A 144,179-nucleotide genomic window follows, 5' to 3' on the forward strand; every position below is an offset into this window, starting at 1 on the left:
TTTACATGCTGACCATTCTCACTCTCACCAGTCGACCTGCACTTCATGGATCTACAATAAAGAATGTGTGACTAAAACATGACATGTATGCCTTGGCTCCAATGTCAGCAGGACATGTATGCCTTGGCTCCAATGTATCATTATGTGACAAATTTATGTGTTCTCATAATATTGTTTGACCTTTTGTAAAGTTCAATCAAAATCTAAAAATGGAGTCACTAAAGTGATGTCGTTGGATTGGTTGATGATTTTCTATAAATAGTTACCTTGACCTGGAAACCCAGTATTAATCCATCTAATATTTAAGTTGACCTTTATTTACAGTTTCATCAAAATACCTTTGTAAAAAACATGCTATAGAGTTGATATTGAATTCTAAAAATAGTAACGGTGACTTCAATCTTGGTGCCCTGAAACATGCTTTCATTTAAGGTATTGTAGACTTTTGTGTAAAGTTTTATTAAAAATGAAAACTTGATATTGATTTACGATGGTACAAGACAGAAGTTGACATATATGTGTAACACTATTATGTACTTCCCCTCCTCCACAACAGAAGATTTATCTTCCTTCCCCCACCCCCTTCACAGCTATCCCCTGCCCCCTCATGGCTACCCCCTCCCCATGACTATCCCCTCCCCCACAATATATAATGACTGGGGCAAAAAAAGGCACAGATCTCTAATCTCTTTGATCTATCAGAACTTAATCTGCTGACAGGGCACAAGGTCATAAAAGCTGCTTCTAAGCTCTACTATCATATTCCTTTCCCCTCTTAAGCTGCCAAAGGATCTCAAAATCATTGATCAGTGTGAACAAGGAAATCCCAGGTGTCCTTCCAGGTAAGATGCTGAATGTCATTTGGTGAAAGGCCAGAGCTTCCGTAGGAGAATACAGCCAATTTGACGAAGGCCCACACTGCTGCTGATACAAGGCCCAGACAAATACTGCTAACAATTGTTGGCGCAAATGCAAACCTGCAGAACAAAACATGGTGCCGTGAACTACCTGTATATTTAGCTGTGACAGATGTTTACCAAGGTATGTAAATGACTATAACAGGACACACAATGATATAGATATACCTGTAACAGGACACACCTGTGGTATAGATTTACCTGTAACAGGACACACAATGATATAGATATACCTGTAACAGGACACACCTGTGGTGAATTGATGTATATATTTACCTGTGACAGTACCTACCTGTGGGAGATGATGTTCTTATTTACCTGTGACAGTACCTATCTGTGGGAGATGATGTTCATATTTACCTGTGACACACAGTACCTAACAGGACACACCTGCGGGTAACAGACACATGTGAATTGATGTATATATGTGTGGGAGATATTTACCTGTGACATTACTCACCTGCGGGAGATGATGTAAATATGGTCCACAACAGCTGCCAAAGACAGGATCTTGTAGATAACACATGGGAGATAACTATGCATGAAAAGGGTTCTATCTGTCAGGAAAAAGGGCAAGTAGTGGCAGAAATATCCACCTATAAGGAGTTCGCCGAAGAACAGGAAATGGTGCCACTCATCTGTAATAAATAAACACTGATTCCAGTCAACAAACTCAAGGTAAATCACTGATTACATAACTACAATCAATTTTGTTATGAACACTTTTATAACAACACCTATCAGAACTTTGTTTCACTTTTTGTTCTCATTGTTTTTACTCTGATGTCATTATTAAGAGGCATCACCTGCATAGACATTACAAAGGTGGGCATGCCCTGTAAGTGTTTTTTTTCATAGTGATCCAAGAAAATCACCTTTTTACAAATATTTGTTAGTAGTCTAGGTTATATCAGCAAAGTTTTCATTTAAATTTCCGTTTCATATAAGATTTAATGCGAGATTAGTATGAGACAGAACAATAGATCCTTTTAAGGTATATTGTAAGGTTCCCTTGTGATCGATTGTTGGGTCCCTTTGAGGTAGATTGTAGGGTCCCTATAAGGTATTTTGTAGTGTCCCTTTAAGGTAGATTGTAGTGTCCCTATAAGGTATTTTGTAGTGTCCCTATAAGGTATTTTGTAGTGTCTCTCTGAGGTAGATTGTAGTGTCCCTATAAGGTATTTTGTAGTGTCTCTCTGAGGTAGATTGTAGTGTCCCTATAAGGTGTTTTGTAGTGTCCCTTTAAGGTATTTTGTAGTGTCCCTATAAGGTATTTTGTAGTGTCCCTCTGAGGTAGATTGTAGTGTCCCTATAAGGTATTTTGTAATGTCCCTATAAGGTATTTTGTAGTGTCCCTTTAAGGTATTTTGTAGTGTCCCTCTGAGGTAGATTGTAGTGTCCCTTTAAGGTATTTTGTAGTGTCCCTTTAAGGTATTTTGTAGTGTCCCTTTAAGGTAGATTGTAGGGTTCCTTTGAGGTATGATGTGGTGTCTGTGTAAGGTGGAAAAAACCAATAACTCCAATAAGGAAAAAAGAACTTTAGGTAATGGTAACAATTTCCACAATAAGCTGTGTTAGGAGATCTATAGACATATCTAAATCATGATAAAAACAGACGGCTATAACACATAAAAAAAATTGACAAAATCAAGACACTTCTCTGGAAAAATAATTAATAAGCCTACCAAGTTTCAAAGAGATTGGTGAAAAACCTGTTTTGGTGTTAAAAAAACTTCATCTTCGCAACAATGTATTAGGATGAAAGAAACAAATTCTAACATTGATAAAAGTATGTTTATTTTGGAGAAGAAAAGATAAAACTGTTTCAGGAGTTTTTTTACAAGTTAGTACTTTCTTGTAATTTGCTTTAAAAGGTAAAAATATTGGAAGACCAAAAAAAAGGAAACTTACTTTCAGTCAAATCAAATATGTCACGTCTTCTTCTCATGAGGTAAAGGATAAAAAGTCCAATGTAGATGAAGATGGAGAGTGAAGCACAATACCAGATGACAGGGTTCCCGAGGAGGTGGATCTGGGCCTGAAATATAGTCACATTATCTGTTAGGATTTTAGCAAACAGCCAACATAGGAGCCTGACTCTAGGTCAAGAGCCCCAATCAGAAATATATAAACTGACCATTAGTTGGTTCACATACCACTGAAGTAATATGCACTGAATTTGGCCATAGGATGATTCATTTGCAAAAGTTGGACCTGGCCACTGGATTCTCTGATTGGACTAAATAGTGGGTGTTAAAGATATAGCAGAACGCAATGAAGGATCATTTTTCGCCATAAGACTGTGCTCCCCTGTTGACCAAAGGGAATTAAGGTTATGGTTGGAAGGATGACTTTTCATCATGTGGTTTCTTACATTGGATGTAGGAGACATCCAGTAGGGTTTCTCTACTTACATTGGACGTAGGAGACATCCAGTAGGGTTTCTCTACTTACATTGGACGTAGGAGACATCCAGTAGGGTTTCTCTACTTACATTGGACGTAGGAGACATCCAGTAGGGTTTCTCTACTTACATTGTACGTAGGAGACATCCAGTAGGGTTTTTCTACTTACATTGGATGTAGGAGACATCCAGTAGGGTTTCTCTACTTACATTGGATGTAGGAGACATCCAGTAGGCTGTGTTCTTGGTGAGGAAGGGCCAGTCCAAAGGTCCAGAGCTGTACTTGTGTTCCATGTCAATATCAATCTTGGAGAAGAACATCTTGGTTTGGAGTTCAAAAAATTTCCTCCAGAATGACAAGTGTGTGGGCTTGAGAGGGATCATCTCTGTATTGGCTAACTCTCGGGCCTGCTGTTCCTTCTCTGGATCTAGGTAGCAGATATTTACAAACAAATAACTCATTCATTAGAATCAAATATAACATCACATGCATGTCGGTTTTACATGTTACAACAACTTTTGAGTGACAAAGCCTTGTCACACAGGAGCTGTAAAGAGATTGGAGTCAATTTAGGCACACTGTGTATATTGTATACAGTATATTACCAACTCACTTGTAGTGTAACGGTGCTCCTCCACATTCCAAACAGTGCCGGGCTGTACGGTCACGCGGTCTGTGGCGACCTCTATCTGATGGAACCCCCATTCTGGCAGCTGTTTACCTGTAGCCTGCAAATAACAAGGTTAAATAAACATATACAAATATACACCTCAAACACACAATATCTTATAGGACAACATAATTTTTATTTACTTTACCTTCAGGGCTTGTCGAGTGTCCATGTGGACAAATCTTACATGACTTTTGATAGTCTGCCATGTGTTCTCATCAGTATCACGGTTATCAATCTCCTGCAAATAAAACAAAATGTCTTTAAGACAGTGTAAGCAACAACATAAATAAAAAAAAAAATAAGGCAAACAAAAATTTTCTTGAAGTTTGTACCAGACAAATCAAGAATCATAATTAATTTTGTCAAAATTGTAAGGGGGTAAATAATGGCATCGTTAACATCAACAAAGGGCATTGTCTGTCATCATCAACATTAGTAAAGACTGTGAAAGGGACATCATCTGTCATTATCAACATTAGCAAAGGTTGTGAAAAGGGCATCATCTGTCATCATCAACATTAGTAAAGGTTGTGAAAAGGGCATCGTCTGTCATTATCAACATTAATATAGGGTGTGATAGGGGCATCATCTGTCATTATCAACATTAGCAAAGATTGTGAAAAGGACAGCATCTGTCAGTATCAACGTTAGTATAGGCTGTGAAAGGGGCATCATCTGTCATTATCAACATTAGCAAAGGTTGTGAAAAGGGCATCATCTGTCATTATCAACATTAATAAAGCCAGTGTCCTGTTATCCTGACCTGTTAAAAAAAAAAACCAGTACTTACCACCCTCCAGAAGTTCTGTGCTGGCATAGATACATTATAGTCAATGTAACAAGACACCTCCTGGTTCTGTGGAGTCATTGGAGCTGCAACATCATGACTGTAAGGAAAGTAAGGGATAAGTAACAACATACTCTGTTACAGACAAAATCCGAGTGTGAGCTGCTATGTCAGGACAATAAGGAGAGGGGTTAATTAGTAATATACTGTATCACAGACAAAATTAAAACTTGAACAGCTACATCATTATCATAAGGCTCACCTTTTTATACCAATAACTAGACATTCTCACCTGTTCCGTACCTATTTACACCTAAATTTACATTATTCTCACCTGTTCCGTACCTATTTACACCTGTATTTACATTATGCTCACCTGTTCCGTACCTATTTACACCTAAATTTACATTATTCTCACCTGTTCCGTACCTATTTACACCTATATTTACATTATGCTCACCTGTTCTGTACCTATTTACACCTAATTTACATTATTCTGACCTGTTCTGTACCTATTAACACCTATATTTACATTATTCTCACCTGTTCCGTACCTATTTACACCTATATTTACATTATGCTCACCTGTTCCGTACCTATTTACACCTATATTTACATTATGCTCACCTGTTCCGTACCTATTTACACCTATATTTACATTATGCTCACCTGTTCCGTACCTATTTACACCTATATTTACATTATTCTCACCTGTTCCGTACCTATTTACACCTAAATTTACATTATGCTCACCTGTTCCGTACCTATTTACACCTATATTTACATTATGCTCACCTGTTCCGTACCTATTTACACCTATATTTACATTATGCTCACCTGTTCCGTACCTATTTACACCTATATTTACAGTATGCTCACCTGTTCCGTATCTATTTACACCTATATTTACATTATGCTCACCTGTTCCGTACCTATTTACACCTATATTTACATTATGCTCACCTGTTCATACATGTAACAAGATTTTTCTCACCTGTTCAGTGCTCGGCTAGTTATCCCATGGACCAACTGTACCACATCACCATGTTTAACAGCCTGGGGAGGCTCATCCACTACCAAGGATTCCCTACAGAAAAAATAAACAGCTCTCTGAACTAATGATATCTAACAGCACAACATTGATGGATAGATATGTTAATTAGCTATGCTGATTATCACCTTTAAAATGTAGAAAAATAAGACTCTCTGTCTAGGTAACACCGTCTATATAGATAAAACACAGTCTAGGTAACATCATCTGTAAAGATAAAACTTTGTCAAGGTAACACCATCTATATAGATAAAACACAGTCTAGGTAACATCATCTGTAAAGATAAAACTTTGTCAAGGTAACACCATCTATATAGATAAAACACAGTCTAGGTAACATCATCTGTAAAGATAAAACTTTGTCAAGGTAACACCATCTATATAGATAAAACACAGTCTAGGTAACACCATCTGTAAAGATAAAATTCTCTGTCTCAGTAACACCATCTGTAAAGATAAAACTCTTTGTCTAGGTAACATATTCTGTAAAGATAAGACACCCTGTTCAAGTAAGATTGTCCCCAATAACATTAACATTGATAACAGGTGACATTGTCTGTCAAGGTAGAATAGTCTGTTCTAAGTGGCATTGCCTGTCCAAGAAAGATTGTCCACATGAGGTTGAATTTCAAGGAATACCTAATGTTGACAGACAGTATCTTTACATATTAATAGATTCATCCAGATGTCCAGATTCTACAGGATAAGTTCAGACATGAAGCACAGACCTGTTTGGGTGTTTTACAATCCACCAGTTGTATACATCCTTGAAGAAGTAACATGTAACTTGTTGTTGATGGGAGCTCCCACGCCCGTCGGGATACCGTACTGGGTATACATGTTGGTGAGAGTGAAGCCAGCAGGGTTTAGCTCCAGTGATCCCATGAGTGAGGCGCAGCGTGATCTGTGAGCCGTACGACACATATAGGGGTTGACCCTTTGTCAGTGCAGCCAGGCCTCCCTTCAAATTAAGTAACACCATGTTAACTACATTGACAACTAAATCACATAAAATATATAATGTAATGAACAAGAGGACCATAGGGCCTGTATCACTTACCATGTTTTGTTTAGCTAAAACTGCATTATCCAAACAAAAGGAAAAGAAATTCTAAAGGTTTCTATCAATTTCCCCATCAGACCCTATACATATGCTCCAAGGGGAGCAGCAGAACAATCTACATAAAAGTCTCCTTCATTCAAGATTGCTTCAGACCAAAGAGCCTGGATCTAGGCATTCCTACAAAGAAGACTGATTTTAAAGAATTTGCTTTCAATATTGGGCCCCCGCAACTGAGACCCAGGGATGCATCAGATCAAAGTGGAACAGAATTCTAGCCTTTTTGCCCTTGCCCCTGCCGCTCAGGAAGGGCAATGGAGCTCCTACTTTGGAGACCTGGACAACCCAAGGAAAACTCATGTGAACATACTATTTCATGTCTGCTTCTGTAATCAAATCTAGACGCCTTGGTCAAACTGCACTCCCCTGTACATCAGTAGTGTGTTTTGACTATAGACCTTCAGCTGTTGTAATCAACTCCCCTGTATCTCAATCAGTATAGTGTTATTGTTATACACAATAACCGTTGGCTGTTATAATCTCCTCCCCTCTTTATCAGTGGCATGTTATCATGCCAGATCTTTGGCTGTTGTTATCTCCTCCCATGTATATCAGTAATGTGTTATAATTATAGAGCTACAGTTGTGGTAATGTATCCCTCTGTATATCAGTGACATTTGGATATCATTACTGATTTACAGTAGTTCTGTTCTACCCCCTCCCCTCCAGCCCCCCTTATCAGTAGTGTCTATGTAGATATAAAGCTGTTTCAATTTCCTCTCCCATATATCAGTTGAGCTTTCATAGCTCTTCCCCCTTTCTCATTAGTGTTATATAGACTTACTGTCGTTCTAATCTACCCTCAATTTCAGCAGACCTACCTCCAGACTGGCCTGAAATCCACTGGTCATCACGTTATCATGAGGTCCAGCTTTCGTCAGTGTGTTCAGATGGATGTAGAACAAGGATACATATATACACAATGGGATGAAAACCAGGGAGAAGATTCGCACAAAAAAATGTTTAACCATGTCCAGCTGTAACACCAAGAACAATAAGATACCTCGGTATTTAATATGTCTAGCTGTAACACTAAGGACAATAAGTGTTTAATATATCTAGCTGTAACACCAAGTACAATAAGATATTTAATATATCTAGCTCTAACACTAAGGACAATAAGTGTTTACCATATCTAGCTGTAACACTAAGGACAAGAAGTGTTTACCATGTCTAGCTGTAACACTAAGGACAAGAAGTGTTTACCATGTCTAGCTGTAACACCAAGAACAATAAGTGTTTACCATATCTAGCTGTAACACTAAGGACAAGAAGTGTTTAATATATCTAGCTGTAACACCAAGTACAATAAGATATTTAATATATCTAGCTGTAACACTAAGGACAATAAGTGTTTAATATGTCTAGCTGTAACACCAAGGACAATAAGTGTTTACCATATCTAGCTGTAACACTAAGGACAAGAAGTGTTTACCATGTCTAGCTGTAACACCAAGAACAATAAGTGTTTACCATGTCTAGCTGTAACACTAAGGACAAGAAGTGTTTACCATGTCTAGCTGTAACACTAATAACAAGAAGTGTTTACCATGTCCAGCAGTAATACCAAGGACAATAAGTGTTTACCATGTCTAGCTGTAACACTAATAACAAGAAGTGTTTACCATATCTAGCTGTAACACTAATAACAAGAAGTGTTTACCATGTCCAGCAGTAATACCAAGGACAATAAGTGTTTACCATGTCTAGCTGTAACACTAATAACAAGAAGTGTTTACCATGTCTAGCTGTAACACCAAGGACAAGAAGTGTTTACCATGTCTAGCTGTAACACTAATAACAAGAAGTGTTTACCATGTCCAGCAGTAATACCAAGGACAATAAGTGTTTACCATGTCTAGCTGTAACACTAATAACAAGAAGTGTTTACCATGTCTAGCTGTAACACCAAGGACAATAAGTGTTTACCATGTCTAGCTGTAACACTAAGGACAAGAAGTGTTTACCATGTCTAGCTGTAACACTAATAACAAGAAGTGTTTACCATGTCCAGCAGTAATACCAAGGACAATAAGTGTTTACCATATCTAGCTGTAACACTAAGGACAAGAAGTGTTTACCATATCTAGCTGTAACACTAATAACAAGAAGTGTTTACCATGTCTAGCTGTAACACTAAGGACAAGAAGTGTTTACCATGTCTAGCTGTAACACTAAGGACAAGAAGTGTTTACCATGTCTAGCTGTAACACTAAGGACAATAAGTGTTTACCATGTCTAGCTGTAACACTAAGGACAAGAAGTGTTTACCATATCTAGCTCTAACACTAAGGACAAGAAGTGTTTACCATGTCTAGCTGTAACACCAATGACAAGAAGTGTTTACCATATCTAGCTCTAACACTAAGGACAAGAAGTGTTTACCATATCTAGCTCTAACACTAAGGACAAGAAGTGTTTACCATATCTAGCTGTAACACCAATGACAAGAAGTGTTTACCATGTCTAGCTGTAACACTAAGGACAATAAGTGTTTACCATGTCTAGCTGTAACACCAATGACAAGAAGTGTTTAACATGTCTAGCTGTAACACCAAGGACAATAAGTGTTTACCATGTCTAGCTGTAACACTAAGGACAATAAGTGTTTACCATGTCTAGCTGTAACACTAAGGACAATAAGTGTTTACCATATCTAGCTGTAACACTAAGGACAATAAGTGTTTACCATGTCTAGCTGTAACACTAAGGACAATAAGTGTTTACCATATCTAGCTCTAACACCAAGGACAATAAGTGTTTACCATGTCTAGCTGTAACACTAATGACAAGAAGTGTTTACCATGTCTAGCTGTAACACCAATGACAAGAAGTGTTTACCATGTCTAGCTGTAACACCAAGGACAATAAGTGTTTACCATGTCTAGCTGTACCACCAAGGACAATAAGTGTTTACCATGTCTAGCTGTAACACCAATGACAAGAAGTGTTTACCATGTCTAGCTGTAACACAATAAGTGTTTACCATGTCTAGCTGTAACACTAAGGACAATAAGTGTTTACCATGTCTAGCTGTAACACCAATGACAAGAAGTGTTTACCATGTCTAGCTGTAACACCAATGACAAGAAGTGTTTACCATGTCTAGCTGTAACACCAATGACAAGAAGTGTTTACCATATCTAGCTGTACCACCAAGGACAATAAGTGTTTACCATGTCTAGCTGTAACACCAATGACAAGAAGTGTTTACCATGTCTAGCTGTAACACCAATGACAAGAAGTGTTTACCATGTCTAGCTGTAACACCAATGACAAGAAGTGTTTACCATATCTAGCTGTAACACCAATGACAAGAAGTGTTTACCATGTCTAGCTGTAACACTAAGGACAATAAGTGTTTACCATATCTAGCTGTAACACCAATGACAAGAAGTGTTTACCATATCTAGCTGTAACACCAATGACAAGAAGTGTTTACCATATCTAGCTGTAACACCAATGACAAGAAGTGTTTACCATATCTAGCTGTAACACCAATGACAAGAAGTGTTTACCATATCTAGCTGTAACACCAATCACAAGAAGTGTTTACCATATCTAGCTCTAACACCAATCACAAGAAGTGTTTACCATATCTAGCTCTAACACTAAGGACAATAAGTGTTTACCATGTCTAGCTGTAACACCAATGACAAGAAGTGTTTACCATATCTAGCTGTAACACCAATGACAAGAAGTGTTTACCATATCTAGCTGTAACACCAATGACAAGAAGTGTTTACCATGTCTAGCTGTAACACTAAGGACAATAAGTGTTTACCATATCTAGCTGTAACACCAATGACAAGAAGTGTTTACCATATCTAGCTGTAACACCAATGACAAGAAGTGTTTACCATGTCTAGCTGTAACACCAATGACAAGAAGTGTTTACCATATCTAGCTGTAACACCAATGACAAGAAGTGTTTACCATGTCTAGCTGTAACACCAATGACAAGAAGTGTTTACCATATCTAGCTGTAACACTAAGGACAAGAAGTGTTTACCATGTCTAGCTGTAACACTAATAACAAGAAGTGTTTACCATATCTAGCTGTAACACTAATAACAAGAAGTGTTTACCATGTCTAGCTGTAACACTAATAACAAGAAGTGTTTACCATATCTAGCTGTAACACTAAGGACAAGAAGTGTTTACCATGTCTAGCTGTACCACCAAGGACAATAAGTGTTTACCATGTCTAGCTGTAACACCAATGACAATAAGTGTTTACCATGTCTAGCTGTAACACCAATCACAAGAAGTGTTTACCATGTCTAGCTGTAACACCAAGGACAAGAAGTGTTTAACATGTCTAGCTGTAACACCAAGGACAATAAGATTTTACCATGTCCAGCAGTAACACCACGAACAAAATTATTGTCCAATGACCCAAAAGAACCTACATTTTGGCCTGTAATTTTTTTATTGATTTGCTTGCCAATCAATTTTTCTAGCCTGGTCACTTACATCACTGATCCTGATATCTGCCAGCATGTGCCAGTAGTCCTTGACCATCATTGTCACCACTATAAGGGCCGTAAAAAATCCAACATACTTGATACTGAAACAGTCAAACCATGAACAGATAAATAAGATATAAACAACAGATACATAAACTCACTAACACAACAGATACACAAACTCACTAACACAACAGATACACAAACTCACTCACACAACAGATACACAAACTCACTAACACAACATGTACACAAACTTACTAACACAACAGGTACACAAACTTACTAACACAACAGGTACACAAACTCACTAACACAACAGATACACAAACTCACTAACACAACATATACACAAACTCACTAACACAACAGATACACAATCTCACTAACACAACAGGTACACAAACTTACTAACACAACAGGTACACAAACTCACTCACACAACAGATACATAAACTCACTCACACAACAGATACACAAACTCACTAACACAACAGATACACAACCTCACTCACACAACAGATACACAAACTTACTAACACAACAGGTACACAAACTTACTAACACAACATATACACAAACTCACTCACAGGACAGATACATAAACTCACTAACACAACAGGTACACAAACTCACTAACACAACAGATACACAAACTCACTAACACAACAGGTACACAAACTCACTAACACAACATATACACAAACTCACTCCCACAACAGATACATAAACTCACTATCACAACAGGTACACAAACTCACTAACACAACAGATACACAAACTCACTCACACAACAGATACACAAACTCACTAACACAACAGATACACAAACTCACTAACACAACAGATACACAAACTCACTAATACAACAGGTACACAAACTCACTAACACAACAGGTACACAAGCTCACTAACACAACAGATACACAAACTCACTAACACAACAGATACACAAACTCACTAACACAACAGATACACAAACTCACTAATACAACAGGTACACAAACTCACTAACACAACAGGTACACAAGCTCACTAACACAACAGGTACACAAGCTCACTAACACAACAGATACACAAACTCACTCACACAACAGATACACAAACTCACTAACACAACAGATACACAAACTCACTAACACAACAGATACACAAACTCACTAATACAACAGGTACACAAACTCACTAACACAACAGGTACACAAGCTCACTAACACAACAGATACACAAACTCACTAATACAACAGGTACACAAACTCACTAACACAACAGATACACAAACTCACTAACACAACAGATACACAAACTCACTAACACAACAGATACACAAACTCACTAACACAACATATACACAAACTCACTCACAGGACAGATACATAAACTCACTAACACAACAGGTACACAAACTCACTAACACAACAGATACACAAACTCACTAACACAACAGGTACACAAACTCACTAACACAACATATACACAAACTCACTCACAGGACAGATACATAAACTCACTAACACAACAGGTACACAAACTCACTAACACAACAGATACACAAACTCACTAACACAACAGATACACAAACTCACTAACACAAAAGATACACAAACTCACTAACACAACAGATACACATACTCACTAATACAACAGGTACACAAACCCACTAACACAACAGGTACACAAGCTCACTAACACAACAGATACACAAACACAAACTCACTTACACAACAGATACACAAAATCACTAATACAACAGGTACGTAAACTCAATAGGTACACAAACTCACTAACACAACAGGTACACAAACTCACTAACACAACATATACACAAACTCACTCACAGGACAGATACATAAACTCACTAACACAACAGGTACACAAGCTCACTAACACAACAGATACACTAACTCACTTACACAACAGATACACAAACTCACTTACACAACAGGTATACAAATTCACTAACACAACAGGTACACAAACTCACTAACACAACAGATACACAAACTCACTAACACAACAGGTACGCAAACTCAACAGGTACACAAACTCACTAACACAACAGATACACAAACTTACCTTAGTGTACATGTACAGGCCACACCTGTTAAGCACAGCCAAAACCACCACTGGATAGAAAACTCCCTACAACATAAATAATCAGTGGTGTAATCAATGTATTATACTCTTCCCTAAATTGACAGAAACATTTCCAAAAATAGCCAATATTACTTACTTATGGGCAAGGTTCCTGAACTTGAGAAAGCTAAAGAGGGAAAGACACAGAAAGAACACCATCATGCCCTCCATGAGCATGAACCTGGACTGGGTGAGAAGAGCGTTATCTGTGGAACAACAACATTTTCAGCAATAGAATTATGGCAATTATTATCGAGCTTGAAATTCTAAAACCAAGATACATTTATCTTTGAAATTAAAACTGAAGTACACAAGAAAATAAAAGAAAATGATTCAGCAAATTAGTGTTACCAGACCAACACACCACCTCTTCAAGACGAATCCATACCCCATAAGAAGTTCAAAACACTAGTAGATTAAGCCTAGACAAACTTTTTCTTTAATGTAGGTAAAAGGTCAAATATATGACAGAGTGACCTTTTTATGGTACAAGACACATACCCTTACCAAAGTGAACACATACCCAAAGTATGAAGTTCCAGTGACAAGGACCCTAGGAGAGAGAACCTAGACAATGCAGCAGAAGGATGGCCAGAATGATGTAAAGACAGCAAATCTATAGCCCCCTCCTGGTTCCCGTTGGGGGACTAATCAACTTATTTCTAATTCCTAGCAACTATAATTCATACAGAATCAAAAGTTTACGATACAAATTTATTGTTAGAATTTGCAGGCTTTTACCTAAAAGGACACAAGCTCCGGCCAACAGTGCAGCCCATCTAGACAGTCTAAGTTCCACTGCTATCTGGTACACCAATGGCACAGTTAAGCTTCCGAGGAGAGCTGGCAACAGTCTGAGTTGATAAACTGGGAATGTCGCTGGGTACTCTGTAAAACATTCACACATATACCATATATAGGGAATGTCACTCTGTAAAACATTCACACATATACCATATATAGGGAATGTCACTGGGTACTCTATAAAATATACACCATCATATCAGACACATATCATAACATATCATACACCATCATCATCATCAAATTATTGTCAAATTCTACTCCTTCAAATCAAATTTAATTCATCAAGTGTTTCTGTTGGGTAATAAACATTTGCATGAATGAATAATATTTTACCTTCTCCAATCCTGGCAAAGTTAGCTTCACCGTCAAATCCACAAAATCCACCTGACAGAAAAACAGACAAACCAAATCTAGAATTCACCTAGAGGAAGAACTTTCATCAAAATATTAAAAAGTGATCCTAGGGAAAAGTAGACTATAATTTACATCTGACAAGGACTGTCAGAATCTTTCTAGACTACACAAAGATCAACACATGGAGTTGTCTGAAGTCATCCTGATAAGTTATTTGCCAGAAAAAAAAGCACTGCTTCACTTAAAGATTCAAATCTGTTGTATGATTTTTTTTTAATTTTCAAAAAAGGTGCAGGAAATAGAAAAATGAATGGGCTATAATTCAAGCAATTCAAATTTTGATCAAACAAATTTCTACTACTGACATATATTTTGATATCATGCAAGTAAATATCTGTGAAGTTTCATAAGTAAGAAACAAGAGTATCATTGAAACTGATGAATACTCCCTGAAAATTTTTATTGGATACAAAATTCAACAAATGACAAAAATTCTATAATGAAGGGGTTCCAAGCACTGAATTTGGTATACTGCACATTCCATCAGTATAGCTAATGTATAACCCATGACCAAGCTTCATTATCCTAGTTGAATGAAAGCAAAATTATGCTATGGACATAAAATTTCAACAAGGGTACTAATTCTTTACTTAAAGTACCAAAGTAGTCAAGGGTGACCTCTGACCTTTAACTTTGACCAATGAGCACCAAAATCTAATCAGGTGTACCCCTTGGTGTTGTCATGCTATGGTGAGGTTCTGAATTAAATCTGTTGAGGACTTCATTTGATAATTATTACACAAGCTTTTTATTAACAAGTGATCGAGTGATCTTGAACATGGATGGACAATCAGACAGACTGAAGGGCGGACAGATGGATGCACACATAGTATCACAGACAAATTGATTACTACGTAGGAGTATGATAACTCATACAGTCTAGTCAAGTGAGAAGAAGGAATCTTTCACAAAACCCTTTGTTATTTTACAAGTGAAATAAATCTACTTGTGTATAGATCTATGTTATATTAAATCAAAACTTACAGACGAGAGCCAGTAGCATCTTGCCCAGTGGTGGGTGAACATCAAAGAAAAATATTTTCTTCATGTAAAGGGTGGCAAACTTAGCAAAGTGCAGTTCATCAAACCTAAATTTAAAAAAAATAAAGTTTATTTACACAACAAAATATACTACATTAACAATATGGTACAATAATTGAATATACAAGTGTACTATCTACAAATTTTTTTGAAACACAGAAGAACCATCAACATATGAGTATTGTATACACTATTCTAGGTAAGACGTGTGTAAGTACTTCTCTTCTACAAAAATAAACCCATATTCCCTCCAATATACTCGCACATCTGCCCTTGGTAAGCCTAATAGTCAGATTCCAGAGTATCTAATTTTTTCCCAACATACACCTGTGTAAGCATGGTAGTCAGAATCCCAGGTACCTAACTCTCTCCTGACACACACCTGTTCCCTCAAAGTACTTGAGCTTATACAACTACCCTGGGTAAGCCCTGGTAGTCAGAATCCCAGGTACCTAACTCTCTCCTGACACACACCTGTTCCCTCAAAGTACTTGAGCTTATACAACTACCCTGGGTAAGCCCTGGTAGTCAGAATCCAACATAGATAACTCTCTACCGACACACACCTGTCCCCCAATGCACTTATGCTTATACAACTATGCTGGGTAAGCTTAAGCCTTGTGGTATGAATCCAAAGTACCTAGCTCTCTCCAAACATACACCTTTCCCCATCAATATACTTACATAACTACCCTTGGTAAGCCTGGTAGCCAGAATCCAGAGTATCTCACTCTCTTCTACCACACACCTTTTTCTACCAATATACTTACACAACTGCCCTTGGTAAGCCTAGTAGCCAGAATCGAGTGGCCATTGATACGATGGTGAGTACTAATTGGATGATGTCAACCTCAAAGCTAATGGAAAATGGTTTTGCTTGGACACGTTGTGGGTTCCTCCTGCTTTCATCTAGACTGCTCGGCAGAGGGGAGCCGTCACCCTAATGTACAATCACAAGTTACATAACACTCCATTTATACTTGATCTTACGGTACTGTTGGGAGGTTGTCCGTGGTAGCCATTAATGCTGTTATATAATTAGTCGTATTTTACTGATCGTTTTAGTTACAATCAATTTCCTTGTCTCTGTAGCCATGCTCATGGCAGACAAACCTTGTCAATGTATAGGACATCAGAGAATAGGTACACCTTACATTATACCAACCATGCATTTATTTAACTATAGACATGTTGCTTGTTAATATACAATCATGTACATTACATCAATATTTATTAATGCATTTCATTGCACAGAATAGCTTATCTCAAAAATATTATATTACACAATTTACCATATACAATATGACAGGCACGTTGTGACTGATTACAAAATGTACCTGTAAACTGAAAGCTGCTGATGCAAAATGACAAACAGTGAACAAAAAAGATCATAATTTAAGGACAGCATTGATGAATCAAATTTCTATATCACTGAACCAGTGTGTCAAACACAAATCTTTCAGATTATTATAGATTCGTATGCGTATTTCCTATTGAAAACAAGGTTCTCACCTCAACCCTCTGTGGCTCGGGCAGTGTCCGTGGACTAACCCCACCTCGCGAATCTCGTTCCATGTTGATGTGTATCACACAGCTCTGACGAAAAGTCAACAACACTACAATGAAATGATATGCAAATAATTTTAAAAATCAATCTCTTATGAATTAATGATATTGACAATATTGTTCCGTGATCAATTGATGCGAAACGTTAAATAAAGCATTCATCAAAATTTATTCTAACTTATGCCGGATCGATCTCCAGTTAAGTCCTATAATATATGCCTTCGACGGTTCATATCCTGGTTTTCGTTTTTTTTTTTATTTTCAGATATTTAATATTTATATTATTGATTTTCGAACCACAAACATGAACATTAAACAGTAGATATCCGAAAATAAACGTTTATCTCGATATGAATCTTCGAAACTAGTATCAGATAGTATAGGACTAACCACCGGGTACCAGCTATGAATACATATGATAGCACCATGACAAGAAGTGTCAAAGTCTCACCAGAAAAAATATACCTGTCCGGAGCAGAGTTGTGATGAACGGTAACAGCTGAGATCCGGAAGTTAACAATGCTGTGTAAGCATTTACACAGAAACCGGAATGGACAGAGCATTGTCCGGATCGACACCATTTTTCGTAATGTCCTAGTATACGAGGTTATGAAAAAAATATGAATATTCACGGGTATAATTTTATTTCAGTTAAAGTAATTGAACATGTTCCCTTAATTTCTACATCTCAATTTTAATTCGTAGCATAATTTGCCCAGAATTCTCTCCCTTTCAAGACAAACATTTTAAACTTATCTTACATATTCAAACCACACAATTCACCACTGTTATTCAAAATCAGAAGTTCTTGGTACAAAATGCTAGATGCTATAACTTTACATATTGTATATGAAATAAAATTATTATATTTTTATAATGCTGTTTATTTTTTACTAATTTTATCTGAATAAATTTTGTATGTAAAGGCGTTTCGCTCCCAACCCGGTTTGCCACTAGCACTGTTCGCACCACAACATTTCGCTCCCAATGCCAAGACTGTTTCATTCTTAATTGTTTTATTATGAGTATTTATATAACCTATTATGTTAATAAATATACATTGTAGAGCTTGGTGAAATCATCAGATAGGCTAAATCATCGGCATGTAAGAGAACTATGTACATCGAAATCAAAATTAGAGTTTAAATATTTATTAAGAAGTACAAAGAAAACAAAGAAAATATATTTGTGTTTTTAAAGGCTGCATGAAATATCATAAATCGTGATCCATGTTTTTATGTCATTTTTCACTAAAATTTATAAATTATCCCTTTGAATGCATATACTGTACAGTTTTCAGTTCATTATGCTGTGATGCAGCAATTTTTTCTTAGAAACGATTCAGACTCACGAAAACGAAAGTTTTAGGATGTTACACTGAGTCATAATGTTTGACTGGCAGGTCTCCAAGATGAAGCTGAAAAAATTGCGAACAATTACCTTGACCCATATTCACAGGTGCTAAATTTATTAAAACAAAATGATATTCTGTGGTTAACCAAGAGGCATATAATTCAATACTTGGCATTTAGATTCTTGGGATTAAGTTCGACTTACTTCATCAAAATGTTAACTGTAAACTTACCTCATATCCAAGGTCAACAGCGCCAAGTTTGTGAAAATGTATTTAACCAAAAGACTTAACTTGTTTGCAGAAACTTTTATTTATTTATTTATTTATTTATTTATTTATTTATTTATTTATTTTATTTTATTTTATTTAACGGGTTATACGTCCACCAATACGATATTTCGGCCTTTCAGTGGACGAGAAAAGGGGAAAGTGAGTATATAGAGGAAAAAGTATGAAACGATGGTAGAGATTGGGACACAAAAAGTAGGCAGAGATGGGCCATATATATTACCATGTTCTTAGACTACCTCCTTGGCCTACTTATAGCACTAACCTAACACTAACTAGGTGCGTCGCAGCAAGAGGACCGATTAAGGAGCGAGAGAAAGGGGAAGTGGATACTACACTATATGAATTTCCATATTTTTTTTATACTTATTTTATAAACGTATTGTTTATAGATGCATGAAGACAAAAAACGGTGCTCAAGTGTGACTTAATTAGTAATTAGGGCACTTAATTACCGTGACCTACTTTTCAACAATGGCATATTTTTTGGTCATTTTTTTTCTAAAGAAGGTTTTGAAATATATCATTAAATGACATTTAAGAGAAGAAAAAAAACTAAAAAAAAAATATTTTAGTTTGATAATTATTGCAATGATTATGAATTTGATCCCCCACTCGTTCCCCTATAACAACTGAACAGCCTTGAGCTGACCTTAGATTAATGTCATGTCATTACCGCCTGACCTCAAGTTTTTAATAGACAAAACATAAAAAGTATTCGTCATGGCCACAAGAAGGCCCGAACTGGCACTCCTCCTTTCTTGATAGATAGTCCCAATTATTAATCAAAGCCTATCCTCTGAGTCGGCGTTGTCACGTATACCCTTTTTCGAAGAACCACAGCGGTATCTTTTTTCGTGTGAGTTGGACATGCTCACACGGGCCACCATTTTAAGTCCCATCCGATGGACGGAGTGTTAGTGGTTAGTTGTTTGTTAGATTTTGGTGCTGATATCTTTTTAGCGTCCGTGTGTAAGTCTACTTCTCCTTTTTTGTCTGCCACAATGAAAACTGGTCACTTTAACAATGTCCACATTTCTGTTATTCTAAGCCGTTCCTGGCATTACGTAACCATTCGCATTTCGACATTTATTTGTTTATGATTGTGGTGGTAAGGTTAGTATTGGGCGGAGTTGGAGGTGTAAGTAAGGTTTACTTAGTGGTTTAAGAAATAGACTTCTTTAAAAGTAAAAGATGGAGAAGGAGAGGAGGACTGATAGGTTTTACGGAGGATAAAAAATGCGGAGGATAAAGATCGAGTACGGGTTCTATTTTTGTTTTATTTGTTTGTTCGGTTTTTGTTTTTTTGTTTTTTTTTGGGGGGGGGGGGTGGGGGTGGGGGTGGGGGGGGGGGTCTGGAAGGAGGGGGTTCATTACGCCTGTCGTTCCTAACGTACGAGTCCTATTTCATATTGTAACCTTTATTGGGGAGGTGAGTTACTGTTGTGTTTATTTGACTGATATTGTGTGTTTACTGTGTTTGTTTTATGTGATAACACAAATCTTCACTTAAGATGGTAAACGAGTGCACCTGGTGAGGTGACTAAGCAGTTAGATACACAAAACCTGTCTAATTTCAGTGAGGTGTTATGTTTTATTGTATTGATATTTTGTTTTTTAATATGTGAAGTGTGTGTTTTATGTGATAAATCAGATCTTCACTTAAGATGGTAAATTAGAGTACCTGAAGCACACAAAACCATGTGGAGACCTATGTGGGTTTATCAGTTGTTCTCAGCAAAATGACTAATGCAAGTCTACAGTGTTCCATGTTAAAGGCATGGTTTCACCTACCTGGAGCCATATAAGTCAATGTGGTGGTGGTGCTGTGTAAAATATCTATGTGGTTGTGCAATACTGCGTCATTTTCAGATAATCGGAAGTGGAGCTTTACTTTGTCCTTTACAGCGCCCTGTGTATGAACCCGAGTATCCATTCTGTTACCCTTACCTGTGCAATAGTGTGTTGTATATTATGTGAAGTTTTTTGTTAATTGTAAGTTAATTTAAGTAAACATTTTCGACAGTGAGCATTCTGATTGGAACCCTAAAGGAGACAAAGCTGTCTTCGTTGTATCTGTAAACTATTTTTACAAATGTAAATATGCAGGATGGGGCACAGAGAATGACACCTCAGACCTTTTGTCAGTATGCACCAATTAATGAGAGGAACCCTACTTCGTCCCATATAGAGCCTTAGGTATGGACCCAAACCTCCAAATCCTGCTGACATCACCTTTGTAATTCAGTGCTGTGTCTGTTGCTGTATTTTGTAGTAAAATTCTATAGTTTTCAAATATCTAATTATTTTGTTGTGATCAATGCGCCCAGCTTATCCAGTGAAGATAAATCTCATTGGTGGAAATTATAAGAATTTTATAACTATTTAATTCCTTAAAAAGTTCTGTCCTGGCTGTTAAATGTTTGAGACAGAAATTTTGTTTTGTGTATTCTAAATCTTTCTAAAACGTTTTACTATAATTTGGCCCATGTTGTTGAAATTACTCAGGGCTCTCCGAATTCTACCCTATTTTTATATTATCTTTTATTGATCAAAGCATAGCTTCTTTTTTTGGGTAAGATTGACATTGATATCAATTGTGTTGTGATTTAGTGCTTTCTTTGATACGTGTAGTTTGCCAGTCCTTTCGTCGCCATGAATATCATAAGTGGGATGCGATATCAACCCGTTCTACTTGTAGCTTTGTATTGTTTGACAGGACATGCAAACATTTTATATCCCCGTTCAGCGGCAGCAAATGCATAGGACAAACTTTCTTAATATCGAAGGGAACGATAGTTTGACGGTAGTAAAGACACCAGTCTCAAGCCACTTCAGCATATTTCAAAGGGAATGTATAAGTCTGATAGTGTCGCGTCACTTCAGCATCTCTGTTTGGTAGGAAATATTTAAGTTTGATAGTAGTTAAGACACGTGTCGCGTCACTTCAGCATCTCTGTTTGGTAGGAAATATATAAGTTTGATAGTAGTTAAGACACGTGTCGCGTCACTTCAGCATCTCTGTTTGGTAGGAAATATATAAGTTTGATAGTAGTTAGGACACGTGTCGCGTCACTTCAGCATCTCTGTTTGGTAGGAAATATATAAGTTTGATAGTAGTTAGGACACGTGTCGCGTCACTTCAGCATCTCTGTTTGGTAGGAAATATATAAGTTTGATAGTACATATATGTAGTTTAGAGACGGGTGGCGTCACTTCAACATCTCAGTTTGCTTGACATTTCAATGATTAGGGTGATATCAGGATCTGTATCCACTTAGCCTTAGAAGGCTAAGATACAGATTGACGTTTCTGATTGGTTGGTATTTTTAGAAGCCGTTGATTTTGTATAAGATATTTGAAGTGATTAAAGCGGAACGATCACGTATCTACTCTCGCACGAACTAATACATGTTAACACATCAATGTTCCCACGACATTTTTATTCCACCGACAGCAAAAAATTGAAGCATTGAAATGAGAAACACAATACTCGGTAAATAAGGAACCTATTTTCTGCTAAATACGATAAGATTGTATTATCGGTTACTGTATGGCTGGTTTTCTGCGGTTAAATACGGTAATACAATGTAATTGGTTTTATCTGGTAAATAATCTGTTAATTACGGTAATATGGTTATATTGGTTATGGTAAGTCCGTCTAGCTACTGTTACTTACGGTCATACAATATGGTTGTCGATGGATCCGCTTTCTTCTGGTAGTTATTTAATACGCCATGACTATTTATTGAGGAACTGACTTTCTGTTAATTACGGTAACACGACTGGTTAAATCTGACAGAGACTTTTTTCTTTCGGCTAAGTACGGTAAGTGTCTAAATGTCAGCTGTGTATTTACACATGTACCGGTAAATGTATTGACCAGGGACATTTATATATATACCTGTGCAAGTGTTGAGTGATCGTACCTGTGGTTTACCTGTAAATTATTATGACTCACCTGAAACCCCATGCCAAAATGTACAAAGTCTGCCGAGTCTAATCAGTTTAAAACCTTTCTTCAAACCCTGAATTCGTGGTATTAAGTGCAGAATTTTAAAGTACTATTTTAGTATGCAGCTTTTGTTAATGTGCGAGTCCCACGGATCTCTGGATGTACTGCTGTGTCAGGAGGACAAGTTACAGGTAGGTCACAAAATATTCTTTACATACATTCACCTTAACCCCTCCTATCAATGGATGATTATAGTATATCTATATCATTATAGTATACGGTGTTTCGTCTCTGTTAATCCCTTATCTTCATAGTCCCTTTATGTTCGTATATTGTACACAATTACATATTTATCTTACTAGATAACAGGCTACATAATTACTGTTAACCCCTTACAACCCCCCTACATTCCTGATTTACCTCCCTTACCGCAAGGTAACATGGTCTATTTGTACCGTCAACACCTTACTCTGGCAGTCCCCTGAAATAATTGATTACCTCCCTTACCGATAGCTTATAGGGTGCAGTTTTACTGTTTACTGCACAGCCGTTGATATTACAGTTGAACTTGAAGAATGATTATCTTCAAATATTTACATTATTAAGTTCAATATTGTTAAGGTTAAAAACCAAATAACGAAATTTATTCAAATACCGATATTGGTTTAGTGATATCAGACGTATATATGTGACATATACGTCTCTGGTGATATCATTTCACGGCTGTGCTACTACTTGACCATGATTTCGGATACTTGACGGTGTCCCATAAGGTCAAAGTTAACTGAAGATACCTCTTGCTCACTCATTGATTTCGTAAAGTGTTTCGTATATGTTTAAGGCCTTGTAACAGAGCCTGTAGAAGGCTTATAATGGGTCTCCCGTCAAGGGGAGATAACAAAGTTACTAAAAAATCAGGTCATATCACTTAGATAGGTCATTTCAGGTCAGGTTACATCAATCGATTAAACGATGTCTGAACTCATAGTTGGGTCAAATGACATCAAATATCGCATGTAAGTCACATTAAGTCAGATTACGTCAGACATCCTATATTGTACCGTGTGTTACGTCTGTCTAACGGGGAATGTAGGACAGGGTACACTTCACCTTGCTCTGAGCAGTCACGGAGACATTGTTGGAGATGCTACACTCATCTTGTCCAAATTTTGTCCGAGAGATGATGTTTGACATATTACACCTTGCCGTGTCCTTTGTTTGTCCTCAAGACGACGTAGGAGAACATCTAAACTGTAATATGTCCTACGTCTGTCCGGAAGGCAATGTAGGAAATGATAGACAATACCTTTGTAAGTCTGTGAGACAATGTAAGACGTGATTCACACCTGGAATTTAATTTGTGTGCGAACCGTGATAAGTTATGTAACACATACTACTCGAATAACCGATTCCAACACTTAAACCACATCTGGGGAACTTGCATCAAAGTTTTGTGTATTACGTCTCATGCTTGTCAGCTACCATGACCACTACTATTTAATAGCGTTTTGAAACAACCCCATGCTCATTCACAAGAAATAGTCATTGTCCTCGTATCCCCGTGTCCATGAACTAGGAGTTACCTCCAGCGTCCATAACCTGTGAGTTACGGTCCATCCTATACTCCTACATTGATAGCATGGACGGCGGGACACTGCCTACCTGAGACAACTCCCTTCCAAGGTGTGGTCGTTATCACACCTGTCTGACACGTGTACGAGTGGAACACGAGACAGGAAGATCACAGGTGTGAGGTCATTCTGATTATAAACACTATTAGGATCGTTTTTAAGTGTCGTACAGTAAGTTAGGCATGTTAAAGCCGCTGACGATTAAAGAAACTGTAGTCGATGTGTACTGACATGTGGTCACGGTACAGTGGATACTCCCAGCCACGGATCATCGGACAGCCTAACAAAATACTTGGATATGTGTCCTATGGTGTGTAAAGGTAGGTTTGATGGGAATGCCGCGACCTACTGTTCTACGGAAAAAAACTTATACCTAGATACAACTCTACACGGCTTGTAGAGACGATATAAGTCTATATAACTATACACAACTGTAGAGTCTATATGACTGTCTATTATACAGTCGTGTAAGTCTATATAACTATATACGGCTGTAGTGACGTTATAAGTCTATATAATTGTACACGGCTGTAGTGACGTTATAAGTCTATTCAACTATACACGGCTGTAGTGACGTTATAAGTCTATTCAACTATACACTACTGTAGTGACGTTATAAGTCTATTCAACTATACACGGCTGTAGTGACGTTATAAGTCTATATAACTATACACGGCTGTAGTGACGTTATAAGTCTATATAACTATACACAACTGTAGAGTCTATATGACTGTCTATTATACAGTCGTGTAAGTCTATATAACTATATACGGCTGTAGTGACGTTATAAGTCTATATAATTGTACACGGCTGTAGTGACGTTATAAGTCTATTCAACTATACACTACTGTAGTAACGTTATAAGTCTATTCAACTATACACGGCTGTAGTGACGTTATAAGTCTATTCAACTATACACTACTGTAGTGACGTTATAAGTCTATATAACTATACACAACTGTAGAGTCTATATGACTGTACACGGCTGTAGTGACGTTATAAGTCTATATAACTATACACAACTGTAGAGTCTATATGACTGTCTATTATACAGTCGTGTAAGTCTATATAACTATATACGGCTGTAGTGACGTTATAAGTCTATATAATTGTACACGGCTGTAGTGACGTTATAAGTCTATATAACTATACACGGCTGTAGTGACGTTATAAGTCTATATAACTATACACGGCTGTAGTGACGTTATAAGTCTATATAACTATACACGGCTGTAGTGACGTTATAAGTCTATATAACTGTACACGGCTGTAGTGACGTTATAAGTCTATATAACTATACACGGCTGTAGAGTCTATATGACTGTCTATTATACAGTCGTGTAAGTCTATATAACTATACACGGCTGTAGTGACGTTATAAGTCTATATAATTGTACACGGCTGTAGTGACGTTATAAGTCTATATAACTATACACAACTGTAGAGTCTATATGACTGTCTATTATACAGTCGTGTAAGTCTATATAACTATATACGGCTGTAGTGACGTTATAAGTCTATATAACTATACACGGCTGTAGTGACGTTATCAGTCTATATAATTGTACACGGCTGTAGTGACGTTATAAGTCTATATAACTATACACAACTGTAGAGTCTATATGACTGTACACGGCTGTAGTGACGTTATAAGTCTATATTACTATACACGGCTGTAGTGACATTATAAGTCTATATAATTATACACGGCTGTAGTGACATTATAAGTCTATATAACTATACACAACTGTAGAGTCTATATGACTGTACACGGCTGTAGTGACGTTATAAGTCTATATTACTATACACGGCTGTAGTGACATTATAAGTCTATATAACTATACACGGCTGTAGAGTCTATATAACTTTACACGGCTGTAGTGACGTTATAAGTCTATATAACTGTACACGGCTGTAGTGACGTTATAAGTCTATATAACTATACACAACTGTAGAGTCTATATGACTGTACACGGCTGTAGTGACGTTATAAGTCTATATTACTATACACGGCTGTAGTGACGTTATAAGTCTTTATAACTGTACACGGCTGTAGTGACGTTATAAGTCTATATAACTATACACAACTGTAGAGTCTATATGACTGTACACGGCTGTAGTGACGTTATAAGTCTATATAACTATACACGGCTGTAGTGACGTTATAAGTCTATATAACTATACACGGCTGTAGTGACATTATAAGTCTATATAACTATACACAACTGTAGAGTCTATATGACTGTACACGGCTGTAGTGACGTTATAAGTCTATATAACTATACACGGCTGTAGAGTCTATATAACTTTACACGGCTGTAGTGACGTTATAAGTCTATATAACTATACACGGCTGTAGTGACGTTATAAGTCTATATTACTATACACGGCCGTAGAAACGTTATAAGTCTATATAAATATACACGGCCGTAGAAACGTTTTAAGTCTATATAATTGTACACGGCTGTAGTGACGTTATAAGTCTATATAACTATACACGGCTGTAGTGACGTTATAAGTCTATTTAACTATACACGGCTGTAGTGACGTTTTAAGTCTATATAACTGTACACGGTTGTAGTGACGTTATAAGTCTATATAACTATACACGGCTGTAGTGACGTTATAAGTCTTTATAACTATACACGGCTGTAGTGACGTTTTAAGTCTATATAACTGTACACGGTTGTAGTGACGTTATAAGTCTATATAACTATACACAACTGTAGAGTCTATATGACTGTACACGGCTGTAGTGACGTTATAAGTCTATATAACTATACACGGCTGTAGTGACGTTATAAGTCTATATAACTATACACGGCTGTAGTGACGTTATAAGTCTATTCAACTATACACTACTGTAGTGACGTTATAAGTCTATATGACTGTACACGGCTGTAGTGACGTTATAAGTCTATATAACTATACACGGCTGTAGAGACGTTATAAGTATATATAACTATCCACGACTGTAGTGACGTCGTCTGCCTATTGTACAACTCTAGTATTTTAATGAGGTCGATACAAGGTAAGATTAACCTAGAGAAAAACTAAATCAATATTTGTTCTTTCGTTAGTTTAACAATGTCTCACACGGAATTGAAATGTTGTCATTCCTTATTATTTCCCTTTGTTTTGTTGGTGGGTAGAGAGATATCTGATCTACTATACCGTTCATTTAAGTTGGGAAAACACTCATAAAAATTTATCATTGTACTTGTTAAAAGGAATGTAAAGTTGATATGACTTAACAGATACACTAAGAACTGGAAAATGATTCACCATAAATATGCATACCTGTAGTGATGGGTCATTTTAACAAAATATTCTCACGCTAAAACCTTACCGTGACAAACCGACAAACCCCAATAACCGCATACCGGTACAGCCTTGTGTAGCTGTAATGTCACAGTATCCTTGATATCCTGTGTGTTGGTGGCGATTACATCACGAATAGAATTGTTTTAACTTATTTACATTATAATTATTGTACAGAATAATATTTGCATACTGTAAATGGAGTTTATCGTGTGCTGTTGTGTACGGAGTTAACACAGTAGAACGGGGACTGGTTCTCGCTCAATAAATCTTCATCAGGTATGTTAGTACAATGTCATTTTCTCATTTACAACCGGAAAATTGTTTCATAAATGCGTTTCAACAGTCTTTTAAAATCAATAAGTGTTTTTATGTAGTTTGCAGTTATACAATGGTCCACCAGGAAATGACACATGCTTTTTGTATAGCACCTTACGTAAGTTTCTACTTCATAACTCGACAAGCGTCTGGAAGAAAAAAAAGAGGGGGATTTGATTGATAAGTTGTGAGCATTGTATTGAACAAGTTAAGCATGTCTGTCCTTTTTCAGCTCTACTATTCCCTGACTGTTTATGTCTGTGTACCCGAAGACTGGTGTCATTTGATCAGTTTATATCGAAGGGGTAGAACTTTTAAGTACACAAGGCAAAGGAGCATGAATTTAATGTTTACATAAGAAAGACCTAGGACCTAGGGATATCCATACTGATATGGTAGCAACATTAGGGAACAATATCCCTTCACATGCTACAGTGTAAAGGTAGCGGAATTTAAGCGTGGCAGGAGGAGCCTTGAGGACGACACCCGTCCTGGAGGGCCTGTCACTGTTGCAACCCCTGAAATGACCAATAAAGTACATGATATTGTTACAGCAGACAGGCGAGTTGTGTATGTTTCCTTTGATCCCTAGTTGTGCCTGTTTGACTTTGGTACTGATCAGAAAAAGGAAATGGCCAAAAGACGGCCATAATGGATTTTTATTTTGAAAGATTGTTATCGCTACGTCTTTAGAAATACGGCATAGATATTTCTCAAATTCCATGTACAGGTTCCTCTTTGTCTCTAGTTCTTCCTGTTTGAGTTTGGGACTGATCAGAAAAAACAAATTAGCCGAGAGGCAGCCTTCTTTGATTTGGCAGGTAAAGATTATCATCGCTATTTCTGCAAAAGAATGTTCACATTTCTTATCATTAAGAGCAAAAACAGAGAAGAGAAGAGAAATGAGGCGAAAGATCCCACTTTCAAAAAGCAAATAAAGATCAAACAATGGTGGGCGCTAAGATCCCTCCGGGATCTCTATTTTTTTAAAGTATGTATAATCGCTCGATTTCCAACCCGATATTCTCTGTATTGTGATTGGTTAAGACGATCATAACATGAAAGAAGAATTTTAAAGATTGGTCTGTTTCATATTTGTTGTCAGCTTTCCTATTTTATTACTTATGTTATGATCACACGTGCAATAACACGTGATTTGGTGATGGCTCTCATTAATTCGAATGTGACACCAAAACAATATGGCGTCATATACATTGTGACGACATAGATTTTTGACAACTCCCTAAACAGAGTTAATCGGTTGGAATGAAAATACACAGGATAGCTAGGTTTCGTTAGGTGTTATACATCAATTGTTTCCAGAACCTTAAACACGGACAGTGAAAGGAGGGTATTTTCCAATTTTGTTTGAACCTGATATACATGTTTATGGGTTTTGAAGAATGGTAATTACAACGGTAATATTGTCCAAAACATCATATGCATTTGGTTGCCATGGTAACCAAATAAGATCTATGATTTAAGGGATCTTGTCCAGACATCTCTTAGACTTGAAAAAATTAAGAAATTAACAAAAATGTTATTAGCCATTTGTAGATGTGAACGCATTTTTAATTGGTTGCCTTGGTAATCGGGTTACCCTTCAAATTTATCCGTGTATTGTCCGATTCTTCATATGTCCTTGGAACAATTTTATTAAAGCTTTGTCGAATTGTGTTACTTATAAAAGTCCACAATTTGACACATCATATTTCCAGAATCGTTGCCATGGAAACACAATTAAGGTTCCATTGTCCGAGTTGAGGTAATATCTGATTAAGCTGTATATATTGCATGGCGAGTACTTGGGAACTATTTTCCAAAACCTTGCTTTTTCTTTGGTTGTAATGGTAGACATACGAAGACTTATGACTGGAGAAAATATTTTCATAATTATTACTCTTAACCCTGAGAGTGGTGAACTGAATTTAAATGAAGCAATAAAAGGGAAAACAAGGAACCATACCGAGATGTGCACGTATTGTTTATGGCCCATGCAACGTATAACAAGAGAATGATACATGTCTAGAAAAAGCCAAGGTCATATATAAAACGTTTGTGTCACTGGGACTGAAACTTAAACAAATGATGTGTAAAATTTGTACATCTGCGGACGTATTAGCTATCACCAAGATAACCTTCCTGTTATACCAGTCTTCAAAAATGTCGTTACACGATACAAAAAAAAGTTTTTATGTTATATGAAATAAATTTTACACTTGATTCTTGAAATTCGTTACGAGTTTCCATTCATTCTACCGGGCCAGAAGCTCGGTAAAATTGTATTTTTTATTTTTATTTCGAGTATCTACATGAACCAATCTTTTCTATGTAATGTGCAACTTATGGATCTAATTGAAAACTTGAAAAACCTTCGTTTAAGTTAATGGTAAAGTTTGAATTAATTATCTTCTGTAACGTAAATGTCAGCTCGCATTATGATATCCTGTTAATGGAAGGACAGACTTCCCCGTGTTACCTTAATCACTGAGACCATCAAGTCTATTGTCATTAATGTCGATCTTTCAAATTACATTTTAATTTCAGGAAATAAGAATACGTGGACATTGTGAAATTGTAAAATAAATCCCTATTTAAACTGACATATATTATTCAGTTTGCTCGAGTTCAATCGTCGTTATTGGATAACGTAAACAGAATGTTAAATACACCAGTGCGTAATATAATGTACGTCAATGTGTCCATGAATTGTCAATGTATGTAACACGCCAACAATTACCCTGTGTTATATATACTTTAGGGGAAATTATTTCTTCAATAACGACACAGGAGAATTCCCTCGGGCTTCCGCCGCTAGGTGCCATCTATGTCATGTATTATTGATCAAACTTTAGAAATGTCAGTCGTTTGTTACATCACTGTTTTATATCTATTGATTAGAAGAAACATATGTTTTGCGCGCACGTGTGAACGTAATGGTAATTATCGATTGGTAACACACTTCCGTGAATTATAGATGTATATATATATGTACAAAATGCATTCACATCGTGTATCATGCATAATCTGTTACAGGGGAGGTAACTTATCACAAAATGACCTGAGATGATTAAGCAGTTCGTGCTATCTGTCCTATTCATGTCTGTGACCATGGAGTTAATTAACGGGAACCAGAACAATGGTGAGTCAAACGTCAGATACGAGACAATAATTGATGAGTCAAATGTTTGATATGAGTCAATATTTGGTGAATCAAACATCACAAACTGGACAATGCATGGAGAGTCAAATGTCTTATATGGGTATGTGTGGTGAGTCAAACGTCAGATACGAGACAATAATTGATGAGTCAAATGTTTGATATGAGTCAATATTTGGTGAATCAAACATCACAAACTGGACAATGCATGGAGAGTCAAATGTCTTATATGGGTATGTGTGGTGAGTCAAACGTCAGATACGAGACAATAATTGATGAGTCAAATGTTTGATATGAGTCAATATTTGGTGAATCAAACATCACAAACTGGACAATGCATGGAGAGTCAAATGTCTTATATGGGTATGTGTGGTGAGTCAAACGCCAGATTAAAGTCGATATGTGGTGAGTAAGGCAGCAGATACTAGACAATGAACGGTAAGTCGAAACATCGGATACGAGGAAGGAAATTATGAGTCAAACATCATATGAAAGACGATATGTAGTGGGTCAAACGTCACACACAAGACATTATATGGCGATTCAAACGTCAAATACAAGACAATATATAGCGAGTCAAACGTCAAATACAATACAATATATAGTGAGTCAAACGTCAAATGCAAGACAATATATAGTGAGTCAAACGTCACATACAATACCATATATAGTGAGTCAACCGTCTCGTACAATACAATATAAAGTGAGTCAAACGTCACACGCAATACAATATATGGTGAGTCAACCGTATATACAAGAAAATATATGGTGAGTCAAACGGAACATACAAGACAATATATGGTGAGTCAAACGGAACATACAAGATAATTTATGGCAAGGCAAATGTCAGATAATAGACATTTTGGAGTCAAATACGATATCAAGCAAAACACTGAAATTTTCACGATGTTTTGTTTTATAAAGCACTATCTGAACACTGAGATCATGTAACGACTACATTCTGAGACCAAACAAAAGTCACCGGACAGTCTAATGCACCCGTCCTGTACCTATCACACTGACCGTCAATATTTGTATCTTCCAGGTAGGCTGGACTCGCCGTGTGAAATCTTAGACTGTACTAACAACGGTGTGTGTATGGAAGTAATGTCGACAAACGGAAGTGATTACCACGCGTCCTGTAAGTGTAGTGAGCGATACACCGGAAGTAGGTGTCAATATAATGTTGTCTTGAAATATCATTTAACGACATCTAATTCAGTCAAGCTAGAGATATTACGAGGACAATCAAACGACAGTAAACACAATTTCGTGGAGACGTCAGACAATGGATCAAGATTCACTGTTCTCTATTGGACTAACTTTTCCACGTTTGCTTGTACAATGGCCTCAAATGTAAAGTTCGGGCCAACGACAATCGGAAATTTGGAGCCAGACACGAGATATACGTTTTGTGCAGTTTCCGGTATTACCGAGTTCTGTCATCACTACAACATGGATGACGGTATACCTGTCAATTGTGTGTTTATTACAACATCCGGTCCTTCACACGATAACGGTAGTCCTGTTTATATAGCACCGCTGGTGTTGTGTTTACTCTTTGTTATAGGGTTGTGCATATTTTTGGCAGTGGTTATCAAAAGGAAGTATATACAGTGTTTATACAAATATCACCCTTGTTTGTCGTCAAAGGCAAAAAGTGATACGACCGTCCTGTATATGGGAGTAGGGAACAGACGGAAGGGAAATTACTCTAATAAACACTTGATGCCTCTACCTGAACGCCCCCCACCTGACATTGTGTTACATCCGCCGTCCAGTCCGGGTCGGCCGCAACATAAACTCGCACAATCCACGCGCGGCTACACGTCCACGTTTTCAGCCAAGAACGAATCGGCCATCCCACTGACCACGGTCATTGAGTATGGGCCTACCGGCGACGCGACCACTGCCTCTGAGAGCCGCTTCAGTGGAAATAATTTATGTTCTGCAGAAACTAGTCTTATCATCCACTCTGTTGACACCGAGAGCTAACTTACATTAAAGTGTAAAACCTGTTTTGTGACTTTTTCTTAAAGATAAACATATTGTATGTATATTACGATACAATTATAAAGGTAACACAAAACCTGCACATTTTCATAAAAACCTCAGACAATCAACACAGTGCAATCACGGTATGGTCAGCTAGCAAACAGAACGAAGTATAGGGGGGTAAACGTGCTGTTTAGTCCTATCAAGCCCAGTACATGTAGCTGCTAAAATAATCCCGGATGTGCTATATACATGACTTGTTTCTATAGGTCCTCCTCCTCATGCTCCACTCTATGTTTCAATACCCTAACAGTTCGCCCTACGAGTCCCACCCAAAGCACACCACCCTGTTGACTGATGGTGTGTGGGGCTGCGTCACAAGTGTACACTGTCCTCAGAAGGTGACCTCGTCCTCCGTCTATCTGAAGGACAGAGTGCGTCGCCCAGTCCGCAACGAGAATGTCACCCATCCTATCGAAACACACGTCGTACGGGTACCGCAGCAACTGATGGATATCGCTCCATCTGGTGGTGTCAGGGTAACGGAACCGGATACAGAGCTGTTTATCCATGACCTTGATGTGGGGATGTTTCCCTGTCCGCGATCCAGAGATATATTCGTCATAAACCACGCCATCATTATCGGCCACCGCAATATCTCCCGTCTGGGAACAACAGGCCAAATGGTGGGGCGTCACTGCGGACTGTGTACAGGGAAGGTCATTAGATGTCACTGTGTGGCCGTCCTTTGTGTACAGTCTGATGTCCCCCGCCACACCCACCACCACCGTACAATCTACCGTGACACAGAGAGACATGGGTGACAGGTCCGTTACGATCCTAGTCACTGGTTGGTCCAATATCTCACGGACGGTTCCGTCCTCCCAGCAACAGAACCAAACCCTCCCTGTCTCGGGACAGAGGGCCATGTGACGGACCTTAACTCCACAACAGACCTTTTCCTTAACGAGGCCTTGTTGGTCCACACGGTATATGACGCTATCACCCCAGTGTGACAACCAGGCCTGGTCCTGTTCGCTCTCGATTGCACGACAAGTGCTGGCGGTCGACAAGTGCTGAAACTGAGATAGAATCGTGCACGTTTTTGCACGTTGATACTCGTGATGAAGTCCATCTACAGTCAATGCACCTAACATATGTTGTAGTTGGGCGGTAACTAGGGGGCGAGGACAATAGTTCACCATCTTAATCTTCAATGGAGCGGATTGAAACATCTGCGCCAATTTCATTACTTCTGTATCCGTTCCTGACCTGATGACTTCCTCGCAAACGTCCACCTGCGGTATTTCGGATTCCCTCTCTTGGGATGTTTTGTAGTTTTCTATGAGTTTGGCGTTACTGCGTTCGATGTCTGTGCATACATTTACTAGCCTGTCGACTACAGCCTCAACAACACCTTTCATCGCCTCCCCCTGTCGTCTGATACTTGTTCTCAGGGACTCGAATGAGCTTCTGTTCTCTTGTAGTTTATCCTCTGTGTCGCCCGCGCTGTCATTGGACTGTCTACCTGTTGAGGAGAGTTCGTCTATGTATTGACGAATGATTTCTCGTTTTCTTGGTATGACGTCGCTGACGTCAGTGAGATTGTGACCTTGGTGTAGGTCATGCCGACACTCCTGACAAACTAACTCCTCGCCACAGTCCGAACAGACGTATAAAAACTGTACACCATGATGGTGGCTACATCCCGATTCTTCTGTAGAGGAAGACGCCATCTTCTTTATAGTTAAAAATTTCTAGGCAAACTTCAAATTTACCAGAAAGTTGATTAACACGACACATATTCAGCAGGTGACATATCGCTGTGTACCTATATGAGCGAGAGATCCAACACCCCATATATCTTTCTATTTAATTACACTGTAGTCTGCTACATTGTGTGAAATCCACCATACAGAACAGACACCGCCCATCTATTGTCTATATCGCGTGTTAGGTTATGTGGGTATACACAAACTTTAATTTACCATATAAACAAGTCCAAGGTGTTCATGCAGTCTGTCTGTACATTCTTCAATGTGTTTGTTCTAAGTTGTCAAAGATTACCAGCATGTTGACCTACACAAACATTAGATGTTGACACTTTATGTCGTTATGTTGGAACAGTGTGTTAATATGTTGAAACGGTATGTCGGCATGTTGACACTATATCTTGGTATGATGATATTGTATGTCTGTTTGTTGACACTATGTCGGTATGTTGACACTGTAAGTAAATATGATGACACCATCTGTCGGTGTGTTGACACTGTTTGTATATTGACACTGTATATCTGTATGTTGACACTGTATGTCTGTATGATGACACTATGTTGACACTGTATATCTGTATGTTGACACTGTATGTCTGTATGATGACACTGTATGTCTGTATGATGACACAGTATGTCGGTATGTTGACACTCTTTGTCAGTATATTCACACTATTTGTCAGTATGTTGACAATGCACGTCTGTTTGAAAGAACAAAAAACATTGATTGTTTTAAAAATTAATTAATATTTAGAAAAAAACATCTTCATAACGTTTATTGTTATATCATTAATATTGAGATTCAGTAATTCTACACATGTACAGTGTATATCCCTGTAAAATGAGATCGACTCACGAAGATTGACCGGGTTTGGAGATGTTTCCCATTGGAATAAAGGTACGAATGCGGAAACAAAAAAATCGTTGTTAGTTTTAATTGCTGAGCAAAAGTACGTAATATCGCGGATATAGAGTCCGTGGTGTTATCAAATAACATATATCTTAAGCCGGTGATTTGAAAAGCTTGACCACCCAATGAACACGTTATGCAAACCTCGTGACATTAGACAGAGAGCATTTTCAATATTCTAATTTAAGAAAACTAAGAACACAACAAAAGCTTATTGAATATGACTGGTACAGTGGAGAGAGAAATGAACCAGGCAAGACGTTCTTCGAAAAAAAAAAGAGGACCTGCAGAACAAATTATAATGTCAACATACACATTCATTACGGACAGTCCAAGGGAGGTAACCAGTAATTTAAAAGTCTGACTTACAACAACACTAGTATAAGTGCTGACAGGTGATATACGACCCAACAACATATATTTACAAACGTACTAATGCGCACCTCACAAATATACTTTCGAAATCCAAGGGTTCCACTCTCAACATGCTTATCTCCTCTACATTCTTGGACTACACAATGACAAAATATAGTCAGTCATGTAAATGCCTGGTCTCGGGCCTGTCATAATCTGACCAGTCGCTGTTCTCATACATGTCTTCTGAATGTTTTACAACACGGTTCACTTGACCTTGTATATAAGATCAAGGTCGTATCACCCTGGAGTCGTCGTGTACTGATGCCTGATTCCTTATATATGCCGTGGATGTATAAAAGAGGTCTGTGGAAACAGCAAAACTCTTGGATTTCTTATATGTCGCATGCACTCCTACACAACTTGCGCCGCTAAGAATAGAACAATTATCATACAGGCCTAATTTTCATATCGAAATATTTCATAGAGTATTTGTATCCTCTCCAGCTGTGCCAGTTAACACCGTCCGCGAGTGTTTCGTGTTCCCCCTCCAGGTACACCCCATTTGGATTGGCGTTATGGCAGTTGTTATACCAGAACGCTCCTTTAAAACTCTCGGCACAGTTCCCCGGCGCTCCATCATTGTCCAAGTCTGTGGTCGAGAACATCATCCCGTTATGTACTTCCATAGAGTCACCTGTAACAAAATTACCACTGTAAGTAAAAGGGCAATAACATCCCGTTATGTTCTTCTCTAGAGTCACTTACCCCGTTATGTACTTCTCAAGAGTCACCTACCCCGTTAGGTACTTCTCTAGAGTCACCTACCCCGTTATGTACTTCTCTAGAGTCACCTACCCTGTTATGTACTTCTCCAAAGTCACCTACCCCGTTATGTACTTCTCTAGAGTCACCTACCCCGTTATGTACTTCTCTAGAGTCACCTACCCCGTTAGGTACTTCTCTAGAGTTACCTATCCCGTTATGTACTTCTATAGAGTCACCTACCCCGTTATGTACAAATCTAGAGTCACCTATCCCGTTATGTACTTCTCTAGAGTCACCTACCCTGTTATGTACTTCTCTAGAGTCACCTACCCTGTTATGTACTTCTCTAGAGTCACCTGCCCCGTTATGTAATTCTCTAGAGTCACCTACCTCGTTATGTACCTCTATAGAGTCACCTACCCCGTTATGTTCTTCTCTAGAGTCACCTACCCCTTAATTTACTTCTCTAGAGTCACCTACCCCGTTATGTACTTCTCTAGAGTCACCTACCCCGTTATGTACTTCTCTAGAGTCACCTACCCCTTAATTTACTTCTCTAGAGTCACCTACCCCGTTGTGTACTTCTCTAGAGTCACCTACCCTGTTATGTACTTCTCTAGAGTCACCTACCCCGTTATGTACTTCTCAAGAGTCACCTACCCGTTATGTACTTCTCTAGAGTCACCTACCTCTAGAGTCACCTACCCGTTATGTACTTCTAATTCTCTAGAGTCACCTACCCCGTTATGTATGTTCTTCTCAAGTCACCTACCCCTTAATTTTCTTCTCTAGAGTCACCTACCCCGTTATGTACTTCTCTAGAGTCACCTACCTCATGATGTACTTCTCTAGAGTCACCTACCCCATTATGTACTTCTCTAGAGTCATCTATCCCGTTATGTACTTCTCTAGAGTCACCTACCCCGTTATGTTCTTCTCTAGAGTCACCTACCCCGTTATGTACTTCTCTAGAGTCACCTACCCCGTTATGTACTTCTCTAGAGTTACCTACCTCATGATGTACTTCTCTAGAGTCACCTACCCCATTATGTACTTCTCTAGAGTCATCTATCCCGTTATGTACTTCTCTAGAGTCACCTACCCCGTTATGTACTTCTCAAGAGTCACCTACCCGTTATGTACTTCTCTAGAGTCACCTACCCTGTTATGTACTTCTCTAGAGTCACCTATCCTGTTATGTACTTCTCTAGAGTCACCTCTTACAAAATTATCATTGTAAGTCTGGGGTCGAGAAAAAATAATCATATATAAGACAGTAAATGTCCATTCTTAACATTGCATTTAAGTTGAATTTAGTCATGTATGGTGTTTTTTAAGCTTTATATGAAATTTGTGTCTGATTTCGCGGACAGATGATCACGTGAGTGTCCGACTAACTGAAAATTTAACGATGCTTGATGAAGTCTGGCAAAAGTTTTATGTCACGACACATAGCGAATCATATACCAAATTCAGGACAGAAATAATTATCTGTGGATTCAGATCACTTTCTCAGCGAGTCATCTCGAACGGATCGGTAATAATCACAAATATTCCGGAATTGGGTCGTTTCCGTTATTATTCGTTTATTAGTAGGAGTGTAATGACTGACGAGACTGGTACCTGTGAGTGGAAGGTTTTATAATTCCAGCAATGGGGGCCGGTCTGTATTAAAATATCCTTAATGATAGAATTACTTTTAATGAAGTTATCATAGATGTGAAAAAAGTAAGTATAACAAGACATGTGGAATCGACAGTATTATCAATGTGTATATCAGAAGTCCAATTGATATTGTGTTACCTGCATTTGTTAATTTGTTCAAAATTATTTAAGACCCTTGCATTTTACCAGAAAGATGGAGCACCGGTATAATTATACATGTATCAAAAATAAATGTGACACTAGGATTTGGCTAATTACAGAACAATAACGTTTGTTTCCTGTTTAGGGTTTAGGAAAATTTTTCACGTCAGTAGTAAATAAAGATTGTATAAGCTATCTGACGATATCGTTCTGATCCGTAACGCTCAAACAGGGTTTGGAAAAGGGCACTCAACCATGGCCAATGTATATATTTAACGTGTATTTATATCGTTATATTTATCTTCTGGGAAAATGTATTATGCATTTATTGACTTTAGAAAAATTTTCGATTCAACAGGGCAAGCAGGCGAATTTTTTAAAAAAGAACATGCATTTTAATACGAAATCCTAGTGTGAGAATTTTTAGTTATCACAAATATTTCCCTCGAGTACAGCTAAAACATGTAGAAAATTATTCGTTATATCCTTTTTTTATCTTAACGATTTGTAAGATTTTCCGAGGGAGAAAAATGTTAAAACTGAATGACCTATGTCAGGGCAATTTTGGCGTTTTTGTAATGTCTGTTATTCTATATGGTAATAATAAAGTCTTAATGTCAGAAACACGAGAAGACTTGCAAAGAAACCTGAAAAAGTTCGAAGATTGCCACCAGAAGTAAAAATAGCTATGACAAAAATTGTAATTTTCTCTGTAAGAAAGAGTAAAAGATACAATAATATACAAGATTTGTTCTGATATTTAAGTGTTGATTTTAATTGCAACGGCAGTTTTGCCGCGCCAAAAAATCAATTGTCTGAGCAAGCTCGACAGACACTAGTGAATCGCAAAAAAAGAAATATTGAATTACTTTTATATTTAAAATTCAACTTACTAGATTCAGTAATCTCCCTTTTTTATTATATTAAAGTGATATAAAGGGTTATGAGAAACCAGTTTTATGATCTCCGGGAAACGGGAAGGTATCTTGAAGTAATTGATATCAAATTTATACTGATTAAATTCTGGTACTCACTGGATTTGAATGAAAACAAATTATCGAGTTGTATACAAGGATTGTTGTATTCTCTTCAGGAAATAGGCTAAACGGAATTTAAAGGGATTAACCATATATAAACACACTCTTTACTGATGGTTTAAAACGTCTGGATGTAACAGGAAACTAGGTTACCACACATTAATTATTTAGATCTGAAGTTACACAAAAATTAACAGACCAGCTTATACAGTCCTGATGAAATGAAACGAAAACTCGTCCAGAGGACATTTATATGCAAGTTTTTTGAAAATTCCGTTGGTGACGAAGCAATATTGCTACGGTTGAATAAGAACGCCACAAAATTTACCTGTAAACATCAAAACTGTTTCTCCGACCAGAAGTAAGAAGACGGAGGGGAATACAGGTGTAACGATGGTACAGGCGATAAAATCTATTTTTATTTGTGTGAAGTAATGATAATGTAACACAATAAAGATTGAAATAGGAGTGTTATTACAAAAATCTAAACGAACATCTGATGAAGGGAACGTTCACACATATTTTGATAAAAAGAGTCACTGATGAGTATAAGCTTACTTATCCACAAACTGACGTGTATGTTATACAGCAACTGGCTTTTCACCACTACTGCCTGTTCTTAATAAGACTATGTCGTTTACAGTTACAATATATAAACTTTTATTTTTATCATCATATACTAGCAACATTCATGTTTATCAATGTGACTGTCCGTCATGTATCAAAATTATGTAATATGTATGACCTTTTGTCACAGTGATCAATAAAGTACGTGGGTATCTGGAGTATTCCGTCATACAACCACAGTAGCTTACTATGTCCCTGGAGTATCCTGTCACACTCAGACACACTATCACAATAACTCACCAGCGTCCCTGGAGTATCCTGTCACACTCAGACACACTATCACAATAACTCACCAGCGTCCCCGGAGTATCCTGCCACACTAAGACACACTATCACAGTAACTTACCAGCGTCCCCTGAGTATCCTGTCACACTATGACACACTATCACAGTTACTTACCAGCGTCCCTGGAGAATCCTGCCATACTAAGACACATTATCAAAGTAACTTACCAGCGTCTCCGGAGAATCCTGCCACACTAAGACACAGTATCACAGTAACTTACCAGCGTCTCCGGAGTATCCTGTCACACTAAGACACATTATCAAAGTAACTTACCAGCGTCCCCGGAGTATCCTGTCACACTAAGACACACTATCACAGTAACTTACCAGCGTCCCCGGAGTATCCTGTCACATTGAGACACACTATCACAGTAACTTACCAGCGTCCCATGAGTATCATGTCACACTATGACACACTATCACAGTTACTTACCAGCGTCCCATGAGTACCATGTCACACTATGACACACTATCACCGTTACTTACCAGCGTCCCATGAGTATCATGTCAAACTAAGACACACTATCACAGTAACTTACCAGCGTCCCCGTAGTATCCTGTTACACTAAGACACACTATCACAGTAACTTACCAGCGTCCCCGGAGAATCCTGCCACACTAAGACGGTATCTAGAGGCTGAGTTGGCTATTCGGAACAGTTTGTATTTGGCGTAGCGCCTTTCTCCATCGAAATCTTCCATATCTATCCGTAACTCGTACCATCCCTGAGACACGACGGCGTATAAGAACTCATTCCCTGTAAATGTAATGGTATACCATATAGATATATAGATAATGGTATATCCTTTTAGTACATCTATAATTATGATCTCCCTTATTACCTCCCCTGATCCCCGTATACCAGTATTATCTCCCCTGAACTTAACCCTGTGTACCAGCTGGTTTAACAGAATTACTGCCATAACTCATATCCCCGTACATCAGCATTACTTCTGAACAAAAATATTCCATCACTTTTACCAACTTAACCTTCCTTGTCCTCATCCCTATATACCAGTATAACCTCCTCTGATCTCTTCCTTGCATACCGAAAGTCTGTCTGTATCTCTCGTCCCCATATATCAGTGTTACCTCCCCTGATCGCATTTCCGATACAGACAGTCTCTCCCTAGTAGTCGTCCTCATATCAACATCCCCAGATCTCATCCCCGTATACCGACAGTCTCTCCCTAGTTCTCGTCCCCATATATCAGTGTTACCTCCCCTGATCGCATTTCCGTAAACCGACAGCCTCTCCCTAGTTCTCGTCAGTGAATGCTGACAGTGGTCACTGCACACTGGTCAGGAGGTTGCTTTACAGAGTGCTATTGTAATACAGGTAGTTATCAATACACGTGGAAATGTATAGACTTACCCATCCAGAACTCTTTCTGAGGATCGCCAAATCCAAACATATACTCCTGCCATTTTCTCTTGAACTGTTCGGAGCCATCCATACGTCGCTGGAATGTCTACAATTCACCATAGGTAATTATAGCACTTATAAAGATTCGAGTCTGGGACAACGTCCCTGCTGGAGAGATCAACGAGGCATTGTATTTGGATCAGATATTGGTCACCTGAAACAACTGGACTTCGACATAGAAAGAAAAAATGTCCTAAAATAACTTTTTGAAAAAGAAATGATATGAAACCATTAATTTACATTTGACTTCTTATGACTTACCAACCAACCACCGCCATCTGTTGTCATGTCACAGTGCACCGACAATCCCTGTCGCAGACCGGACGGATAGACAGTATATATTCCGTCCGACGTCTGACCCGACTCGTAAACGTCATAGCAATCACGTGGTAGCTGTTTCGGTGCTGATAATTCTATGGAAAGATAGAGAAAATGAAGATATGGATACAACAGTAAAACGGAAGTACAAATACGGAAAGGGGTGTTTCAGAGTCATGCACACAGGTTATAAAATTGAACACAGAGTTCGCGTGTCACTTTCGAACTCGAATGTTGGATTGTGGTTTTCTTAATTCTGGAATACTTTAAGAGTTTAGTGTCTTTTTTGCAGTGTTAAAATTTCAACAAACATACATTACAACTACATCGTATTTTCTTGGTATGTGTGGCACACTATTGTGGGATAAATGTCACGTGATGACTCGTTATTCTTTTGTAACCGCAGAATACACGGCGAAATATCAAATCCTATCAACTTCCGGTTTCTAAGGTCAATTTGAGGTTATGACATGTTATAACTTAAAGCCCTTGAACCTATAATCTTTTGGTGTACTTGTAGACATGTGACGTGACCCGTAGTAATACAGTCCTGTTAGTCCGCACTGGTGAATGCCGACATTTCCAATCTCTACCAACTGATTGGAAATTAACGGACGGTAACTCTGGACAGACTTGCCTGTTTCTACATGTCAAACGTGGTCAAGCCCGAAATGGAAATTAACTTTGTTTAAAATATTAATGAAAAAAACTTTTGTTTCGAATAAATTCCATTTTATTAGGAACACAAGAAACCTCGTCTTACAACGATGTGGGTCGGTTATGTAAATGAGATGGTAATTAAAAGCTATGAACTCCTTGTAAAACCGTGATGTTCATGAAGCGTCAAAAATCGTCATGTGGAGCAGTTCTACTGCCACCAATAAATCTGATGGTGTAAATAGGGAAATTGATCAATGGTGTCTAAATCTTGTTATGGAAGTCTACAACCGACCTGAAATCTTGTGGTGAAAACATGGAAAATTAATCACTCTTTAATGTGACTTTGTACTAATTGAGTTAAACGTCCAATTGACGCAGTCTTCGGTTTTCTTGACCTAAAGGGGAACTGACGTAACAACATAAACACTGCGAAAAGTCTGACGTAATGACTACATCACAAGGGTTGTTTTGCTGTGTGATGATAAAACCACAAATATCAATTACCACCAGTTTGTCTGTTCGCCGATAACTATCGGTCAGTGAGACCATGTGACATCTCAATTGTTTACGAATTGACACAATACTGGACGGGTGGGTTCACAGACAAATATTGACAGTGTTAGTCTGTAGATGGTGAGCCCCAGGGTTATTTACATACGAGGCAATATTCAGATAGTGACACGTTTCTTCAGTATTTGTACATTTTCTGTACCTTGAACGCTACTTGTGCGTGATAAACACCTATTCTTTGTTTAACTGGCGATGTTTCTGGTCAATTAATGATTTCAATGACTTTTAGATATTGTCGATATACAGATAAATTCTTCCAACATGACTTACACATGCATTGCTATCGTTCCCAAACCACTCCCGTATAGAGACCAGGACCCAGGATCAGGAAACAGAAGTCCTAGTTTGGACTTAACTATCAGTTTTGACTTAAGTCTGAAAACAGATTTAGATTAGGGATCACGCAAAAAAACTTAAGTCTTATATCTTAACTTCTGTTCTAAATTCTTAGACAGCTACAGTGGAGGAGATATTTTATTATAGCCAATGGTGGAGGCCATATTTTATCATAGCCAATGATGGAGGCTATATTTTATTATAGTCAATGGTGGAGGCCATTTTTTATCATAGCCAATGATGGAGGCCCTGTTTTATTATAGCCAATGGTGGAGGCCATTTTTTATCATAGCCAATGATGGAGGCCCTGTTTTATTATAGCCAATGGTGGAGGCTATATTTTATTATAGCCAATGGTGGAGGCCATATTTTGTCATAGTCAATGGTGGGGGCAATATTTTATCATAGCCAATGGTGAAGGCCATATTTTATTATAGCCAATGGTGAAGGCCATATTTTATTCTTACCAATGATGGAGACCATATTTTATTATAGCCAATGATGGAGACCATATTTTATTATAGCCAATGGTGAAGGCCATATCTTATTATAACCAATGGTGGAGGATATATTTTATTATAACCAATGGTGAAGGCCATATTTTATTATAACCAATGGTGGAGGCCATATTTTGTCATAGTCAATGGTGGAGGCCATATTTTGTCATAGTCAATGGTGGAGGCCATATTTTATTATAGCCAATGGTGAAGGCCATATCTTATTATAGCCAATGGTGGAGGCCACATTTTATTATAGCCAATGATGGAGGCCACATTTTATTATAGCCAATGATGGAGGCCATATTTTATTATAGTCAATGGTGGAGGCCATATTTTATTATAGCCAATGGTGAAGGCCACATTTTATTATAGCCAATGATGGAGGCCACATTTTATTATAGCCAATGATGGAGGCCATATTTTATTATAGTCAATGGTGGAGGCCATATTTTATTATAGTCAATGGTGGAGGCCATATTTTATTATAGTCAATGGTCGAGGCCATATTTTATTATAGCCAATGATGGAGGCCATATTATGTTATAGCCAATGGTGGAGGCCATATTTTAATATAGTCAATGATGGAGGCCATATTTTATTATAGTCAATGGTCGAGGCCATATTTTAATATAGTCAATGATGGAGGCCATATCTTATCAAAGCCAATGGTGGAGGCCATATTTTATTATAACCAATGGTGGAGGCCATATTTTATTATAACCAATGGTGGAGGCCATATTTTATTATAGCCAATGATGGAGGCCATATTTTATTATAGCCAATGATGGAGGCCATATTTTATTATAGCCAATGATGGAGGCCATATTTTATTATAGTCAATGATGGAGGCCATATTTTATTATAGGCAATGATGGAGGCCATATTTTATTATAGCCAATGATGGAGGCCATATTTTATTATGGTCAGTGGTGAAGGCCTTATTATATTATAACCAATGGTGGAGGCCATATTTTATTATAACCAATGATGGAGGCCATATTTTATTATAGCCAATGGTGAAGGCCATATTTTATTATAGCCAATGATGGAGGCCATATTTTATTATAGCCAATGATGGAGGCCATATTTTATTATAGCCAATGGTGGAGGCCATATTTTATTATAGCCAATGATGGAGGCCATATTTTATTATAGCCAATGATGGAGGCCATGTTTTATTATAGCCAATGGTGGAGGCCATTTTTTATCATAGCCAATGATGGAGGCCATGTTTTATTATAGCCAATGGTGGAGGCCTTTTTTTATCATAGCCAATGATGGAGGCCATATTTTATTATAGCCAATGATGGAGGCCATGTTTTATTATAGCCAATGATGGAGGCCATTTTTTATCATAGCCAATGATGGAGGCCATATTTTATTATAGTCAATGGTGGAGGCCATTTTTTATCATAGCCAATGATGGAGGCCATGTTTTATTATAGCCAATGGTGGAGGCCGTTTTTTATCATAGCCAATGATGGAGGCCATGTTTTATTATAGCCAATGGTGGAGGCCATTTTTTATCATAGCCAATGATGGAGGCCATATTTTATTATAGCCAATGATGGAGGCCATGTTTTATTATAGCCAATGATGGAGGCCATTTTTTATCATAGCCAATGATGGAGGCCATATTTTATTATAGCCAATGATGGAGGCCATATTTTATTATAGTCTATGGTGGAGGCCATTTTTTATCATAGCCAATGATGGAGGCCATGTTTTATTATAGCCAATGGTGGAGGCCGTTTTTTATCATAGCCAATGATGGAGGCCATGTTTTATTATAGCCAATGGTGGAGGCCATTTTTTATCATAGCCAATGATGGAGGCCATATTTTATCATAGCCAATGATGGAGGCCATGTTTTATTATAGCCAATGATGGAGGCCATTTTTTATCATAGCCAATGATGGAGGCCATATTTTATTATAGTCAATGGTGGAGGCCATTTTTTATCATAGCCAATGATGGAGGCCATGTTTTATTATAGCCAATGGTGGAGGCCGTTTTTTATCATAGCCAATGATGGAGGCCATGTTTTATTATAGCCAATGGCGGAGGCCATTTTTTATCATAGCCAATGATGGAGGCCATATTTTATTATAGCCAATGATGGAGGCCATGTTTTATTATAGCCAATGATGGAGGCCATTTTTTATCATAGCCAATGATGGAGGCCATATTTTATTATAGCCAATGATGGAGGCCATATTTTATTATAGTCTATGGTGGAGGCCATTTTTTATCATAGCCAATGATGGAGGCCATGTTTTATTATAGCCAATGGTGGAGGCCGTTTTTTATCATAGCCAATGATGGAGGCCATGTTTTATTATAGCCAATGGTGGAGGCCATTTTTTATCATAGCCAATGATGGAGGCCATTTTTTATCATAGCCAATGATGGAGGCCATGTTTTATTATAGCCAATGATGGAGGCCATTTTTTATCATAGCCAATGATGGAGGCCATATTTTATTATAGCCAATGGTAGAGGCCATTTTTTATCATAGGCAATGATGGAGGCCATGTTTTATTATAGTCAATGTTGGAATCCGTATTTTATTAAAGCTAAAGGTGGAGGCCAGTTTTTATGTAAAAGGGAAGCTAATGAGAAAGCAACATTTGTCGCAAAACTCGTGTCCTCGTTTATTGTGTTTCCGTAAGAACGTCATTAAACTTTGTGTAATTGTTGACTGTGTTTCTGTAAGACCGTCATTAAAACTTGTGTTACTGTTAATTATGTTCCGGCAGGTGGTAACTTTCTAATCAGTTTCCACTTCATTTCCGATATCCTATCAACACGAGAAAGCGTTCCCGAGCAGGATGATGGGGACACATCCCGGTTTGTATCGAAATTATGTTTACCGACTTCCTTCTTAAATCAGTCAGACTATCGTTTACACAGAAGGTGGATCTCACCACTTAACATCCAATGATTTTCTATGCATGTTCAGTATAACAGATTCTCAGCTCTATGAGATCATACATGTAGCTTGCAAAAATATCCGTTTTGTTACACTTAAGACAGCCTCGTTCAAGTATCATTTTGTTAAAAAGTGATCTTAACAAATCGAATCTTTGATGTTTAGCGAAATACGTTTACCGCATGTCTACAAACGCTCATCAGTATTTCATTGAAGTTTCTTGACGTTTCGCTAAGTCATTAGTCGAAGATTGCCGACAGATAGGATTAGTAGGAAACGATAGATAGAATAATAACGAAGACAAAAAATGCATGTCAGGATTTACCTTATCAACAGGTGTAATCTAATTTTATCATTTATCTATAATATGTTCACACCAGCTTGTCCTAATTTCCTGGGAACACGTTTCTGAGAAGTGATGCAACAGAACTCATTATTATTGCCATGCCTCCAATTGGATTCGAACGCGAGACCTCTGGTTTACTAGTTTAAAAATAGTATCGCGTGTCAATAGCTGGAACGAAAGTGCGACCCTATGAACAACTCTTCTTGGAATAGGTCAGTGACTTATCCTGAACAGAGCAACAACTCTGTTTCATAGACCACATACATGCTTCAACGCTCGCTAGAATGTCCCTGTGGTAGGACTATATGTCATGTCTTTAGTATCGTGTTTGATACAAATGGAAACATACTACTGGTATTTAAACCTCTTCGTGTTTTGTGACCATGTGTAGTCTAGTTCATCGTCAGGTCGGCTGTAGACAAACACCGTTACGATATTGCTCGTGTCTGATGGACAAAAGGGATTTGTCTAATTTGAACGTTAAAAGAGAAGTCTACTGTTTCCTGCGGTATGAAGTTGCTTGCGTACAGATATGATAGCAAACATTTTATTTGACAACAAAAGGCACCATAGGAACGATTTAAACCCCGATAAAGTGATTGGTGCGTGATTACATGGCACAGTACGTAGGTGTGTGTGAAAGTATTGATAATTAACATACCGTATCTGGAGTGCCCTACCTGTGTGAGTGTACCTGTATGTGTACGTACCCGTGAATAGGTTGTTAAAAACATCAATAAATACATTTGAATGTCCTAGGCATATTTAGCTTTTCACCAGTTCGTCCAGGACAACGCCCAAGAGTTGTCGTGCGAGTATAAAATAAGTTATTAAGAGGATGAGTTGTTTGTGAATCGGTTTTACAAGCCAATACTCATAATTACCAGGCAATGCGAGTACGAGTTAGCAGATACATATATGTGTCCTTTTGTCCGTCAGTCATCCAAATACAAGCCCACCAACAATTCAGTTTTTAAGCTAAATACTCCTTGCGTTATATGTTTCGCCGTCCGTCGTCCGTCATTTCGTCTGTCTTTCTGAATATCGAACTGTTACCTATCACTTACGTGTCAGCTTGTGTTACCGAAACATGCATATGTGTAGTATTGTATTCACTATTTCTATGTTTTCAAATGCTGAACTATTTAATGTCCGTCCGTCCGACCAGGCGTCGTAGCTGTTATGAACTTGTACATTACCTTCAGAGTGAACGGGTGGTGACGGTTGATGTTGAGCAGGCCTGTCCAGTATTGAAACTAGTCTCTGAAGTTCTTTGACCATTTCTGACGTAGGGAACCACACCGCTGCTCCTAGTGCTGCTGCTCCGGCCAGCATGGTCAACAACGTGACCAGGTTAGAGTGATGACCAGTGGGGGCGGGGGGTTTGGCAGCCATCTTTGCTTCAGAATCACTTCCTGATTCCACCACAACTTTCGACTCGCCCATGCGTGCTTATCAGTGAAGTCAACGTAGTAATATATAACACGCCACACTGTACAGGTATCTTTCAGGTAAGAAATGTATTTGACACACCCTATCTCCCGCCACGGCCTTGTGGACTACCGTCAAATGTATTTATATACCTGGATTAAAATGCCACGTCAGAATGCTTGATCTAACAAAAGTTTAAATATCAGCCTTTATGTACAGCACACGTGGACAAGTAGCACACACGATAGCAATTACACATTTAAAGATAACTAATTGAGTGGTGCTGGAGGCACTAAACCATAACAAAATGGTCAACAATTTGATAGGATTTGTTACGGTGCCTGGACTTACTGGACGGTGTGGAAATGGTCACTACTGGCTACTCAAACCACAGGGTAGACAGTGTGATAACCAGGAAACGTATTCTAATAATTATGATTGTGTGCTTATTATCATGTCTTTACTACGCAATCCCCATGGTACCACAGACTTACGGGGTACCATATGGTGATAAGGTAATGCAAAGTTACGGGGAGGTATACAATAGAATTACGGGGTACTATATGGTAATAAGGTACTGTGAAGTTACGGGGAAGTGTAAATAGAATTACGGGGCACTATATGGTAATAGGGTACTGTAAAGTTACGGGGAAATGTAAATAGAATTACGGGGTACTATATGGTAATAGGGTAATGTAAAGTTACGGGGAAGTGTGCAATAGAATTACGGGGTACTATATGGTAATAAGGTAATGTAAAGTTACGGGGAAGTGTGCAATAGAATTACGGGGTACTATATGGTAATAAGGTAATGTAAAGTTACGGGGAAGTGTGCAATAGAATTACGGGGTACTATATGGTAATAAGGTAATGTAAAGTTACGGGGAAGTGTGCAATAGAATTACGGGGTACTATATGGTAATAAGGTAATGTAAAGTTACGGGGAAGTGTGCAATAGAATTACGGGGTACTATATGGTTATAAGGTAATGTAAAGTTACGGGGAAATGTAAATAGAATTACGGGGTACTATATGGTAATAATAGAATTACGGGGTACTATATGGTAATAAGGTACTGTAAAGTTACGGGGAAGTGTGCAATAGAATTACGGGGTACTATATGGTAATAAGGTAATGTAAAGTTACGGGGAAGTGTGCAATAGAATTACGGGGTACTATATGGTAATAAGGTAATGTAAAGTTACGGGGAAGTGTGCAATAGAATTACGGGGTACTATATGGTAATAAGGTAATGTAAAGTTACGGGGAAGTGTGCAATAGAATTACGGGGTACTATATGGTAATAAGGTAATGTAAAGTTACGGGGAAGTGTAAATAGAATTACGGGGTACTATATGGTAATAAGGTACTGTAAAGTTACGGGGAAGTGTAAATAGAATTACGGGGTACTATATGGTAATAAGGTACTGTAAAGTTACGGGGAAGTGTGCAATACGGGGTAAAGTTAGTGTAAATAGAATTACGGGGCACTATATGGTAATAAGGTAATGTAAAGTTACGGGGAAGTGTGCAATAGAATTACGGGGTACTATATGGTAATAAGGTAATGTAAAGTTACGGGGAAATGTAAATAGAATTACGGGGTACTATATGGTAATAAGGTAATGTAAAGTTACGGGGAAGTGTGCAATAGAATTACGGGGTACTATATGGTTATAAGGTAATGTAAAGTTACGGGGAAGTGTAAATAGAATTACGGGGTACTATATGGTAATAAGGTAATGTAAAGTTACGGGGAAGTGTAAATAGAATTACGGGACACTATATGGTAATAAGGTACTGTAAAGTTACGGGGAAGTGTAAATAGAATTACGGGGCACTATATGGTAATAAGGTACTGTAAAGTTACGGGGAAGTGTAAATAGAATTACGGGGCACTATATGGTAATAAGGTACTGTAAAGTTACGGGGAAGTGTGCAATAGAATTACGAAATATTGCATGATATCGATGTGCTGTAAAGTTACAGAGGAGTATAGACCAGAATTATTGGGGGAGTGTACAGAATAATTACATATTAGTGTTTGGTAGAATTAAAGGATAGAGTACAGTAGAGTTACATGGTAGTGTATAGAAGAATTACATGGCAATGTACAGTTGAATTACAGGGCAGTGTACAGTTGAATTACAGGGCAGTGTACAGTTGAATTACAGGGCAATGTACAGTTGAATTACAGGGCAGTGTACAGTTGAATTACAGGGCAATGTACAGTTGAATTACAGGGCAGCGTACAGTTGAATTACAGGGCAGTGTACAATTGAAATACAGGGCAGTGTACAGTTGAATTACAGGGAAATGTACAGTAGAAATACAGGGTAGAGTACATAAGAATTACAGGACATTGTACTGTTGAATTACATGGTAGTGTATATCTAGTGTACTTTATTAGTCTAGGATGTTGTAAAATTACACTGCTTACACTATAATTACACTTCCTAAAAATGACCGCGGAAAAAAATTAAAATAAAATGTATATGCAGACCAATGTATACTAAAAATCCTAAACTAGTCAAATACACGCGATGGACAAAAAAGTCGCCTGGAAAGGTGACATTCGATGTCGAAATAGTTTATGCATCGACTCGTGCATTTCATCTCATCCATTATTATAGAAAACCATAGTTACTATAGTAGTTCATGGATTCTGTATAATGTATTAAGGAGCTTCACTTAAAATTGGTTTGTTTTGTGTAACGTCTTATCGAGAACGCAATTTCTTGATGTATTTTAAGAGGCGTGTTAAGAATCAATGGACTGGAGATAGTTTAAAACATGTTTTAGATAATTATCCTGTTGTTAACAAAATTTATTTACAATGGGTTAATTTCGTGGGCCATTGACTAGTTCGTGAAAATTAGATCCGTGAACATTGGGAACAAGTTTCTACTGGAAATTATAGAGAAAACCCGAACAGATAAGTGGGATACCACAAGGACATATTACAGGTCAACTGAAAAAAACACTGATATCAGTTTACATATGAGTAAATGAGTAAACTGAATTAATATGGTAAGTTCTTGGCATCGTTTCATTAAGACAACTAATTAAGCAACTGGTTAGGACAAGTACGGACGCTATGAACAGATCTAAATTCAACTATCACGTGTTAAAGAGATCGTAATTCTACACCAAAAGTCATATTCACGAAGATTGTATGTCCTCTTACAGCCACATCGTGAATTTTTGGAGATTTTTTATCATTTTATTTTTTTCCGTCAGAAAATGTGGAAATTTTGACCCCTCGAAAATCATGGACTATGCAGTATATTTTTGTGGCGAAGCATTCTCAATCTATGAAAAAGTGGATGTCATACACAAGATGATTTTATTATCTGGCTCAAATGACAACAATCTTATCTCTCTTTGAACAAATGTCTATTGATGAATGGTTGTACTTTCCGTTGTAGACATCGCCCTCTCTCTCATAAACTGTCGGTCATCATCGAAGTAAAGAAAGTCACCATCCCCTGCCTTTCAAACACTATTAACATCAAACATCAAAACAAACTATGATTTAGGATCGACATTTCTGGCTTTCAACTTAACAATGGGTGCGTTTAAGACCTGGTTGACATTCCACAGGGTTTTCATCCTCGAAAGGATTAAAGTCTTGCAAAATATATTCGCTTGGCATAGCCATACTTATTTTTTAATGTTACAAAGAATGATTAGTTTTTCCATATAGTCTTATTTTACAAAGCAGCCATGAAAAGAATACACCGACCACCAAATAATTTCTTGTTCAATCAAAGAAATCTATTACAGAGATGCTGAATATCCCATTCTTCTAGTACAGGTATCGTCCTGACCAAACCAGTGTATTACAGCGAGGAAGAACTCGTCACTGGAAAACTTAAATAATGTAACACTTCAAGACAAAACATGATACTATTTCACTTCTATTCTTCTTCAAACTTCCTAGAACCCTAAATAACATCCGGGTACTTTGAATACCAGTAGTTGCTGATGAAATTGTTGGCGATACATCATTGTACTGACCGATAACACTTTCCTGAAAAGTCCTGATGGACACTGACTGTACCATTCTGGGCTTGAAAACCCTAAAATCTAAAGTGGTGTAGACATGGACGGTGTTTCGCATTTCTTAAACTCAGATACAAGTCGACTAAAACTGGATCTTTTGCACTTGCCTAGACTCCATCGCCTTTTTCTTTTCCCTTTGAGAATCCCCATATCAGTTTCATGATTAGGAAACACAAACATCATCCAAATTATGTTGTTAAAAGTCTAACAACACAGAACTGGTATATATCCTGTTAACCTGTCTCACACTCAAAATAACCAAGAACAAAATTATGTTATTAAAGTAGGACGGCAGATTGCATGTCAGTAATTAAATGATTATAAGATTGGAATTGATTGCTGATTACACTAGCCCCTAACAATTAGGATAAGTCTTTTGAAATAAAGATATTGACAAAAAATGCAAGAAATTTACATTTGGAGTTAAACCGAACTAATAATTACGGCTTTCTAGAATGCTATTTTATGTAATGAAATGCACAATTGAATTCATAAATCATTTCAATATCGCATGACGTTCCTGCCTTGTTTTGAAAAATGTATCATATTCGTTTGTAAGAAGTGTAAAATAGGACCACTCCCCTTTCTAAGCGAAGTTTCCTTTTTGCTTTCAAATCATAGCGGAAGTTCAAGCAACACCAGTGGTTTCCGTAACAGAAAGTAATGTGTTGCTAGATTTTCCACCGTGATAAAGGATTATGAAAATCCATCAGGTTTTAACCAATCGGGATGAGAGCACATCTGATTTCCTGTCCTACTTCTTTCCGGTTTGAGAAATGCTAAAGATTTCCGATTTGGTTTTGTAGTATCGAAACCACAGCTGCTAACTGGACATCATATTGACCAGAACTGCTAACTGGACATCATATTGACCACAACTGCTAAATGAACATCTTATTGACCAAAACTGCTATTTGGACATCTTACTGACCACAGCTGCTAAATGTAAATATTCTTGACCACAACTGCTAAATGGACGTTTTCTTGACCACAACTACTAAATGAACGTCTTATTGACCACAACTGCTAAATGGACATCTTATTGACCACAACTGCTAAATGGACGTTTTCTTGACCACAACTGCTAAATGGACATCTTATTGACCACAACTGCTAAATGAACATCTTATTGACCACAGCTGCTAAATGGACATCTTATTGACCACAACTGCTAAATGGACATCTTATTGACCACAACTGCTAAATGGACGTTTTCTTGAGCACAACTGCTAAATGGACATCTTATTGACCACAACTGCTAAATGGACATCTTATTGACCACAGCTGCTAAATGGACATCTTATTGACCACAGCTGCTAAATGGACATCTTATTGACCAAAGCTGCTAAATGGACATCTTATTGACCACAGCTGCTAAATGGACATCTTATTGACCACAGCTGCTAAATGGACATCTTATTGACCACAGCTGCTAAATGGACATCTTATTGACCAAAGCTGCTAAATGGACATCTTATTGACCAAAACTGCTAATTGGAGATCTTATTGCCTATTTTAAATTAATTAATTTTGATAACTATCCGACTTTAATCCATCAATATTATCGGCACAGCACTACCTAGACATTACTTTCTGTTGAATATTCATCAGCGGTGTGCAAGCTAATTTCCTGTTTACTACTTTAGAAGTACATTATGAACCAACTCTCACGTAAAAAAAAGCTTCAGATGAATGAGCATTAGACAGTGTTGGGAGTAAATCTGCCCGGAGAACTAGTAATCAAGCGGTATGGTGCCACAACAAAGAGACTGGTGCTTATGTTCATGGTAGGAGAGGCAGGTACATGGAATAGCTGTTACACACGGGTGTGTCTGCGCGGACGTTGGAGATTAAAAGGAAATTATTCAATACGTCTATGTTTTATTATCAAGTGGCTGGGTATGTGAAAATAACATTTCGAAACAGACATCGGTACATGGAGAGAAATCAAACAATGTCCAATAAACTTAGATGAAGAGATTTCCGATAAATGATATTGAGGTTTTCCGAGTAATTACTAAATGCACTTGGTGAGGACCAATAGACGTAATGAAAGGTAATTACTGTGTATATAGAATCAACGGTACAATTGATTACAGAAAAAGTATTAATTATAAAGAATAAACATAAATACCCATTTATACCACTGGGCCATAACTCACAAAAAAGCCATGTCAAAACAACGGCCAGTCCTGAAAAAGGATTGCTCTTTACACAAACAAGACAAATACAATGCAATATTGTCATTCTCAAAAATGTAACCTGCAGATAAATATTAATACGCTAATGTCCTGTAGTTGTCATTCATAGACTAATGAATGCCAATTGAATTCACGTCAGTGTATTGGTAATTGAAACTCTGTGCTGTATATGCAGTTAACCGGACAAGACATTGATGAGATAACGACACGGTAGATTTCTGGTGAAAATCTTCTATTTACAGGTAATGGTAGCAGTGAACGGTCTGGACAATCAGAAACACACGACGTACCGGAAATTAAAGAACAGTTGTTGACGAGCCAAAGTCGCAGGTGATCGCAAACTAATCGTTTATCAACACGACCAGAGAGTTTAATAAACACACGATATCAAATGATTCATTAATGTTTATAACTGAAGCCATAACAGGAACAGTTCGATTAGAGGAAAGTGTGGTGTTGGTAGGGGAGGAAGAGGGTGTGTGTAGATGTGGTGTTGGTATGGGCTAGGGTTATGTGTGTAGTTGAAGTGTTGGCATGGAAGGGGCGGTGAATTGTGTAGGTGTAGATTTGGTAGGGAAGAGGGACGATGAGTGTGTAGGTGTGGTGTTGGTAGGGAAGGGGATGGTGAGTGCGTAGGTGTGGTGTTGGTAGGGGAGAGGACGATGAGTGTGTAGGTGTGATGTTGGTAGGGAAGGGGATGGTGAGTGTGTAGGTGTGGTGTTGGTAGGGAAGAGGGACGATGAGTGTGTAGGTGTGGTGTTGGTAGGGAAGGGGATGGTGAGCGTGTAGGTGTGATGTTGATAGGGGAGAGGACGGTGAGTGTGTAGGTGTGGTGTTGGTAGGGAAGGGGATGGTGAGCGTGTAGGTGTGATGTTGGTAGGGGAGAGGACGCTGAGTGTGTTGGTGTGGTGTTGGTAGGGAAGAGGGACGATGAGTGTGTAGGTGTGATGTTGGTAGGGGAGAGGACGGTGAGTGTGTTGGTGTGGTGTTGGCATGGAGGGGGCGGTGAATTGTGTAGGTGTAGATTTTGGTAGGGAAGGGGATGGTGAGCGTGTAGGTGTGATGTTGGTAGGGGAGAGGACGCTGAGTGTGTTGTGTGGTGTTGGTAGGGAAGAGGGACGATGAGTGTGTAGGTGTGGTGTTGGTAGGGAAGGGGATGGTGAGCGTGTAGGTGTGGTGTTGGTAGGGACGGGGATGGTGAGTGTGTAGGTAAGGTGTTGATAGGGAAGGGGATGGTGAGTGTGTAGGTGTGGTGTTGATAGGGGAGGGGACAGTGAGTGTGAAGGTGTGGTGTTGGTAGGGAAGGGCACGGTGAGTGTGTAGGTGTGGTGTTGGTAGTGGAGGGGACGGTGAGAGTGTAGGTGTGGTGTTGGTTATACACACATCGGCCTTATATATCCCACACTTAAAAGTCGGTTACACATTGGTTTTACACATGAAAGTCAACACATCTCGAATGTACATATCGTTAACACCCGAGCTAGAATTTACACATCATTAATGGCTTAACACACATTTGCACACGGAACGGAACTAGGACCATTATACCTGAGCCCAGACACTTTACATGCGTGGCCGAACACACCTAACTCACCACACCTTAGCCAAAATACCACACACATAAATCCTTACATACCTGGGTCCAATACATCTGTCAACACACGATACACACCTGACACATCTGGATCACCAACACACCCGTGCTTCAACACACCCGTGCTTCCACACATCCGTTTTTCAACTAGGCAGAGATACATGAACAGACACACCTTGGCTGGCTCACACAACTGGACCAATGTATCTGGACTAGATCACCTCTACTAAAATATCTGGTTCAACACACCTGGGCAAGCACACCTGTGCATAACACACTTGTGCAACTAAATCTGGACCAACACGCCAAGACTAGCATACCAGCACGTACACACATGGACCAACACCTGAACCAACACACCGTGACCAACACACCTGGACCAACACCTTGACCAACACACCTGCACAAATATACTTGGGCAATAACAACTGGACCAACGCACCTGATACAACACAAAATGGTAACTATATCTAACACACCTGGACCAACACCTGGACCAACACACCTGAACCAACACATTGACCAACACCTGGACCAACACACCTGCACCAATACACTTAGGCAATAACACCTGGACCGACACACGTGAGCAAACACTCGATGTATACCTGGACTACAGCTCCATCAACAAACTGTGACAGACACCGAGAGTGTTTAACTGCTAATAAATCAAAGTGTTGTGCTTATCCAGCAATACGAAATCGATGTAAAGACAATCTACCCGACATTGATTTTGGATCGTGATTTTGAAACTCGCGAGGAAACGATGAGAAAGTTATTGGGGCAGTTAACATTAAGGTCCACACTCAGTCGGCCGTCATACTGCGTCACTTACTTTTTACACAAGCAGTCAATACTAAATGTCCAATACTGGTGGGATGGTGCTCTAGCGGACACATAAAGGTGTCACACACAAGGTCCTCGCGTGGTCCATTTGGGCCGCGAGACAACCTTCGTTACCATAACAGACAGGACACGTAATAGACAGGACACGGTGGCGATACTCTTGTTGTTTCCGTTGGTTCCGCAATTCTTAGATTGTCTAAAGATATTTGAATGCCATAAACAGGCGATTCAGTGTGTGTAATTCGGTCAATCGGGACATCCGGTTGTTACTTTGGAATGTGATCTATTAATCCGGAATTTCCGTGATTTAACAAGTATTTGTGATTCAGTTATCTGGAATTGGAGAAGGCGTCAATTATTAACTGTTCGATTATACGGAAATTCAAGTGTTTATAATTCATTAATCCGAAATTGACGTGCGTTGCGAGTTTTTGTTTCAATGTTACAAAACATTTCTAACACTATCGGCGATTTCATATCACTCGTCCTATCTAAAACAGCGATGCCTTTATCCGGAATTTATGTACCTGTCAATTGTTTGCAATGATTAGAAGCAGATACATGAAGACAAAAGACGGTTATCCCAGACGGCAACCGATACGGTAACCAAAACACTAGACAGAGTCAACGAAGTTATGAAGATGGGACTACCATGATGTCGCCTACCCTGTAAGTAATACTAATACATGTCCCGTCATACATCCTACCCTGTAAGTATCACATGTCCCGTCATACATCCTACCCTGTAAGTAATACTAATACATGTCCCGTCATACATCCTACCCTGTAAGTATCACATGTCCCGTCATACATCCTACCCTGTAAGTAATACAATACATGTCCCGTCATACATCCTACCCTGTAAGTATCACATGTCCCGTCATACATCCTACCCTGTAAGTAATACTAATACATGTCCCGTCATACATCCTACCCTGTAAGTGATACTTAAACATGTCCCGTCATACATCCTACCCTGTAAGTATTACATGTCCCGTCATACATCCTACCCTGTAAGTATTTCATGTTCCGTCATACATCCTACCCTGTAAGTATTTCATGTTCCGTCATACATCCTACCCTGTAAGTAATACTAATACATGTCCCGTCATACATCCTACCCTGTAAGTATTACATGTCCCGTCATACATCCTACCCTGTAAGTATTTCATGTTCCGTCATACATCCTACCCTGTAAGTAATACTAATACATGTCCCGTCATACATCCTACCCTGTAAGTATTTCATGTTCCGTCATACATCCTACCCTGTAAGTATTTCATGTTCCGTCATACATCCTACCCTGTAAGTGATACTTAAACATGTCCCGTCATACATCCTACCCTGTAAGTATTACATGTCCCGTCATACATCCTACCCTGTAAGTATTTCATGTTCCGTCATACATCCTACCCTGTAAGTAATACTAATACATGTCCCGTCATACATCCTACCCTGTAAGTGATACTTAAATATATCCCGTCATACATCCTACCCTGTAAGTGATACTTAAACATGTCCCGTCATACATCCTACCCTGTAAGTATTACATGTCCCGTCATACATCCTACCCTGTAAGTATTTCATGTCCCGTCATACATCCTACCCTGTACGTATGACATGTCCCGTCATACATTCTACCCTGTAAGTAATACTAATACAGGTCCCGTCATACATCCTACCCTGTAAGTATTACATGTCCCGTCATACATTCTACCCTGTAAGTAATACTAATACATGTCCCGTCATACATCCTACCCTGTAAGTTATACTAATACATGTCCCGTCATACATTCTACCCTGTAAGTTATACTAATACATGTCCCGTCATACATCCTACCCTGTAAGTTATACTAATACATGTCCCGTCATACATTCTACCCTGTAAGTTATACTAATACATGTCCCGTCATACATCCTACCCTAAGTATTACATGTCCCGTCATACATCCTACCCTGTAAGTATTACATGTCCCGTCATACATCCTACCCTGTAAGTATTACATGTCCCGTCATACATCCTACCCTGTAAGTATTACATGTCCCGTCATACATCCTACCCTGTAAGTAATACTAATACATGACCCGTCATACATCCTACCCTGTAAGTATTACATGTCCCGTCATACATCCTACCCTAAGTATTACATGTCCCGTCATACATCCTACCCTAAGTATTACATGTCCCGTCATACATCCTACCCTGTAAGTATTACATGTCCCGTCATACATCCTACCCTAAGTATTACATGTCCCGTCATACATCCTACCCTAAGTATTACATGTCCCGTCATACATCCTACCCTAAGTATTACATGTCCCGTCATACATCCTACCCTGTAAGTTATACTAATACATGTCCCGTCATACATTCTACCCTGTAAGTAATACTTATACAGGTCCCGTCATACATCCTACCCTGTAAGTATTACATGTCCCGTCATACATCCTACCCTGTAAGTTATACTAATACAGGTCCCGTCATACATCCTACCCTGTAAGTATTACATTTCCCGTCATACATACTACCCTGTAAGTTATACTAATACATGTCCCGTCATACATCCTACCCTGTAAGTATTACATGTCCCGTCATACATCCTACACTGTCAGTATTACATATCCCGTCATACATCCTACCATGTAAGTAATACTTATACATGTCATACATCCTACCCAGTAAGTATTACATGTCCCGTCAAACATCCTACCCTGGAAGTATTACATGTCCCGTCATACATCCTACCATGTAAGTAATACTTATACATGTCATGTCATACATCCTACCCTGTAAGTATTACATGTCCCGTCATACACCCTACCATGTAAGTAATACTTATACATGTCATGTCTTACATCCTGTTATTCGTCAGTTAGTATCTGTCTAATTCTGGTATATATTGGTTTAGAGTCTGAATTCTACAGTTTAACAATGACAGATAATTACTGGTCAGTGTCGGTCCCACTGATCTTTCTTAACGATGTTGGTCAGCGTGATTTGGTATTTCATCACTTGTAGGTACTGGATGATCCTTGGGACGCTGCTTGGCTTCGGTATATGCCTCATTGGAATCACTTACATCATCTGCCGCTTTCGGAAACCACAGTCCTGTTGTAAGTAAATCTCCAGATCTGATCTAACAATAACGACACTAGAACAGCGGAAAAATCCTATTAACCTATAACATTACACGTGAAAAGCAGACTGAACAGCAGAGTCGCCAGAAACTCGAGTGAACCTACAAACTGTTACAATTATTTCTACAACATAAAAAAAGTCAGTATAATGAACCCTGAATGTGATGTCACGTGTATCTTTTTCAGGGTCGGATACTGAGGAGGAGATCTTGCATGAAACAGAGACGATCACGGAACGCGAAATAATGGCCACGAGACAAGGTCACACGTTTCCTCCAGGCGTGGTTATCAGGAGGGAAAGTTTAAAAACAATTAGCACTCGCACATCTACTGCGCGTGCGCCAAAGTTAACATGTGTATCGTGCAGTAGTGGTAAGCACCTTACTGCGAAAAGTACGGTCGGCTACAACAAGGCGGACAGTCGGGATAAAGTGACTAGCCTGTGGAATACCGGAAGTAGCAGTCATGGAAATATGACCGATGTAGCAATATAATGTACAGCTACGTCCGGCGTAAACATTGTGAATGCCATCAGAGTGACACTTGCCTTATATTGACATATACACGACATGAGACTGACGGCAGTTTACACATGTCGGTTGTCCTGTGTCCACGTAGTGTGATCTCAGTATTAACTTCAAACATTTTATATTGTTTTCGTAGATCTCGGACAGCCATGACCTGTTTGTACAATTATAATCAACCGCTGGACACGTGACTGTAGATATGGCAGATGAGAGTGAAACAAAACGAAACATTATTATTATACGTAGATTGCTGGGTTAGATATATATTGCTTCCTGTGGATTGTTTACTGTACATTAAGATATGTCCGGAAGTATAAAAACTCGCAATACCGTCGATGTTGACATTCGAGATAGCATCTGTGTCGCCATACTTGGGTTGTATATTTTGTTATTAACAAACGGTACTAGCCAGTAACAATTTGATCATATCTTAAATATACATATATTGTAGTTAGCGATTGGCACCGACAGTAAGTATAAATAAAGACATTATTCTTAAGATTATTAAAGGGCGTGAACATGTAGTCCACCATCAATAGGAAGAGCAGAAAAAAGTAGATAAACTGCTGTTTATTTCCATATTTTTGATCTGGTTCCTGTAATATTTGGGATGTACATTATTGTCATTTACCAAATTTATTAGAAAAAGTATTTTGGCACATCAGGCTGAATATCAAATTACTCATTGTTTATAAACCATCGGTCACTGTAAACCGGAAGTACACAGATAGTTGGCATCACAGTTTCCCTCTATGTTAAACATAAGGGAAACGAAAGTTTGAATATTGTAGAATATAAAACCATTGGCCTGGTTATTATGTATATCTACGCAGACTGAGTCTACAGCAAACTTGGCAGTATCATAAATTTAAAATTTCAGAATTCTACTAAATTGTGAGAGAGGGTGAGAAATTGCAGCAAATTTACACAAAGCCTCTTCACCCAGTGTATTGTGTCTTGTTGCACACACCAACACGAAAACTTTGTCGAAATACAATTATCACTGAAATAAACATATAACGTCATTTATTCGTAAAAAATACATTTATGTCATAGATAAGCCCTGAAAAAAAAAGACTGACCTGAAATTTCATTAGAAGCTACATTCGTGTACGATGCGGAAATATAGCTGTGATCTGAAGCCAGTCTCCTTCTGGAGCAGTGATCAAACTGTGTCGAAATCCTGAGGTATTATAATCAGCAAGCATCCAACACATCATTTCAAACCGGAAGTAAAAAACATGTACACCAATCACAATTTATCGAACACTTCGCTGTAAATATGAAGTCGAGCAATGTTTACTTTTGAATGCCTTGAAGTTTTCTTTAAAAGTTGCTTTACGTCCTGTTAACAGCCACGACCATTTAAGGACTTGTCACATTTGGGTTGTGGAGGAAATCAGAAATTGTGTTATCCTTAAAACTGACAATTCTGTATCATCGTCAAGATTGAAACTCATCTGAATCTACAACTTATTATTGAATATACGTATATATAATATCAAGAGTGTAAGTTTATTTGACGTTTTATTGGCATGTACAATAGAATGATATTTTTGTATGATTAAATCACAATGCGTGAAGGCGCGGTCCTCTTCACCATTCATCCGCCATCCACTTGTTTTTATTTGCACATAATACACTTTATTTTCCACTCGGACAAGAAAATGGGACAAGAGAAAAATAATCATTCATCCCCTTTAGGAGCAAGCGTCAGGTTTGACAATTAATCATCTTCTACATTGGGTTGAGATCCCTTATCTCATCCTTAAGGGTGTGAAAGCATCTACAAGTCTGTACTGGCTCTGACAGTGATACACACAGAAAAATATTGTTTGAATGTTTAACATCGTGTTATGGAAAAAATAGAGTGTGTAGTCACAGGCATATCAAATGAAAGGACAGTTTAAGGAATGTGTACTGAAAATTAGCACACATGCATACAAACACAAGAGAACATACGGTAGCACCTTTTACCTATAGACAGCCACTGCATCTATAGCAAGACACACTTACATGTAAATTATACCCAATTACCTACAAATACAACAACAACATACGTCCCTCTCCAGCTAAAATGTAATGTCCTTTCCAAAATGTCATACAAACTACTGAATTATTGCCTCTCTTCAGAATCTCATGATCTGCACGTGACCGTCGTGTGAACCAACCCATAAGTCTCCGTTAGGTTGTAAACCCAGGCACAGGGGCTGGAAGTTAAATTTGAACGAAGTTTTCAGTTTCTTTCCATTTCTATCAATCATCACAAGAGAATTGGACCATACGTCGGCTATGACTATGTGGTTGTTCTTCGTGAAGATTACGTCAGCTGGGTCGAAATGACCTTTCTCCTTTGATCCTTGACCTTTAAATGATCCGTAGGTACCGTAGGAATGACGTCGTTTTGAATCACCGAAGAATCGAGATATCACCTGTAGTTTATCGTTCATGATGATCACGTGTTCGGGAGACGACCACTCTACTACGGCAATGTCGCCATTATTTCTGTTCAGACGAACACGAACAGGTTTAGTAAAGAGGCGAACACCGTACGCATCTCTGTCCACCGTTTCTATCGCGTCCCCTCTCTGGTTGTATTTTACAAGTTTCCGCTGGATGGAGTGACACGCGATGAAGTAACCGGAAGCTGACAGTTCACAAAGATTTGTGATGTTGATTCCAGTAGAGAAAAGGTTTTGGGACCTGCCGCTCGGCAAAATTTGACGTACGGAACCATCATCACAGCAAACCGTCGTCAAGTACTTATCGGCAGTGCGCATGACATCATTGATGACAACGCCTCTCTCGAGCGTGATGGTTTGGATGACCTCGCCTTTTCTTGTCGTTAATTTTACACGATGGCTTTTGCCCGGGACGAGCCATGCTGAATCGTCGTCACAAGGAAATATTGCTTGCACGTGCTTCCCGTCCGCAACGCCAGTCAGTGTGTCGAGCACTCGACCATTGCTTGGTGCCTTTTTTACGGTGGATTTACCTAATGGCAAGCTCACTACGTCAGGACCGTACGCACTGATGCATCGTAGTGACCCGAACAAGGTTCTTAAGATAGTCGAGTGTTCGTCTTGTTTGATAAAGACCAATGACGTCAGAGTGGGAATGTCGGTGTACGATTCGTCCTTAAGGGAATCTCTCCGCAGCATATCATCAAACGGAGATGAGTCGAGCGGCACGTTCTGATGGCTAATGGCGGCCGCCTTGAGACAAGCTAATTGGCGCGTCAGGTTCTGTTCGAGTTTCTCTAGACTATTCAGATTCTTACTTCCGTGAACCTTACATTCCCGAATGAAATCTGCAGTTATTTTGTCGATTTCACCCTTTAATTCAACCGCTCGGGTTTTTACCTCCTGTATAACTCTGTCTGTTCGAAGTCGGTTCTCTGATATTGTTTCCGCAAGTTTTTCAATTTGTTCGTGTTTCGTAGCAATTTTGCTGCCAATATCTTCAAGATCTAGAAATTCTGAGATATCCTGTTTCTTTGAGTCGAGAAAGTCTTCAAGGTCGAGATAGTTATGGCCACGGTGGACGGTACTGATGCACTTCGTGCAGATAAACTCGTTGCTACAAGTCGTGCACACCACGGCTATCTTCTTGTTCGAATGGACTACGCATGCTCTCTCTAGAATGGGCGTCAGGGAGCCTTGTGTTGACCTGGCAGACTGCATAGCCTCAAACACGGCTGTTGATGGCCGAGATAGTAACTGCAAGGTAAAAATAAAGAAAACAATATATTGTTTATCTCAATATTGAGGTTAACTGATAAATGTGATGGATAGATCGGTAAAATCCACTTGAGAACCTGCCTCTCAGCACAATGGAAGACAACATGTTTCCGTTACATTAGTAAGTATAAAAACTAGCCCACTTCTCCACCTACAGTATTACCTGTATTCCATCGTTTTGGTTAAACAGATGTACGTTTCTTGGAAATATGCGCTACTGTTGGAGGGTTGGTAAGAAAATAAGAACCCTCCATATATGGTTGCGTGAAGTCCTCATCAACTAATGTTGCCGCTAGCAAAATATCAGAATACATTCATTCAACAACAAAGACTTTTAATGATATATAATTTACCTCTATATTGTGACCAGTTCCAACCTCATCCCCTTTGTTTCTTGTCTCAGTTTAAAGGGATGAAATGCTATGTGTGTAGCGTGTTCTTTCTAAAAACAACTACCACCATAGCACAAACTGTTACTTAGCGAGCAGCTGGAAGCATCCTGCGATGAGGATGTTTGCGTTTCTACTTAGAAGTTTGATTTCGAAAGCGGACTTTGACAACTTTCCGATCTGACAACAGGCTATTTTGGAATTTCAAAAGTGTTCCCGCATTCTTTACAGAAATCTGCTGATTTAAGAATAATATTTACTGATGTAAGCTAGGTACAGTACAGGTAAGTAATCTGATACAATAGTAACAGGTGTTACTTAGCTGCGGATGACGACTGATGCAACTCTTAATGTAATAATTATTACAATAAGCGTTGCAATGGCTACGCTTAATGTAATAAAGTTATTTTTATTACATTAAGCGGGTCAACTGTTACGTTTAATGTAATAATTATTATTTTATTACATTAAGCGCCGAAACTGTACTATTGACAAATTTAAGAAGGTCCTTAGTGTAATTAAGTCCGAAATGAAGGGGGACATATTGAGTCTTCTGTTTTGTATTGTTATGTCATTTAGGGTATTATTAGCTCCCCACATCGAGATGCTGGAGCCCTATAGGAATCACCCTGTCCGTCTGTTCGGACAGTCGGATGTACGGACGTCAGCACTTTTGTTTTCCGATTATAGCTTCAGTTATGATTAGATTAATGATTAGAATGATCAAACCTTGCATATGGCTAAAATGCCAGTTACCACACTTTTTGTATGCATACACAGTATGATGATCCCCGTCAGCTATGTCATATCAAAGACGTTTAAAATGGCACTTGGAGCTTCCCCCCTTAAAACATTAATACTGCAAGGAGCATGGAACTGAACGAACTGGAGTCAGTATAACGGTGTGGCTAGTGGGTTGGGTGCATGCATTGAGTCTGCCATGCATGCCATGTACCTGATATTATCTGCAAATGACTTAAGCTGTTGCGCTGACGCTAAATGCAGATGCAAAACTACACATGGCGATGGCCGCTTAAAGGCCTACCAAATTTTGTTGGATAGTAAGCGATTGTATGACTGCACAAACTTTTGACTACATTTCCCTTAGTCCATAAAGGGACATAGCTCCATGAAAGTATTTGAAGCGAAAGCTAATCACAATTAATTGTAATGCAATACGTATTACATTTGTGGCAGCAGTTAGCAATACATGTCCTGCCGTTAATATAATAATTTTCTACTGACTCTAAATTGATACTACACACGAATCTGTCATTAGCCGTTATTAAACTTGTTCAAATAGTTCAAAACTGGCCAGATCTTGACGAGGAGAATTAACTGGTTGATTGTCCGATCAACACATTGCAGGTTATTTACGGATATGCCAGTTTAACTTGCAGAGGAAGACCCTAGAATATCTGCATAGAACCACCGACCTCCAGCAAGTAACTGCCAAATTTCGACCACAAGGAAAGGAAATCCCTAAAAATTATTATCTTCTCTGAACAGGTTTCGAACTCTAAACCTATGAGGTTACAACGATCACGGGGCGCAACGACCTAGACCGTTCGGCCACCGACACCCCGGCCCCTCCAAACCTTGACGGGAACATACACCATTATAGTATATTATTGCTATGTTGTCTTGTAAACGACACGCAGTGTACTTCCGTAACAGTATAAAAATTGTTACATTAGCGGTAATTTAAATACAATAACAACGCTTAGTGTAATAATTTATTTTGTATTACTCTAAGCGTAACAATTGCAACTCTTAATGTAATATAGATAAGTTAATTACATTAAGCAACTCTTAATGTAATAAAGATAAGTTTATTACATTAAGCGTAACGGTCACAACGCTTAATGTAACAATCATTACATTAGCGCCGTTATTACATTAAGAGATGCGTCAGACGACTACCTGTAGTTAATATCCGCCTGACCTTGTACGAATTCTGAAAATGAATCCGTTACGCAAGGAAATTAGGGTTAGAGTTATTGTACATAATGATTCAGAGGAAAGCCATCGATCCAAAGCAAGCCTGAAAGCGAGGACATAACCAAAGGGAGACAACTTTAGTCCAAAAATACAACGGTATATATCAGCGGATCAGTGGATAGAGATTGTATTATGATACGTCAACGGGGTAATGCAGTTTAAAGAATCACGCCGATCCCATACCGAAGCCTATCAACAAATGTCACGTTCTAAAAGGAATACAAGTGTCTAGACTGAATTGTTTGACGTAGTGTTTCAAACATCCGGGTGGCTTTGCACGACAACACAGCGTAGAAAAGTGGTGTGTGATGCCGATCTCGAAAGCGAGACCAAGATCAGAGTTTTGCCGAACTACGACAAGAGGTCAAATGTTAAACCAGTCTCCAAAGCGAGACCATAATTAGAGTTTTACTGAACTAAGACATGAGGTCAGATGTTAAACAAGTCTCCAAAGTGAGACCAAGGTCACAGTTTTTACCGAACTAAATACGAGGTCGCAGGTCAGATGGTAAACCAGTCTCCAAAATAAGACCAAGGTCAGACATATCGTGAAATATTAACACTCCCGCGAACTTGAAGCGGTATTGAGTTGTCGTTCTTGACTACAACGCTAAGCATGATAGGAGCCCGCTCAAGCCGAATTCGTCGCCCGGACGGAGACACAGTTTCATGTTATTCGTAAGTTCTTTCTCGTTGATTGTGAAGTAAGTGTACTGTTTTTATATCAAGAAATTATTCAAAACTCATATGCGTTCATATTTTAGCATGCGAAGCTCTGGATTTGTCGTGACAAATACCGGGGTAAGAAATTCCCTTTGGAATTTCCCGACTCTAAATTAGATCGAAATGACGACGTTTGCTTTATTCAAGTAATTTCATTGGTTGGTATAATAAGATGACGGATAATCGTCCTACGTCATTTTAAAAGTAATATGCGATTGGCTGAGAAAAAGAAAAGTTATAAACGCGAAACCAGGGGAACCCCTGCAAGGCGTACTCTCGGTATACAGTCACGGACTATCTCCTGACTTCACGATAACCTTTCTTGACGGTGAAATTCCGTTTGCTTTTAAATTAGAAATTAATTGTACATTTTCATGAATACTTCTTCTAATTCGCCGAAAGTAATAGAGTTAATTTTTCATCGATAGCGAACAACGGACGGAAAACTCAACAAACTCGGGCTTTCATGCACAAGAAACTGTTCACTCGCCAAGAACAGTAACTGTGTATATATCTCAAAGGACAAGTATTTCCCGCTATGGTTTTGCCGAACTACGACACGAGGTCAGATGTTAAACCAGTCTCTAAAGTGGGACCAAGATCAGAGTTTTACTGAACTACGAAGCGAGGTCAGATATTACACCAGTTTCAAAAAGCTAAGCAAAGTGTCATGCTGGCCTCCAATGCGAGACCAAAAGTTCTGCCGTACATTTTCATCAATAAGCATACACAGATAGTGATTTATGTATGGCTGATTGTTAATGTACAGCGACCAACGCGATGGATTCGCGGTTAAAACATTAATGACTATCAAACCCTGAGAGTAACGGGTAAGGTGTAAGAACAGGTGGAAATCGTAGATTTAGAATCGGCGCAGAAAATAACTACATATTTTTATGAAAGGGACAATAATTTACTATCGGTGACAAGTCGAATCAATACTGTATTAAATCCCTGCACATACCTGTTTAACCTAGGATTAGATTGCCTCAGACGTTTGAGATATCCGAGCAAGCATCAATATAAATATATGTATATGAATGAAAGTTTGAGTCAGAAGACTTCACACCATCAGGATGAAGCTGACAGTTGATGTATTCAGAAAGCTAACAGATCAATATCTCCTGTATCAGGACTGGTTAACCGCGCACGTGCAGAAAGTAGAAACACGTTACTCATGCGATCAGGAACTTGTTAGCAATTGTCCTCAAGTGAAGAGTTGAATCTTTGTCAACCAAAACATACACGGTAAAGTAATAGAGGTTCCAAGTCATACAGGGTACAGGTACATAGTAACTAAGTCATACAGGGTACAGGTACATAGTAACTAAGTCATACAGAGTACAGGTACATAATAACTAAGTCATACAGGGTACAACATAGTAACCAGTCATACAGTACAGTACAGGTACAGTTATATATAATAACAGTTAGTAACCAGGTTATACAGGGTACAGTTATATAGTAACCAGGTTATACAGGGTACAGTTGCATAGTAACCAGGTTATACAGGGTACAGTTATATAGTAACCAGGTCATACAGGGTACAGTTATATAGTAACCAGGTCATAATGGGTACAGTTATATAGTAACCAGGTCATACAGGGTACAGTTGCATAGTAACCAGGTTATACAGGGTACAGTTATATAGTAACCATGTCATACAGGGTACGGTTACATAGTAACCAGGCCATACAGGGTACAGTCAAATAGTAACCAGATCATACGCTGTTCATTTGAAATGTCAGTAAGAAATGCAGTTTACACACCAGTGAACAACGAAAAGGAAAACATGTTTCTTAAATATATGGTATGACACGTTATTTGGCTATTTATAGTTTAACACATGATTTGACTAAATATGCTATGACGCTTAATTTGACTATATGTACTATGAAACGTTATTTGACTATATATGCTATGACACGTTATTTGCCTAAATATGCTACGCCACATAGTTTGGCTATATATGCTATGACGCGTAATTTGACTAAATATGCTACGACACGTAATTGACTATATATGCTATGACACGTAATTTGACTATATATGGTATGACACGTAATTGACTATATATGCTATGACACGTAATTTGACTATATATGGTATGACACGTAGCTTGGCTATATATAGAATAACATCTTATATCGTTTAACGTGTACGTAACTAAACTAAATATGGAATGGCACGTATCATAGTTTATGGTTGTGTGATACTTACTATTACTGCTGTTGTCCATATGTCATATCTCTGGTGAAATGAAACCACTTGCTATTCCACTAAAACTTTATGTCAACAAAATAGACCATAGGACATCGCCACTCAACCATCCGAGGACACTCATCACTGGTCAGGCATAAGGGGTCACAGATCTCTTGTCACCAAAATGATTACCACTCACTTGTCACGTAGTAGTGGTCACTTCGTAAATCAATGGTCAAAATCTCCTGAACACATATCAGTGGTCACTTCACGCATCAGTGATCTTCCGTACCTGGTCACACATCAGTGATTACTCTTCGCTACTAACATGTGGTCGCTTGTCACACATTAGTGGTCACCCTTCCCTGGTAACCACCAGGGGCGCCATTCACTGGTTACACATCAATGACTGTTCTGATTTCGCTAAACATCAGCGGTCACTCTTCACTGGTAACATGTGGTCACATTTCACACATCAGTGGTCACCATTCACAAGCCACACATTGGTTAACCTTTATTTGTTAAACATCAATGGCCAAACTTCACTGGTAACACATCAATGTTCAGCCTTCGTTGGTTACACATCAGTGAACAGCCTTCACTGGTCAGTTATCACATCAACGCTAGCGTCAGTGTGCGTGCTGCAAGTATAACCGAAAGTTTGGACCTCCTCTGTCCAGCTTTGTATCTATGCCAGTCGGACGTCCGTATCCGACACGTGGCATGTCCACTGCTGACCAGTGACGCCGTGGTCAGACTGTCAACACGTTACAGGGTAATATAGTTAGTATAGCGGTGAATATGATTTCGTTAATTTCAGATTAATGCTATTAGCATTTTCTATGAGGAACACGAGATAAAACAGCATTAGTTGCATGTTGCTAAGCTAGAGTTGAATATTTCATGACATATCTTTCTTCAGGTAAGCGAACGTGTCTGACTGCTTACCTGGTCAATAACAGTTCGATCTAATATAAAAGTGAGAGTGCATATAGGTAGTTGCCTAGTGGTACAGTATTAAAATATACTTACTTCGGCAAGTATTGGCCACTACAGCCAGACTTCTACACTACACTACTTACCTTGTAACGGCTACTGTAGCCCGTGTATGAACGACTCGTCCTGGGGACAAGTGAAAACGCATTCTTAACTTTAATTTACTTACGTTTTTTTGTTTTAGTGAGGTAATTTTTTATTGTTTTTTGTTTATTTTTTTTTTCAAAATTATCATTTATCACTTTCCTTGATTGAAAAAAACCCACTCTACTGAAAGCGGTAGCAGGGCGGACCACTCGTGTATGTAATAGTTAGTTGAGTAGCCACCAGCTTCTACAAAATGACTCTTGCCGTTAAATGGGCGTTAAAGCTTGCACAGAAGCTATCGAAATTTCTGTTTGGAAAACAGTCACTTGTATGAATCCTGCCATATATTTATATATATATATATATATATAAAGAGAAGTTTATTAAACAGTTGTACTTGAAGAGTGATGGAAGATTCTATTTATCCAAAGACACTCGAACGCGAGAGTTATCCGTGTGTATTAACACATACGCCTGATGCTTAATTCTATGCTGGTTTAATTGGCTTTTACATACAACTTCCTCAGAAAGTGCAGAAATAAATTGTCGAAACTGCATCAGTTTTTTTTAAATCTGGATTTTGTGTCATAAGACGGAACGTGGGCCAATCTCCCCGTCAGACCATCAAACACTGTCACCTGGTGTGGTAGATATAATTAGTAAAGTGAACTGATGGTTTGGTGGATTCGTATTGTTCCGGAAGTTAGAGTACTAGACTAACAAGACATCGCAGACAATATTAATTCCCTCGCGCTCCAAAATTGTACGAAACGAGTATCATAAAGGCAAACGTAGGGTTTGACTAGTTTCGTGAATTCATTCTGGCCATAAGAAATGTATGTTAAATGTCTCAATCATTACCTTATATCGTGAATCAGAATGTTAAGTTTGAGTGAAACTGACTTAAAAAATCGCGACAATTTCTAGTTGTGATAACGGTTATACGTAGTAGCAGTGACCTAGTTTTGACCACAGACGGTTGACGCACGTACGAACAGATCCCAACACACCAAATTACAAGAAAATATCTGATACCTCGGTATATACATTTATATCTGTATTCATCGATCAGAGTATTCCTTTCTCGGCTCAACAGTGTAAAAGACAACACGTGGTTTGTATTAATGAAAATGCCGGTAGGTATAACATTCTACTTTTTGAAAAATTGATAAGAAGTACGACTTGTAGTCTGTTGGTGGTACAGCAGGTAAGACGTTGTACCTTGTCGATTGCAGAAAATGTTCAGTGTAGATTCGGTCCACTCCGTGCGCATTCAGCAAAGGAATTTATAATGTCATTTCCAGGCGCTGATATGTAAGACATTCAGTGATTTCTTCGTCAAGAGGTTTTCGTGTAGACTTGCTGAAATCGTTTATTTTGGGGAAAGAATGAGACTAAATCCGGGATTTCTTTTTCGGGGATTTTCTGTAGAACTTGTTAATATCGTATTTTGTGGAGAAAGAGCGAAACTTCAATCAAAGAATTGCGGATATCGTTCATTGTAAGGAAAAAATGAGATTTAAATGAGGGTTTCTATATCGGGGTTTTCGTGTAGACTTGATGAAATCGTGTATTTTGAGGAAAGAATGAGACTTATATCCGGGATTTCTATATCGGGGGCTATCCTGAAGGACTTTGGTATGTGTATTGTGGGGAAAGAGTGAGACTTCAATTTAGAAATTCTGTATCAGATTTTGTTGTGTAGACTTGCTGAAACACTTTGATGATTGGGGGCGGGGATGGGGTTATGGACAACAGTAGACACCATGGTATAAGCTCCATTGTCCTTAAGGTAGACGAGTTAAAAATAAAAAATCCTATTTACACAAACATTTATTTAACACCTAAACATGTGTGGAAGAATGTATTATATGTTACATTCACACTTCACACACACAAGAGTTTTTAACTCTTTAACATATTAATATGTTTAACATCCAAGACATACAAAAACTTGTCAAACTCTACAGTATTGAATACCAGTATAAACAACACAATTCATTTCAAGGACATTCTTCTGACTGTACAGGTGTATCTACCTCACACCCACCTGTCTGTGCTGGTGTATCTTCCGATCACCCTCCTGTCTGTACAGGTGTATCTTCCTCTAACTCTCCTGTATGTACAGTGTATCTTTCTATCACCCTCCTGTCTGTACAGGTGTATCTTCTTCTCACCCTCCTGTCTCTACAGGTTTATCTTCTTCTCACTCTCTTGTCTGTACAGGTGTATCTTCCTATCACTCTCCTGTCTGTACAGCTGTACCTTCTTATCACCCTCCTGTCTGTACAGGTGTATCTTCCTATCATTCTCCTGTCTGTACAGGTGTATCTTCCTCTCACCCTCCTGTCTGTACAGGTGTATCTTCCTATCACCCTCCTGTCTGTACAGGTGTATCTTCCTATCAGTCTCCTGTCTGTACAGGTGTATCTTCCTCTCACCCTCCTGTCTGTACAGTGTATCTTCCTATCACCCTCCTGTCTGTACAGGTGTATCTTCCTATCAGTCTCCTGTTTGTACAGGTGTATCTTCTTCTCGCTCTCCTGTCTGTACAGGTGTATCTTCTTCTCACTCTCCTGTCTGTACTGGTGTATCTTCTCACTCTCCTGTCTGTACAGGTGTATCTTCTCACCTTCCTGTCTGTACAGGTGTATCTTCTTCTCACTCTCCTTTCTGTTCAGGTATATCTTCCTATCAGTCTCCTGTCTGTACAGGTGTAACTACCTCATACTCTCCTTTCTGTACAGGTATATCTGCCACACACTCTCCTTTCTATACAGGTGAATCTTTCTCTCCTATCTGTACAGATAAATTTTCTCATCATTTCCTGTTGTACATGGATTTCCCTCATCTTGGTATATGTAGAACAAGAAGCTAAAGATGAGTTTGCTTAGATAATATATGTTGTGGTGCCTCCCGTCCGGTATTATACAGCCCCAATGGGTTGACAACTGCAACAAACAAGCAGGTGTATACATGTTATTGTGCCCTGAAACTCTAATTAACACTTAGCATCTACTCTACTGATCCAAATGTGAGGAATTTTATGATTATCTCACTTTTTAGTGACAAGGTCAGGTCTCAGTTTAAACTACATTTGATTTTAACATCATTTTGATGGCATAAATGGTAGTATGAATGTCACCTTGGTTAAACTACATTTGGATTTAATGTCATTTTGACTGTGTTAATGGTAGCATGGATGCCACAAATATATTTGTTAAGTGTATAAAATTGTTGTCAGCAGCCTTACCTGTACTCAAGATGCAGAGCCACCAGTCTAGTAATGTTGGTCCATCTGCCATGTATCTAAAACCAAATCAAACCAAGATGTAGTACTGAGGTATAAAATATGATGAAGATGTAGGATTAGTGTGACAACTTACTGTGTTGATGTAGGATTAGTGTGACAACTTACTGTGTAGATGTAAGATTAGTGTGACAACTTAATGTGTAGGTGTATGATTAGTGTGACAACTTACTGTGTAGACATAGAATTTGTGTGACAACATACTGTGTAGATGTAGGATTAGTGTGACAACTTACTGTGAAGATGTAGGAGTAGTGTGACAACTTACTATGTAGATGTAGGATTAGTGTGACAACTCACTGTGTAGATGTAGGATTAGTGTGACAACTTACTGTGTAGATGTAGGATTAGTGTGACAACTTACTATGTAGATGTAGGATTAGTGTGACAACTCACTGTGTAGATGTAGGATTAGTGTGACAACTTACTGTGTAGATGTAGGATTAGTGTGACAACTCACTGTGTAGATGTAGGATTAGTGTGACAACTTACTGTGTAGATGTAGGATTAGTGTGACAACTTACTGTGTAGATGTAGGATTAGTGTGACAACTTACTGTGTAGATGTAGGATTAGTGTGACAACTTACTGTGTAGATGTAGGATTAGTGTGACAACTTACTGTGTAGATGTAGGATTAGTGTGACAACTTACTGTGTAGATGTAGGATTAGTGTGACAACCTACTGTGTAGGTGTAAGATTAGTGTGACAACTTATTGTGTAGAGGATTAGAGTGACAACTTAATGTGTAGAGGATTAGTGTGACAACTTACTGTGTAGGTGTAAGATTAGTGTGACAACTTATTGTGTAGAGGATTAGAGTGACAACTTACTGTGTAGATGTAGGATTAGTGTGACAACTCACTGTGTAGATGTAGGATTAGTGTGACAACTTACTGTGTAGATGTAGGATTAGTGTGACAACTTACTGTGTAGATGTAGGATTAGTGTGACAACTTACTGTGTAGATGTAGGATTAGTGTGACAACTTACTGTGTAGGTGTAAGATTAGTGTGACAACTTATTGTGTAGAGGATTAGAGTGACAACTTAATGTGTAGAGGATTAGTGTGACAACTTACTGTGTAGATGTAGGATTAGTGTGACAACTTACTGTGTAGATGTAGGATTAGTGTGACAACTTACTATGTAGATGTAGGATTAGTGTGACAACTTACTGTGTAGATGTAGGATTAGTGTGACAACTTACTGTGTAGATGTAGGATTAGTGTGACAACTTACTGTGTAGATGTAGGATTAGTGTGACAACCTACTGTGTAGGTGTAAGATTAGTGTGACAACTTATTGTGTAGAGGATTAGAGTGACAACTTAATGTGTAGAGGATTAGTGTGACAACTTACTGTGTAGGTGTAAGATTAGTGTGACAACTTATTGTGTAGATGTAGGATTAGTGTGACAACTTACTGTGTAGATGTAGGATTAGTGTGACATCTTACTGTGTTGATGTAGGATTAGTGTGACAACTTACTGTGTAGATGTAGGATTAGTGTGACAACTTACTGTGTAGATGTAGGATTAGTGTGACAACTTACTGTGTAGATGTAGGATTAGTGTGACAACTTACTGTGTAGATGTAGGATTAGTGTGACAACTTACTGTGTAGATGTAGGATTAGTGTGACAACTTACTGTGTAGATGTAGGATTAGTGTGACAACCTACTGTGTAGGTGTAAGATTAGTGTGACAACTTATTGTGTAGAGGATTAGAGTGACAACTTAATGTGTAGAGGATTAGTGTGACAACTTACTGTGTAGGTGTAAGATTAGTGTGACAACTTATTGTGTAGAGGATTAGAGTGACAACTTACTGTGTAGATGTAGGATTAGTGTGACAACTTACTGTGTAGATGTAGGATTAGTGTGACAACTTACTGTGTAGATGTAGGATTAGTGTGACAACTTACTGTGTAGATGTAGGATTAGTGTGACAACTTACTGTGTAGATGTAGGATTAGTGTGACAACTTACTGTGTAGATGTAGGATTAGTGTGACAACTTACTGTGTAGATGTAGGAGTGTGACAACTTACTGTGTAGATGTAGGATTAGTGTGACAACCTACTGTGTAGGTGTAAGATTAGTGTGACAACTTATTGTGTAGAGGATTAGAGTGACAACTTAATGTGTAGAGGATTAGTGTGACAACTTACTGTGTAGGTGTAAGATTAGTGTGACAACTTATTGTGTAGATGATTAGAGTGACAACTTACTGTGTAGATGTAGGATTAGTGTGAAAACTTACTGTGTAGATGTAGGATTAGTGTGACAACTTACTATGTAGATGTAGGATTAGTGTGACAACTTACTGTGTAGATATAGGATTAGTGTGACAACTTACTGTGTAGACGAGGCTAGACTCTGACACCGGCTCCTTTAAAGGCTTAGCATTCTGTCTGTACATGAGACGTCTGCTGAAATAATCTCCATAGCATGATAGTGACCCCACCTGTAACAGGAAGGTATCTCAGGTATATATAGGTATATGATGAATGTACAGATAAAGGAGTGTTCAGGTGTGTCACTGTATATATAGCTATACAGGTATATTGTTGTGTGGGTATGTACAGATATATCAGACAGTGAAATACTTAAATACTGAAAAGCACACCTCAAAGGGTATTCAGGATAGATAGTGGGGAGAGAACCTTTGGTTTTGTAGATATTGCAGACTTGTTTACCAGAAAGACAAAGGGTAATTCAGGGGAGATAACCTATAGTTTGACATTGATAATCATTTGTATATATTTCTGAAGGTTTGATAACCAGAAGATATATGGTATTCAGGAGAGATAACCTTTAGTTTGACACTAATAATCATCTGTGTAAAGACAAAGGTAATTCAAGGGAGATAACCTATAGTCTGACATCAACGATAATGTGTATATATTGTTGAAGATATGATAACAAGAAGACAAAGGGTTTTTCAGGGGAGAGAACCTATAGTTTGACACCAATATTCACCTGTATATATTGCTGAAGATTTGGTGACCAAAACTGTACCTCTGTCCTCCTCCGCTCAGAACAGTGTAAGGAGTGTGCAGGCACTAGAACCATTCTGTAACAGATATAAGTCTCTGTAACACTTATATTCTATTTACATATCTGTTGGATATTTTTGAAAATATCAATCTTGGTTTGGAAAGGTAAATATACAGGCAGATATTTTCAGCAAGGGAGATATTTCACTTGTTAGAATAAAATCACAAAAACAGTACCTTGAAGATTATAAGAAAACCCTGGGTAGATCTGTTCTAATTACACAGTTAACAAATAAAAAAAGTGTTATCAAGTAACTAGGCAGATATTTTTCAGATACTAATGTGTTTTGTAGGAATCTCGGGATTAGTTTCTAAAATCAGTCAGGTGTGAAATTCAAAGATTGCCGCATTAAACAAAACAAATTCCTTCACATTACTCGAGATTTGTTCAGATGAATTTCATAAAATGCTCTAAGCACTATCTCCAAACTTTAATCACTTGAAAATTCATCATTTGGTTTTTAATTGTATTGATTTACATAATTCACAAAGAAGAGAGAATAATGGCTATTGGCATGCTCAAAGGTGGTGCAACCCAATGCAAGGTTGAACACCATTTTGGGTATAGCCAAAAGACTATGTCATTTATGGCAGTGTTTTAATGCAACCGCTTCAATATCTGACTGTCCAAGGAGCAGCTGTGGAACAATGTTCTGTTCACTGATGAGTCGGGATTTTGTTTGATGTACAATCATGGCAGCCAGTGAGTATGGTGACATTGGAAGGAGTGTTTCACAGACTTCTGTGTAACTAAGGCTGACAGATCTAGAAGGGATAGTGTGATGATTTGTAGTGGCATATCTGTTGGATATTGAACTGAGATTAGTCATTGCCAATGGCAATTTCAATGCCAATTAACATTGGGACAAGATTTTAGCACCCATTGCCATTCTGTTTTTACAGTGTCAAAGAGCTGGGTCCATTTGCAGCATGATAATGTAACATCTCATACCAGTCACGTGACTAGGCACTCTTACACCAGAACAATGCCCAAGTTATGGATTAGCTAGCAAAATTCCCTGATCTGAATCTAATAGAGCACATCTGGGATGTTCTTTGAAGACAAGTACCTTGCTGGTAAAATCCACCCTCTTACAGGAACTAGGGTAAGCATTGGATGAGGAGAGGAATGCCATTCCAGCTCACACCACTTGACAATATACAGGCACTATGTGCTGCCATCGTAATGCTGTGGTCCTAGCCAATGGAGGTCACACAAATAACAAACACTGTTCTTAGGAACATGTCTTGTACAGCACACAAAATCACTGAACCCTAATGTATTTAAGTCAGCATTTAATCATCCATAAACAGACATTCTACTGAAACATTTGACCTCCCATTTACCATATTTCAGTGAAACCTGACAACAGCTGCTGCCGAAATCTTGATAACCTTTTATTTGTTAAGTATATTTGTGTAGGGAACTTATACCTGGCTGGAATGTCCAGATTCGAGAGACTACTCCACAACATTTCCTGCAGGTCATGGTACATAGCCTCATTCTGAGTGATATTCCCGGATAGAGCAGCAACTTCTGCCTATATTGAAATAATGTACATGTTACAAACCTGTACACAATAATTACTGAACTGTACACCCATGTTACTGAACTGTTTACCCAGGTTACTGACCTGTACACCCATGTTACTGAACTGTTTACCCAGGTTACTGACCTGTACACAAGAATTATTTACCTATACACCCATGTTACTGAACTGTTTACCCAGGTTACTGACCTGTACACCCATGTTACTGACCTGTACACCCATGTTACTGACCTATTCACCCGGTTACTGACTTGTACACAAGAATTATTTACCTGTACACCCATGTTACTGACATATTTACCCAGGTTACTGACCTGTACACCCATGTTACTGACCTGTACACCCATGTTACTGACCTGTACACAAGAATTATTTACCTGTACACCCATGTTACTGACCTGTACACCATAATTACTGACCTGTACACCCATGTTACTGACCTGTGCACAATAATTACTGACCTGTACACCCATGTTACTGACCTGTACACCCATGTTACTGACCTGTACACCCATGTTACTGACCTGTACACAATAATTATTTACCTGTACTACCATGTTACTGACCTGTACACAATAATTATTCACAAATACACCCTGTATGTGTTATTAATCTACATACATGTATATATCAGTGTATATATCAGTGACTAGGTTTTGTAAGTATATTCATATCACTTATTATTTACAACAAAACCTAAGTATGTACTGAAGCATTGATCCTTGTTTACTGAATTGATTGTGGTATAAAACAATGATTTATTCTACTGATCTTTAGAGGCATAAATGAAACCAAATGGTATGTTATAGGACTACTTTTCTAACAAAACATACAAGGAAAAAGTATTTTTGAGAATAAACTTACACATATGTTCTGTGAGGCACCGTACAAGCCTGGCAGTGAGTTACTCTGTTGCGCTGTAAAATACAATATCGTATATACAGAAATACATCTCTTTGTGTTTCAAACTCAGTGTTACAACACAATTATACTTACAGGTGTTTTTCCTTTAAACCAAATTATCACAAATGATACAATTCTAATATAGTACATAGTGACCATAACCTTGACTTATTAACCATACATGTATATATCATGACTAGGTTTTGTAAGTATATTCATATCACTTATTATTTACAACAAAACCTACCTGAAGCATTGATCCTTGTTTACTGTATTGATTGTGGTATAAAACAATGATTTATTCTACTGATCTTTAGAGGCATAAATGAAACCAAATGATATGTTATAGGACTACTTTTCTAACAAAACATACAAGGAAATAGTATTTTTGAGAATAAACTTACACATATGTTCTGTGAGGCACCGTACAAGCCTGGCAGTGAGTTAGTCTGTTGCGCTGTAAAATACAATATCGTATATACAGAAATACATCTCTTTGTGTTTCAAACTCAGTGTTACCAACACAGCTTATACTTACAGGTGTTTTCCATTTAAACCAAAGCATCACAAATGATACAATTCTAAATATAGTAATAGTGACCATAACCTTGACTTACAACCCTGAAAATCATACCTGTCAACAGTGAAGATAATACCTACCTGTACCAGTGTCATACGACCTGTCAACAGTGAAGATAATACCTACCTGTACCAGTGTCATACGACCTGTCAACAGTGGCTATAATACCTACCAGTGTCATCCGACCTGTCAACAGTGGCTATAATACCTACCAGTGTCATACGACCTTCCAACAGTGAAGAATTTCTTTGGGAGATCTTCAGAGGTAAGAACATGTCTAGTAAAGTAAGCTGCAACACCAACATAAGTATACAATACGATATTGTAAACTAACAAAAAAAAAAGGATATTTCTATAAACCAACAAATTGACAAAAGAGGTCCATAGGGCTGTATCGCTCACCTAGCTTTGCTTGGTTGAAATTACTTTATCAAAAGTAAAGGAAACGAAAACCTCAATATCCAGCACACAATGTACCTAGTTTTTGCTACTGGGCTCCAACCTTCTGTCCCTTAGGTCAGTCAAACCATTCATATTTCAAAAACATTTTAATCCTGCCATTCCTACAGTTGGAGAAGGATTCAAGAAATATCTTCTATTTTCCCTATAATGGGTCCTGCCTCTGTGGACTGAGACCCACTCTTAATATATACAAAACTGATTTCCTTTCACCAAAGAATACTTGAAACCAAATTTGGGAAAAATCTAATCATTTCTACAGAAGGAATAGGATTTTGAAGAATTTGCTCCATTTCCCATATTCAAACTTGCCAATCAGGCCCCTGGGGACCAAGATCCATCATTTTTTCTTTCCATTTTTTTTTTTAAAATTTGCTTTGCTTCCCCAAAGGATGCTTCTGACCAAATCTGGTCAAAATTATGACTAGCAGCAACTGATAGAAAAAGTTGACAGACGGAAACCATATGGCATAACAGACCAGGTAAGCTTATAAAAGAAATTTATGTCAACTGACAAAATAAAAGATATCTCCGTAAACAAACAAATTAACCCATCAAAAGACGTTTCACCACAATTGATAAAAATCATCAATGATTATCTTTGTAAATAAGCAACTGGACAGATCCCAATATATACTGACCTAAAAAAGACAACACAGATGTTCCTCGTATGTATTCCTTATATGGTAGGATGTGTGTTTTCTCTTTGTTGACGTCTTGTATTTCTAAGTTATAGATCTGTAGAAATAATAATAAAGAAAAACATTAGACAGGGTAATGTAGAAATAGACAGACATCAGGAAGAACCTCTTTTTACTTGAATATAGGGCAACTGGTAATTCTTTTAACTACTTTTGTTGGGTTTCATCCAGGGAACATATTAGCCAAGTATCAGGCTGTCCATGTTTGAGACAGATCAGTTGAAAACTGTGGGGGGAAATCTCCAGACAAATTAAAGTTTACAATGAATGGACAGACAATGCCATAACATAAGATGTCACATTAAAATTTTTGACTGGCATGGTAAAAGGATAGGGGAACTCATGTTCACAAATACAAATGTTTGCAGTGACACACGATCATATATTGTCGTATAGCAAAATTGTTTTATGAATATCTAGGCATAAATCCTCATAGAAGAAATAGTGGATAAATTGTGTCTGTGACAGAAGTATCAAGAGCCATTAATCTAGTAAAATTGATAACCAAAATAATCGTTACTTGCAAGACATCATCTAATTAGGTATGAAAATTTTTTCTTCAAAAATTAGTTTCTTTAAATACTCTGTTGTATATTTGTATACAAAAAAAACTACCATTTTGGAGATAATTAGGTATTTTGGTACCGTAATGCATCTGTGACCTTTGACCCAATGACTTCTAAACTTGTCAGAAGTGTAGCTTACATTCGTGCATACAATACTCTCATGTATCAGTAGATATGAATACAGAATACTAATTGTTGCCAAGATTATAAGCCATTAGCACAAGGACTGGTCAACATGGCGACACCCTGGGTCGTAACTCTAATGAAAACTGTAGGACATGATAATGATATTCAGGGAGACACAAGAACATGTTGGTAAAAATAAGTGTGCAAAGACTTGTCCAAATCTGGGAATAATTGTGGGAGGAGAAGGTGGTAAAAAATTGTGTCAAAAGGCAGACAAATGGACAGACAAACAGATGGACAGACACACCAGTTTCACAGAAATATCTGAATACCCCAGAACTGGATGGATTGCTTTGGCAGCTAGCAGAGGTAATATTGATAATTACAGTGACAAACATACTTTTTATACATTTTAGAATAGTTAGAAACAAAAGCTTGAGTGTGAGGAAACTTTTTATAACACAAATGATTTGACCTTAAATCTTCAGGCATGAAAATCAGTGTAAGGCAAACAAGGACTGACAAACGTAGAGACATTAAAATGATGTATCCTACTGATCTTGCTATTGATTATTGTAGAAACCTGTAAATTGAAGCTGTATAGAAACACTTGTTAACCAGACATGTGCACAACAACGAACTCCTTACCTCCTCAGGGCCTGGAGGGACAATGCCAGAACCTTCCTGAAAAATTCATAAACAAAGACACATCTATACATTTGTAAACATTGTTACACCTATACATTTATAAACAATGACACACTTTTACATATTTATAAATAATTTTTTTTTTCTGAAAAAAGCATGTATGTATTTCAGATTTGATTTCTGATAACCATAGCCAGCCTTTTTTATTTACCATTTTGAGAGTGAAAACATAGAAAAGAGATAGAATAGTGTTACAATATAGACATTCTGGTAAACTGTTACTATGGAGACAGTTTTGTGTATTGTTACTATAGAAACAGATTTAGTGTACATTTACTAAGGGAAAAGTCTTGTTTACTAATGGGTGAGGTTTGTGAACAGTTAATATGAGTGTATCGTTTCCATGAGGACTTTCTTGTGTTCCCTTAATCTTAATCTGTTGCTTTATTATGTTACCATGGGGACAGAATCTAGTAATAATACTTACAACAGGGACAGTCTTGAAGATCTCAGGACACACCATGTGTGTGAACCCGGAACTCTTTAGCTCTGAAGACAGTCTGATAATGAGTTCCTGTTCTTTAAGGGCTGCGTCTGACATTAGATAGTAGGACTTCTGACCTACATTACTGAAGACAAAAAGTAAGACAAATGACCTACATTACTGAAGACAAAAATTAAGACATATGACCTACATCACTGAAGACAAAAAGTAAGACATATGACCTACATTACTGAAGACACTAGAGACCCAAGAGGGATCTTAGTGAACGAAATTGCCCAGACTGTATTTGTTCTTTGAAAGGTAAATCTTTCCCTTCTTTTTATTATTTTCTCAGTTCTTGCCCTTAGATATATGAATTTGAAAATTCAGAAATTGCGATAATACAGTAGTCTTTAATTGATACCCAAGGACACAATTAGAGACCAAAGCAAACCTACATATGGAATCTGAGAAAGATCTCTCAAATATATCTTGCAAAATTGCCACAACAAACTTTAACTTTCAAATTCTAAGATGGCCACTTTTGAGCCATACATTCTATGAATACCGTTCGTTGGGATCTGTTCAATACCTTACCTAAATTTTACACATTTCTTCAGTATTTTTTTCAATTTTTCACTGGACACCTTGACATTTTCTGAAATAGATTGAGAAATTAAACACTGTTTAAGTAAGATAACAAAGCAAAACAGCTACTTTTCTTGACGAAAGAAAAAAATCAACTGTGTTAGAGCCCTTAATAGAAATTATTACTTTGTTACACATTGGGATATACTTTATACTGTTGTGTATATCTTAACAAGGTAAATAATTTATATATGACAGGACACCTTACCAGAAGAGCCACACTTGTCCAATATTTTTACTTCATCTTCTGTTGGCTGTAACAAAAAAAAAAAAAATAATGATAAAATCAGGTATTTTAACAACTACTGATAACTATCATGTACCTTAACATTTAGATCACGAAAAAAGAACTCATTTTTTAAACTATTTCAATTAAAGGTCTCACTAAAGTGTTGTTGTATTACTATGTCCATAATGTGAGATTGTGTTCCTACACTCCAAAATACTATCCAGTCTGGGAACTGAGTCCCAATCATCTAGGTGAAATGTGTGTGTATTCATCAGCTGTACAACAAAACTGCCAACATTTCAAACTCTCAGCTGTCTGTCTTATTGTCAGAGTAGCACTGAAATCCAATTTGCTGTTAGGCACCCTTGAGAACCTTCTAGTGGAACTTGACAAAGTTTTTTTAATATTCAAAATGATCCAATATGCATGACCAGAGACAAGACAAGATGTGACTACTTTGTAAAATTTTAACCAGAGACAAGATGTTACCACTATATAAAAGTTTAACCAGAGACAAGATATTACCACTTTATAAAATTTGAACTAGAGACAAAAGGTTACCACTATCAAAAAATTTAATCAGAGACAAAAGGTTACCACTGTATCAAATTTGAACTAGAGACGAAAGGTTACCACTGTATATAGGTGTCTTGTGTTTAGATTATGATATGAAGGTTATTCGGAAGCTTGCATGGCATAAGTCCTACTGTATAAAGGTGACCCTGTCAAAGAATTCAGACCTGCTACAGATCCCATCTGGAGTCTTTCATTTACCAATCACAAACTCCTTAAAACCAAACATTCAAGAGACTAAGTAATCCTTGACACTGAATTTAACCTCAAATTTATGAAACTCATAATAGATGTATATCCTATAAATGTAGATTCAGGATAAACTGCACATTTGTCAATTCACAGTAATTAATGTTTGCATTTTTTTATTGTAAATGTGCAGAAAGGAAATCACACGCGACAGAAGGTAGGTTTACAATATTCTATCAGTCCTCCAGCTTGTGATGGTAGATATTTGAAATTGGGTTGTCAGTACATGTGTACTTCATAATACTAAGCTGGTGTTTATAACAAGCATTTCTACGTGTTGAATCTAGTTACTGTACACATACTTATAATTAGCGTTAGTTTAATTTAAGTGTTTTTTGTGATGTTTGTGCTGTGTTAATACAAATTTAGCACTAAATTTTGAAATCAAAATTTGGTATGTACATGTACAATAACAAACAAAATCTTTCGAAATCATTTGACATCTATTACCAAACACTACACAAACAACAATAGTAAATGAAAGGAGCTCTGGTGTCTAATTTTAGAAATAGGGATTTTCCGACTGCACTACATGTAATTCATGTCAATACTTAAATCGTACTGTACAGTTTTCTGTGCGTGCGCTAGAATTTGACAGTGTTATATAAATATACTGTTTACAGTAATCAGAAAACAGCTCACTCACCGTGTCGATATGTAAATGGTTAGGTATCTGAAGAGCGCGGATGAAGACAGCTTGCTCCAAAGTAAAATATTCATCCTATATGAATATAAATTAAAAAACCCGATAAAATAGCTACACCAGCGTATGATTAAAATTGAACAAATGATAATGAGTACTTCACATTAAATGAAAATATCACATTAAATCTACCACATCATTTAGCTTCTTAATTGTTTATCTCACACCAGAGTCTTACTTTAGTAAATACATGTATCCTGTCTCACCATTATCCTTATTAGTCATTTATTAGGTGGAGTATATTGTGGCAAGCTTTTCTGCAGTTCAATATTATGTGAATGAATAGTATATTTGTACTTTTCCTTTTAAGAAGTGACTAAACAAACTATATATATGTAGGAGTTCCAACAATCAATCAGAAAATATCATCACGACAAAAACTCAGTTAACAGCTGGGAGGAGAAACTAAACAGTTGTACGATGTATGCATATGTCTGTGATATGTAAACAAAACATACATAAGCTATACATAACTGCCAGTGATCTGTCATCAGCAGAGAAAGACAATTTTGAGTTGTTGAAGATATTGGAACAGAGATGAGACTCTGGGAGGTAAATATATTTCAATGAGTCAAGATTTTGAAATTTGAAATATAGGAAAGTGAATTTCACAGTAAAAGTAACTGGGTTTTGGTTGTATTTTCATGAAGAGGTAAGAATGACTTACGTTTAGCAATTCATATAATAATACTGATGATATGACAATCTAGTCCTTTTAAGAGAAACACTCACCATGATGCTGGTGTGCTGATTTTTCAATTGTCTCCCCTTCTCCCTCAAATGTGTTCTCTCTTGGTCTGCTTTTTCTTTTGTCATAGTCAAGTTTTGCTTGAAAACAATGAAAAAGAGAAATGAAAATAATAATAATGAAAAATAAATAAATGAAAATTAATAATAAAAAAAAACCACAACCAGGGGCACCATTCAATTCTATCTTAATGGAGGTAATTTAGGATATATAGGGAAGGAATCTTGACTTAAGTTCTACTTCCATGAAAATTACAAAAACATATGGTGGACTTACAAACTTCTAGGTTCATGGTTGGGTAAGGTTTTTGAGCCAAACTAAAACTAGCCTTTGTTAAATATCAAGAGAGTTATATGATTATGTGATTTACTACAGTGAATTCTTATAACTACCAGAGATAAACAATTATATCATCCATGTTATCAAACACTGTGACACATATTACTTAATAATGATTTCAAAGAACTTATACGAAAAATTATATACCCAATACATTTTTTACACTTGTACTATTTTGCATTTGAACTAATATACTATTACAAATATCAGATCACTTTCCACTGTTGAATGTTCCTAACTGAGTTCCAGTTTTCTGAAGAACGTGTTGTGTGGTATTGTATGGTTCCATGTCACTCTGTTAGAGTTAACATTATGCAATAAATCAACAAAAGAAACTTACCTCCTTCTCCTTAATAGATTTAAAAGCCAAAGTTGTGTTCTTTTGATCATCCTCTATGTTTTTCAACTTTGCTCTCATCTCCACAAATCGTTTGCAGTTGTCTTTCTGTTTAAAGGCAAAAGAAGATTTTTTTTCTCATCATTCCTATATAATCAGACCATCCACAATTAAACACTCGACCTACACAACCATTTCATTCCAATTTGCTTTGACTCTCCATCATAATTCTTTTTTATCTTGGATTAGGGAGATACCTTTTTGCAACACCTCACTTTTATTATAAACCACTTTTCTCCAAATACACAACTAATTTTTTTCAAAATAAACAGTCTTAGAAAGATTAATAATTTTCATACCAATTTTCCAAGGGGGCTTACTGTAGGCATCAAAATTTATGTGAGGGGGAATTTTAAGCTAATTATGCAAAGGTTGTAAGATCGTGAAAAATCCCTATCAGTGTAATATTTTGTGAAGTGCATAGATTTTATTGACAATAAAAAAAAATGAAAATTTATCGCAAAAATAACTCCCCCAACCCCAACCAAAGTTGATAAAGATGTGGATTATCATGCTACAGACCCAGTTTCAATTCCAGTTGGTGCGTAACCATTAATATTATGAGATTTGGATAATCAGAGGCAAGACCTGCGCTAAATTCCTGTCGAGACCCATATCAAAATGTTCCGTCATACCACACAACAGCAGAATAATCTGCAATTATTATATCTGAATATTTATAACTCCTCAGTTTTACATTTGAAATTTAATTTTGTTTACTACTTTTAGCTTTAAGAAAACTAAAACATATACCAAAGGTATTAATCTCTCGATTGCTTTAAATCATGATTCAAAATAATTACATGGCCGGCAACTTACAAACTGACGAATATTATCACTGTTCCAACTGGCATGTCTTCTGGCGTGTATATTGGAATCTAAGTCCTGTAACATTGCCTCAATATCAAGGTCTAGAGACAGCAACAGAGTGTCATCCTGGTGAACTCCACTGACAAACAGTGACGACTCGTACTCCGACGTCTTGCTGTGGACAGTGTGTTGATATCTTCTGACCTGGCTATACTGGTTCACAACGATTCTTTGAATGTGTGATCTACACCAAGCCTGTCGCCCAAAGCGATACAACTGAACACATAGCGACATCTTCAAGCCTAATGTCTATAGCTGTCGGCTGATAATACAGATACACCAATCATAACATCTACAAGTGTAAGTGAAATAGGTAGCAAACATCTGTTTTAAAGAGTTGGTAAAACATTAAATGGCAGAAAAAATGCAGACAGGCTTAAATGGTGTATGTATACACCGTACTACACATTTCTTGCAAGTTATCTGCCTGTCTGTTTATTTTATCAAAGCTGGTGGAGAGTTTGTTGACATCCAACGCATGAACAAGGGCGCAGCCATGACACACTGAAAACGAGGTAAATGTGACCTTTGACACAGGTGAAGGTCGTAGTAATATTCACGAGCGGCAAATTTCAAATAAAAACTTCCGGATAGTGCAGGTAGGTCAAAACAAAACATCCCTCGTTCAATATCTAGTTGTCAGTGTGTTGACTATGTATTAGCAACTGCCAGTCTGTGTTTCATTGTGTTTTATTATAGTAATCGCAATACATTACGCAGGAGATTAATTAGTCAAAACAATGGCCCACACCTGACAAAAGTAAACAAATAGCATGCAGTAAAGTAATGCGACAAACTTATTTAAGCTGGTAATTAGTAAAGAATCTTACCTTAGTTTCAGCCTAAGTCGTATGTGAGTCTAAGATTTTTATCCACTTTACCCAACCTCTGTTGATATGATTATATAATTGCTAACCGGCGTTAGAATATGTTTTCAGCATTGCTTCTTGATTTCAGCTCGAGTTACAATGATGATGTCGCTATTACCATTCTAACAATGGCTTTTAACAGTGCAGGCCGATGTTCTACATGCTTGAGTCAGTGTTTTGTAACAGCTGGTCACCATCCAGTCCAAATGTCATGTGGTCACCATACTTGTGTTCGGGTAAATATCTGTTAAGATAACTCAAGGATTAGCCACTTTGTGAACACCAGTTTTAGCTTCTCATTCATCTGTCTTGTTTAAGTCATTTCTACAATCAATACATGTCGATACTGTTCTTAGGAATATTTCAAAACTTATTTTAAAGATGAATTAAAAAGGATTTGATATTCTGTGATGATGCAACTTGGTTTTGATGACATCTTAAAATGTAGTGCTTATCAAAATTAGTAATAACATCAGAATAAGTAACGAAAGAAGTTTAGCTATAGATAATATAATGTTAAGAAACCTTCATCCTGTTTGAAAGTGTCATCAAAGACAATGGCTGACCTCGGAAAGAAATGACAGTGAGGAAATCACATGCATCAGGTGCCCTTCGGCCGTTCTAAATGACCAAAGCAGAGATAGATGTGACATACTTGTGAGTCGTTCGTCGTTGTCCAAATTGGTGAGGTTACATTCTTCATTGGTGATTCAACCGGTTTTCATACGTTGTGTGGTTCTTCGAATATGTATAGTTCATGACCATACTTGAAGTAGGCATCTTAACCAAAATAAACTGCTTTACAGAATTATAGAATCTGTTGATATGAAATGATTGATCTTTGTCAGTATCAAGATATCCACACAGGTGTATAATATCTATAAGCTCCTAAAGCCTAACTTAAAATCGTTTGATCCGAATTCATATTATTTATTAGCTACAAGCAATCCGCTTGAAATACAGATCACCATTATAACACAACGTTGGGAAGATATGACAGTCAAAGGCCATGTTCAGATGACCTTTCAAGCAACCAACCAAATCCAAAGTTTGTTTCTCTCTGGCACATAACATGGGCCGTTATTTCCTAGAATCGAATCTCAATTATACTAAGATGACTGCACACATTGTAAATGAAATGACCAAAGACGGACAGACTAAAAGTTGAACTTTTGAACACTGCTGTGAAATCGCTTAATTTTTCCCATCTAGATTTCATACTCTGCCGAACAGATATATTAGAGATGAGTTTTGATTGTTTTGGTTTTCTTTTTTTATTGGGGGTTATTATGTTAAATTAGATAAAATAAATTCATGTTTCCAGGCCAATGTTGGCTCCGAAATCAGAGAAGTCACAGCACCAGCTACACAGACTGACAATGTTGACAAGGTCATATCTTACTCAACTACGGAGGCCAATTGCGTGCCAGAAGTAAGTTCCTTGTACTGCCAAGGGGGACATCATCACCGCACTCGATCTTGTCCAGCAACTGTTCCCCAAACAGCGCCTAAGACGGACCAGAATGATACACTATTCTCTCAGGAACTTACACACAATGTATGGCTGAAAAGAATGCAAGAATGGATTGGAGTTGGAGAGCCACACGACCAAAAATCTTTCTGCGGAGAAGTGCTGAGGTTCACTCCATTGGATCAAAAAAAGAAACATAGTGGAAATTCGCAAGAAAAGCACAAGAAAACAAAGCAGATTTTGCCACCAGAAAAGTCTTCAAAACAAAGTGACGTGCCAGTAAAAAGCAATGCAGAAACAATTGATCTCAAGGAATATTCAGATTCTACATTTTCAGTACAAAAACATCAAAGTTCACATAAAAAAGAATTTGTAGCGACACACACAACACATAGCCAGGACAGTAAAATTAAGCAGAACTCTATGAATGCTGATGTTATTAGTAATGATGCCTGCTTATCACCGGGAAGGTCTCGTCACAAACACAAAAGATCACATAAAAAATCAAAGAAAAAAAAGAAAGACAAAGAAAAGAAAAAGTCCTATGACTCATCGTCACACGTAACGGGTAACTCTGATAACAAAACAAAGCTCAAAGCAAAAGAACCAAAAACATCACCACCCCTGATTCACCCTAAAATATCATTTACTGTGAGCAAGGAGAAATCCGAAAATCATGATAGAGATGTGTTACCTAATACTGGAGATGGCGAGGAAAATGGGCTCTCAGGTTTTGGTAAAGGTGGTGAGGATAATTTGTTAAATAAAGATGACTTGGATAATAATAATATATCTATTACTGAAAAAGACGAGGGAGATGAGCTGTTTCTTGCATGGAATACTAAAAAGGATGACTTGTCCGTTGCTGATATTAGCGAGAAATATGGGCTCGTTGTTATAAATGCTGACAGTAAATTTGAATCTAAAGACATGAGTCAGTCTAGAATTGATCAGGTTGATAATATTTCTACTACTGAAAATACTAAGGCTAGAATGTCAGTTGTTGGGAACAGCGATGGAGATATAATATCCATTACTGGAGATGATGACGAAGAGACAGAAAGAGCCGTAATGCACAGGTCATCGGAGATGTCATTAGACTCGTGTGCCTCTTCCACCAGATTCAGTTCGCCCATGTCTCTCAATGACTTCCAGTTCAATAGTTTGCTAGAGAACAATGATAGTCCTGAGCTGGAGTTTCAGGACTGGGATAGTGACAAGGATAACACTCAACTTGAGGTTGCGAATATAGACACAAAACAGGAAAGCCATTCTTCAACTTCCATGTATGACCCTGCCTTAACCGAATACAGAGAAAATATCACGAAGTCTTACCAATTAAGTAATGACAGACCTTTTATCCAAGAACCTGATCTCATTCATTGTTCCGACTTGGCTGAAAACCTGACACCACAGATGAGTCAAGAGAGTGTTGAACAAAACAAGGAGAGTCTGTCGTTGGACGGCAGTGTATTGGACCGGTCTGGGATACTGTACTATGACCCAATTGATGACAGTGATGAGGGCAGGCTTGTAATAGTTTCAAGGGCTTCATCAGAGTCGACTTTAATTGAGGAGGATGAAACCGTCACAGAAACTGTACCTCGAGGAGATTCCTCTTCCTCCAGTTGTGATTCTAGGACAGTGATGACCACTACAGTACCAAAGCTGCAACAGTCTGACAGCACTCATGCAGTACCTACTGTTGAAATGCGCAAACTTCAACCAAAGGATTTTGCTACACTTGTTAGCAAAAATGACCTGTCATCGATAACAAGTAGATTTGCAACGGAGAGAGCCTCTCGTCTGGATACAAATGCAAATGATCTAGGCAAATTGCTTCAATCGTACCAGAAATATTCGGAAACAAAGCATAAGAAATTTGCTGATACTGGCAATGGCGATGGCACAAATTTACAAGAAAGCAGTTTGGTCAAAGGATTCCAAGAAAGTTACACCACAAGTCTAGTCTGCAGTCAATTAGCAAATAAAGCATTAGAAGTGATTAAAGAAGCAGAATATCAAAAGGAACCATACCAACTGTCAGCAATGATGTTGACAGGTGTCCTTAACATTCTTGTGCAGCAAGCGAACCTTGCGTCCACAATCTGCAGCGAACTATTAAACAGTACAGAGGTAAGACAGACAGAGCTGCAGGATATATCAGGTACCACAGATGCACACAAACTCTTATCAGTGGTTGCTACCGAACCGGCAGTCGATTGTCAAAGCAGCTTTGATGCAAAAACTGAAATAGCTAAGATTACTGCTTACGGGAATGAGCTAGGTAACTCAGATCCTAGTGATAATGACCTTAGGTTAAACTCAAGCGTGGCAAAATGCAGCACATTCGCAAGCCATTCAACAAAGAATAACTTAACTTATTTAACAACAAATTGCATTTCAAAACAATCAAAACCAGACGATGGTTTAATCACAAAATCTTCGTCAGAGTGTTCAACAAAAATACCGTCGTCTCCAACAGAAACATCGATGGATCACGGAGCAAAGTCTCAAACTGCTGGAAACAAGCATAACGAAAAAATGCTTAGGTCAGTTGATATCGACGCCAGTACTGAACCTCGATCTGATAGTACTTCAGAAAATGGAAGTCAGGCACCTGATAACATACCAGTACCAAAATCTACGGAAAAATCTGCCAATCACAAATCTAGCATAGAACTGAAAAATCATATCTTTAATCGGGACACTAAACAGCTGGCTGACGGAGAAGAATTGCAATTATCTATTGAAAAATCCATGGTTTGTAGGAAGGAGGTAAAGAATGTGAAAACTGAAGATGTAGAGTATAAAAAAGAAAGTGGACACAAGAACAAATCCGAACAAATTACTGATAGTTCCGTCCAAAGTTTTATCTATACAACGACGTGTGATATCGCATGCTCTGATCAAGAAAGAAAAATGAAAAAAGAAAAAGATGCTGAGAATGATGCTTCCATGAGTATAACTGATATAGAAGATGGCACGATAGATGTGACCACTGACAATCTGTCAATATCAAGTAAGCTGACATCGCCTGAGAGGAAAACACCAGATTTGTTAGAGACACAGGCCAGTTGTGGAACCCAGGTGACTGAGGACGAGCTAGAAACAATGAGATACAAATCAGAAAAATACAAGGTCCAACTCACTGATAACTCTATACAAAAACACTCTAAAAACAAACTCTTCAGAGAAGATAAACATAGCACACAGTCAAACAAGACGAAGGACAAGAAGACCAGGAAGTCAATTCACAACCAGCTACAACCACCTACAGGAAAGAGAAATTTGTTTGAATCACTTCTCCTAGAGACTGAGGAGAAAGTCGTGGAATCGCCTAGCAAGTATCGAAAGCTTCAGTTTGGAAAACTACCACAATCGCACGCTAAAGATAGAACCCATTTAGTCACTCCAGGAGGCGTAAGTAGTAAAGGGTTAATGGGAACAGTTAAAACCCGTTCCTTATCCAAACAAAAATGCGGAGACGGAACAAAAAATGGTGGACCGGAATATGAGATCACACAGGAAAGTAAGAGAACACCAAAGTCAGATGTTTCAAATAAAATTGCAAGCAATACATCTGTCGTTTTAGCATCTTCAAAACCGCCCACCGAAAATAAATCCAAAGCCACGCCTGTGTTGAAATCAATAAAGAGGTCATCATCTGTACCATCTTCCACACATTGTAGTTCTGATAAGGAGAAGAACAATTCCAAAAGCAGGTACCACTCTAACTGTTGCCTTGATAATCAGGGGGACTCGGATAATCCTTGCCAGGAATCAAGAAACCATCACAAGAACGCCCTTCAAAGACATTTCCAGCGGAATTCAGATGGAAAAGTTTCACAGAGAGTTTCCGTCGTATTACATGACTGCAAACGTGTTATCGGTAAACATACGGAGGTAAATAAAACACCTAGCAAAAGGAAGCTCAACATGAACAAAGAAGACATGTTGTTACAATCCGGGGAGGATAAGCCATATAGATCGAACGATGGTAAGCAAAAGACAAACTCAGCGAACATAACAGATTCTAAAGAAAGACTACCTGCTCCAAAAAATAAGTATACTGAAGAAAGTGATCTAAAGGATGCAATACACAAATGCCAAGAGGCAGATGTACCATACAGCAAGCATTCATCCAACTGCCTCCACATTGGATCTCTTCAGGAAAATGTAAAACATCATAAAACTGGTCAGAAAACATCAAATCTCGATGAACACACTGAATCACACTCATTCTGCAGTGACCCTATGAGCTCGATTGTTCCAGAAGTTGTTGAGGCGAATTCTTGCATAATCACACCACAGGACAATGCGTGCGTACTGCAAGACCAAGCCAGGGACGAAGAGATATTCAAGTGCCTCTCATTCTCAGATAGCGACGATGATGTACCTTTAGCACGAATTTCGGGTAGGTATGCTAGGATTTGCTTCTCGACAACATATCAGAGATTGAGAAAAAATGTTCAATAATGCTTCTGCTTACTTTTACTTTGAAATGTCATACGAACTGATCTATATTTTTTTCATAAGGTATGCTTTGTGTCAATATGTTCTATAAACAGAGAGTCTGAGGGACGGCCAGTGTGAAGGCGTTAGTATAGTAAATAGTGTAGATGAATCGGAAGAAGACCAGCTACCAAAACTTGCTGTTCCAAATGCCCGGAATAATTCGACACATCGCAGTCGACGTTCACGATGTGAACGACCAGATCTCAAAACTTACCTCCAGATACGCAACTCCTTGCCGGGTAAGTACGAAGTGCCACTGTCAGGTACCTGGTATACCTTGGTATCTGATTCCAAGAGTAAGCCTACATGTTTAATGCTTAAGTATTCCATAAACAACACAGAAAATAACGACTTGCCAACAAAATGTTAATTCAAACCCGAATTAGATGAAACTAAGTCAAAATGAAAACAAAATGGTTTACGCCGGGTTTATATCAATCTGTCCTTTGCCTTTCCCAAAACGGACGGACTGGGATATCGCACAAGAAGAATAGAAAAAAAAAGAGTTCTACACTTTGATCGGAAACATCAGTGACTTGTATGTAATGTATTGTTATCTACCGCGAAACAAGTTTGCAGGGGAGTTAAATTAGGTTCTTTTTATCGTATACTTTCACACTTCTGAGAGTAGCGAGTGTTGTCATCTGCAACCATAAGTCACCTTATACGTGACAGTTCTGGAATCATACCGGCTAGGTCTCCCATGTAACAAAAATAACACGTTAGGTTTGACTGAGAATACATTTTTTGTTTACAAAATTATAGAGTTATACAGAAGAAGTGAAAATAACATTTCCTTTCTGACAGTACGAGTTTTTAGATGATCCACTGCTGAGACAAAAAGTGCCGGCCATTAAATGTTTACACATATAATGTATATACAATGAATGTACACCAAGGCCGGTTACGTGTGGCACTTAGTAAACAAAACATATAACTATTCAGTCGTTATCTGATGGATCTATATATGTCAATCATGTAGATTTATTGCTTAAATACTTAAAAATGAATAAACCCTATCCCAATATAAGTCATTTAAAATTTTCATCGACCATGATGGAATCAGGCATCCGTACAACGTGCGAACAGATGTGTTTGAATAGCACATTTCAAACAGTTTTCCTATTGTGCGCAAATAGGGCATACATCGCGTTGTGCACATATTGCACATGGCATTACGTGCGATCCAACAACTGTGTTTATCCCATAATAAATCGCATAACAAAGATTATTGATTATGTTATCATTTTATTTGTGGCATTGACAGTTAATCCACATATCAACACATAGACCTGGCATATGATTGTGTGCCTTTTTAAACAGCGGGCGCGAGGGATAATGTTTCCCTTTCGTTACCTTGTTCTGATGTCAACTGGAGAATGATTGTTTTTCTTAACGCTACTTATTGTATTGGCAAAGGATGGCTGTATTTCAAAGTATGCAACAGCTACAGGTGATTCTACTTGTAATCATTCCTGTGACGATTATTCAGAAACCACATGGCGAAATTCTCTCATGCCACCTCCTTTAGAGGCTGAGAGAAGATCGAAATCATGCGAGAATACCATACCGTCAACATCAGCCGAAAACCTAGATCTGTCTGCAATAGGAACTACTCCCGAGTCGGAAGTAATATCGGGCAATCAGTCCTCAGACGGTACGCATGAGTCTGACTTGGAACAGGCCCAGCTCTGTGATGGCGAGGGGCAGAGTGGAAACGGGGACAACACAGACCGAGGGGTCTTCACTAGCAAAAAGAAGCGACATCGGCGGAGGAAAAGCGATAAGCCTGTGGCCAGTTCTTCCTCGGAAGAATGTATACCCAAGGGACGGAAACGTGGCTTCCAATGGAAGCAGGTGAGGTCTAAAGCACAATAAACACGCATGTTTTTATTCATTTTTTTCTAAACGGACATATGTAACCATTCCATCTTCTAAGGCAGGGTTTGTACAAAATTCAGTAAAACTAATGTTCTCAAAGAATTCAGCTATGAGGTTTCCCTGCTGATATTCACCATTTAATCACATTATTTGTTCCTGCTGATATCCACATTACGACCACTTTCCTCTTTCCTACTGATATTCATCGAGACACATTACGACCACATTTCTCTTCCTACTGATATTCATCGAGACACATTACGACCACATTTCTCTTTCCTACTGATATTCATCGAGACACATTACGACCACATTTCTCTTTCCTACTGATATTCATCGAGACACATTACGACCACATTCCTCTTTCCTACTGATATTCATCGAGACACATCACGACCACATTCCTCTTTCCTACTGATATTCATCGAGACACATTACGACCACTTTCCTCTTTATATTCATCAAGACACATTACGACCACATTCCTCTTTCCTATTGATATTCATCGAGACACATTACGACCACATTCCTCTTTCCTACTGATATTCATCGAGACACATCACGACCACATTCCTCTTTCCTACTGATATTCATCAAGATACATTACGACCACTTTCCTCTTATATTCATCAAGACACATTACGACCACATTCCTCTTTCCTATTGATATTCATCGAGACACATTACGACCACATTTCTCTTCCTACTGATATTCATCGAGACACATTACGACCACATTCCTCTTTCCTACTGATATTCATCGAGACACATTACGACCACATTCCTCTTTCCTACTGATATTCATCGAGACACATTACGACCACATTTCTCTTTCCTACTGATATTCATCGAGACACATTACGACCACATTTCTCTTTCCTACAAGATATTCATCGAACACATTACGACCACATTTCTCTTTCCTACTGAGAAGAATATTCAAAGAGACACATTACGACCACATTCCTCTTTCAAACTTGATATTCATCGAGACACATCACGACCACATTCCTCTTTCCTATTGAGAATATTCATAAAGACACATTACGACCACTTTCCTCTTTATATTCATCAAGACACATTACGACCACATTCCTCTTTCCTATTGATATTCATCGAGACACATTACGACCACATTCCTCTTTTCTACTGATAATCACCGAGATGCATTCCTTCTTCCCTGCCAATATTCAGCGCACGCTGTAAAATTTTGAGTCTTAGTAGAGTAGTTCCAGCAATATATCATAAAAATTAGGTTTTAGAATTACTTCTGCCTTTGATAAATTGTGTTCGTGGTTTATATAATTAACAGGAATGTCTCCGAATATTGGACAGAGTGTACAACCATCACCTCAGTGACCCATTCCGCCACGAGGTGAAGTCCAAGGATGTAAGTGTTGTTACCTTTTCGTTCCGTCTTATCCTCTGCCAGATATCAACTTCACTTTATATTAGGACTGAAAAGTAATACACACATGAGGACCATGTTTAATGTCCGTTTCAGATACCTGACTATTATAAAATCGTAAAGAGAGGCATGTGTTTCGACATCATAGGCTACAAACTAAGAGGTAATATTTACGAGGAACTGAGGGATTTCTTCCTTGATGTTCGTCTGATGTTTGACAACTGTAGACTGTACTACAAGGTAACCTATCCTTCTGTTTGTTCAATATATTGTGTTCAAGTTATCATTAAGTTAAATTATATGGTCCCCAACCATCAGAGGCTTCCGGGTCAGGGTCAAAATGATTGTAACTTCAAAATACTTATTCTCAAATCCCACGTATGGCAGAATTAAGTACTCTTCATAGATGGAAGTGTCTTACAGTGCTTTATAAAAATTGTAAATTTCATGAGCCCAGGGTCTTACACTTCCCCTTGGGGAAAGGATAAAATTTACTGTATTTTATATATGAAAATTACATTTTTAGGTCACCTTAAACAAAAGTGAGGGAGGGGTTTGTAAAGTTTATATTATATAAGAAAAATTGATTTTTGGGCATAATTTGTTTAATTGACTCTTCATGGATGGAAGCATCTTTATATGCTTTAATTACCAAAATCGGTCTCGCATTTCTTCCTGGGGATGAAGTTTCTTTAAACCTTATTGACATTGTCATAGAAAAAACACATTTTTGAGCATAATGTAGATTATTTCCCACTGGAAATAACTTTGAAAGAATTAGAGGATGACAATTTTGATGGTATGTTATGTATTGACACTGGTTTATTATATTCAGTGTTTTAATTTCCATTTCATGACACTTGATAACTACCCTTCAACCTCCATATTCAATATTGCTTATCTCAGGTCATCGTTCAGGCTGCTAGACAGAAAATTGAAAAATACCATAATTTTGTTGTCTTTCTTTCAGCCGGAGTCTCCCATATATCAAGCAAGTTTGGTGGTGAAGTGCTTCTTTCGCAAGGTTTCAAAGGAGGTCCTAATGCCTCGTACAACAGCCAGGTCGAGGCAGCCTAGTTGAAGAAACGACAAATGTGGCCATATTCAAAGAATTAACAAAAATGACACAAATCTTTTAAATGCCAATAGTACCATGAATACATCCATTAACGCCAGTGTTTACGTCAAATTCTGAACTAACATTTTAACAAGTCTTATCATTAGTCTCTGATCAATTTATTTATCGACATTTGTATTGTACTATGATAATGTTTAGAATATAGAATATTAGAGGTCTGCATACAGAAGCAATTCATTGGTAAAATTAAAGTTAGCAGCATCAATTAGGTTTTAAGTGACAAATTGGTGTTAAAACGACTTCAATCGTAGTTCGGATGAACATATCAGTATTTTGTTTTCATTATATGTAATCAGAAAAACTCTTATAAGATAGGAGAGCTGTTTGTACATGTGTTTGTTGCTATCAGAAAAAATAGTTCTGATATTTTCTTCACTCTCTGAATGTTTTCTTTTAGTCCTGAACGTGTAAAATAGGAATACAATTTGTTTTTTGGTCTTATGACCAATTTACATATACTCTGGAATAATCTTTTTCTCCCGAGTTTAATCTAAAATAAAATCTTAAACAGTGAAGTACATCGTAATACAGTAGCATTTTATGTGTCTGCCTGTTGCACACTCCCTTGACAGTAACATGAATACCCATCGGTACCATGTATTTCTGTCCCTCTTTTACTAACCAAGCACTCCATTTCCTTTTCAACTTACAGAAAACGATTTGTATCCAAAATGTCCAGATAACTACAGAGATAAGGTCTTTCCATATAATGATACAAAAAATAAAGAGTTCAGGTAATAGAGCCAACAGCGTATGTTCTAGTTTGGTGGGTTGTGTATTCCCTCACTCCTCAGCTGGATACCCAGTGGTATGTGGGATGATTGAGCAGTAGAGAAAATCAGGTAAGTATATCAATCACAACAGAATCTAGAGATGATGTATTGTCGACCGGTTTCATTCTCCCAGGCTTCTTCAGGACAAAAATCATTTTTTACTTTCCTGTAGTACTTATAATTGTGACTCTCTATATGCTAAAAATAGTGTGCTATTATGCGGTTATACAATTATAAGTTACTCAGATTCCTAAACAAGGAACACCCGATGTACAAAATTGAGCCAGAAATCGTCCAGGACAGGACTAGGGAAGAGGGCAAGAAACTGTCCTCCAAGAGACCATTCGAAAACCTTACTTAGTCCCAGTTGGAGCATGCAAAGTTTTGGGTGGTCCCAGCTTATCAAAGGGAGACCATCCGAAAAAAGCCAGGGCAATAATGGATCAGGCAATCAACTTGCTGAAGGAGGACCTCACTCTTAGCAACAATTCCGAAGCATCTAGGTCAACACTGAACATGTCAGAGAATGAATAGGAAGGAACAGAGACCAGGGACTAATGAAGTTACAATATATATATCGGCAACAATGTCTACAATATGTCTGGATGAACATCAAGATGTGAACAGGATTGTATGAACAATTAACAGTGATGGATATCCTTTATTAGTGATAATGAATTTAAAGGATATGGACACTATCTAAATATGATATAATTAGGACGCATGCGAGTGTATACCTACAGTTACTAACCAAGTTTATGTAAATCAGAGTAACGGAACTTGTAATGGTATAACATCATAATAGCAGATATACTACATTTAGCATATAGGGAACCCAAATTTAAATACTTTAGGAGAGTTGAAAATGAAATTTTTGTCCTGAAAAAGCCCGAGAGGGCGAAACGGTTGTCAATGCCTAATAAAATACTGCAACTCTAAAATCTGTTGTGATTTACATATTTAATCTACAAAAAAAATTAACACATTGCATAAAACAAAATTTATTCAAAATCAACAAATCTTTTGACATATCCTGATGCATTTACGAATTAAAAACATACAAAATTAAAATAATGACATCTCCGAATTCTATAAAATCTCCAGTTAGTTGTATACCATCTTGCACCTTTTAAATATATAGCACAGGTTTCCTCTACCTTTTGACACATATAATCTATTACTATTCTATTGAAAGCTCTTGATGATCTGGCATGTACGCATCGTTTTTAAGGAAGCTTTAGCACTGAAAAACAACTTATAAAATACCCACGTGATTTTCACTTTAGCACCATCTATACAACATACCAAGCATTTATTTTAGCACTAATTAGAAACATATAATCTAGATTCTAACTCCAGCTAATATTCACTATAGCAGAAATTGGGAACTAGTGAACTCAATCATTTGCTGCAACATTGATCGCAATCCTCATTTTATCTTAACATGTTATTACCAGTCATACATAAGTCGATAAAAGTTTGTGGTTAAAGAGATATCTCTGTATAGTGTGTTATAACAATAACAAGTGACAACTGGCCAAGCTAAAACTAATCAAGATGAACTCAATTGGCAGGAAACACATAAACATTGGATAGGTTTTAAACCGTAAAATCGTATGCCTGCATATCATTTGATCCATGTCTGAACCAATAAAAATAAATCCTTCATGACTTGAGCATACAGTAATCAGATTCATAGCAACCCTTTAACATGAAGAACAGGTAGGTTTGTCTATCACTATGTTCCTTGGTATCAATAGGTCAACGCTTTGATGATACGTGTTTGACAACCCAAGATAAAAACCGGGAAGCTGATATATCACATAGTTGATAACACTTTACTTGATCAATGCTGGGACGAATCATCATTAGATGACCCCTGACCCTGATTGACGTTTAGAGTCTGTAACAGTGGCAACAGTCCAGAAAGCAGTGGCATATTGGCCTGTGGCTGAGGTAGGGTTTGCTGTGCCAGTCCTCCCAAGTACGGTGGCATTCCCATCATAAGCTGATTCCCTGCTAGGTTAGTCTGCATGAAGTTCATCAGTTGGGGTGTCATACCTGCCTGACTTGTAGCAAATTGCGGGTTCATTAACTGGGGTGTCATACCTGGCTGGCTTGTGGCCATATATTGCAGGTTGACATCAGGGGTTCTTGGAGCGTTGGTGTACTGCTGGTTCAGGACACAGTGAGGCTGCTGAAATGGAACTGAGCCTCTTACAAACTGATTTGTCAGACTCGGAATCTGTGCCCCTAAATGGGCCTGAGGCAGCATCATGGTCTGTAACAGCATCTGTTGTTGGGCCAGGGTGTTCAGTAGTTCCTCATTGGTAGGGGTAGTCAACTGACTGGAGGTGGCAGGATTCGTCTGATACAGTTTATTCTGCATAGGGGCAACAACATTCGTCTTAATGGGCGACGCATTGGATGTAGATGTGCCCATCTATAAACATGCAACAGATATATAAAAATGTTCATGTAATTTTTACTGAATCATCCAGTCAAAGATTGGCCTGATGTCTGGTATTATATTAATTGCTGTTCCATTCACAAGACAATTCAATGAAAGTGAAGACAAGACCACATTTACTGTATGTTTTTAATCCTTGGTAATCAAAATGAATATTGAGACAGCCAACTAACTACTTTCACATGATATGATTTTTATATGAAACATAATGGAATACAAAAGTTGTAACAACAGACCATTATTACTTAACAAAACATATCAAATTTTTCACTGACCTGTGGTATTCCCTTCAATGGAGACACTCGGATGTGGTCAAACACGTCCTCAGAAACAGCAGCTTTAATTTTGTTATCTGTTGTGGCAACTCTAGTTGGTCCTGGAGGACTTGATGTTATTTTCTTTTCTGGACTGTCTGGGTCCAGAGCTGTAGAAAATACACCAAATATATTCACATCAGGCAACTAAAATAGGAACTGTTGTAACAAATAAACAGTCGATAGTCATCACAGGGATTCAGTCACATCGAACTCTCATCACAGGGATTCAGTCACATAAACCTCGTATCACATGAATTCAGTCCATAAACCTCGTATCACTGGAATTCAGTCACATAAATCTCTCATTACAGGGATTCAGTCACATAAACCTCATCACTGGATTTCAGTCACATAAACCTCTCATCACAGGATTCAGTCACATAAACCTCTCATCACAGGGATTCAGTCACATCAAACTCACATCACAGGGATTTTGTCACACCAATCTCTCATCACAAAGATTCAGTCACATAAACCTCTCATAACAGGAATTCAGTCAGATAAACCATTCATCACAGGGATTAAGTCACATCAAACTCTCATCACAGGGATTTCGTCACATAAACCTCATCACAGGGATTTAGTCACATAAACCTCTCATCACAGGGATTTAGTCACATAAACCTCATCACAGGGACTCAGATAAACCTCTCATCACAGGGACTCAGTCACATAAACCTCTCATCACAGGGATTTAGTCACATAAACCTCTCATCACAGGGATTTAGTCACATAAACCTCTCATCACCGGGATTTAGTCACATAAACCTCTCATCACAGGGATTTAGTCACATAAACCTCTCATCACAAGGATTCATGCACACATAAATCTATCATCACTGGGATTTAGTCACATAAACCTCATCACAGGGATTTAGTCACATAAACTTCTCATCACAAGGATTCAGTCACATAAACCTCTCATTACAGGGACTCAGATTCAGATATATGCATTTTGTATCTAACTCTATCAAACTGAATTGAATACAATACAACATATGATTTTACTACCAGTATCCATGTTTCGTTCAACACTGTGATATAAGCACCGAAAAAAGGAGCAAAATTAATCATTTCTTGAAAGGGTCATAACACTTCATAATTGCATATTCTGTGTAACTGACTTTCACCTTTACGCTGCCGTTGCTGGTCCTGCATGTCCCTCAGTACACTTATCTGGTCCTCAACTTCCTTCAGCTGGTTCATATCATTCTCCATATCTTCTGGGTGAGTCATCAAATTTTGAAGAATCCTTTTCCTAGAAGAAAATAATATGACAATTTTCAAAACAAATAAACAACAATATATCCTTATCATTGGTGCAGCTAAATGTGTTTTCTGGATGCTGACTTTATAAGTAAAGAATATTAGAAAAGTACAACAGATATGTCATCCACATCACAGTAATTTACACTTCAGCGACTTTGTCAGAAGAGTTATCAGAAAAGTAACATGAGAGTGTTATCCACATCAGAGTAATTTACACTTCAGCGACTTTGTCAGAAGGAGTTATCAGAAAAGTAACATGAGAGTGTTATCCACATCACAGTAATTTACACTTCAGTGACTTTGTCAGAAGAGTTATCAGAAAAGTAACATGAGAGTGTTATCCACATCAGAGTAATTTACACTTCAGTGACTTTGTCAGAAGAGAATATTGGAAAAGTTGTTAAAGTTACTGTGTTGTTATAGTTACCGTTTGAACTGCAGGAGCTGGAGACTGTGTTGTTATAGTTACCGTTTAAACTGCAGGAGCTGGAGACTGTGTTGTTATAGTTACTGTTTGAACTGTAGGAGCTGGAGACTGAATTGCTATAGTTACCGTTTGAACTGCTGGAGCTGGAGACTGTGTTGTTATAGTTACCGTTTGAACTGCTGGAGCTGGAGACTGTGTTGTTATAGTTACCGTTTGAACTGCAGGAGCTGGAGACTGTGTTGTTATAGTTACCGTTTAAACTGCAGGAGCTGGAGACTGTGTTGTTATAGTTACCGTTTGAACTGTAGGAGCTGGAGACTGTGTTATAGTTACCGTTTGAACTGTAGGAGCTGGAGACTGTGTTGTTATAGTTACCGTTTGAACTGCATGAGCTGGAGACTGTGTTGTTATAGTTACCGTTTGAACTGCAGGAGCTGGAGACTGTGTTGTTATAGTTACCGTTTAAACTGCAGGAGCTGGAGACTGTGTTGTTATAGTTACCGTTTGAACTGTAAGATCTGGAGACCGAGTTGTTATAGTTACCGTTTGAACTGTAGGAGCTGGAGACTGTGTTGTTATAGTTACCGTTTGAGCTGTAGGAGCTGGAGACTGTGTTGTTATAGTTACCGTTTGAGCTGTAGGAGCTGGAGACTGAATTGCTATAGTTACCGTTTGAACTGCTGGAGCTGGAGACTGTGTTGTTATAGTTACCGTTTGAACTGCTGGAGCTGGAGACTGTGTTGTTATAGTTACCGTTTGAACTGTAGGAGCTGGAGACTGAATTGCTATAGTTACCGTTTGAACTGTAGGAGCTGGAGAGTATGTTGTTATAGTTACCTTTTGAATTGTAGGAGCTGGAGACTGAGTTGGATATCTTCCAGACTGACTTGAAAGTCTGACAAGTCCTCACTGGCCTGACTCTCTGAGTCTGGGTAGTCCTCACCCTGAAAAATCCAGGAGCATTATTTCAGTGAAAATCACATATTGTTAATTATAACTACAATTAAAAAAAAAAATAAAAACAGATATAATTAGATCTATTTAAATGTGACTGTTTCACATGTTAGTGTACATACCTTCCAGTAGGGGTCACATGGGTCAAACATCTGGATAAGCTCTTTCACATTGGTTCGTAGCTCCTGACATTGGTGCTCAAACAGATCCAGAATGAACGGCACCCTACAAAGAGAAAGTTGTCTCCCATACACATTAACTATCTGATATCAGTGGGAAGAAAGATGAAATGGTGAATAATATAGATTAATTTTATGACATCAATATATGAAGAAAGACAGATTCAACACCTGTGTATATGATTTGTTTGAAGATTGAAGGACTAGGAATCCAACACTTGAATGGGGAAAGCTGACGGTTCATTACGACAACAAAAGAATGAGTAAAGCAGAAATTATTTATCCCTTGGTGGAGTTTAAGGTAAATGGAAGAGTACCTGTCAGCCCAAGAAATAATAATCAAGAGGGCAAATGGGCCTGTCTCACTCATCTGGTATAGTATCATAACATCTCACAAAAACATTAGCATTTTACATCATTGGCATTCCAGCCTTGGCTGATAAGATTAAGTTGTTAGAAGTTTTCAACAAATTTGACCCCATGACCTTGAATAGTTGTCAAAGTTTTTTTTTCTTTTCATAATCTTTGATGAGATTTAACTCCAGGAACTATCAACCAAATGTCATAACACTGGACATTTTAGTTCATAAGAAGAAGTTGTACAAAAGTTTTAACCAATTTGATCCCTTTTAACCTTGCGTATGGCTTATCAATTCATCTCTTTTCCAAATTTTGTCACCATTAATAAAAGAAACTTTCCTGTCAAATAAGATTCTGCACCTTTTGATTATCAGATTTAAGTCTTTTGATGACTTAAACAACTTTGACCCCTGTGACCTCCAATATGAGTCAAAGTCATTTCTTTTCCTCGTCTTTGTAAAGCTTCAGCCCAGGAACTTTCTAGTTAAATAATGACTCTAAGCCTTTTGGTAGATCAGAAAATGTTGCTGAAAGGGAAAAGTTGAAGCCAGACAAACAGACAATGGCCACCCACCACAGCAGAAGTCAATAAGCTATTAAATTATCCATTTTGTTATATAAGAAACCCTAAGAATTAATATCTTGGCACAACATCAGAATGACTTTCAATACTTACCTGTTGAGTTCATACAATGAGATGGACTTCTTCTCATTGTCTTGAAATACACCACATCTAAAATATAAAGACATCCTTAATTAAAAACAAGATAACCCATTCCAACTTAAGATGGGAAAAAATATAATTATAAATTTGACAAAGTAAAGGCAAAAGCAAAAAAGACAATGGACTTATCTGATAGGGGAGTGATCAGGGCATAACATCACTATCATATATAGCCACCTCAATCTACAGGGAAGAAAGAACCAGGTATAAATATATACAACCACAAATATGGATTACCTCCCTTTATCTGTTTCTCTAAAATGTACTTACTGACGGAGATCCTCAAACACTTCTGGGTATTTGTCCTGTCTCAGAGTCAGTCTGCTCACAGGTATGTTTTGTTGTTCCAGCTAAATATAACAGAAACAGGCACATCAGTCCAACACAAAGAGTTAAAAATATCTTTGAGGATATTTCAGTTGGTACAACAATACTTCAGTAGACATGAGAGAGAAGACATTGTCTTACCAGTTCTTTGAGGATGTCAGCCTCCCAGAGGTAGACTAACACTTAAGTAAACCTGACAGAGAGGACAGTAACTTACCTCATCTTGGAGGATGTCAGCCTCCCAGAGGTAGACTAACACTTCAGTAAACCTGACAGAAAGGACAGTAACTTACCTCATCTTGGAGGATGTCAGCCTCCCAGAGGTAGACTAACACCTCAGTAAACCTGACAGAGAGGACAGTAACTTACCATTTCTGTGAGTATGTCAGAATCCCAGAGGTAGACTAACACCTCAGTAAACCTGACAGAGAGGACAGAAACTTACCTAATCTTGGAGGATGTCAGCCTCCCAGAGGTAGACTAACACCTCAGTAAACCTGACAAAGTGGACAGAAACTTACCTCATCTTGGAGGATGTCAGCCTCCCAGAGATAGACTAACACCTCAGTAAACTTGACAGAGAGGACAGTAACTTACCTCATCTTGGAGGATGTCATCCTCCCAGAGGTAGACTAACACCTCAGTAAACTTGACAGAGAGGACAGAAACTTACCTCATCTTGGAGGATGTCAGCCTCCCAGAGGTAGACTAACACCTCAGTAAACCTGACAGAGAGGACAGTAACTTACCATTTCTGTGAGGATGTCAACCTCTTAGAGGTAGGCCAACACCTCAGTAAACCTGACAGAGAGGACAGTAACTTACCATTTCTGTGAGGATGTCAACCTCCTAGAGGTAGACAAACATCTCAGAAGACTTGAGAGAGAAGACAGTATCTTACCGTGTCTGTGAGAATGTCTGTCTCCTAGAGGTTGATCAACAATTCAATAGTCATGAGAAAGAGGACAGTAACATACCATGCTTGTGAGGATGTCTGCCTCCCAAAAGAATCCCGAAATCTCGCCAGACATCAGATAGGCAGTATCATTAAGGTTGATCAAGTTAACGATGTGTTCTCCTGTAAGCTGGATTCTGTAATACAGGAATCAGAATGCATGCACATCAAATTTAAAGCACATTCTGTAGAACTGATAGAAAATCATCATGTTCCTGGAAAATTTAATTCTTCTTGGCTTGTATCATTTTCTTTAACGCATGCACTCAGTTACCAGTCCAAAAACTTACGGTTGAACAAAACGTCTGCTTAATTCTCGTGTCTCAATCTTGTTTTGCACCTGTGGCTGGACAGGCTGCTCCACTCCCACTTTGGGTTTAAATCCTTTTTCATAGACATAGGAATAGTCTGGCACCTACACATAAAATTTTACAAATGGTGACTCAGGTCAGAAATTTTAATTAAAAGCTCTGATCAAGATGAAGTTACAACGTTTTCTCGCCCGCTTCAAAGATGCGTTCCAAGTTTTGATAGGGAAACATAACTCTTTCTTTCCGGAAAGGCAGTTCACGTGCACCTTTATTCTAAAAAAATTCTTAAAATCATCAAATGTGATGGAAGTCTTTATCCCCATAAACAAGATCATGATGCACTCTCAACAGAGTTTATTAATATGACATTTTTAATGGCCCGTCAACACATAAAAGATCTTTAGGGCCATAAACCAGTAAAACACACAGCAATCCAAAAGGAAATAACATCAAACAAACTAAAAGGTAAAAGACAAATGCTAAAAATGTTCAATGGTTATATCATCACAAAAGATTAAAATGGTTAGTCATAATATATTATATAGACCAAATTCTTTCAGATAACCTACGATTTTACAAAATCCAAGTCTCAACAGTTTCAAAAAGGGTCTTAAGACTTGTAATGTTACAATGTAGTGTTTATTGTTTTATTCTGCATAACCATATGCATGTCACAATTGGATACCATAAATCAATGTTGTCACACTCCTGATCGACCAATGATGATCCAGTATTTGATGTGAATCTGAATACTAATAAATCATCTCAACCCTTGGAAAAGGACTTTCAATGTTTGGCACTTGACAACGCCCAATATCTTAAAGATGTTTTGTGTATTATCTCATACCAAGGATAGTTTTAATTTGTAAAGTTTACCAAGTGACTATGAGAGAATTAAATCTATGAAAATCCATACCTTCTAAGCAAAACTGAGGTTCACCACAATTTTGGCATCTGATTTTAGATTTAATATATCATACTGTTAACCTGGTAAAATATTAGCCACAATATACCCCTCAGTTAGAGAGAACTTAATTGAGCGTCAGGCTGATAAGACAAGAGTCTTGACTCGAATTTTGCAGAGGAATTGAAAGAAAAAATTACTTCCTTCACAATACTTTTTAAACTGAACTGAAGTACATCACAATTTTTCCATCCAGATTTGGGTTAAATACAGCCATATTTTATAAATTTGAGTTAAGGCATACCTTTGGTCAAATATACCATATCTTTAAAACTTTATTGAATTCAAGAGTACATTTAATATGTATTATACCAGTAAATTCGGATTTTTACCTGGATTACCTAATCAAACCATTAATATGTTGTCGCTGTACCATTGCCGCTCACATTTAAATGGCTATACCATGCCAACTTTATGAGGTCGGATCACCACCCTTCAGCAGTAAATGACCGACTTTCCCTTATCATTGATCTTCACTTCAATATACTGCTAGTCACCGAAATCAATCTCACTCAGGATAAGTAAATAACAAGTCCGTGTTGGAATCGTACTGCTATAGTGATTCTCAGATGTATAAGTGCTTCACCAATATACTTAGCTGTGATAACTACAATATCCGGGACAAGTTTTATCAACTTCAGTAAAACTTTGGACGTTAAAACACGTCATGGTCTCTACTCCACTTCTATAGCCTTCTAATGCCGTTTTTATCAATGTCTTGGCCCTTTTCTGGCAATTAGCCAACAAATGTCTATTTCTGAATCAGTTTTACAATTATTGCCAACAAAATAATTCATTTTATAATTTAATGATAACTTGGTAACCCCTTTAGCTAATGGTAGGACAAATAATAAACACAGTAAATAAGTAACTCAACTATTCAAGGACTAGAATTCATCTGTGCTGCAAATTTTAAAAGCAGTTGTTGGAATTAAACATGAATATTGAAAAATGAATCAAAATCATATTTTCAAATCAAAATTTCAAAGAAAAATCAATTTCACTATGTATTTTGTCTTTTTAATAAAGGGGTATGGGAGTGGGTGGTAAGGGTGTTGGAGGTATATTCAGCATTCAACATTTTGAACAAGCAAACTTTAGAAACGATATCTGTGGAACAGTTAATGTAGAGTTACAAATTTCATCATTTCATCAGGCTACAATGTACTGTAGAAATGTTCTCTCCTAGTCTAAAAACTATAATGATTACTATAACAATAATTGTGAGATATCAAGTAAACAAAACAGTGAAACTGCAATTAGCATAATCATATGTTAGTGCAATACTTTCAGCACAAGAAGTGTTAAAATAAAATTACCACTAAAACATATTCATTCACAGTAAGTGAAATAGATTTTATCTAAAATCTGATTTCACTTCATAGATGGGCTTCATGGATACCTATATAGACACTGCCCTCCTGTGATGTACTGCTATACAAAGTCCATACATCAAAAATGCACATATAATGCATTTAAGGTCAAGGTCAAATATCCAATGAAGGTTACAGTATCCCAACTTGAATATAGAACACATTGCCTCCTCATGTTGTACTTATTTCCCACTGATGGGAGATATATGGTCTGAAAACCTGTATTTCGTTTTTAATTTAGAATTTACAATCGTGCAAAGTAATGCAGAAGTTGCAGTGACCTCAATTTAGTACCTAACACACTGTCATATTCTGATCATGTTTTACAAATTTCTATGTCCATATGTTAAGGAAGCACATGATTAATATGATGTATCACTTTTGACATCAGTTGATGCAGGTACAGAAGATAAAAAGAGTACAGGTTGGTAGTAATCATACCTTAAGCTATATAAGGTGGGAGTATATGGGAGTTAAGTAGATGGGAGTTTTGATTATTATATATCATTATACAAATGCCCTATCCAACAATGACCTGACAGAGTGACCTACCCTTGGTACTGATGAGACAGAAGGACTGAAACATGAACGAAACATTACACACCCACAGCCCTGATCAGTAAATGTATGTATTGGAAAAGTCTGATATTGGTTAATTGTTGTAGTAAATGTCCCTGCAGACAGGTTAGCAGGCTTGTGTGTATATATAATGAAAGTCAATACCTAACTAACATACATGTAGCAGTGAAAAATTGGCTGTCACCAAAACAAATATATCAAGCAACTTACTTTACCTATACCAGAACCTACGTAGGATTATAGGTAATTTAAAATATCTTTTATCTATCTGATTGAATACCAAATGTTAGCTGTCAATGTGCAGAATGTATCGCCCAACAGACATATTGACATTATTGTGGAAACCCAGTGAGGCGACTCTCTACAAGGCTATGATTTAAGTCAGTGAGGGGACAGACCTAGGTAAGTCATTCCCCACATTGGGACTGAGCCACGCCTGACCGCACCTCCACAGGGCCTACTGGACAGACGCGGCCCAGATTATATGTATTGTGCCTGTTGGTATTTTGTATTCCTGGTCTTAGTTAATGTTTGCACTGGAGTTTATGAGGAGATTAACTGGGGTCAAATCTTTGTGAGCAGGACTGTCCACCCCAGGGAGTGCTGAACTCTACATGTATTGTTGACACTGGACTTAATACTCTGGACTTACTGTACGCTGCAGACTTCAATATATCACTCCATTCTGATGTCCAACATTTGAAGGATTAGAAAAAAATTTCTGACATAGGTGAGTTAATGCAAAAATGCAAAATCATAATTTGAGATGAAACTATATGGGACAATGCTTTCCGAAGGGCAATGGTAGAACATGTACAATTTATACACACTGTCAACATGGCTCTCTTTGGTAGTAACAGGGGGACACATGAGGACAGTTTCTGTAAACAAGGCTCTCTTTGGTAGTAACTGGGGGCACATGAGGACAGTTTCTGTAAACAAGGCTCTCTTTGGAAGTAACAGGGGGACACATGAGGACAGTTTCTGTAAACAAGGCTCTCTTTGGAAGTAACTGGGGGCACATGAGAATAGTTTCTGTAAACAAGGCTCATTTTGATAGTAACAGGGGGACACATGAGGACAGTTTCTGTAAACAAAGCTTTTTTTGCTAGTAGCAGGGGGACACATGAGGACAGTTTCTGTAAACAAGGCATTTTTTGCTAGTAGCAGGGGGACACATGAGGACAATTTCTGTAAGCATCACTCTCCATGGTAGTAACAGAGGGACATATGAGGACATGAGTTTCTATAAACAACTCTCTTTTTTAGGTCCCTGTATCAAAAAGTATGGGGGGTTGTTAAACAAAATGAAATGTAAGATATGTTAATCTTTTTTAAATTAATCAAAATAGTAGGAAGAGCACAACAGCTGAGGCCAGGTATAGTAATACTGTGACTGCCGACATTTTTTAAAATTATTTAAATCAAACAAAACTAAGCTACTATTTCTTGTATATTGATAACTATTATAAACAATTAATTTCAAATTTTCTAAATTTTTCTGTATTCCTACTGTTCTCTAAGGAATGACCTGTTTGAATGCCAGGGTCACAAATTAGTAGGAGGTATTTCTGATGTACATGTACTGATATGCTGTGAGGATCAAACGATTCAGTCAGCCTTAAAAGAAACCTTATAGCACATGCTTCAGTAGAAATGCTATATATAACAGGATATCAAATTATGAATTAGTAATTAACAGGTAGAAACTATGAACATATTAGATTACAATGACTGCATACCATTTCACTTATATCCAATCAGATACCAGTACTGTAGACTAAAGTATATACTACTTGGAAAATTGGTTTCAGGTGTTGCTTTTTTTCCTTAATATTTGAATTTTGGATTTTAAGTGGACTGTGTATACCAATATGGGATCACCCTAAAACCTTGTACACAGACACTTATAACATATGCTCATTGGACATTTTCTCTGCTGGTATTATATAAAATTTGCTTGTCTTGTCCAACTGCAAAATGTGATCAAAATCTGGGCAAGACTTTGGGAGAGGTGGGTCATAATCACCTCAATTATTCCTATTGGATCCTGTCCGTCTCACCCTCAGGGTCACAGCTACTATAATTGTAAAACTATGATTGTCCTCCCCCAAATATATTTTCAAACTTGGTTAAAATCCATTCAGGAGACAGGTGGAGTAAACTTTTTAAAGGAGTCATTCATGGACAACACACAGAACATAATATGGTTATAGCCATTCTGACGACTTTGATAACCAAACAAAAAATCTCAAAGGATATTGGTACAATCATGGTACAATCTTAATTAATTTTATTTAAGTTTTTGTTCATTATTTCACTTATTTGCTCTGAATCATCCATTATGTTTTTTTTTTCTGTTATTACCAAAATTGAACATGCATGAAATTTGAGAAAGACCCCTCGGAGGTTTAAAAAATTGTGATAACAATATTTAACTGTGTAGATATAAGAAGAAGATGTCTGCCTATATTGTTAATTCTATATTACTGATCAATCCCAAAATTTAACAAATACAAGTAAAAACAATGGGAACATACACATGACGTTTGAAAATGATCTCAAGAGAAAGTGATTAAAAGAAGAGGATGGATGGACAAGTTATAGACCAATGAAGGGCTACTAGTAAGCCAATCATTTTATAAAAGTCAGAAATATGAAAAGTAGTGGTCAAGGTGTAGGAAATATCAACACATCTGTCTAAGAGTTGATATGGCTTGAGGAGGAAATACCAGGACTAATGTTGTGTGGGCAGTACCAAAGCTTGAGGAGGATAGGTTCTTAAAGCCAACAGTGCCAAATGTGATCACATGATATACACAATGTCTGGCTACCTTTTATAACATTGTATTTTTAACACAGATATTTTACGCTATACTTGCGTTTTGCTTGTGCCACTATTGAACATATGCCACCTATATTAACCTCTGTCTACTAATTCTATGTATCTCTACCAGAGCCCAACACTATGACTATTGTTATGGAATATCATAATGCCTCATTAAATTGCAATTAGTTAATAACTTTTGGCCTACATAAAATCCTTGTGTGTATATCATACTTAAAACTATGTACCATCACACCTCTTAAATATGTAGCACCTGAACTTTTGTCATGTTGATGTTTATTCATTAAACAAGTGTGTCCAGGGTTCTGCTGTACAATCTAACTAAACATTTGCATCTGTGAGGAAAATCGCCTCCATCTCTTAAGGGATGTTGATCTTGATGAGGGAGACGCTACTATAAGGGCAATATTATTCTAGGATATAAACCCTTCATTGTGTTAATATCATTATAGGACTCATCTTTTCACAAATTTACATAAACTTTACAGGCAGAGAAAAGGAAAACATACTATACAACCCGACCATGTACAATGTATACAATGATCCTGTAGGCTGATCCTATCTAAGCTGTTATTCTGTATCAATATTACTGTGACACAATCAATCCCACCGAAAAGACTGAAATTGAAGCCTGGAAGCTGATTTCCTGAGCTGCACCTGTGGGGGATTCTATCAAGAAAATAGTTTCACTACCTGTTGACTAATTCTCATTCAAACAAGAAAAGCAAATCCATGTAAACAAAATTCCAGCACAGTTAACCTAGCAGGACATATTGATTTCTTGTCACATCTCTCACTGATCAATATAGCATTTCCTATTTTCCATATATGCTTCAACTCATGACAGGTATACTGCTATCAACTCCAAGTACCACAGCTAGCTGTACTTCAATATCTGGTTAATGTTATGGTCATGGGCCATTACAACCAACTCTCAGCACCACAGCTAGCTGTACTTCAATATCTGGTTAATGTTATGGTCAGGACCATTACAACCAACTCTCAGCACCACAGCTAGCTGTACTTCAATATCTGGTTAATGTTATGGTCAGGACCATTACAACCAACTCTCAGCACCACAGCTAGCTGTACTTCAATATCTGGTCACTGTAATAGTCAGGACCATTATAACCAACTCCAAGTACCACAGCTTGCTGTACTTTAATATCTGGTTAATATTATGGTCAGGACCATTATAACCAACTCTCAGCACCACAGCTAGCTGTACTTCAATATCTGGTCACTGTAACAGTCAGGACCATTATAACCAACCCCAAGTACCACAGCTTGCTGTACTTTAATATCTGGACAATATAATCGTCAGGACCATCTTAACCAACTCTCACGGCTAGCTGTACTTCAATATCTGGTTAATATTATGGTCAGGACCATTACAACCAACTCCAAGTACCACAGCTATCTGTTCTTCAATATCTGGTTAATATTATAATCAGGGCCATTACAACCAACTCTCAGTATCACAGCTAGCTGTACTTCAATATCTGGACAATATTATCGTCAGGACCATCTAAACCAACTCTCACTATCACCGCTAGCTGTACTTCAATATCTGGTTAGGTGTCCAGATGTGTCAGGTTTACTGTAGTGATACACTGGACTGTACCGATGTGTTAGTTAAAACTGTAGGTTACACTGGACTGAACAGGTGTGTCAGGTAAATTGTAGTGTTACACTGGATGGTACAGGTGTGTCAGGTTTACTGTGGTGTTACACTGGACTGTACAGGTGTGTCAAGTTTACTGTAGAGTTACACTGGGCTGTACCGATGTGTTAGTTAAAACTGTAATATTACACTGGTGTGTACAAGTGTGTCATGTTTACTGTAGCGTTACACTGGAGAGTACAGGTGTGTTAGGTTTACTGTGGTGTTACACTGGACTGTACAGGTGTGTCATGTTTACTATAGTGTTACACTGGAATGTACAGGTGTGTCAGGTTTACTGTGGTGTTACACTGGACTGTACCAATGTGTTAGTTAAAATTGTAGGTTACACTGGACTGTACAGGTGTGTTAGTTAAAACTGTAGGTTACACTGGACTGTACAGGTGTGTTAGTTAAAACTGTAGGTTACACTGGACTGTACAGGTGTGTTAGTTAAAACTGTAGGTTACACTGGACTGTACAGGTGTGTTAGTTAAAACTGTAGGTAACACTGGACTGTACAGGTGTGTTAGTTAAAACTGTAGGTTACACTAGACTGTACAGGTGTGTCAGGTAAATTGTAGTGTTATACTGGAATATACAGATTGTACAGGTGCCTAAGTAAACTGTAGGTTGCACTAGACTGTACTGATCTGTCACATTAAATGTATGACAGGATTATCCAATAATCATTCCTACTGGTATATAATTACACTTGATCCCGTTAAATCTTACCTGTATTTACAATGTCCCTCATAATTTTCTTCTCCCACTAGGCATTGGATTGTCAGTGTTTATTCATAATGCAAAGAAATTCTGCTAAGAAATTTTGAAATGCACCAACAGTCAAAGAAATAAAACTTCTCTTCACCTGAATACACTGTCTCAAAGGTTACAATGCATATTAAAATGTTGAAATGTAATACCTTATCAAATCAGCATAAACACTTTATAACTGATCTGCATTGTAATAAAAATATACCCGTTAAATTAAATGTCTATTTCAAAACTAAACAATATTTAAATTAATTGAAAAAAAATCTACAAATAAATTTTCCTGTGTGCATTTTGTTCTCAAATTTCAAATAATAGAATTCTATTTTGCTGAAAGTACATATTACTGGTATGACTGATAATTAAGTAACAACTATCTTCCTGATCACAATACAATTGTGTTTTCAGCATTGTTATCCTTGTCAATCCTAAATACAAGAGTAACCCAGTGAAGCATATCAACTGGGTCCTGGTTCATCGGTAATGAAATAGTTATAAATAATAATTTCATTGGAATAGCAAACTTTATTATCCCTAAAGTATATATTAATGGATATCACACACCAATTGCTGTAATCAATAGAACAGCTGTTTATTGTGTGTCAACTCAACTCACAAAACAACGTTCTAATCCCCATTGGTTAAATGACATTTATCGGAAAGTTCAGCGGGTAATTACATACACATATTTATCTCCATGATAAAAAATTAAATGCAGCCAGGTATGAAGACTTCAGTCTTGAGTAAACCTAGTGGATAGACTGGTATGAACTATACCAGTGGGTAGACTGTGATGTAAATTAAATCCAGTGGGTACACTGTGCTGTTAACCAAACCCAGTGGGTGCAATGTAGGTTAAGTTTTAAATAAGGGGAAAATATAGTGTAAACTCTACCAAGCTGGTCGACTGTGGTGTAAAATATACCCAGTGGGTAGGTTGTAATGTATATTAAACCCAGTGGGTAGACTGTAATGTAAATTAAACCCAATTGGTAGACTGTGATGTAAATTAAACCCATTTGGTAGACTGTTGTTTAAACTAAATGCAGTGGGTAGACTGTAGAGCTAACAAGTCCCAGTGGGTAGACCATGGTGTAAACTTTACACAGTGGGTAGACCGTAGTGTAAACTAAACCCAGTGGTTAGACTGTGGTGTAAACTTAACCCAATGAGTTAACCATGGTGTAAACTAAACCCAGTGGGTAGACCATGGTGTAAACTTTACACAGTGGGTAGACCGTAGTGTAAACTAAACCCAGTGGGTGGACCATGGTGTAAACTAAACCCAGTGAGTAGACCATGGTGTAAACTAAACCCAGTGAGTAGACCATGGTGTAAACTAAACCCAGTGGGTAGACCGTGGATTAAACTAAACCCAGTGGGTAGACCATGGTGTAAACTAAACCCAGTGAGTAGACCATGGTGTAAACTAAACCCAGTGAGTAGACCATGGTGTAAACTAAACCCAGTGAGTAGACCATGGTGTAAACTAAACCCAGTGGGTAGACCATGGTGTAAACTAAACCCAGTGGGTAGACCATGGTGTAAACTAAACCCAGTGAGTAGACCATGGTGTAAACTAAACCCAGTGGTTAGACCATGGTGTAAACTAAACCCAGTGGGTAGACCATGGTGTAAACTAAACCCAGTGGGTAGACCATGGTGTAAACTAAACCCAGTGAGTAGACCATGGTGTAAACTAAACCCAGTGGGTAGACGGTGGATTAAACTTTACACAGTGGGTAGACTGTGATGTAAACTAAACCCAGTGGGTAGACCGTGGATTAAACTAAACCCAGTGGGGAGACTGTGATGTAAACTTAACCCAGTGGGTAGACCATGGTGTAAACTAAACCCAGTGGGTAGACTGTGATGTAAACTAAACCCAGTGGGTAGACGGTGGTGTAAACTAAACCCAGTGGGTAGACCATGGTGTAAACTAAACCCAGTGAGTAGACCATGGTGTAAACTAAACCCAGTGGGTAGACCGTGGATTAAACTAAACCCAGTGGGTAGACTGTGATGTAAACTAAACCCAGTGGGTAGACTGTGATGTAAACTAAACCCAGTGAGATTAGACTGTGGCATTAACTAAACCCTGTGGCTAGATAGTAGGCTAAACTTGCAAAAACCAAGTCCTGTGGATAGCTTGTAACATTTAACTCAAATTTCATCCCATGAGTATTCACTATCTCTATGCTGTTTATTTATGCATCTAGACTGAATTTGTACAGGAAATCCAATCAGTTTTTGATACCTGTTCAATAAGCTCTCCCTAGATTGAGTGGCTGATCACTTTCGTGTGGACAACCTATCAGCACACACAGCCAACCCTGGACAACTCTGCATAGATCACAGGTGATTTACTGACCATAACCAGTATTGACTGTTTATCTCACTGGTGACACAACAGTCTGCTGGACCGAACCACTGAGAACAGGACATCTTAGAATAACCCTGACCACTCTCAACACAGAGTTGGATATTATCAAACATTGCCACATAGAATCTGACAACTCAACAGTGACATAGTCTGGACAGTGGTTTTTGACATAAGCCTCAATATTGGATATATCTTCATATGATAAAAATTATTATAATATTGCATACAATTTATAGTTCCAGCCAGGTATATCTGAGTGTAGACTTGTCATCGTGATGGCCTGGATTTTATGCTACCTTACTATGTCTTGCTTAAGCTAACCTTACATTAAAGCTTAGTCTACAGCTTAAAACAAAAGACAATTGTTCACTTTGATCATTCTGACACACGACATGATCCAAGAAGAGGCAATCTAGTAATGAAGGCAATGAAGATAAAAATTTACAGGGACTATAGAATGGAAATGTGTGGAGGAACAGACCTTAAATAGCTTCTCCTTCACCTAACATAGACAACCTCACAGTCTTCTGTGATGTCTATATAAGGTATTGAACTGTAAATGCTTTCACCTGAGCCATAGTTAAGACCCCTACAAAGGAAGAACTTGTACTGATGACTTGGGGACATACCTAGTGTTCAATCTCACTGAAAGTCTACTGGATTAGCTACACAAGGTACCTTTCTTACTGTGTAGCACCTTGTTGACACCCTAGATGTGTACTTTTTTTAAATGTCTACGAGCTTTTCATCAGTGTAACATTACTTCAACAATCGAGCATTCAATTGGGAAATCAAACATGCTAGAAAGATGTAAGCTGTATCGAAAGTATTTCATCTGATGTATGACCAACTCCTGACGCGTATTTAATCCCTTCAGAATATCATCAAAACGATCACTTCATAGACATACTGTGGCTACTACTGGACATTTACCTGATTGGATTGGGATTTCTGTGGAAATTTAAGAACAAACAGGGAAATATGTGTAGTACAAGTGTGGATGATGAGGGCTGTCAGAGGCTGTTCTCACGGGTAAGGTGTTGAGCAATACTGAAGGTGTATATTATGATCTCATCACTTTACATATATATTTAATATATATGGATTTCAACTTGAGAAAATCATTGATTAAGTACATCCTTTGAAATTATCTCTGCACAGAGTTTTAAAGTGACTTGCCTTTGATTGAGAAGACCTTTACACTGAATGGTAAATTCAAAAAATCAAATAGGTAATGCATGATGTAGTTTAAAGATTTTGTGAAGGATATCAGATTAATAATGAAGTAATTACAGAATTTTCCTGTGTACAGTAACATTTTAGATTAATAATGAAGTTATTACAGAATTTTCCTGTGTACAGTAACATTTCAGATTAATAATGAAGTGGTTACAGAATTTTCCTGTGTACAGTAACATTTCAGATTAATACTGAAGTAGTTACAGAATTTTCCTGTGTACAGTAACATTTCAGATTAATAATGAAGTTATTACAGAATTTCCCTGTGTACAGTAACATTTCAGATTAATAATGAAGTGGTTACAGAATTTTCCTGTGTACAGTAACATTTCAGATTAATACTGAAGTAGTTACAGAATTTTCCTGTGTACAGTAACATTTCAGATTAATAATGAAGTTATTACAGAATTTCCCTGTGTACAGTAACATTTCAGATTAATAATGAAGTGGTTACAGAATTTCCCTGTGTACAGTAACATTTCAGATTAATACTGAAGTAGTTACAGAATTTTCCTGTGCACGGTAACATTTCAGATTAATAATGAAGTGGTTACAGAATTTTCCTGTGTACAGTAACATTTCAGATTAATACTGAAGTAGTTACAGAATTTCCCTGTGTACAGTAGCACTTTAGATTAATACTGAAGTAGTTACAGAATTTTCCTGTGTACAGTAGCACTTTAGATTAATAATGAATTGGTTATAAAATTTTCCTGTGTACAGTCACATTTCAGATTAATACTGAAGTAGTTACAGAATTTCCCTGTGTACAGTAGCACTTTAGATTAATACTGAAGTAGTTACAGAATTTTCCTGTGTACAGTAGCATTTTAGATTAATAATGAATTGGTTATAAAATTTTCCTGTGTACAGTAACATTTCAGATTAATACTGAAGTAGTTACAGAATTTTCCTGTGTACAGTAACATTTTAGATTAATAATGAAGTAGTTACAGAATTTTCCTGTGTACAGTAACATTTCAGATTAATACTGAAGTAGTTACAGAATTTTCCTGTGTACAGTAACATTTCAGATTAATACTGAAGTAGTTACAGAATTTTCCTGTGTACAGTAACACATCAGATTAATACTGTGGTCTTCCAGGTCTGCTCCATGCACATTAGTTACATTTCAGAGGAGTTGTTACTGAATTTTCCTATGAACAGTAACATCTCTCTCTGATAATTTATACTGAAGTAGTAACAGAATTTTCTTGTGTACAGTAACATCTCTGATAATTTATACTGAAGTAGTTACAATATTTCCCTGTGTACAGTAACATTTCAAATTGATAAGAAAGTATTTAAAGAATTTTCTTGTATACAGTAACATTTCAGATTGATACTGAAATAGTTACGGAATTCCCTGTGCACAGTAACATTTCAGATTTATACTGAAATAGTTACAGAATTTTCCTGTGCACAGTAACATTTCAGAATGAAACTGAAGTAGTTACATAATTTTTTTGTGTAAAGTAACATCTATGATGATTAATATTGAAGCAGTTCAGAATGTCCCTTTATGCAGAAATCACTTTAGTTGACTTGAACAATTAAAATGCCACCATTGTGGAAAATTACAAAGAGATACTGTGTCCCCCATTATTAAGGAAAAGTGTTGTGAAAGATGTCAAGCTAGAAGTCATCATATTATGAACAACAAAAATATCAAGTTTAAAGCGAAATGTGGGAAGCAGGAAAAAATGAAATTTGAAACGACTGTTTGACTCCTGATCATTAAACAGGAAAAATGAACTTCTTAAATAACCAGTTTGCAGCTGTTTTGTATCAACTGACCAAAACAGCACACTCAGTATATGCTCTGGGACAAAAAGTAGGGTTGAGGCACAAGAAGCTAATTTTCTTAACACTGTATAGCATAACACTATGTGTACATGTATTAGACTAATCTTCAACATAAATCATGAGCCATGCCAAGCTAAGTTTGTATGAAGACTTCTATATTTTCCATTTACAGCTTCATTGAACTGTTTACTGGTGGTGACATATCAAAAATAAAAATTGTGTTACTAATAAAGAACAGGTATAGAAATGTTAAGAATCGAGTATGAATACACAGTAATACCAAACAATGGACAATACAGACTAACGGAACAGTGGGTACATGTACAGGTATATATATAACAGATCTATGTAAACTCTTGTGTGTTTGTAAGAACACTCCAACTCATACACCAACCCACTCAGACCATTTTTAAATGCCCTAAAATGTCCTTGACAAATACCTAACTCCTTTATAGTGTTGCTGTGGACTAACATATCCATTTACATCGATATATACTGGGAGTGTGGGCCTTCAGCTTAATACTGGTTTCCAGTTTAGACCAGTGTTTTTTAAAATATCAAATGATATATACATATGCAGCTGTGTATACATCATTGCAAAAGAAAGCAAACTGTATGCGAAATTATCCTTATATCTTATCAGCCTCTGGGAGGCTTCAACCCCCTACCCCCTTTAAATGGAGATTTGCCCCTGGACAATGACCCCCTACACCCCTAATTCCACCCGTGTACACACCAAAACTGTTTGACTATGTGTGGGCGTGTAGGTGACTTGATAAATTAGGTCAGTTTACACACACACCTCAGTTGATATAGGTTTCTAGATTGATTAGAAATGGACAGATTTGTTTACTGATGCTCAATTGAGACATATGAATATTTAAAACACCTCTTGTTACAACTTTAACATGGGAGATGGATTTCTGCATGGAATTTTTGTCCATAATGTAGGCTTGTGATGTAGAACCCATCTTGACTGTGATGGTGACCTGTCATCACACCCATTACTTAATCACATCTAAAATTAACCTCTAGTGAAGTGATGACTTTATAGGTTTCTACATCCGATTTTGGAAAGTGCAAGTCCACAAACATAATGACTGAACCATTATCAGGATTGATGGGCTGTGATGTTGTTGCCACCAAAGGAAACTGTATATAATTATCCACCACACAATTTATGACAGTTAAGCACAGGAGTTGGAGCCATATGAGCTGTACATCAATAATACATACTGAAGGTTCATTAGTCTACACTCAGCCTCCACCCAACAACATACACAGGTCTGACCACTACACCCAGCCTCCACCCAACAACATACACAGGTCTGACCACTACACCCAGCCTCCACCCAACAACATACACACATCTGACCACTACACCCAGCCTCCAACCAACAACATACACACATCTCACCACTACACCCAGCCTCCACCCAACAATATACACAGGTCTGACCACTACACCCAGCCTCCACCCAACAACATACACACATCTCACCACTACACCCAGCCTCCACCCAACAACATACACAGGTCTGACCACTACACCCAGCCTCCACCCAACAACATACACACATCTGACCACTACACCCAGCCTCCACCCAACAACATACACAGGTCTGACCACTACACCCAGCCTCCACCCAAAAACATACACAGGTCTCACCACTACACCCAGCCTCCACCCAACAACATACACACATCTCACCACTACACCCAGCCTCCACCCAACAATATACACAGGTCTGACCACTACACCCAGCCTCCACCCAACAACATACACACATCTCACCACTACACCCAGCCTCCATCCAACAATATACACATCTGACCACTACACCCAGCCTCCACCCAACAACATACACAGGTCTGACCACTACACCCAGCCTCCACCCAACAACATAACAACTACACCCATACACACATACACACTGACCACTACACCCAGCCTCCAACCAACAACATACACACATCTCACCACTACACCCAGCCTCCACCCAACAATATACACAGGTCTGACCACTACACCCAGCCTCCACCCAACAACATACACACATCTCACCACTACACCCAGCCTCCACCCAACAACATACACAGGTCTGACCACTACACCCAGCCTCCACCCAACAACATACACACATCTGACCACTACACCCAGCCTCCACCCAACAACATACACAGGTCTGACCACTACACCCAGCCTCCACCCAAAAACATACACAGGTCTCACCACTACACCCAGCCTCCACCCAACAACATACACACATCTCACCACTACACCCAGCCTCCACCCAACAATATACACAGGTCTGACCACTACACCCAGCCTCCACCCAACAACATACACACATCTCACCACTACACCCAGCCTCCATCCAACAATATACACATCTGACCACTACACCCAGCCTCCACCCAACAACATACACAGGTCTGACCACTACACCCAGCCTCCACCCAACAACATACACAGGTCTACACACAGCCTCCACCCAACAACATACACACATCTGACCACTACACCCAGCCTCCAACCAACAACATACACACATCTCACCACTACACCCAGCCTCCACCCAACAATATACACAGGTCTGACCACTACACCCAGCCTCCACCCAACAACATACACACATCTCACCACTACACCCAGCCTCCACCCAACAACATACACAGGTCTGACCACTACACCCAGCCTCCACCCAACAACATACACACATCTGACCACTACACCCAGCCTCCACCCAACAACATACACAGGTCTGACCACTACACCCAGCCTCCACCCAAAAACATACACAGGTCTCACCACTACACCCAGCCTCCACCCAACAACATACACACATCTCACCACTACACCCAGCCTCCACCCAACAATATACACAGGTCTGACCACTACACCCAGCCTCCACCCAACAACATACACACATCTCACCACTACACCCAGCCTCCATCCAACAATATACACAACTGACCACTACACCCAGCCTCCACCCAACAACATACACATCTGACCACTACACCCAGCCTCCACCCAACAACATACACAGGTCTGACCACTACACCCAGCCTCCACCCAACAACATACACACATCTGACCACTACACCCAGCCTCCAACCAACAACATACACAATCTCACCACTACACCCAGCCTCCACCCAACAATATACACAGGTCTGACCACTACACCCAGCCTCCACCCAACAACATACACACATCTCACCACTACACCCAGCCTCCACCCAACAACATACACAGGTCTGACCACTACACCCAGCCTCCACCCAACAACATACACACATCTGACCACTACACCCAGCCTCCACCCAACAACATACACAGGTCTGACCACTACACCCAGCCTCCACCCAAAAACATACACAGGTCTCACCACTACACCCAGCCTCCACCCAACAACATACACACATCTCACCACTACACCCAGCCTCCATCCAACAATATACACATCTCACCACTACACCCAGCCTCCACCCAACAATATACACAGGTCTGACCACTACACCCAGCCTCCACCCAACAACATACACACATCTCACCACTACACCCAGCCTCCACCCAACAACATACACACATCTGACCACTACACCCAGCCTCCACCCAACAACATACACAGGTCTGACCACTACACCCAGCCTCCACCCAAAAACATACACAGGTCTCACCACTACACCCAGCCTCCACCCAACAACATACACACATCTCACCACTACACCCAGCCTCCACCCAACAATATACACAGGTCTGACCACTACACCCAGCCTCCACCCAACAACATACACACATCTCACCACTACACCCAGCCTCCATCCAACAATATACACATCTGACCACTACACCCAGCCTCCATCCAACAATATACACACATCTCACCACTACACCCAGCCTCCACCCAACAACATACACACATCTCACCACTACACCCAGCCTCCATCCAACAATATACACACATCTGACCACTACACCCAGCCTCCACCCAACAACATACACACATCTCACCACTACACCCAGCCTCAACATACCAACAAATATACACAGGTCTGACCACTACACCCAGCCTCCATCCAACAATATACACACATCTCACCACTACACCCAGCCTCCACCCAACAACATACACACATCTCACCACTACACCCAGCCTCCATCCAACAATATACACATCTGACCACTACACCCAGCCTCCACCCAACAACATACACACATCTCACCACTACACCCAGCCTCCACCCAACAACATACACAGGTCTGACCACTACACCCAGCCTCCACCCAACAACATACACACATCTCACCACTACACCCAGCCTCCATCCAACAATATACACATCTGACCACTACACCCAGCCTCCATCCAACAACATACACACATCTCACCACTACACCCAGCCTCCACCCAACAATATACACATCTGACCACTACACCCAGCCTCCAACCAACAATATACACATCTGACCACTACACCCAGCCTCCATCCAACAATATACACATCTCACCACTACACCCAGCCTCCATCCAACAATATACACATCTCACCACTACACCCAGCCTCCATCCAACTATATACACATCTCACCACTACACCCAGCCTCCACCCACCATCACATATACATGTGATATTCTAAGGATGGCCTAGATTTGTTGTACAGCCATATCACTGTTTCCGTTCCTGACACTTAAACTGCATGTACCACCTACTCTTAAGCATGAAGGTTTGGTCACCAGTTACCAAAGTCATCAGGGTTTAGCTAAGAATTTCTGTGGTTGTCTCAATAAACTGAGCTACCATGACTAGGGAGGGAAATTACAAAACTTTGCTCTTAATGCCTTTTGAGTTCTCTTTTGAAAATATTGTAATGATCATTTCCTAGTATGTGTTTTAATCTTGAACACCTATGGTATAACCGGTGCTCATCTTTTATACAACAAATGTGTTTCAGAGTAACAGCATCATGGAGTCGTCAGAGCAGACAGAACTGGTGATTCCACGTCAATTCCTGTGCTGTAAATTGTGTGATGATGACCTTAAGAAACCAAAGTATTTACCATGTCTACACACCTTCTGTCTAAAGTGTATGGAGGAACACATCCTGTCTAACACTGACAGTGATGGTTACTTCCCTTGTCCGACCTGTGCCACAGAAACAACCCTGTCCTCTGAGAGTGTTGACAATTTACCGAGCAACATTTTAGCCATGCGTTTATTGAACCCTGTGACAGAACAGACAACATGTGATATGATCTGCAGTACGTGTAAAAACAGCGGCAACTTCGTAGATGCCGAGTCTCACTGTGTAACATGCGACAACTTCCTGTGTAAAACATGCTCTGATTCCCATGACTCCCAGGACGAGACCTCAGCACATAAAACACAATCAATGGATGATTACAACAGGAGAACCCCATCCAATCCTAAACAGGGGGAGATAATTCCAACATGTTGTAGTAACTACGACCCCATTGATATTGGGGCCCTGTTCTGTGTTGACTGCGACATGTCAGTCTGTGCTGACTGTCACATAGCCAATCATGGTGATCATCGATGTACAGAACTTATGGCAGTAGCTAACAACTTTGAACAGAAAATTCAGGAGCCTCTGTCTGAACTTGATAATGATCATGACATTTTGATGGAGACTCTTAGAAATTTGGACAAAAAGCAGATGACTGCAGAGAAAATGCAAAAGAGTCTGACTGACAATGTTAAGAGGAGAACTCAAGTTCTTTGTGGTTTGATACAGAACTATGAACGTTTGCTGCTTGAAGAGATCGGGAAACGGCATCATCAGCAGTTGCAGGAAATAAAAAACCAGAAATATGATATGAAAACCCATCTTTCTGCCATCAAAGGTGTGAAGGACTTCACTGAAACTCTGAGAAATTATGGAACATATGAAGAAAAAGTTTACATGAGGAAAAAGGTTGGATTTCGTATCCGTGAACTTTGTGAAGAACCATTACTACCAGAGACTAAGGAAATTCTGGATTTAAAGCTAACAGAGCCCCATGTTACCGTAGAGACAATCTGTGATATGTTTGGGGAGCTGAAGGAGGTTGGTGCCCCAGAAACAAAAACACCAGGTTTAGAAGACTCTTTGTCTGCAAGTTACAACTTATCTCATGCTCTGGACTCTGGCCATGGAAGTGATAATGACCCAGAGCTAGTAGAGATCCTGAATTCAGCCATCGCCAATGGCATGCTGAGCCAGTCCCACAGCGGCTCAGATACAGACATGCTAGGGGCCAGCAACACTTCAGAAAACATGCGCAATGTTAAATTCAGTGAAGAGGTCACAGAATCGGAGTATGAAACTGATTTAGGATACAACCTTGAAAACCCGAAACGTGAGTTTGTCCTCCCCCCCGGGATACAGCGAGAATGTTTTAAAGGTATGGGTGTCAATAACAACGGTGACATAATTGTAGGGACAACCTGTAAGGACCACCAGAGCATCTATGTGCTGGAAAAACACGGCATTCTGCGAGGACAAGTACCTGTGGAGAATGGTTGGAATATCCATTCCGTTTCCAGTGATGGTAAGGTGGCCCTTACTGTGCCAAGAGGAGATAATCGTTTTAAAGTCCGAGTGCTCACAAATGACGGCTCTGGACATGCCTTAACAGATTCTCATGTGGAGAGCTTTGGATTAAATTTTGTGACAGCTGACAAGAATGGTAGATTGATGATAACATCTAATCGCTACGCACAGATTCGTAAGAGTCATGGCAAATCTGCAAAGTCAGGTGGAAACGTTGCCGTGTTTGAACGAGATGGTCATCTGATGCAACGGATCACAAATGAGGATTTCCAGGAGGCAGGCATGTACCTACTGGAGAAGCCCCAGTGTATTGTGTGTGATGACAAGCGCCGCAGGTTTTACCTAGCTGACTCGGGCAGCCATTCTGTGATCAGTTTTGAGCAAGACGGACAGCTCGTGTTTCAGTATGGAAATACTGATACTGAGGATGAGGTTTATCAAGGACCAGACATGGTTGCCTTCGATAAGTATGGCAATGTCATTGTCACCGACAAACGGGAAGGACGCATTGATATTCTCAGTTCAAAAGGTGATCTCAAAAAGTCGTACTTCATGGATGATATTCCTCGTTTTGTAGGCGCTACCCCAGACAAGCTTCTGATGACAGCCATGACGGATGGTAGTGTCAAGTTTTACGAGTACCTGTAACTTCTGTGGCCTAGCTTACTTCTGTGATACAAATACTGTTATTTATTTTTAGTCGAGTATTGCTGTTTGATATAGTCATTTATATGAATAGTTCACAAAGGCATGTGTCTTAGCGTTGACATTTAAATGGCAAAATCTGTCAAAGAAAAATCTGCTTTTGAATATCATATGTCATACATTTGGGTATAACCTTTAATTGGTCAGTACAAATTATTTGAGTAAGCAGAAAATACTGACCATTTTGACTATATTACAGTCAAAATATTCTTATTGTCCAACTATTAATTATATCAATGTACCTTGGATATGGGTCAAGACAGGAAAAATTCATATGCTGAAAGTCGGACATAGATGAAGAGATGGAAAAATCAAAACATTAAATGTAGGACACGGGTTAAGGGATGGAAACCTTTAAAGCTTAATTAAGGACTCAGATTAAGAGACAGAAGACTTTAATGCTGAAGTTAGAATAAGGAATAAGAGAGGGAAAACTTAAAAACAGGACACAGGTTATGAGAGAGGAAAACTTTAATGTTTACTGTAGGACACATACAGAATGAAAACAAGGATTTTCTTCTATGCTTATTCAGCTTTTAATTTGGTCAGTCCAGTATAATCAATTTCATTTTCAGTTGATAGATTTGAATTACATGATTACCAGTAGTTAAAGTATCAATCAGGTGATACATATTACAATCCCAATGTTAAAATTTATATAACTATTGATATAGTTTGGTAAGTCTTTCTGCATGCTTTCAGTCATTTTAATCTTATCATAGCAGACTGTGTAACTTCATATTCTTTTTGTTTTTAAAGTTTCAGACAACATCTAAACAACGTGTGTAGACTTCTGTAATGATACTCTTAAGCTCACTTTCATTTAATCATTACATATTTTATTTGAAATTTGCGATAAATATTTCCGAGTACGATTAAACACAATGGACTAGATAAGGTTTGATTATCAGATATCTGTTTCAATTCAAATATGTGATGAAGTAGTGTTAAAAAGACCCGCGTGAGACCAAATTTTAAGTTTCCGCAGTCTGGTCACTGACCGAATCTAGAACAGAAACTTCACATGTTTCACCTAGGATACTTTGTACATTTCTTCGTCAGCAGTCTAGTTTCAAATATGTTAGACTATGTGTATCTCAACTTAATAAAAATACAGAGATATATTAGTAACAAAATGGAAATTATTATCACTACTTAAATGATCCAGCAAATTTTAAGCGTAAAAACTTAGTAAACTGTACTCCGTACCAAACAGTTAATCTATAGTGACTCAGGAGAATTTAGAAATATTTCATTTTATTTATGTGTCATTTTTATTATTGTTTTCTAGTTGCAGAATGTTTTAGTGTTGTATACTGACTTTGGTTGTTATTAAATTTCCTTGTTATATTTCATCTGAAATAGTGAAGAGTTGAAAGTCTTTCAGTTGTCATTATGTGTTTCCTGATTTTTTTAATCAACATCTGTAGTGATCTATCAACACATACAGCAGTCAGACAGATCAATGAACAGGGACAAATTAATAATTAATGTTGATCAATTAGCATAGATATTAATGAATCAGCACCCAATATTTGTGCTGACAGTAATGAATTAATTCTGATGATAATTTAAATTGAAATGGACAAAATAAATTTCATTCATTTTGAATATATTTATAATCAATGTACCAAAACACACTACACAAATGAAATTTGATTTAGAGATAAACATTTAAGGTATTTGATGATCTATCAATTGTCTGGTATTGTTTTGTTGTTGTTAACCTTGTTCTCTTTAGCATTATTTACTTAGATTAACCAAGATTAACATGGCAAGTGTTGTCCATGAAGCAGAAGATACTAACCCTTCTGGAACACCTGGTCATGTTTTCTTTGTACTTTTTCGAGGCTATATAAATAATGTGTTTGTTCATATTTTGTTCTAAGTTTCATCAAGTTTGAATTTGAATTATGTTTCTCTGTTGATATTTAGGTGGCTTTTTTCTAAAAAAAAAAAAAAAAATCTGTTTCCTGTGATACAAACAAGCATGAATAATGGTACAACAGATTAGAAAAGGTTCACAATAAGCAGGGAAAGAAGTCATAGTCACCACAGCTAGAGATAAATTAACACTGTCAGCTAGAGATAAATTAAAGAAGTCATAGTCACCACAGCTAGAGATAAATTAACACTGACGGAGTTCAAAATAAGCAGGGAAAGAAGTCACAGTCACCACAGCTAGAGATAAATTAACACTGACGGAGTTCAAAATAAGCAGGGAAAGAAGTCATAGTCACCACAGCTAGAGATAAATTAACACTGACGGAGTTCAAAATAAGCAGGGAAAGAAGTCACAGTCACCACAGCTAGAGATAAATTAACACTGACGGATAATAAATAGTCACCAATGACGGAGTTCAAAATTCAGTCACCACAAGGACAAGGCTTAAAGTATCTTTATGAATATCGAAATAACGACACCAAAATGCAGGTGATTAAATATATATAAGTGTATTAACAGGCAGTGACAATCAAGACTAATAGATCAATATCCCGCACCAACATAGGCACTGACTTTAATTAACATTAATCTCTAAAAGCAACCAAGTGTGAAATTAAAACTGGAGACAGTCAATTCAGGTTACTGGGTGTAGAATGATGTTACCTTAGACTGTTTGGGAAAGTAGAGACATCTAATTTCCTTAATATTTGTTTTCAAACAGCCAAGATCATTTGAAGACAGGCACACAGAGACATGTACAGACCATGAATATGAAGAACCTAAGCAATGGGGTAGTAAGGCAATCCTAAATTCTTCAGTATTATAAAATACAACAAAAGACCAACGCAAATCCCTCTAACCCAATATAGTCACCATCATTCTTTACTGTGTAATGTACAGCTGGTCTAGCAACTGGAAGCAAAGTACTAATAACAAAACATCAAGAAAATACCAACATGGCAACATAATTATAATTCAAACTCAAATTTTATAAAACTGGGGGAAAATATGAACAAAAGAAAGATAGGCATGGAGACTAGGAGAATAAGACCAGGCGTTCCAGAAGAGTAAGCATTTCCTGCTTCATCTACGATACCTGCCATGTAAACATTGGTCAATCCAAATAAGTAATGTCACATTCTCAAATGAGAACAAGGTATAGAACAATGTAACCAACAGGCAAACTCACGAGCATCAAATATAAAATACTGCTCGTCTAATAAGGAAAAAAGTAGGTAAATGCTGATTTTAGTTACAAGTAATAATATTTGACATTGATACTGGATGGGTTAGGAAACCAGTGGATTTTTCAGTCTGTAGCAGTATTCACTAGCAGGTACTCCTGGCCTTTCATATTGATTTATAAGTCGTATGAACAGCATAGTGGCACAGAAAACAATTCAAATTTCATCATTAGAGAGGAATCTAGAACAGTGTAGTAACCACAGCACTAAATGACCACATCAGTCACTGGTGATACAGCTTTACACTTATCAATATTTCATTACTGTATCTGATAACATATCTAGCTTATTGGTAGGTTCCTGCCAGTCAGACTAAACTACTAGACTTAACCCTGACAGAGTACTGGTATACTGTCCTACAGATAATGGGTAGGGTCCCTTCTGTCAGAATACCCAACACACTTAACCCTGACAGTGTACTGGTATACTCTCCTGTAGATAATGGGTAAGTCCCCTTCTGTCAGAATACCCAACACACTTAACCCTGACATACTCTCCTACAGATAATGGGTAGGTCCCCTTCTGTCAGAATACCCAACACACTTAACCCTGACAGAGTACTGGTATACCCTCCTACAGATAATGGGTAGGTCCCCTTCTGTCAGATTACCCCACCACACTTAACCCTGACATACTCTCCTACAGATAATGGGTAGGTCCCCTTCTGTCAGACTACCCATCCACACTTTACCCTGGCATACAATCCTACAAATAATGGGTAGGTCCCCTTCTGTCAGACTACCCAACCACACTTTACCCTGACAGAGAAATAGTATACAGTCCTACAGATAATGGGTAGGTCCCCTTCTGTCAGATTACCCCACCACACTTAACCCTGACAGAGAAATAGTATACAGTCCTACAGATAATGGGTAGGTCCCCTTCTGTCAGATTACCCCACCACACTTAACCCTGACATATTACTGGTATATGCTCCTACAGATAATGGGTAGGTCCCCTCCTGTCAGATTACCCCACCACACTAAATCCTGTCATAGTACTGGTATACTCTCCTACAGATAATGGGTAAGTCCCCTTCTGTCAGAATACCCAACACACTTAACCCTGACAGAGTACTGGTATACCCTCCTACAGATAATGGGTAGGTCCCCTTCTGTCAGATTACCCCACCACACTTAACCCTGACATACTCTCCTACAGATAATGGGTAGGTCCCCTTCTGTCAGACTACCCATCCACACTTTACCCTGACAGAGAAATAGTATACAGTCCTACAGATAATGGGTAGGTCCCCTTCTGTCAGATTACCCCACCACACTTTACCCTGGCATACAATCCTACAAATAATGGGTAGGTCCCCTTCTGTCAGATTACCCCACCACACTAAACCCTGTCATAGTACTGGTATACAGTCCTACAGATAATGGGCAGGTCCCCTTCTGTCAGACTACCCATCCACACTTTACCCTGACAGAGAAATAGTATACAGTCCTATAGATAATGTGTAGGTCCCCTTCTGTCAGACTACCCATCCACACTTTACCCTGGCATACAATCCTACAGATAATGGGTAGGTCCCCTCCTGTCAGACTACCCCACTACACTTAACCCTGACATATTACTGGTATATGCTCCTACAGATAATGGGTAGGATCCCTTCAGAAAACTATACAGAATTATGAAGGACATAATTTTGACAAGAACTTTGCTTTGAAAAATATGTCTCTGGTCAATAATTTCTCACAAATAAAACTGATGATATTCCAAAAAAAAGTTGGTCCTGTTGGCTATAATCTAACACAGGTTACTATGTTACATTAACTGATCCCTCTATACAGAAAGCAAACTGAAAAATAGAAATAGTATTTGTTTTGAAAACCATAAAATTAAGCCCCACAAAAATATATGACTTTACAGTAAACAGTTCAAATCATCCATGATAATCACAACACAATATGACTAGGGGTGACTATTGAGGCTAATAAAAATCACAATAGTGTTGCGATAGTAAAATTACTATTGTGATATTACTGAATTTATTTTTTAACCTTTTTAACCCTTTAAATGTATCAGAATGCCCAATTTAGCAAATGCTAGAACTGAACAAAAATTATTTACAGTTTTTATACAATCAAATAGGCTGCACAGGGATATTTTTTACACTTTATTATATTATAATATGTTCATTTCATACACACACAGCTGGACTCAAGACTATTACCACATGTAAGCCTGACATATTAAAATAAATTTAGCATAATTTCTCCTTATTTCAAACTTGTTTCATGATTTAAAAGGAGATTAAATAATTAAAAAATCATATGATTATTTGCTTTTGACATCATGCTTGATGCACTTTACCACATAATGGCATATTACTGGTATATGCTATTAACCAAATGAAAGGTAGAAATTTCCTAACGGTAGCTTAATTAAGATCAGTTTTGTGACACCACATTTTAATTTGACTGACATATTACTGGTATATGCTCCTGGGAACAATAAAATGTTGCTATCACCACACACCATGTTTTTTGATCAAATTGGGTCATTTCAAAACTATACAGAATTATGAAGGACATAATTTTGAAAAGAACTTTGCTTTACTACAGTTTGTAATAATTAATCACAAATAATATTGGAAACAAAAGATATGGCACTTATATGGATATAAAATCTAACAACTTACACATCATGTTACTTCCATTAACTGATCCCTCTATAAAGAAAGCAAAGTGAAAATAGAAATAATATTTGTTGTGAAAACCATGGAAATTGAGCCCCACAAAAGTATATGACTTTACAGTAAACAGTTCAAATCATCCATGATAATCATTATACAATATGACTAGGGGTGACTATTGAGGCTAAAAAAAATCACAATAGTGTTTCAATAGTAAAATTACTATTGTGATATTATTGAAATTTTTTTTTTACCTTTCAAACCTTTTCTTACTCAGAAATAAATTTAAGTCACCAACTCTTTAAATGTATCAGAATGCCCAATTTAGCAAATGCTAGAACTGAACAAAAATTACTTACAGTTTTTATACAATCAAATAGGCTGCACAGGGATATTTTTTACACTTTATTATATTATAATATTGTTCATTTCATACACACACAGCTGGACTCAAGACTATTATTTTCATGTAAGCCTGAGTTTTAAAATAAATTTAGCATAATTTCTCCTTATTTCAAACTTGTTTCATGATTTAAAAGGAGATTAAATAATTAAAAAATCATATGATTATTTGCTTTTGACATCATGCTTGATGCACTTTATACATCAATGGCAGAAGATAGTACAGCTATTAACCAAATGAAAGTGCCTGAAATTTCTCTAACGGTAGCTTAATTAAGATCAGTTTTGTGACACTTTGTCATTAATTTTCATTTGACAACAATGCTGTCCTACCCTTATTTCTGCCTCTTTATTGGGAACAATTTTTAAAATGTTGCTATCTTCCACCATGTTTTTTGATCAAATTGGGTCATTTCAAGGATGGGTCTAAAACATGGACCCAGAGTTAAAGAAGTCACCACCTCCCCTACTACAGTTTGTAGATTTAATTACATCATATTGGAAACAATAATGATATGGCACTTATATAGGATATAAACTCTCACCGACGTAACAACTTACACATCTTTTCTACTTCCATTCTAAGTAGGTGATTGTGCTGTTCTTGTTTTTAGCACTACCCTGATTGAAGCCCAAAGGCCCAGCATTACATCCCAACATATGAACAATGCTGGTGATTTAACATTATGAGTATAAATTTTACTAATCATTACATAAAGGTGAGGGAGGACAAGTCACAGAACGTCACACAATGATGACTTTGTAAGGGTTTTGTTTTTATTACTATGGGAATGGGGCCAATAGCTTTGAATTTGGCAAAAAAGCGAATCAAATTCAAAAATTCAAACAGCATTTGAAAATGCTTCTTAAAACAAAATAAAAGCTTACCTCTTTGTGTCAAACATCAAAACTGAGACCTGTAAAATCCTAGTAACATAGATCAAACATCCTCCACTTTGGCATATCCTTCTGTCACCAAGAGGTCATTAAGGACAACATCCAAACTGGTCGAGGTGTCCACCAATACCAGCGACAGTACACGATCCTTCAAACAATAGATCAAACATCGAACACTAGAGACAGTACACGATCCTTCAAACAATAGATCAAACATCAAACATCAAACACTAGAGACAGTACACGATCCTTCAAACAATAGATCAAACATCAAACACTAGAGACAGTACACAATCCTTCAAACAATAGATCAAACATCAAACACTAGAGACAGTACACAATACTTCAAACAATAGATCAAACAATAGAGACAGTACACGATCCTTCAAACAATAGATCAAACATCAAACACTTGAGACAGTACACAATCCTTCAAACATCAAACACTAGAGACAGTACACATCCTTCTAAATCAAACACTAGAGACAGTACACAATCCTTCTAACAATAACAAACATCAAACACTAGAGACAGTACACAATCCTTCTAACAATAGATCAAACATCAAACACTAGAGACAGTACACAATCCTTCTAACAATAGATCAAACATCAAACACTAGAGACAGTACACAATCCTTCTAACAATAGATCAAACATCAAACACTAGAGACAGTACACAATCCTTCAAACAATAGATCAAACATCAAACACTAGAGACAGTACACAATACTTCAAACAATAGATCAAACAATAGAGACAGTACACGATCCTTCAAACAATAGATCAAACATCAAACACTTGAGACAGTACACGATCCTTCTAACAATAGATCAAACATCAAACATCAAACACTAGAGACAGTACACGATCCTTCTAACAATAGATCAAACATCAAACACTAGAGACAGTACACAATCCTTCAAACAATAGATCAAACATCAAACACTTGAGACAGTACACAATCCTTCAAACAATAGATCAAACATCAAACACTTGAGACAGTACACGATCCTTCAAACAATAGATCAAACATCAAACACTAGAGACAGTACACAATCCTTCTAACAATAGATCAAACACTAGAGACAGTACACAATCCTTCAAACAATAGATCAAACATCAAACACTTGCGACAGTACACGATCCTTCAAACAATAGATCAAACATCAAACACTAGAGACAGTACACAATCCTTCTAACAATAGATCAAACACTAGAGACAGTACACAATCCTTCTAACAATAGATCAAACACTAGAGACAGTACACAATCCTTCTAACAATAGATCAAACACTAGAGACAGTACACAATCCTTCTAACAATAGATCAAACACTAGAGACAGTACACAATCCTTCTAACAATAGATCAAACATCAAACACTAGAGACAGTACACAATCCTTCTAACAATAGATCAAACACTAGAGACAGTACACAATCCTTCTAACAATAGATCAAACACTAGAGACAGTACACAATCCTTCTAACAATAGATCAAACATCAAACACTAGAGACAGTACACAATCCTTCTAACAATAGATCAAACATCAAACACTAGAGAGTGTACACAATCCTTCTAACAATAGATCAAACATCAAACACTAGAGACAGTACACAATCCTTCAAACAATAGATCAAACATCAAACACTTGAGACAGTACACGATCCTTCTAACAATAGATCAAACATCAAACACTAGAGACAGTACACAATCCTTCTAACAATAGATCAAACATCAAACACTAGAGACAGTACACAATCCTTCTAACAATAGATCAAACATCAAACACTAGAGACAGTACACAATCCTTCAAACAATAGATCAAACATCAAACACTTGAGACAGTACACGATCCTTCAAACAATAGATCAAACACTAGAGACAGTACACAATCCTTCTAACAATAGATCAAACACTAGAGACAGTACACAATCCTTCAAACAATAGATCAAACATCAAACACTAGAGACAGTACACGATCCTTCTAACAATAGATCAAACACTAGAGACAGTACACAATCCTTCTAACAATAGATCAAACATCAAACACTTGAGACAGTACACAATCCTTCTAACAATAGATCAAACATCAAACACTAGAGACAGTACACAATCATTCAAACAATAGATCAAACATTAAACACTACAGACAGTACACAATCCTTCAAACAATAGATCAAACATTAAACACTACAGACAGTACACAATCCTTCAAACAATAGATCAAACATTAAACACTACAGACAGTACACAATCCTTCAAACAATAGATCAAACATCAAACACTACAGACAGTACACAATCCTTCAAATAACAGATCTGAAATCAAACACAAGAGACATTATATGATCCTCTAAACAATGAATTAGCAGTTATCTGTGGTCAGTTGACACAGATCTAGCACAAGAGTTATACATACCATTTCAAAGCTGGCTAAGGCTATCAGGGGTCTGTTAGTGACTACGTTTAAGAACCTGTTTCTAGCATTCAATGTCCAGTTCTGTAAAGATACCAAATCATTATGTAAAATATAAAGCATCAAAAGTCATCACACCTCCAGTCTAACAATAATCCCAAACCAGTGATAATCTGTACTTACATTTTCAGGGCAATGCCACTACATACGCTAATGAATAAAGTAACATAATGGTAAGACATCCATAGGGTGACCATTATAACCCCATCAGTACAACACCCATAGAGTGACCATTATAACCCCATCAGTACAACACCCATAGGGTGACCATTATAACCCCATCAGTACAACACCCATAGGGTGACCATTATAACCCCATCAGTACAACACCCATAGGGTGACCATTATAACCCCATCAGTACAACACCCATAGGGTGACCATTATAACCCCATCAGTACAACACCCATAGGGTGACCATTATAACCCCATCAGTACAACACACTGAGAAGATAAGAAAAGAGTCCATCACATTCATTAACAAATTAATTATTTTTGTGTGTTATTGATAAATTACACAAAAAGCAAAGTGTACTCCTGGCATAACTGCAAGCTTACACTAAATTTTAGTGTCAATGCTCAATAAAACAAGAAATCACTGATGCTTATCCTTAAATAGACACTGCCTGTTATCTACTGTCATTCTAATACACTTCAAATAATGCCATTTCAATATAAAAGGATAGCCGTACACTAACTCACTTATAGTTCCATGCTTAAAGTACAACAGTACACATACTCCCTTATAGTTCCATGTTTAACTTACAGTAGTACACTCACTCCCACACAGTTCCATGCTTAAAGTACAACAGTACACTTACTCCCACACAGTTCCATACTTAAAGTACAGCAGTACACTTACTACCACAGTAAGTTTCATGCTTAACTTACTGCCTTATAGTTCCATGCTTAAAGTACAACAGTACACTTACTTCCACACATTTCCATGCTTAACCTACAGCAGTACACTTACTCCCACACAGTTTCATGCTTAACTTACCGTAAATATTCGCGTATAGTGCCCACCCGCGTATAGTGCGCAGGTACTTTTTGGAGATCAGATTTAAAAAAAAAAAATTTACAGAAAAATTAATTGACTGGTCACTGCGACGAAACATTTGATGTGGTCTGATCCATTAATAATTAGGAAACCACAATGAGCGTGACCCTAACACATGTAATTACCTTAAGTAAACAAATTTACCCAGGTGACCTAACAAGCATGAAAGGCTTGGCTGATTGTATAATTAACGGTTAATGACAGTTAACACGTTGAGTATGAGGAGACTGATGACACCCGGCTTGGGCTGAACGCGTACTATTGGTCAGAAAATGATGTTGTTTTAACTGTCTGATTATTTTCAATCCTACCTTGTCCCCATAAAAGCAGGTGGTTTGTTCAGTATAGGCATGATCTTTCATGGTATCTGTACCCACCGCGGTATCCGAAGGTATTTTATGATAGATTGTTTACACCGACTTCGACATGGGGAAACTGCGAACGCCATTTGACTACGCCGAGAGACTGGAGTTTCGTGCCGCCGGTCGCCATTTCGACATTCCAGAGTGAAATATCAAGGCACGGAAGAAAGAAAAGACCGTCTAAAGTCCCAACCACTGACCAGAAGGGCTGACATAGGTGCGACAGTGAAACACACAGAGATGTATGCGATCGCCGATATCCCGGCATCGCTGCCAGTACAACAGAACTGCGCGTGCGGGCCATGCAGATCAAGAGAGGTCATGGGGTCACCAACTTTTGGCATCGGTGGGATGGGCTGTCCGATTTATGAACAGAACGACAATCGCCTAAAAACTTCCGGATTCATTGAATTCCACAGATACAACATCATCAAAATGAGGCAGAAATTCAGACACTACTATAGCCCCGACCAATAGTAAGACCGACGGGAAACGAAAAAAAATTAGATTCACCGTAATGCTAGCGTGAATGGCAGATGATTAAAACATTCGAAATTTATTTTATTTTTCTGTTGTTTTTATCTCCAAACTATCATATAAGACCGACGACTTTTACATATAACTATATGAAGGGAGGTAATCCAATATGGCGGATGCAGAACTCGGGAATGATAACCCCAGGAATGGCATGTACCTGCGTATAGTGCGCAACCCCTTTTTGACACGACAGTTTCAGCTTAAAAAAGTGTGCACTATACGCGAATATTTACGGTACTCCCTTATAGTTCCATGCTTAAAGTACAACAGCACACTTACTCCCTTATAGTTCCATGCTTAAAGTACAACAGTACACTTACTCCCACACAGTTCCATGCTTAAAGTACAACAGTACACTTACTCCCACACAGTTCCATGCTTAAAGTACAGCAGTACACTTACTCCCACACAGTTCCATGCTTAAAGTACAGCAGTACACTCACTCCCACACAGTTCCATGCTTAAAGTACAACAGTACACTTACTCCCACACAGTTCCATAATTAACCTACAGCAGTACACTCACTCCCACACAGTTCCATGCTTCAAGTACAGAAAGATCACTTAATCCCTCTCAGTTCAAAGCTTAACATACAGCAGAACACTTACCTCCTCCAGAGGCTGTAGATGGGCGAGGCGAGCTTGTATAGCTTGAGCTGGCAGCTTCAATAGTTTTGATCTGAAAAACAGAATCCATTCATTTCAGTAAGTGTAATTTCATACAGAGACAGAATGAAACATGCACTGAAGATAATTTATCCCCTCCCTATTATTCTCTCCCCAGTGTAATCAGCAAGACATTGTAGGTAGAATGTCAGGTAAACAGGGAAGTGAGGCTCCCTTCTGGTACCAAAGTCAAGTAAAGATCACATCCATTGCCAACTTTCCTTCAACAGAGGCTGTTTCAGAACTTTCATTGAAATTGGTTCATTTGTTTAAAAGTTAACCAGGTTATCATTCAAAATGACGGTGCAAAAGAAGAAAAAACACAAAAGGACAAGTGTATCAGTGAAACTGATGAATGTTCCCTGAAAACAACTGTATAGGACAAAACAAAGGGCAATAATTCTGTAATTAATTGGCTGTGGGTAATGAATTTGGTACACTGCTAATTCCCTTAATATGACTAATGTATACACCAAGTTTCATTATCCTAGTTTTAATGCAAGCAAAGCTACCTGGTATGCTTATTACATAAAATATTAACAAAGGGCAATACCTATGTATTGAGGGATCATGTGTCCTTACTCTGTTACACTGCACCTTGATTTTGCATGACTGATGTATACATCATGTTTTAGTATCCTAGTTTAAATGCAGGTCAAATTATGCTACGGACACAAAATTTTAACAAAAGGCAAACTGTGATTAAGACAATTTTGATGTTGACCCTGAAATTGGTACACTGCACATTGCCTTTATATGATCAATGTATACACCAAGTTTCATTATCCTACCTTAAATGCAAGTTATGGTCTGGACAAGATATTTTTATCAAAGGGCAATAACTCTGTAATTTAGGGGTCAAGTGCCCTAAAATAGGTACATGGTTTCATGATCTTTGCTTAACTGTGGGCAAAGTTATGCTTCAGACTTAAGTGGACAGAAAGAAAGATGGACAGACGGACTGACAAAAAAGGTGGCGACCATATGTTCAAAAATAAATGTAAAACTTCCCTAAAACTTTGTCATGAGAAATATTGCCTTCTTCACAGAAGATATTGCTACACGACATCTTTGTGATTAATCAACAGTAAGGTGTGAGGAAAAAGAGCTTTCTACTACCTTTTCCACCAAGATCACTTACCTAAGAAGTCGGATATTCCGTCTGTGAACCAGTAAGGTGTTTCCAAAGTCTACAAAGTACACCTAAGAAAGAAAACAAAACTGGCTAAAATCCCTTTATCAACAAGGAAGGAGAGGAAAGCTGATTGAGCTCATTCCTCCTGACAACTGTAAAATATCAAATACCAGACATATTTATAAGTCACATTCCTAGGTCTTTATCACTGACCTATAAGGACTTACCTCCACATATTTGTCTACGTTGAGAGCTGAGACCACACATCGATGCCAGTTGTTATCCTCTGGGAAGATGGCAGCAACTATTTGACCAACAATCAGTAAGTAGTCGGGCACCTTGTACTGGTCACCTTCAGCACTGCAGTATAACTTCCTGAAACATGCAAATCATCCTATGATGAAAATGCTGCCAAAGCTTCAAAGTGCATG

At 38.0% G+C, this 144,179-nt stretch overlaps 9 protein-coding genes across 10 annotated transcripts in view; 2 read left to right on the forward strand and 7 right to left on the reverse strand.

The window, feature by feature from the left end:
- Positions 1 to 645: 645 nt before the first annotated feature.
- On the reverse strand, positions 646 to 17,395 carry LOC132546058 (protein O-mannosyl-transferase 1-like). Its single transcript, XM_060209755.1, has 18 exons — positions 17,333 to 17,395; positions 16,591 to 16,760; positions 15,764 to 15,867; positions 14,699 to 14,749; positions 14,300 to 14,446; positions 13,656 to 13,764; positions 13,499 to 13,564; positions 11,430 to 11,523; positions 7,775 to 7,930; positions 6,562 to 6,794; positions 5,777 to 5,869; positions 4,786 to 4,882; positions 4,141 to 4,233; positions 3,936 to 4,050; positions 3,532 to 3,749; positions 2,829 to 2,955; positions 1,378 to 1,555; positions 646 to 977 (listed from the first exon to the last, which is right to left on the reverse strand). Exons 1-18 carry the CDS (start codon positions 17,393 to 17,395, stop codon positions 800 to 802), a joined length of 2,292 nt encoding a protein of 763 aa, XP_060065738.1. The 3' UTR covers positions 646 to 799.
- A 14,449-nt stretch (positions 17,396 to 31,844) lies between these two features.
- LOC132546075 (uncharacterized) lies at positions 31,845 to 33,408 on the forward strand. Its single transcript, XM_060209770.1, has 2 exons — positions 31,845 to 31,851; positions 32,459 to 33,408. The coding sequence occupies exons 1-2, from the start codon at positions 31,845 to 31,847 to the stop codon at positions 33,406 to 33,408; spliced, it is 957 nt and encodes a 318-aa protein (XP_060065753.1).
- A 263-nt stretch (positions 33,409 to 33,671) lies between these two features.
- On the reverse strand, positions 33,672 to 35,144 carry LOC132546076 (uncharacterized). The gene has a single exon (XM_060209771.1). It carries the CDS (start codon positions 35,142 to 35,144, stop codon positions 33,672 to 33,674), a length of 1,473 nt encoding a protein of 490 aa, XP_060065754.1.
- A 1,749-nt stretch (positions 35,145 to 36,893) lies between these two features.
- On the reverse strand, positions 36,894 to 49,500 carry LOC132546054 (fibrinogen C domain-containing protein 1-B-like). Its single transcript, XM_060209749.1, has 5 exons — positions 49,254 to 49,500; positions 42,654 to 42,796; positions 42,342 to 42,438; positions 41,559 to 41,723; positions 36,894 to 37,141 (listed from the first exon to the last, which is right to left on the reverse strand). The coding sequence occupies exons 1-5, from the start codon at positions 49,498 to 49,500 to the stop codon at positions 36,894 to 36,896; spliced, it is 900 nt and encodes a 299-aa protein (XP_060065732.1).
- Positions 49,501 to 63,985: 14,485 nt separating this feature from the next.
- On the reverse strand, positions 63,986 to 65,539 carry LOC132546124 (uncharacterized). Its single transcript, XM_060209820.1, has one exon. It carries the CDS (start codon positions 65,537 to 65,539, stop codon positions 63,986 to 63,988), a length of 1,554 nt encoding a protein of 517 aa, XP_060065803.1.
- An 8,302-nt stretch (positions 65,540 to 73,841) lies between these two features.
- Positions 73,842 to 89,577, reverse strand: LOC132546092 (serine--tRNA ligase, mitochondrial-like). 2 transcript variants are annotated; one of them, XM_060209789.1, is made up of 16 exons: positions 89,084 to 89,577; positions 88,208 to 88,312; positions 87,513 to 87,608; positions 86,724 to 86,798; positions 85,235 to 85,280; positions 84,976 to 85,036; positions 84,382 to 84,523; positions 83,895 to 83,930; positions 82,495 to 82,591; positions 81,607 to 81,684; positions 80,776 to 80,828; positions 79,796 to 79,902; positions 78,285 to 78,378; positions 77,662 to 77,769; positions 75,248 to 75,303; positions 73,842 to 74,945 (listed from the first exon to the last, which is right to left on the reverse strand). In XM_060209789.1, the coding sequence occupies exons 1-16, from the start codon at positions 89,366 to 89,368 to the stop codon at positions 74,921 to 74,923; spliced, it is 1,464 nt and encodes a 487-aa protein (XP_060065772.1). In that variant the 5' UTR covers positions 89,369 to 89,577; the 3' UTR covers positions 73,842 to 74,920. The 2 variants fall into 2 exon arrangements, with proteins under 2 accessions (XP_060065772.1, XP_060065771.1); XM_060209788.1 differs by lacking the exon at positions 80,776 to 80,828 and adding an exon at positions 81,219 to 81,271.
- A 12,600-nt stretch (positions 89,578 to 102,177) lies between these two features.
- On the reverse strand, positions 102,178 to 113,555 carry LOC132546077 (uncharacterized). Its single transcript, XM_060209772.1, has 10 exons — positions 113,232 to 113,555; positions 109,465 to 109,589; positions 109,197 to 109,311; positions 108,163 to 108,242; positions 107,845 to 107,901; positions 106,752 to 106,854; positions 106,513 to 106,619; positions 105,110 to 105,237; positions 103,938 to 104,086; positions 102,178 to 103,635 (listed from the first exon to the last, which is right to left on the reverse strand). Exons 1-10 carry the CDS (start codon positions 113,553 to 113,555, stop codon positions 103,039 to 103,041), a joined length of 1,785 nt encoding a protein of 594 aa, XP_060065755.1. The 3' UTR covers positions 102,178 to 103,038.
- Positions 113,556 to 121,050: 7,495 nt separating this feature from the next.
- On the forward strand, positions 121,051 to 130,324 carry LOC132546033 (E3 ubiquitin-protein ligase TRIM56-like). Its single transcript, XM_060209728.1, has 2 exons — positions 121,051 to 121,101; positions 128,078 to 130,324. The coding sequence occupies exons 1-2, from the start codon at positions 121,051 to 121,053 to the stop codon at positions 130,322 to 130,324; spliced, it is 2,298 nt and encodes a 765-aa protein (XP_060065711.1).
- Positions 130,325 to 137,556: 7,232 nt separating this feature from the next.
- Positions 137,557 to 144,179, reverse strand: part of LOC132546078 (tudor domain-containing protein 5-like) — a 16,535-nt gene continuing 9,912 nt past the window's right edge. Inside the window, exons 9-13 of the mRNA XM_060209774.1 lie at positions 143,976 to 144,123; positions 143,755 to 143,816; positions 142,557 to 142,626; positions 139,935 to 140,015; positions 137,557 to 137,661 (exon numbers count right to left, since the gene is read on the reverse strand). Of these exons, the coding sequence (XP_060065757.1) occupies positions 137,557 to 137,661; positions 139,935 to 140,015; positions 142,557 to 142,626; positions 143,755 to 143,816; positions 143,976 to 144,123 (466 nt within the window). The remainder of the gene's footprint in view (positions 137,662 to 139,934; positions 140,016 to 142,556; positions 142,627 to 143,754; positions 143,817 to 143,975; positions 144,124 to 144,179) is intronic.

Source organism: Ylistrum balloti, unplaced genomic scaffold (assembly GCF_031769215.1).
Source record: "Ylistrum balloti isolate Yb309-2 unplaced genomic scaffold, AGI_CSIRO_Ybal_v1 Utg369874, whole genome shotgun sequence".
Taxonomy (NCBI): Eukaryota; Metazoa; Mollusca; class Bivalvia; order Pectinida; family Pectinidae; genus Ylistrum; species Ylistrum balloti.

Bases quoted from the DNA above. Each gene is read 5' to 3' on its own strand.
- LOC132546058 (XM_060209755.1), bottom strand. From the start codon at position 17,395: ATGGAACGAGATTCGCGAGGTGGGGTTAGTCCACGGACACTGCCCGAG. The intron at 14,750-15,763 runs GTAAGTTTTGAT...TTTTTCTGTCAG, and splicing joins GATGCTACTGGCTCTCGTCT to GTGGATTTTGTGGATTTGAC. The intron at 13,565-13,655 runs GTAAGTAATATT...TTTATGTTGTAG, and splicing joins TTCAGGAACCTTGCCCATAA to GGAGTTTTCTATCCAGTGGT.
- LOC132546076 (XM_060209771.1), bottom strand. From the start codon at position 35,144: ATGGCGTCTTCCTCTACAGAAGAATCGGGATGTAGCCACCATCATGGT.
- LOC132546054 (XM_060209749.1), bottom strand. From the start codon at position 49,500: ATGGGCGAGTCGAAAGTTGTGGTGGAATCAGGAAGTGATTCTGAAGCA. The intron at 42,439-42,653 runs GTAAGTCATAAG...GGTGAATTGTAG, and splicing joins CAGATGGCGGTGGTTGGTTG to ACATTCCAGCGACGTATGGA. The intron at 37,142-41,558 runs GTAAGTTACTGT...ATTTTGTTACAG, and splicing joins AGGATTCTCCGGGGACGCTG to GTGACTCTATGGAAGTACAT.
- LOC132546124 (XM_060209820.1), bottom strand. From the start codon at position 65,539: ATGCAGTCTGCCAGGTCAACACAAGGCTCCCTGACGCCCATTCTAGAG.
- LOC132546092 (XM_060209789.1), bottom strand. From the start codon at position 89,368: ATGTCGCTATGTGTTCAGTTGTATCGCTTTGGGCGACAGGCTTGGTGT. The intron at 83,931-84,381 runs GTAAGTATTATT...TGAATTTTTCAG, and splicing joins TCTTCAAGACTGTCCCTGTT to GAAGGTTCTGGCATTGTCCC. The intron at 82,592-83,894 runs GTAAGGAGTTCG...TTATTTCTACAG, and splicing joins TCCCTCCAGGCCCTGAGGAG to ATCTATAACTTAGAAATACA.
- LOC132546077 (XM_060209772.1), bottom strand. From the start codon at position 113,555: ATGCCTTGTTTACAGAAACTGTCCTCATGTGTCCCCCTGCTACTAGCA. The intron at 109,312-109,464 runs GTAAGTTTTTGG...CCTGTATTACAG, and splicing joins AGCAGACGTTTTGTTCAACC to AATCCAGCTTACAGGAGAAC. The intron at 103,636-103,937 runs GTCAGTGAAAAA...GCATGTTTATAG, and splicing joins CATTGAAGGGAATACCACAG to ATGGGCACATCTACATCCAA.
- LOC132546033 (XM_060209728.1), top strand. From the start codon at position 121,051: ATGTGTAGTACAAGTGTGGATGATGAGGGCTGTCAGAGGCTGTTCTCA. The intron at 121,102-128,077 runs GTAAGGTGTTGA...AATGTGTTTCAG, and splicing joins GTCAGAGGCTGTTCTCACGG to AGTAACAGCATCATGGAGTC.